Source organism: Berghia stephanieae, chromosome 10 (genome assembly GCF_034508935.2).
Source record: "Berghia stephanieae isolate SIO BIC M18660-M18661 chromosome 10, UCSD_Bste_1.3, whole genome shotgun sequence".
Classification (NCBI taxonomy): domain Eukaryota; kingdom Metazoa; phylum Mollusca; class Gastropoda; order Nudibranchia; family Aeolidiidae; genus Berghia; species Berghia stephanieae.
This window is the reverse complement of record NC_088369.1, coordinates 23,836,943-23,949,442: the sequence shown is the minus strand read 5'-3', so window position 1 is coordinate 23,949,442 and position 112,500 is coordinate 23,836,943. Positions and strand designations below refer to the sequence as shown.

The window sequence follows — 112,500 nt, the reverse complement described above, 5'->3', positions numbered from 1 at the left end:
CTCAAAAACACCCAATGTACAAACTCAATCGTCTTCAATAAATATTCATTTGCACCCGGCACTATCGATCAAAGACTGGAATTGCTCTTCCCGAATCACGTGTGAACGAACACAACAGATTTAGACACATTCAAAACGACGATTATCAAAATTCTTCAGCCTAAATACCAACAATGGCTGCCACATTCTCTCCGCCCTCGAATACAAATACTCAGAATAGCCTTCAACAGTCATGACGTCACTTCCCTCGTAATGACGCATAGTAACTTAGTAACTGGCTCCAAACTATCGGAACAATGGCAGACGCCCTTACGAAATATTTCTCCGACGAGCATAAAAGTGTATCAAGAGGAGAAAAACATTATAAATATGATCATGTTTTGACTTTTATACATTCTGATCACATGACATATGAAAAGTTCTAGCCAGCATGATGAATAAAAAGTACCGATTTTCTTTGTTTAGAACCACGCTGCTCGCCGTTGCTGGGCGACGTGACATCAGACTTTTGAATCCAATTGAGTGGACTTCGAGTAACATTCAGAATCAGATTCAGAGCCATTTTGTTAAACTCTACGCTTTTAACTTGGACAACGACATCATCAGCATCAACGCCACGACCAACAGCGAACAACAACAACAACAAATTCAGCATCACTTTATTGATGACGACGACAAAAACAACAACAACAATAAAAACAACAACAACAACAACAACAATGATAATAGAAGTCACACACAAAAAAAAATAAAAGCAGTAACAATAACAACAACAAGAACAACAACACAATAATTACATGATATTTATATAGAGTATACAAAATTACAAAATTCTTATTGCGCTTGAATACCTTAAACAAGTTGAAAAATTAAAATTTTGACAATTCATATTGACAACGACAGACAGGATCAAAACATTACTTTTAAACCATTACAACAATAACGTTGTTTTCAAATTAAGGCTTCCCAATTTTCTTATTTATGACTAGGTAATGTATATGGTGCTGTTCGAAGCTCGAAGAAATTAATAAATAACAATGTGAAACTGAATGTAAGCTTCAATTTAATATACGAAATTCGTGCTTCCTCACAAACTAGCTTACTATTTCCTGTCCATCAATGTTTTTGTTTATTCATCTTAACAACGCCACTACCACATTATCTTATTCGTCTGTAGTGTTTCATTCATCCTGTTTTGTTGATAAATAGGAAACTCGAAAAGTCCATTTTATCTGTTTTCGTATATTAAATTGAAGATTACACTTACATTCAAGTTAACATTGTTATTTATTTATGACTCTAAATCAAAGTTTCTTTGTCGAGTTCATTCCGACAACATACCAGATTGATGGGGCGGTTCAATATGTTAATTCGAATGTTGCTTTTACACGGTGTGCCTTTAAGCGGTATGGGTTATGTTGATGTTATGCTATTGTTTTGCTGGGTTTGTTTTGGTTTTTTTTTTTAATGATATTTTTAACCAACTGTTACTTAAACACACAGGGTAGCTATTTATAATGAAAATGAACTATTGTATTGTATACTATATTGCTTCAAAGTCTTAAAAATAGAACATTTTTATTTATAATATTATGAAAATATTGAATCTAATGATGTTATTTATAATAAGAATGTGTCTAGTTTATTCAATAGTTCGCCTGTTATTGTTTGTAGTAAATTACACATCTAATGATGTGGCACACTGCCTCAAAACAATATTATGCCGGATCTATCAATTAATCAGTTAACCAGTAGATATTTGACCAATCAAAACATGGAATTTGTGACACACCTTCACACGTGATCGGACAAACATAGTTGATAATTTTCTACTCATTTCATGTTTTGGTATGTTGAATGATTCATTTAGAACTCTAGATGACCAGTTTGGCATTATGATCAAATGTTCACTACTTAAAGACTGTATTTGATTGTGTTCCCATTATATTGCTGTGAATATTATTGTAACCATAGTATGATTATTACAATACCATTCATTTTTTTCTTTCTAAGAAAAATACATCAGCGATTCAATGCAAATATTATTGTTAAAATGTCTCATAAATTATAGAACAGCTTTAACAGACGTCCGCTTATTGGCAGGTCTGATAACCCAATTTATTGTGGGCTCATTGTTGTAATGGAAATCCCCACACACAAAAATGACGCAAAATATTATTCATTACAACAATGTTAAACTAGGCCCATAATTGAGTTTGGATGTCAGGCCTGCATAAATGTACACGTCTTTAACCTTAAACAATATTTTAAAAATTATAAATCATTTACGGGAATTGATTTTTTTTTTTAAGAAACGCTTCCTACATATAAAGCATTTTTATACATAGAATTCAAGACAGTTTATATATTTGTCATGGACAACAATAGAGTATATTTTAAAACTTGCTTCAAACGTTTTGAATCTACGTGTGCATATATACAGGTCTGACATCCGAATTCAATTATGGGCCTTTTTTAGTATTATTGTAGTGTACAAAATTTTGCGTCATTTAAACAAATAAGTTTTTTGAGATTTTCATTGCAACAATGAGTCCATAATTAATTGGGTTATCAGACCTGCAAATAAGTGCACGTCGGTTTGAGTGCAAGACGTACCTTTGAACAATTCTTTAATAATATGTTAACCATCGCCTCAAAACGGTAATTCAGATGCCAAAAAAAAAAAAAGAATTTTTAAGTTAAAATGACCAATAATGTGGATTTTGAAGAAAATCTTTAAAGTGGTTTCATTAATATTGAGCTTTTTTATAGCGAAATATCCACTAAACGTGCTCAAGCGCTTTACAGGGGGTCCCTGGTCAACAGCAACACATAACATGTGGGACGAGACAGGACGCCTGTTAGGCGATATTACATTTTTTCGGACAGAGACAACGCTGTTAACGGCCAGGTACTCATGTTACATCTGAGTACGGTGAGATAATGTGAGTAAAGAGTCTTCTCCAAGGACTCAACTATGTGCTGAGCGAGGCTCGAACCCAAGACCTTCCGATCCGAAAGCCAGTGTCATACCACAAGACCACATAGCCGCACAATTAATATTGGGGGTCCCGATAGCTCAGTTGGTAGAGCTCTCACTTCACAATCAAAGGAACCGAGATCGATTCCGGGGGCAGTCCAGATATTTTTCTGACCCCCCTGTCCACCCACCACTGATTTGGGTAGCTGGTATGTTAGATCTGACGGAAAGTACTTTGCGATAGACCAAAGGATAGCAAGCAATTGCTCTAGTCCGTTTCACGCTATAGAAACCGGGATAAATCCTCTCGGCTCCGTGGGCCTAATGGTCCTTAGGCCTGCTTCATTAACTTTAATTTCTCTCAATAATAGAGTTTATTATCTCTAAACCAGTCCTTTAGTTTTTGACTGAAAATCCTTTTTTTTTTCATCTTAACTCACTCAACTCTAATACCGACTATATCCGTGGTACACCCGTGTTACTTTTACCCCATGCCTATTTATTACATTTTTCTGAGACAAATTATAGGCGTAGTATCAAAGCTAATGTTGTTCGTTTTTACATGTTAATAGTAGTTGAATAAAACTATCAATTCACATGCTCATTTTTAATACAAATTTGTCCAATTTTGAAAAGTAGCAAAAATCTATGGGATTGGGTGAGTTAACTGCACCGACAGCAGATGGTTTTGACACACTGTGTCACATATTCCAATGTTATTTATTTGTTATTCCAACATTAGTGTTCATCAATGCACACGATCGTTATGAGATTATTATTATTATTATTATTATTATTATTATTATTATTATTATTATTATTATTATTATTATTATTATTATTATTATTATTATTATTATTATTATTATTATTATTATTTATTATTATTATTATTTATTATATTATTATTATTATTATTATTATTATTATTATTATTATTATTATTATTATTATTATTATTTATTATTATTATCATTATTATTATTATTATTATTATTATTATTATTATTATTATTATTATTATATTATTATTATTATTATTATTATTATTTTTATTATTCTGCCACGCACGTAATTAAATATTTTTGCCAAAAAACTCATCCTTCAAAGATCGACCGATTAAAATGACCCTCATTTTGGTAAAAACTCTCAAACCTGGGACTTGATGAAAGACTTCACGGAGTCCCCAGTTTTGGGGAGTATTTGCCAAGATGAGGGTCATTTTAATCGATCGATTTTTGAAGAACGAGTTTTGTGGTCAAAATTTTATATACCTACGTGTTCTTGAGGGTTTTTTTTTTTTTTTGTTTTGTTTTGTTTTTGTTTTTTTTTTTGTGTGTTTTTTTTTTTGGGGGGGGGTGTTTTGTTTTGTTTTTTGTCTGTTTGTTTGTCTTGTTTTTGGAAGCTTTGGGGGGGGGTTGTGTTAGTTTTTTTTGTTTTTTGTTTTTTTGTTTGTTTCTTTTTTTGTTTTTGTTTTTTTTTTCAGAATTCACACGGCAATAATAAAAAATAATAGATGACACATGATATGTACGATAAACCATTGTTTCGATAAATTGATAATGATGTTTAAATAAAATGTATAACTTGCACCAAATTTTACCGCAAAATAATTCAATGTAAAAATTATATTCTTAAATTGTCAATAGCAAAGATAAAGATGATGCTTAATTTTAATTCCCTGCTGTACTTAACTCATAATATTTTGCCGCAATTAATGCTTCATCTTATATAGAATTTTTATAATAATATTTAATTTTACATTTTTCTCACATAGATACTTAACGTTTATATTATTATCATTATCATAATTATCATCATCATCATCATCATCAAAAACATCATCATCATCATCATCAACATCATCACCATCATCATCATCACCATCATCATCATCATCATTAATATTATCATCATGATATCAAGATCATTATCAGCATCTTCATCAACTTCATCGTCATCGTCACTGTCATCATCAACATAATCGCCATCGTCATCATCATCATCATCATCATCATCATCATCATCATCATCATCATCATCATCATCATCAGTAACAACAACATCATCATCATCATCATCATCGTCATCACCCTACCTCTTCATCATTTGATATGATCGACACAGAGAGAAAGAAAGAAAGAGAGAGAGAGAGAGAGAGAGCGAGAGAGAGAGAGAGAGAGAGAGAGAGAACACTTGACAGTGACGAGAATACTCAATCTTCATAATAATAATTTATACTTCATAAATATTGGCATATGTATTTGTATTTTTCATCAATGCTTCTTGCCTTGCGCATCACAATGTTTCATGTAGAATGGAAATCGTGTATAGGTTATATTATTATTATTATTATTATTATTATTATTATTATTATTATTATTATTATTATTATTATTATTATTATTATTATTATTATTATTATTATTATTATTATTATATTATTGTTATTTTCGAACTCGATATCTTTCGGGTACGAAGTAAAGACCGTACCGCTGAGCCACCACGCTGCCCCATCATCATCATCATCATCATCATCATCATCACCATCATCATTATCATCATCATCATCATCGTCATATTCGTCATCATCATCGTCATATTCGTCATCATCATCATCATCATCATCATCATCATCATCATCATCATCATCATCATCATCATCATCATCATCATCATCAAGTGCAAAAGTACATAATTTCATCGGGAATTCTCATATCATATTTTGATATTCTATCTTTGTTTGTTTATTGTTGGGATTTTGTTTGTTTGTTTTTGTGTTTGTTATAATATTTTTTTGGGTTGTTTGTTTTATTATTGTTGATTTGTTTTGTTTGCGTATGTTGTTTGTTTTAGTTTGGTTTTTTGGTTTTGTTGGTCTTTTTGGGGGGTTTTATTTGTTTTGTTTGTTGTGGGGTTGTTTTGTGTTTTTTACATCGCGGGGGGGGGGGGGGGGGTGGGAGGTTAGGGGGTTTTTTTGTGAGTTTTTTTTTTTTTTTTGGTTTGTTTTGTTTTGTTTTTGTTTTTGTTTTTATTTTGTTTTGTTTATCCATGGGTTTACAAACCAAACAGTTGTAATTTCATACTTTATAGTGTAGGGCGAAGTTTTGAGCTCATTCATTGTTGTAATGAAAATTCTCTCAATTCAACGCAAAAGATTGTCCATGAGAACAATGTTAAATCAAGCCTATAATAATTGTGTTCGGTTACCAGACCTGCAAAATATGTGAACGTTGGTGTAAGAATATAATTCAAATGCAATCATTCCCAACTCCATGTTATTCCCCTTTTTTTAAGAAATACATTTCTTTGATTTATTGTGATAATCTTTATTAAAATGTTCATAACTTCTATTGTTTGTACGAGTATTTTAAATTTAATTTTTGGAACCTGGATGGGGTTCCCGACCTCCCATAGTGGGCAGGGAGGTACTTGCTGTGTCTTCTTTCCCCCTGTATCTGGGTGGGGTTCCCGACCTCCCATAGTGGGTAGGGAGGTACTTGCTGTGTCTTCTTTCCCCCCTGTATCTGTTTTCCAATTGCTTTCTGTCTTTGCCTTAGAGTGAGATTACTAAAGGTTTGTCCTTACCCTGGTCGGAGTCCTTGGCTGGAAGGGAAACAGTTTAATGTATAGTTATAGTTTTGGGAGGTGATTTTTTTTCTTGTAAATAATATCTCTTTTATGTACTGTTATTTTATATATATATCTTAAACATGTGATTTGTAAACATTTGAGTGTATTTCTCTTAGTGGGATTTTGTGCAGGTGTCTGGGTGAAAAATAATTTAGGTAATCTCAAACTAAGTACACGGGTAGTGTGCTCTTGGAATCTACATCTGTTCCCTATTTAAACTAATTCCCCTTTGTCTTACTTTTTCCTCGAGTCCTTTAATTGTACATCTTTAATGGTTTTACTCTCCAATTTTCTTCCTTTTTACTGGCGCTGACATGACCTAAATGTGTTACAAACGCCGTAAAACCCTTAGAAACAAACTGAACATAATTTTTGGAATGATTCTTTGTTATCAAAAAATTCTATCTCATGAAGATAGAACAGTGTTCATTTTAAAGCTGTCAAAAGAAATAACTGAACGTTGTGTTTAGCCAGTTAACTGTCGTTCTCTGGAGAGAAAAAAAAACATATATAAAAATTTGGCGAGAAAAACTCGTCCTTCAAATATCGATCGATTTAAATGACCCTCATCTTTGCAAAAACTCTCAAACCTGAGATTTCGGAGTCTTCCATCAAGTTCCCGTTTTGAGAGATTTTGCCAATATGAGGATAATTTAAATCGATCGATATTTGAAGGACGAGTTTTCTGGCCAAATGTTAAAATACGTGTTTTTCCAGAAGTACGAAGCTAACTGGTTAAATTAAATGTACTTTTATATTCCTTGTATTTCCAATAATATTATGAATATGCCTTACAATGTATAAAGATGGACCAACGTTTAATAAACATTTTGTCACCATATTCTGGGTTTGTGTGTTTGTTTGTTTGTTTGTTTGTTTGTTTGTTTGTTTGTTTGTTTGTTTGTTTGTTTGTTTGTTGTCATGATTTGATGATGTTGTTGATGATGATGATGATGATGATGATGATGATGATGATGATGATGATGATGAAGAGGAGGAGAAATGGATGATGATGATGTGATGATGATGATGATGATGATGATGATGGATGATGATGATGATGATAATGATGATAATGATGATGATGATGATGATGATGATGATGATGATGATGATGATGATGAAGATGACGATGATGATGATGACGACTGTGATGATGATTATGAGGAGGAGGAGGAGGAGGAGTATGATGATGATGATGATGATGATGAGGACTATCATGATGATGAGGACTATGACGATGATGATGATGATGATGATGATGATGATGATGATGATGATGAGGACTATGATGACGATGATGATGATGATGATGATGATGATGACTTTTGGGATTTAAAATGTTAAAAAATAATTTGGACCTCCCCTTGCGGATCAGTGCTTGTGTCTGGATGAGACATAATTTAAGTATTCTCAAACTAAGTACTTTGATAGTGTGTTTTTCGAATGTACATCTGTTTCCTATTTGAACCAATTCCCCTTTGTCTTGCGTTTATTTGGGTGCTTTAATTGTAATTCTAGAACTTTTTACCATCCCATATTCTTCTTTTTTTTTTTTTACCGGCGCTTATATGACCTAAATGTGTTGCAAGCGCCGCAAAACCCTTAAAACAAAATCAAACAAGTTATAAACGCAGACCATTTAGAGCGATGTCTTTGGGGGGGGGGGGAGATTAAATAGCGCCTATAATTCAATAACTGAACATTCAGAATGAGATATGCAGCCAATAAGGCGCTATTTAATCTTCCCCCCCTCCCCCCCCCCCCAAAGACATCGCTCTAAATGGTCTGCGTTTATAACTTGTTTGAATTTGACGATCCAAGCATTTTCCTCTTTCCTAGAGCTGCCAACTTGAAATGTTAAAAAGTCGTATTTTCCAAGGGGAAAAAAATGAAAAATCATTATAAATAGCGTTATAAATCAATTATTTGCCATCACTATGATCCACAAATGCACCAAAGTCTTATATAGGATCTAAAGAACTAAATTTTCCTTTTCAACAAGATTAATTGAGTCAAAGAGGCGAATGCAGCTCTCTAGCTGGAGTCAAAAATTCGTAATTCTATGAATTTTTCATAGTCCTAGGCAGGCCTGCCTTTATTTATTGACTTACTTACTTACTTACTTACCTACTTACTTACTTACTGACTTACTGACTGACTGACTGACTGACTTACTTACTTACTGACTTACTTACTTACTTACTTACTTACTTACTTACTTACTTACTTATTTACTTACTTACCTACTTACTTACTTATTACTTACTTACTTACCTACTTACTTACTTATTACTTACTTACTTACTTATCCTCTTGTTGCTTCAGTTGCACATAAGGCCGAAACAGTAGATTTCCAACCATCACGGTTTGCCTCCATCTTTGACATCTGTCCCCCACGTCCACTTCTGGGCCTTCATGAATGTCACGCTCCGGGTTCCTTCTCCCTCTCCTCCATGGTCTCTGTGGGGTCATCTGGGGACGACCCTCTTTATAAGAGCGCCGAAATGGCCAAAAAGTTTGACAAACCCCGGACAAGTCCATTAAAACAAACCAATTATTAAACAAATTCATACTCTCACCCTCCCCTTTCATATCTTCACCCCCTCCCCATTTGTAAAGCGTTTTGAGCACGTTTAGTAGATATTGCACTATACAACTCAAGGTCCTGTTTGCAGTATTTAATCTTAGAGTGGAATAAAGTCAAATGTATTATTCTTTGTTTGGGAAGTAGTCATTTTTGTTTTGCTTTATCATGCATCCGTTATTTATTAATGATAGTTGTTCGTTACAGCTATTCATTTCGTTTGTCCCTAATGAAAGTCTATGGTGTCCCTCTAGGTTTGACTTGGCGGAAAATATTTTGCAATAGCTAGCGGCCTATCCAGAGGGTACCAAGCAATTGCTTTTGTCCGCTTCACGCTATAGATAAACACTCCTATTCCTTGAGGTTAATAGCTCTGATGGACTACTTTTTTAAAAGTAGTTAATTTAATCAGTTGATTCCAAAATCCAAATTAAATTATTTCATTTTTAAAGAATGTATAATGTCTACGAATGGCGGAAAGCACGAGTCGTGTAATATATTGTTTCGTAGAATTCATACAAGGTACGAATTTAACACAACCGAAGAATTTAATATCGTACTTCCGGTTCGATTCAACTTCCATGGCAATTGTAAACTGAAAGATTTTGAAGTTCTACACTGATATTGCAATAGGTTTTCAATTCATACAGAGGACTCACCGGTAAGGATTTGAGTACAGCATTCCACTTATTTATTCGCGTTTAGTCTTCAATGCATGAAATCATAATTCTGTAGGTGTCACGGGTTCATTAGTCGACTGTACAGATTAAAATAAAAATTGTTTGTCTGTCTATCGCTTGCACAGATGACGAGTTGAGTTGATGATGGTCCCGAGGTCTCAATAAATCTAAACGAGAATCTGGTCTTGTTTGTCCAGTTATGCACCTTTTTTCGTTTTGTTTCGGTTTGGTTTGTTTTTGTTAGATGTTTGTGTGTTTTGTTTTTGTTTTCTTTTATCTCCTCCGAAGTTCAAGACTTGGGTTTTGTCACAGTCACGCATCAGAGTCAGAGTCAGAGCTGGCTGTCTACAAGTAAATAAATGTATCTATCAATACTATTAGGCAGGTAAGGTTCTTTCATTGTCTTTATATTGAATAAATCCAAGACTGATATTATATTGGCTCATGTTCTACATTTTTCTCTCTTTTAATTCCAGGTGTCTGTAAAATAAACCGAAAATGAGTCTTAGTGAACAAATGAAATTCATTGTTCAGGAACTGAACAAAGATCCCTTCAACAAGTCATACAATTTGATATCCTTTGACTCGCTGGAGCCATTGCAACTCTTACAAGTTCTCAATGATGTCTTGGCTATTATTGATCCAAAGGTATACCAATTTTACTGACGATGATTTGTTGAATTATCATCATCATCATCATCATCATCATCATCATCATCATCATCATCATCATCATCATCATCATCATATTAATAATGATGATAATAATGATAATAAATAATAATAATAATAATAATAATAATAATAATAGTAATAATAATAATAATAATAATAATAATAATAATAATAATAATAATAATAATAAAATAATAATAATAACAATAATAATAATAATAATAATGATAATAGTAATAGTCTATACTCTTTTAGCGGGTTACTATTCTGCTATCTCAACTTTGTATTTTTTAGGCTAAACCAGACTCTGAAAATAAAGTTTGAAATCAAATTATGCTTGATTATAATAATAATAATAATAATAATAATAATAATAATAATAATAATAATAATAATAATAATAATAATAATAATAACAACAATATATACTTTATTCATCCAAAGAAATGGAAATTCGTTTACAGACGTGGCATGCATAAAAATGTATAAACACAAAGTTGAGAATCTATGGCGACAATGTATACATATATTTATGCAAATGCACAAAAATGTAAAATATACAACCAAGAACCAATAGCATCACTTTATATATTAATTTGATGTTAAATAAATAATGTGAATCGATGTATCCAGTGTTTTATATGGTAAATAGATCATCACAAAAAGTTGAAATTCTGGTCATTTTTACTTTAAATTCAATATTTTAAAATTTTGAATGTCTATAATCCACATTGACATAATTTTAATTGAAGTGAGAGTTAGGTGCACATATTTGCAGGCCTGACGACTCAACATATTACGGGCTTGATTTTAAATTGTTGAAATGGACAATATGTTGTGTTGGTTTGAGAACATTTCCAATATAACAATGATACCGTAACAATTTGGGTTATCAGACCTGCAAATAAGTCCACATCGGGAGAGAGGGACATAAGTGTGTGTGTGTGTGTGTGTGTGTGTGTGTGTGTGTGTGTGTGAGAGAGAGAGAGAGAGAGAGAAAGGGAGGAGGTGCCACATTTTATTTCTGTCAAAAGATGTAATTCTGTCTGATTGAAGGCATTGTTCAATAATGTCAGGTTTTAGAATTGATTAAAATGCGTAGGCTCTAGAATGATTGATTTCAACATGTTTCCTTCCATGATTCTTTTCAAATTCCATCGCAGCAAAAAATTGACCTCAGAGAGGAAGCACCTGAGCAGACGGCAGTCAGGATATTTACTTTGCTGCGGGTTCTCAAGTACAAACCACCTGACCAGATTAACATGTGAGAATCCCTTTTTTCACTCGTTTCTCTGGGGGTTTTTTTATTTTTAAAAATTATTATTTAATTGTGTTTGGGATATTATTTTATCGGAATTTTATGTAACAGTCAAATAAAGCTTTTCAGCTTTTACCCAAAATGTTCTCCGGATCTACTTATTAACTTAATAGTTTGAAGCATTTTATATTTTGAAGTTATTCTTAAATTAACATTAACATTAAAAGTATATAACTCAACATGGGATTGTAAATAAGCAGTTTTTTTGGTTTTTTAAAAAGCAAAATTGGAAGAAGAAAAAAATTGGTGTAAAATATGCCGATAGCTCAGTAGGTAGAGCATTCGCTTCACACCCAAATGGGCAGAGACTGATCTCGGGTGAAGTCGAGATTTTTTATTTTTTTTGACCCCCTTATCCACCCAGCAGTGATTGAGTAGCTGGGTCTGTTAGATCTGGTGGAAAGTACTTTGCAGTAGACTAGCATTATATCTAAAGGGTATCAAGCAATTGCTATTGTCCATTTCATGCCATAGAAACCAGGATAAACTCCGGATCCATGGGTCTAATGGCTTTGAAGGACTACTTTTCTTTTTTTTTTTTTTTTTCCTCTTGTAAAAAAACATGATTGTCCCAATGTAATATCTTGACATCACTATAAGATAACATATAGTTTAATATAATGTCATCTTATTCTCGAATTATTCATGTTGCAATGTCAGTGATGAACTTTTAAAATTTTCTCCACCAAATTAGGAGTGAATTCCGTGCTGGGATCGTGCAAGGAGAAAAGCCAATTGTTTATCCTATCCTGGAATGGCTTCTGCAGAAAGTTCCAGACCTCCAAAAGAGGGCTTACTTGGCTAAATTCCTTGTCAAAATTGATGTTCCAGCAGAGATCATGCAAGAAGAAGAAGTCAGCAACATTTACACTCAGGTAAGTTATTCCATGGCACAAAGTGAGACAGTTATGGGGTTACTTACTTAACTCTCCCCTTACCGATCATTTTCAGTATTTTCCCAAAATGGCGGGCTTACCCAGCAGAAAAATTGATTTTTTAAACTCAAACAAGCTCTCTACAAAGCAACTGTATGTTCTTATTAATTAAACAAAATCTTTCTTCAAAGTTTGTGCTGATGTATAAGATAAATCTGAATAAGAACAAATGTATATTGTAACAAATGTGACGATTTTGCTGCAGGTGGTAAGGAGAGGGTTATAGTAAGCTTTCTAGATTCTAGATCGAGTGTTATCAGCTATAAAGACTAAACTGATGTGTTTGGTTGGTCTTGGAGGTTGGCTGTGTGCCCTGTACGCCGGTTTGGGGAGAATTGAGAGACCAGAAGTGTGAGAAGTGCGGCTATGGTATAACATTCGCTTTCAGATGCAAGGTCCTGAGTTTGGGCCTCACTTGGCGCATAGTTGAGTCCTTGGAAAAGGCTCTTTACTCACATTCTCGCACTGTACTTAGGTGTAAAATTAGTACCTTGTCCTTAACAGTATTGTCTCTGTTGAAAAAATAATAATAATATCGTCTAACAGGGCGACTGATTTTTTGGGATGGTTTTTTTCTTGTATTTTTCTTTCTTGCTTTGTCTGGCACCTTTCAGACACACTTATTCAGTTTTTTTTTAGTTTTTTTAAGAGGATGATGTTGTATAAATATTATTGGTAGCCCTAATTTGGATGTCGAGATTTATTACAGGCACAGTATTATTGTTTTTCCCTCCAATTTCAGTATGAAGAGCTCATGGACCAATTCAAAGAGTTGCACAAAAATTCCGAACAGCTGAAGAATTCTGGTTTCAACACTGTCGAGATCCGTAAAGACATCACAAATATGGAGGAGGAAAAGGAGCAGCTGATTAAACGCATTGAGCGTCTTCGAAGGAAGGTATGCAATCAAATCTATATTTTTAAAATGATATCACTCCAAATATTTTACAAAGCAAAAAGATTTTTATTGAAGGACTACTTTTTTAATAAAAATATTTCTGTATTTGACAAATATTTTTATTTCAGTTAAGAATGAATTAAAAAATAACCATGTTTAGCTTCGATAACAAAGCACCGTGATATGCGTCAAATTCAAGTGATGTTGAGAATTAGTGAAAATTGGATGTATGGTTTAACCAGCAAAGACCCAGGTGCTGTGTCTGGTTTAAGGGGATTTTAAGATATATACCCTAATAACCTTTGGTGGGGGTCACGATAGTTCAGTTGGTAGAGCACTCACTTCACACTGACAGAACTGGTGGAAAGTGCTCTGACTAGCCTCCTATCCAAAAGGTAACAAGAAGCAATTGCTATTGTCTATTTCATGCTTCAGAAACAGATAAATTCCATCTCCATGGAGAGTCTGGAGGACTACTTTTTAAAAAACTTTTTTGTTTTTAATTTAAGTATGAATGAGTACCTAACTTTTGGTATTGACGAGTATTGTAGTAAAAGTTGTTCAATAATTTGTGGGGTTTTTTTTGTAATTTTGTAGCTAAAGAATAGTTATGCTTGATTTTTTAAAACAAATATGCCTTGTTTTGCACCCATGCAGTACAAAACCAGATAAAGATAAAAACGGCAGACGCGTAACTTGCATTACACGCATCAGATCACAATGTCCTTTTCACTCGCCCACCTATTTTTAGTCAACAATGTATACACATTTTAGATTTTAAAAATTTTTTCAAAGGTTTTATTTTAAGGCACTTGCCAATGTAAATCGAACATTAACATAGAATTTCCATTTATAAAATCAAAACAGGTAAAATGGATGTGTAGTCATATGCAGGTCTGATAACTCAAATTGTTATGGCCTCATTGTTGTAATGGACATACATACTCTCAAGTCAAGCCCATAATTGTGTTCAGTTATCACACCTGATAATATGTATACGTAGGGTAAAATCAATAATAAACCAAGGCAATATATGAAATTAATTAATTAACTAATTTTATTTAAAGAAAAAAAAAAACAAGAATGAACAGTCAATTAGTGAATTATTTCATCAACTCTTTTCAAGGTGGAGCAACATCCCAACTCCCAGAAGATGATGACAGTTGCCAAGAACCTGCGCGTTGAGAGGGACAGAGAAAAGAGGCTTGCTGCACAGAAACAAGAACAAGCCACAGCCGTAAGTTGTTGAACCCTCTGGTTGGTACTCAGGAGGCTGATCTTTTGGGATGATTTTTTTTTTTCTTGTATTTTTCTTTCTTGCGTTCTCCGGCACTGTTTCTGGCACACTTATTAACAAAAGAGTGAAAATTGAAACGCTTCGGATGGGATTAATACAGCCAATGGATGTTTCGGGTACAAACCCTTCGTCAGCACAACAATAAACTGATTAACGTGGAAAACAAATAAACTAAAATGCAATTTAACTTGTATCGTCTGTAAATCTATATTGCATTATATTTTATTTGTTTTCCATGTTAATTTGTTTATTGTGCTGACGAAGGGTTTGTACCTGAAACGTCCATTGTCTGTATTGTTCCCATCCGAAGGCTCTCCATTTTCACTCTTTCATTAGTATTTTCACGATCCCAGGCTTCAGGCAGGCCCTACTGTTCTCTACATAGGCACACCTATTCATATTTTTTATCCCATACTAGTCCCTGTTTCCAATGTTTTCAATGTAGATAAACAAAATGGAACTTTTCTAAACTTTTAACTTTCACCTGTGCCTGCTCCTTGCTTTATCACTTTAATATACCATTGCCATTAGAGAACTGAACAAGTGTGTATGAAAGGTGCCAGACAAAGCAAGAAAGAAAAATACAAGAAAAAAAATATTCCAAAAAAATCAGTCTACCTCAACTGGGGATCGAACCTCAGACCTTCTGATTACCGGTAATTTGAAGGTCGATCCCCAGTCGAGGTAGACTACTGATTTTTTAGTATGTTTTTTTCTTGTATTTTTCTTTCTTGCTTTGTCTGACACCTTTCATACACACTTGTTCAGTTTTTTGATCTTTCAATGGTGCCTGCTCCTTAATTTAACAGTGACACTAGAAATAACAACCGAAGAACTGATTTCAACAACACAAGGAAACATCCAATTGCCTCAGTAGCTTAACACACATGATGCCATTCAAAAGCTAAGAATAAGAACACTTGCACTGGACAGAGATTTATGGAAACAAATTACTATCTGGATACTAAAAACACACTGACATACTAGTAGTAACACACACACACGTTCACAGCAAGCGTCCATAGAGACAGGGCAGCCATATTCATATCATTGACTACTCCCAAACTTTTGACTACTTTAAACAATCTGGTGAATCGCCTCTCTATGTTTATTACTCCCATTTCATCATCATCATCATCATCATCGCAGTCATCATCATCTCCATACCATCATCATTACCATCATCATCGTCATCATCATCATCATCATCAACATCAGTGATCATCATTATCATTTGTTATATCATCATCATTCATTTCTTTTATTGATGAGATATTTCTGAAGTAAAATAAAAATAATAAATAAATAATAATTTTTTACCTGTATAAACATTCTGTGTGCCTTCCCAGGTTCAACACTTGGATCAGAGAATCAAACGTCTAGAGGCTCAGCTTAGAGACAGCAGACAGTCCAGCACTGGCGCCACAGCTGATTGTAATTGTCATTTTTATATTTATTTTTGAATTATTTATCTTTTTCATTAATTAATTTATTTATTTATTTATCTTTTGCTTAATGTAAGTGTATTTTTAAAAATATTATTTTATGTTTATCTTTTGGTCACATCTAAATATATTAGATAAATAAAAGTCCCTTTTTTCCCCATGGGAAAATTTGTCTTAAGGTTCTATTCCAAGGGAAGACTGGAATAACCCAGGTGTCAGCCGCTAAGTAAGTTAGGACGAGGTGCTCAAGGCCACACAGCACGCTGGTGATTACCTGAGTTATTTTAGTCTTCCCTTGGAATAGACCCTAGAGACAAATTTCCCCTTTGGGATGAATAAAGGGAATTTTATTATATTTTTACATTATTTTATTATTATTATATTTTTTATTATGATTATTGTTAATATTATTGTTGTTGTTGTTATTATTATTATTATTATTATTATTATTATTATTATTATTATTATTATTATTGTATTATTATTCTTATTCTTATTATTATTATTATTATTATTATTATTATTATTATTATCATCATCATCATCATTATTTTTTTGCTTTCTTAACCATAAATGACTGCTAAAAGAAAGTTATTCTTTTGCTATAATTAATTGTTAGAATAATTTGTTCAGATAGATGAGATGTTATTGTTTATTGGCCAATGGTCTAAAATAAACACTTGAACTGAACTGAACATGACTTCATGATGTTTAACACCAAGTTTTTCTTGTTTTCGAATTTGTCATTGAATTTTTTTACTAAAAACGAAAGAAAGTTTCTTCATGATCTAAAAGAAAATAATTTTTGTTTTTAAATTGCAGCTCTCATCGCCAAATTGGAGCAGGAAAATAGAGCCAATGGCTACATCGTCAAGGAACAACTGCCCAAAGACATCCAGCAACGACGCAAAATGATACAAAACCTACAAAAGGTTGTCTCTGTTCCAGCCATGGGACACTCCGATCTGGAAGAGTTGCGCAAACAGGTAAATGTTTTAATTTTTTAAGTAAATTTTTTTAAAGTCTTTTAAATTTAAAAAAAAATCATTTTTACGAGAAAATTTTTTTTCTTTTTCTTTTGTTTTTGTTTTTTTTTCTCATTCTTATCCTTTTTTTTTCCTTTTTCTTTTTCTTTCCAATTTTTTTTCTTTTTTTCTCTTCTTTTTTTTTTCTTCATCGTTCATATTCTTTCCTTTTTTTTCTTTCTTCCTATTTTTTTTTTTTCATTCTAATTTTTTTTTTCTTTTTTTTTTTTTCTTCCTTGTTCATAATCTTTCCTTTTTTTTGAAAAATTGTAATATCACCTAATAAGCATCATGTCTTGTTCTACATGTTGCTGTTGGTCAGGGAGCCCTTGTAAAGCGCTTCGAGTGCATTGAGAGGATATTTCACTATATAATAGCTCAAGTATTTTTTTTCATATTGTTGTTTTTTGTTTGGCAGATGCGGACTTAGAGATAAATAAAAAAATGTCAAAATCTATCAAAGAGGCAGCAAAACATAGAAAGAATGCATTAAAAAGCAATGGAAAGAAAGCATTCGCAATCATCAACAATTTTTTTAAAATTAATACCATTAATGAATTCAGTCTTTTACCATTCAAGAGAAGGTTTTGTCAGATTAAATTATAAAACTAACAAGTACGAATCAATTATCGTTCTATCAGCCATTAAAATGTTGAATATTTCAAGGACTGACTGATAAATTGATTGACTGATGATTTATCTATTGTTTGATGGATTGACTAATTGATAATGATGATACAGTATTTAATGTCAGATTACCACAAATGCAATAAATTGAAAACAAATTGCATCTGTCTATGATTTTATGTGCACGTGCATTAGAGAAAGAGAGGAAGAGAGATAGATAGAGATAGATAGATAGATAGAAGTGAAATAAATTTGTTGAATATTATAATTATATTACGTTATAACAAGTGTCACTAAATGACAAATTGCTATATTTATGGACAATAAAAATCTATTTTTTTTTTTTCTTCTCTACCCCATTAGATCACTGACCTCAATGCAGAAGTGAATCAACTGATAGAGAAGAGGATGAGGAGTGGGGAGCCAGCAGATGACAAACTCTCTCTCTTCAGACAACAGGTTGGTTGGTTATCTATTAGTTTCATATATGTGGTCGTCGATCGTATTGAGATTATCGAGATAATAAAGTTTTGTTTTTTTTAAATTCCCTTTATTCATCTCATAATGGAAATTTGTCTCTAGGGTGTATTCCAAGGGAAGACTGTAATAACCCGGGCATCAGCCGCAGTGCAGCACTGCTAATTGAGCTAGGGTGAGGTGACTTGCTCAAGATCACTTAATGCATCGGTGGGTGATCAAACTCTGTACCTTTCATGGTACAAAGCAGAGACTGTACTGTTGACCCATGCTGCCCCATAATTACATAGATATTACAGTAAAATTGTGATAAAGCCAATACCGCCAGACCAGACGGTCTGGTTGACTTGATCCATTATCTATGGAACACGCTTATGTAGATGTATAGAACAGAACATTTGGGACCAACAAGATTGGTTGACTTGATCCATTATCTATGGAACACGCTTATGTAGATGTATAGAACAGAACATTTGGGACCAACAAGATTGGTTGACTTGATCCATTATCTATGGAACACGCTTATGTAGATGTATAGAACAGAACATTTGGGACCAACAAGATTTGTTGATTTTAAGCAGAAGTTGACTTTAAAAGTGATAACTTCATGCGGATTCCACTGTCATTTTTTTTTTTTTTTGGTCGGTTCGCTCCAAAATACTCGGGTTTATTACCCCCCGCCCTTCCCCGTTTATTTTTGTTTTGTTTTCTGACTTGTTCTTCTACTTTTAAAAATTTAATCTCTTTTGTTTTTCCTTCTTTTTTTTTTTTCTTATTAATCTTTTTATTAGGCTGGAATAATTTCCCACAAGAAAGAGGCAGCAGCAGAAAATCTTAGGACCACTCGAGACGAGTTCAATCACCTCACACAGGAACTGGAGCAGAAAAGAGAGGTCGTCTCCACATCAGAGGGGGCTGAAGTTCTAAAGGGGGAAGAGGTGAGAGAGGGGATGGGAAATGGCCTGGGTAAAAGAGGTTGTTGATAATTTTAATCATTTATCATTGCTGTCATTATTATTATTATTATTATTATTATTATTATTATTATTATTATTATTATTATTATTATTATTATTATTATTATTATTATTTATCATCATCATCATTATTATGATTATTATGATTATTATTATTATTATTATTATTATTATTGTTATTATTATTATCGTCATTGTTTTCTATTAGATAATTTAAAAAGAAATAGTTTAAATAATTTCAATAGATTTTAATTCCTTTCATTTGTACTTTTTTTCCAGTTCAAACGATATGTCAATAGACTCAGAGGCAAGAGTACTCTGTACAAGAAGAAGAGAGCGGAGCTGGCCGAGCTGAGAGCTGAGAATGGAGTTCTCACACGTACAGAGGAAATTCTCCATCAGAGAAATGACCACGTCAACCGGCAGTTGGTAAGTTTTATTGTTTAAACATTTTACTTTTCTAGTTTTGCTGATGCTGGGGTCGGTGTTGCTCAGTGGTATGGTTTTTTATTCATACCTGAAAAGTACTGAGTTTGGCTACCGGCATTGCTGTGTAACCTTTAGCAGGTCACCTCACCCAAGCTCACTTTGTGGTGCTGCTTGGGTAATTCCAGACAAAACTTTCCCTTGGGAATAAAGGGAATTTTATTTCATTTTTATTTTTTTTGTTTTTGATTTTTTCTTCATTTTCTTCATCTTCTTCTTCTTCTTCTTCTTCTTCTTCTTCTTCTTCTTCTTCTTCGTCTTCTTCTTCTTCTTCTTCTTCTTCTTCTTCTTCTCTTCTTCTTCTTCTTCTTCTTCTTCTTCTTCTTCTTTTCTTCTTCTTCTTCTTCGTCTTCTTCTTCTGCTTCTTCTTCTTCTCCTTTTTCTTCTTCTTCCCCGCCATCTCCTCCTCCTCATCTCATCCTCCTCCTCTTCCTCTTCTGCCTCCCCCTTCCCCTTCCCCTCCTCCTCCTTCTTCTTCTTCTTCTTCTTCTTCTTCTTCTTCTTCTTCTTCTTCTTCTTCTTCTTCTTCTCCTTCTTCTCCTTTTTTTTCCTCTTCCTCTTTTTCGCTTTTTTTCTTTCTTACTATTTAACATTCTGTCAAGCTCTAAATATCTTTTTTAAATGACACTCATTCATTATATTATTACATTTTGAATTAGAACTTTAAAATTTATATGCTATTTGATAAAAATCAAAGAAAGATCATCATTTTTACATGAATAAAGATCATTGCATTTTTGAAAATGTTAATGGATTTATTGATCATATACAGAACGAGATTTACGTCACTCAGATCATTGTTATTGTTTTTAGCCAGACATTTTTATGAGTAGTTCTCATTAAATTAATCAGACTATAAACGTTTAAGGTTATAAACATTATCAAATTAATATATAAAGTGTTGCTATTGGTTCTTGGTTGTATATTTAATTTTTACATTTTTGTGCAATTGCATTTATATATGTATACATTGTCGCCATAGATTCTCAACTTTGTGTTTATACATTTTCATGCATGCCACGTAGTAGTAAATGAATTTCCATTTTTTTGGATGAATAAAGTATATATTATTATTATTATTGCTTTGTGTGTTGGTATGTTATATCCAGCTGGTGATATTGTGAGTTTTTTAACTTAATGCATAGCATGAATGATCTAAAACTTTAAACTTTCAGGGTGTCGTTGAGCGCAAGAAAGGTGTGGCAGGTTACAGGGAAACGCAAGAGGAGCTGGAGAAAGTGTCGAGCATGAAGAGTGAGCTTGATGAGATGAAAGGACGAACGCTGGACGACATGTCGGAGATGGTCAGGAGACTGCATTCTGAAATCGCCGACAGACGGAACACCCTGGCACCCGTGCTGAGAGAGATCAGACCCCTCAGGGAAAGGGTGCAGGTAAGGGCATTTGAAATTAGATTTTGCCCGTGAAGTAACTTACTTTTTTTTTTTAATTTTTAAATTCTGATCCTGTTAGAATGCAGTGAAAGCAAAACAATGAGTTTTGATTTATTTTTTTTTAATAAAAAAAAATCATGGTGGTTTGTTTGCTTTTTAAGGATTTTTTTGTTTGTTTGTTTTGTTTTTTTTGTTCTTTTGGTTTGTTTTCTTTGGCGGGGGAGGGAGGGGGTGCTGTGTGTGTGTGTTTTGGTTTTCTTTGTTTGTTTTTTTGTCTTGCTAGCTTCTGAGGGGAGCTTCTTCTTCTTCTTCTTCTTCTTCTTCTTCTTCTTCTTCTTCTTCTTCTTCTTCTTCTTCTTCTTCTTCTTCTTCTTCTTCTTTTATTATTATTATTATTATTATTATTATTATTAGTAGTAGTAGTAGTAGTAGTAGTAGTAGTAGTAGTAGTAGTAGTAGTAGTAGTAGTAGTAGTATTTGTAGTAGTAGCAGTATTATTATTATTATTATTATTATTATTATTATTATTATTATTATTATTATCATTATGAGAGCTGATATCAGGGCAGCACATGTTAGCTTCCTGTGTTAAAAATTTATTTGACAGTTCTAACATTTCTCATCACTCAAAGCTTCATTTTTCTGAAAATGTCTTTTTCAGGAACTTTCACCTGAATATGAAAACAAGAAACAAGTTTACGAGAGGCAACAGGCTGGCTTTGAGTCAAACATGAGCAAGTTGGATCAAGAGGTCAAAGGTTACAAAGAAGAATGCAAGGCAGAAGAATCTCGTTACCATTACCTCAACTGTATGATCAAGGTACAGCAATAGATTAACATGGAGAGATTAAAATTTGAGCTTTTGTATAGCGCAATTATCCATGAAGTGTGCTTGAAGCGCTTTAGAAGGGGTCCCTAGCCAACGGCAACACTTAACATGTAGGATGAGTGATGGTGCCTGTTAGGTGATTTTACAAATTTTTTTCAAGCATAGACAATGCTGTTAACAGCCAGGTTCTCGTTTTACACCTGAATAGGGTGAGAGAATGGGAGTAAAGAGCCTTTCCAAGGACTCAACTATGCACCGCTTAGAGTGGGACTCGAAGCCTGGACCTTACAATCCAAAAGCGAGTGTCATATCACTAGACTACATAGCTGCAATATTGTTTGCATTTTCATTTGATGTGATATGTCTGATTTCTATTCTTATGTTCAAATATTATTAAAAGAATTATTTAAAAGCAGTCTGTCCAGAAATGAGGCATTGCATAGCGGGTTTAAGCAAGGTGAACGCATGAAATGTGCTCAATAAATGGTCATGTTTGTTGTACACTTCTGAAGGGAAACCATATCCAAAGGATAGCAAGCAATTGTTATTGTCCATTTCACGCTATAGAAACCGGGCATAAACTCCGGCTCCATGGGCCTAATGGCTCTGAAGGACTACTTTTTTATTATTATTATTATTATTATTATTATTATTATTATTATTATTATTATTATTATTAGTATTATTATTATTAGTATTATTATTATTAGTATTATTATTATTATTATTATTATTATTATTATTATTATTATTATTATTATTATTATTATTATTATTATAAATAGATAAACTCCACTCTTCTACATTAAGTTTCACTACAATTTTTTTTCTGTCTTTCCAGTCTGCTTAGAGTTCACTCTTTAAAATTAAAAGTAAATCGAGCAGGGGGTCCCAATTGCTCAGTTGGTAAAGTACTTGCTTCACTCACAAAGGGACTGAAATCAATCCCGGGTGAAGGGGAATTTTTTTTTCTGACCCCCAAGTTCATCGGAAAGTGAATGGGGAACTGGGCCTTTTAGATCTGGTGGAAAGTACTCTGCAATAGACTAGCATCCTATCCAAATGTAGCAAGCATTTGCTAATTTCCATTTCACTCTGTATAAACTGGGATAGCAAGTAATTGCTCATTTTTGTTTCACTCTATATAAACTTGGATAAACTCCGGCTTCATGGGCCTAACACCTGTGAAGGACTAAAGGTTTTAGAAAAGCAAGCTCCATATATATCTGTACAGACCTTTGGTTACACCATGTTCTGGATCAATGACACAGAATGTGGTAGGGTGGCCAGTTCTTTTCCTTTCACCCACCTGATCCAAAGAGACCCACTTCCCCTTTCACCAGTGTTGCCAGGTGCCTTTGCAAAAGTCCTGCCAACTTTATGCCAGAAATCCGCCAACTTTATTCTAATTCACCTACGACATTGGCCCAAAATCCGCCATTTGGTTTAAAACACTTATAATCAACAATAGTGTATTGACTCAGAATAAAAATTATGTTACTAAACGCTACTCACCTATTTACAACTGTTTCATTTTTAAAGGCAAGAAGATTCGGAGTTTCGATTTTGTTTGGGCGGGAGTTAGACTGTCGGATATTGTTTTCAGCTTCGGTTAATCTGAATTAGGTTGTGTAATATAGATCTAGGCCAACAGTACACTCACAATAGGTGCTCCTAAAAATCACTTTAGGGAGAAAAAAGAAGAAAGCCGCCATTCGTCAGGCCTTCCCCCCCCCCCCCCCCTGTATGCGATGATAAAAATCTGCCAACCTGGCAACACTACCTTTCACTACCAGGTAAATGCATCAGTGGGGTCTGGGTCCAGTCTCCTCTGCCATGTTAGGAAGTGAGTGTGCTGATCCTAGTGGTAACTACACAGACAATCCTTTCTCTACATGTTTATCATTTATTGTAATTTTTGTTGCTGTCGTCATCGCCCGGGGGATGAGCGATGTTTAGCTGATTGTCTGTGGCTTTTAAAGAAAGATTTTCTTTTGTTTTTTTAATGTATTTTTGGTAGGTTAGTTGTTTTTGTTTTGTTGTTTGATTAATTCATCTTTTTTTTTTTTTAATTTTTCTTTTTTGTCTGGTGTCCATAAAACACATCTTCTTCTTCTTCTTCTTCTTCCAATTAATTGACGGACACAGCATAATCATCTATTACTGTTGATATTAACAATATAACATGTAACACACCATATCAATGTAAATATAACATTTGATGTGTCACCACCTCCCCATATAGGTGTTACAAGTACAACAAACACGTGTCGATTCTGAGATGAAGGCCTACGTGTCGTCTGACCCTCAGGAAAAGAAGAAAACATTCAGGTAATCAACCTTCAAGCTTATCCGTAATTAATTGAGATTTAATTATTCATAAATCTCAATTTAATTGAGCTTTTATATAGCGCAATATCCACTAAATATGCTCAAAGTGCTTTTCATGGGGTCCCTAACCAACAGCAACACTTAACATTAAGATGTAGGACAAGACATGACTCCTGTCAGGCGATATTACAATATTTCGGACAGAGACAACGCTGGTAATGGCCAGACACTCATTTTGCATCTGAGTACGATGAGAGAATATGAGCAGGGCTCAAACCCAGGACCTTCCAATCCACTATATCACATAGCCTCACTTTCTATAACTGTGTGGTTATGTGGTCTTGTGGTATGACACTCGCTTTGGATTGGAAGGTATTGGGTTTGAGTCCCTCTCTGAGCAGCACATAGTTGAGTCCTTGAAATAGGCTCTTTACTCACATTCTCTCACCATACTCAAGTGTAAAATGAGTACCCGGCTGGTAACAGCATTATCTCTGTGGGAAGAAAAATAATTTAATATCGCCTCACTAGTGTCATGTCTCCTCATCCTTGTCCTGAGTGTTGATGTTGGCTAGAAACCCCTTGTAAAGCACTTTGAGCATGTTTAATGGATATTGCACTTTCTAAATGCGCACATTTTGTTGGGGGTTTTTGTTGGTTTTTTGGGTTTTTTTGTTGTTTGTTTGTTTGTTTTTTTTTATTTCATCCTTTAATCAGCAAAATGTTAGTTTCCATAGAGAACCAATTATCATATCAATATCAAGAGAGTTTATTTTAGGCCTTTGGCCAATAGTCATAACATCTCTCTGAACAAATTATTCTAACAATTATAATAATAAAGGGATAACATGCTTTTAGTAATCGTTTATAGCTATAAATAAATTAATAAATAAATAAATAAATAAAATAACTAATAAAACTAAAATTTAAAAAAAAAAAGATAGGCTTGTCTGTCTCAAGAGGTTCTGATAGCTCAATTGTAAGAGCACTTATCTCAAAACGAGGGGATCAGTTTGTAGATTAGGGTTGAGGCGAGGTTTCCCATTTTTACTTTTGTCTGATTCCACTGTCGGATTGAACTTACAAAAACGAGGTAGCTAGATCTGTCGGATCTGGCAGGAAATACTGATAGACTTTACACTTGTCCAAAGGATTGCAGGCAGTAAATTAGCACTGTATGTTTCACGCTACAGAGAGCTGTTTAGAGTGGTTTTATTTATAGCTATGGATGTTTCTGATATCTCAGTTGGTAGAGCACTCCCTTAATAAACAAAGGGACTGGATCGATCCCAGGTGCAGTCAAGATTATTTTTTTCGGACCCCGCTGTCCACCCAGCAGTGATTGGGTAGCTAGATCTGTTAGATTTGGTGGAAAGTACTTTGTGACTAGAATCCTATCCAAATGGTAGCAAATAACTGCTATTGTTCGTGTCACATTATAGAAATTAAGATAATCTCCAGCTCCATGGGCCAAATGGCTTTGAAGGACTAGTTTTATTCATAGATGTGAGAGCCTTAATTTTTTTTTTTAATTTTGTCTGTGTCATGTATTTTTATTTCTTTGATTTTAATCATTTCAGAGAGATTTACAGTAAAAAGATTCAAGAGCAAGAGAACCTGAGCCGAGGGCTGAGGGAACGACAGAAGATGGTGAGAGAGAATCATGAACCCAACATGAAACAGATGAAGATGTGGAGGGACCTGGAACGCATTGTTGATTGTAAACGCCATTGTTTACAACAGGTAAGCTAAAATGAATAAAACAGCCTCAAAAAATAACAAAATACCAAACACGCCAAACACGGAACATGTGTATTTATTTATTTTTTTAAAAAATTTTTACGTACCAAATTTTATGCGTTGTTTAATATTCTGCTCCAAGATCTATCTTTTTGCCTCACCAGCAAAGGGAAAACTTTCAAACAAGTTAAAAAGTTTAAATATCTGGGTGCAGCCATCACAAACTACACTAGAGATTTTGTTGAAATAATACAAATAATTACAATCGCTAAAAACGCCTTCCACAATCTAAAACCAGTAATCTCTGCTACAACTATTAAATTAAACATGAAACTTAAGGTGATCCAAACTTACGTTCCCTCATCTCTCCTGTGAAACCTGGACTCTAGATAAGGAATGTCAAAATGTGATTGTACAGAAGACTGCTAAACATATGGTCAGATAGAATAACAAACGAATAAGTTTTGCATAGAATAGAGAAACCCATGCAAAATGTGAAAACCATCAGAAAAAGGCAAACAGGCTTTCTTGGTCAATGTGTGGCGACGAGGGCACATTGGAAGCCTCACACTGAGTGGCTAAATAGAAGGAAAAATAGCTTGTGGTCGGAGAGGTTGACGTCCCTGACTAGTTTGAGGTTCAACCAGCAACATCCCTAAAAACTCTGAGTACATGAGGGAGGCAGAGGACAGATCGTGGTGGAGGCAAATGATGATAGACAACGTGCATACAAGCACAAGCCATGGATAAGTATGTAATATTCCGCTCAATTTGGCACTACTTAGTAATTCAGAGAACGGCTTCCCTTTTGTTTACATTCCAAGATCTTGATACAGAACGGATGTGACAAATATTTATCTGTCGTTGATCTGGGTTTTTTTTTAGTAACGTATTTATGTTTTCATTGGGTTTTTTTTTGTTGATGTCTGAAGAAAGGTTTTAGCCCAAAACGTTCTGTGATTGGTATTTTGTTCTTTCTTGTTATATTCATTTCTATTCATTACTTTGAAGAGGTAAGCTTTAATTTTTATGTGTATGATGACCACTCATCAACAAAGAATGATTTTCTAAAAAAAAAATTTCTAACAAAGTAAATACAAAAATTGGGCAGGGATGCTAAATGAATGTCATCTATCTGAAATTTAGTAATGTATTTATGTCTTTATTGTTTTTTTTGTTGTTGGCTGAAGAACAGTTTAAAGCCTGAAATGTTCCGTGTTCGGTATTTTGTTCTTTTGTTTTTGAAGCTGTTATTTTCATATTTGTTCATTACTTTTTACAATCCACGGCTTCTAGCTGTTAGTATTGCCTAAAAAAATCAGCTAGCTTGACTGGGGATCCAAACTCAGATCTCCTGATTACTGGTCAGACATGCTACCGAGTTGGGGGAAGCGTGGCTCAGCAGCACAGGCTTTGCTTCGTACCCGAAAGGTACTGAGTTTGATCATCCACCACTGCGCTGTGTGGTCTTGAGCAAGTCACCTCACCCAAATAGACCCTAGAGATAAATTTCCCCTGTGGGATGAATAAAGGGAATTTATTTTATTTATTTTATTTATTATTACCATGCTTATCCTAATGAAGAATAAATATAGGCATTAAATCGTCACAACTAAACTAGGTACCCAAGGAAAGAAATAAAGAGCAGAGCTGCCTACTTGAAATTTAAAAAATTCGTAGTTTCCAAGGGAAAAAATGAAAAAGTCACTATAAATAGATTCACAAATCAATAATTTGCCATCACTATGATACATAAATGTACCAAAGTCCTGAATATAGGATCTAAGGAACTAAATTTTTCTTTTCAACAAGATTCACTGAGTCAAAGAGGCGAATGCAACTCTGTAGCTGGAGCCAAAAAGTTCGTAATTCTACATATTTTTCGTAGAACTAGGCAGGTCGGAAATAGTCAATTTTTGTTAATTTCGAAGGCTCAGGCTCACTCTTTCTCTTATTTCATCCAGATTTTCAACATTGGGTCGACCACAGGCGCCAACACCATGGGAGGAGGCTATGGAGAGTCGGCACCAACTTTACTAGAAGACGATAGACTCGTGCTCTAATGAAATGTCAAGACATTTGAAGAAACTCATTATTTTAATTCCAATTTTTTGTTGTTTTAAAATGTTATTTGTTTTTTTGTTGTTTTTTTTTTTTTTTTTTGGGGGGGGGGGGTGAAAGGGGGGGCGGGGGGCAATTTATATTTTATTTTTATATATATGTAAGTGAATGGTTAATTTCTTTCAAGGAGGGTGGGGAGAGGACCCGATAGCTCTATTGGTAGATGCAAAGGGACTGAGTTAGATCCCGAGACCTTTTCCAGATCCCCTGTCCACCCAGTATTGAATGGATAGGTCTGTTAGATCTGACAGAAAGTACTTTGTGACAGACTGGCGTCCTATCCAAAGGACAGCAAGCAATTTCTATTGTCTGTTTGACGTTATAGAAACGGATAAACTTGAGCTTCATGGGCTATTGAAGTCTCTGAGGGACTTTTTAAAAATTTCTCTCAGACAGTTGTCATTTAGAATTTTTATTTTTTTTTAAAGTGAGCATTTATATAGCGCAATATCCACTAAAAGTGCACCAAAAAAAGCGCTTTACAAAGGGTCCCTGACCAACAGCAACACCTAACATGTAGAACGAGACATGATGCCTGTTAGGCGATATTACAATTTTTAAAAATTTATGATTTATCTTTGAATTTTCCATAAATTTGGATTTTCAACATTCCGTCCACTCATCTCTTATTTATATTTTTAAATGCTATAAATGTATATTATATTATATCATATAACAATTAGCAAGTCCAAGTTATGGATGAGTCACATGCCTAGAAAATGGGAGGGGGGGGGGGAAGGTTTATGCGAATCCTTTTCTGATGTTCTCTAGGAATTATAAACGTTTCATGTTTGCTATTTTGTTGTTTTTTTTATTTAAGCTGTTATATTCATTTTGTCTATTAAATAAAACATGGAAATTGGACTTTTTGTGTGCGTTTAGTATTTTTGACAATAAAATCAATTTTTATATTGAATATCACTCCGACACAGAACATCAGTTTGAGGTAGTGGGTCAGATTTTGTTGTTATGTGACCAAGATAATGTATTATATTATTTCTTCATTGGTGAAAAAGTCTGTGATTCGTAATATTATTTTTATACTTGGATACTTGTGTAGGTATACTTGTATAGTTGTTGAGAGTAAAAATAAATATTTGGAAATTGGTGATTTTGAAATATTGTTTGTCTTTTTATCTTTTGATTGTTTGTTTTTGTTTTTAGGGAATTTACGCCGCTTGCAACAAATTTAGGTCATATCAGCACCAGTAAAAACGAAGAAAATGGGATAGTCATTAAAAAATTTTTGATTTACAATTCAAAGTAAGCTGGTTCAAATCGGGAACAGAGATAGATTCTAAGATTCCAAGAGCTTACCGTCACCTATAAGTCTTAGTCTTATCCAGACATAAACGCAGGATCATACTTAGAGAAATGCACTCAAATATTTTTTTTAATATATTGAAAACAAAGACAATAACAGTATACAGCAGAGAGATGATTTAAAAAGGAAAAAGTATCATCTCTCAAAACAAATACGATATACGTTTGACTGCTTCCCCCTCAAGGATTCCAACCAGGGCAGACAGAAGGCAGCCTGGAAAATGAAATGTAGACGGATAGAAGATATGGCATGTGACAATGAACTCCTGCCCACCTGACCTCACCTAATGATCTTTCAAGTGTGTATATTAAATATGTGTTTTATTTGAGTGTGAGCCTATTACTATTAGTATTAGCTGTGTTCGTGTCTGGATTGGCTTATGCACTTCCAAAGAGTCCCGGGTGTGAGGTTGACAGTAAAGAAACAGGTGTAGATTCCAAGAGCACTCTATCAAAGTACTTAGTTTGAGATCACCTAAAAGTCTCAACCACACACAGGCACAGCTCCCCACTAAGATGAATATACTCAAATGTTTACAAATCATAAATAATATGTAAACAAAACATAATACAGTGCGGCATAACAGAGAGATGATTTACAAGGAAAAAAATATCATCTCCAAAAACTAACTATACATTTGAATGTTTTCCTCTCAGCCAGGGTATCTGGCCAGGGTCAGGATAAAACCAAGTAATCTCATTCCAAGACAAAGACAGAAAGCAAGTTGGAAAACATATATAGGGGGATAGAAGACACAGTAAGTAACTCCCTGCCGACTATGGGAGGTAGGAACCCCACCTAGGATGTGTAAATGTTTTTGCTGGTTTTAATATTGGCTGAAGAAGGGTTCTGAGCCTGAAACATTTCATGTTTTGTATTTTCTTTTTACTTTTTCGAAGCTGTCATATTCATTTTTGTTCAGATCTTTTATAAAGAGCGATATCCAATAAATAAAAATGAATATAACAGCTTCAAAAAAGAACAAAATACCCAACACGTTTCGGGCTCAAAACCCTTCTTCAGCCATTTACAAAAAACAATAAAGACAAATAAATTACTAAATTCCAGATTGAAGACAGTGTTCTAATCACTTTACAATGAGTCTTGAGCCAATAGCACCACTTAATAAGTAAGATGAAACACGATGCCTGTAAGGAGATATTTTTTTTTTTTCAAGAGAAAAATTAATTAAATGCTCTTACTGGCCAGGTACTCATTTTATTTTCACCCGAGTATGGTGAGAAAATGTTTTTTAAAAAAGAGCTTTTTTTCAACAACTTTGCACCATTCATGACAGGACTCAAACCTGAGATCTACGGGTGACAAGTTTAGTGTTGAAACACAAGGTCACAAAATTTCCATTGAAATGTGTATATCATGAAAATTTTATCCAATAATCTTTCCATACACTCAATTTTCACACACAAACTCATGCACATCTAACATTACCATAATCATTTCTATACTTTTAAAATTAAAACGTTCAATTTCACAATGAAAATCATACACATTTACTCAATAATCTTTCTATACACAAAATTTTCACATAGAAGGTCGAGTACATCAGATATTAACCATGATAATTTCTATACTTTAAAAACGTTCAATTTCACAATGAAAATCATACACATTTATTCAATAATCTTTCTATACATACACTAAATTTTCACATAGAAGGTCGAGTACATCAGATATTAACCATGATAATTTCTATACTTTAAAAACGTTCAATTTCACAATGAAAATCATACGCATAATTTACTAATTATATTTCTGTATTAACTGCTAACATGCCTAGAACATGATAAGCGTGCCAATGTCTGATCCTCATGGGAGATAACGACTTATTATATTATATAGATAAAATTTGGATGCCCAGCTCTAGCATGTTGTATTGCAGGGCGTGCTGTAATCCAGCGAGTACTGTATTATAAATCAGTAACCAAAATTTTAAAGAGTAATTTTCACAGTTGGCCACCATCTAATCAAACCTGGATGATATTTCCAAACTCATACCAAAAAAAAATCAAAAACATTCTTGGTCACATCAAAAAGCAAACCAGGCTTTTTAAAGTACAGCGTTAATTTTTTTCCTTTTCATCCAATATATGTGACCCCTCTCTCAAAACGGTGTTAATTCAAGATTAAGTGGACACTTAAATATGAATATAGAATTATATGATGAGAAATTCAAGCCTTCAGTTTTTTGCAATGTGAAAAATTGCATTTATCCTCTATACAATAATAATAATAATAATAATAATAATAATAATAATAATAATAATAATAATAATAATAATAATAATAATATAATAATAATAATAATAATAAATAATAATAAAATAATAGTAATAATATTAAGAAGAAGAAGAAGAATATAAATAATAATGATAAGAAGAAGAAGAATATTGAGGAGAAGAAGAAGAATATTAAGAAGAAGAAAAAGAAGTTACTTATATAGCGCTCAACTTCCATTAAAGCAGCACTTTACAATATTAATTGTAATTCAAAGATTCATTCATTAACAATTTTGAGAACACATATGAAGAAACAAACTCACACACATATCCACTATAACAGGTAGAGATTAACCTCAAGTTTCATATTTGTGGCTATAAATCCAATTTCCATCACCAAATTCACCCAGATATAATACCGTTTTAAGACGATTGGTCACATATTACCCGTATTGCTCATACACATATTATAACCTGTCAGTGTAAAACTCGCATTAAAGAAATTAAGGAGCAGGCACCAGTATAAGATAAAGATCTGAACAAGTGTGTATGAAAGGTGCCAGACAAAACAAGAAAGAAAAATAGAAGAAAAAAACCATCCTAAAAAATTCAGTCGACCTCGAGAACGAGGTCAACTGATTTTTTTGGGATGGTTTTTTTCTTGTTTTGTCTGGCACCTTTCATACACACCTGTTCAGATATTTATCGTAAAACTCGCACGCTGACAGAAAAAAATATACAGATATGGCAAGATATTATGACAAATTGTTTTTGTTTTTGTTTTTATGGGTTTTATGGCGCTTGCAAAACATGAAGGTCATATCAGTGCCAGTAAAAAGGAAGAACATGGGATAGTAAAAAGTTCTAGAATTTCAATTAAAGCACCCAAGAAAAGGTAAGACAAAGGGGAAATGGTTCAAACAGGAAACAGATGTAGATGCCAAGAGCACACTATCATTGTACTTACTCATCCTGACGTTAAGCAGGGTCCCCACTAAGAGGAATACACTCAAATGTGTACAAATCATATATAATATGCAAACAAAACAATACAGTGCATAACAGAGAGATGATTTACAAGGAAAAACATATCATCTCTCAAAACTATAACTATACATTTGACTGTTTCCCTCCCAACCAAGGATTCCAGCCAGGGTCAGGATAAAACTAAGTAATCTCATTCCAAGATAAAGAAGGAAAGTAATTGGAAAACAGATACCGGAGGATAAAAGACACAGCAAGTACGTCCCTCCCCACTATGGGAGGTCAGGATCCCCACCCAGAACTTGCACGCTGACAAAAAAAACAAACGGATATGGCAAGAAAGTATGACAAATTCTACCGATATCCATACTATTCTTCCGCAAGTACATATTAATCCTCTCCTTACCAAATGTCACATTCGTTATGATGCAGCCAATGAATTTTTCATTCTGATTTCTCTGTTTTTGTTTGTTTGTTTGTTTTAAGGCGCTTGCAACACATTTAGGTCATATCAGCGCCAGTAAAAAGGAAGAAAATGGGATAGTAAAAAGTTATAGAATTACAATTAAAGCACCCAAGAGAAAGTAAGACAGGGGAACTGGGAACAAGTAGGGATCAGATGTAGATTCCAAGAACATACCACCAATGTACTTAGTTTGAGTTCACCTATAAGTCTCATCTGGACACAATAAGCGCAAGATCCAAATTGGATCATCCAACAAAGAGGAATACACTCAAATGCTTACATTATAATTCAAAATAACAAATATTATAATACATAATAGAGAGATGATTTACAAGGAAAAAAAATCATCTCCCAAAACAATTACTATGCATCCAGGACTCCGGCCAGGGCCAGGACAAAACCAAGAAATCTCATTCCAAGACGAAGACAGAAAGCATGTTGGAAAACAGATATAAGGGGATAGAAGACACAATAAGTGCCTCCCTGCCCGCTATGGGAGGTTGGTAGGTTATATCGAGCTGGCAAATGTTGTGAGTATTTTGGGTAAGCACACAGCATCAATAAAGACTTGACATCATAATGTAGAGCTCATTTTGCTGAACAATATTATTAATAATATAATGTATTTGTTGCTTTTCTGTTCGAGTAAGAAAAATTATGTGTGTGTTGGTTAGTGTTTTGTTTGTTTTGTTTGAAGTGGTTTACGGCGCTTGCAACATATTTAGGTCATATCAGTGCCAGTAAAAGGAAAAAATAGGATAGTAAAACGATTCTAGATTACAAGGACGAGGAAAAAGTGAGACAAAGGCGAATGGTTCAAATAGGGAACAGATGTAGATTTCAAGAGCACACTGTACTAAGTTTGAGATCACCTAAAAGTCTCACCCAGACACAAGCACAAGATCCCAATTAGAGGAAAACACTCAAATGTTTACAAATAAAATGTTATAAATAAAAATAACACGACATAACAGAGAGGTGATTTACAATGAAAAGAATATCATTTCCCAAAACTATAACTATACATTCGACTGTTTCCCTCCAAGCCAAGGAGACAAAACTAAGTAATATCCAAAACAAAGACAGAAAGCAATTGGAAAACAGAGATCGGGGTATAGAAGACACAGCAAGTACCTCCCTGCCCTACTATGGGAAGTCAGGAACCCCACCCAGTTGGTTGGCGTGAATTTTCGGGGAAAAATTCTGAAAATTGCTTGGATGGAGAGAGAGAGAGAGAGAGAGAGTTAAAGATCATCATATTGTATTTATTTTATCGACTTTTTATTGCATACATTTTCACACAGATTAACATGGTACATTTATATGGCTATTTTACACAGTGGTGGTCAAATATTATTGGATAGTGATGGATAATTTATTTATTTCTTCATTTCTTAACACACAATAATTTACAAGGTCATAGAAATTCATATCATGTTTCTTCAGATTCAAATTTTCTCATCGCATAAATTTTATTTTTACATTGTTTCCAGATCATTTTACATTTTATTACATATTTTCTTTACATCATATACAGTAGAATCATATTAAAGCCAACCAAAAAAGATGGATGTTATGCAAAGTTGACTTTATCCATTATCAATATGGGACACACTTAAAGATGCTACGATGTGGTCTTGTGGTATGACACTTGCTTTCGGATTGAAAGGTCCTGGGTTCGAGCCTCGCTCGGTGCATAGTTGAGTCCTTACAAAAGGCTCTTTACTCACATTCTCTCACCATACTCAGGTGTAAAAATGAACAGCGTTGTCTCTATCCGAAAAAATTGTAATTTTGCACAACAGGCCGTCATGTTTTGTTCTATATGTTAAGTGTTGCAGTTGGCCAGGGACCCCTTGTAAAGTGCTTTGAGCACATTGAGTGGATATTGTGCTACATATATAAAATCTCAAATTTTTATTTTTTCAGATAAAGAATAGAAAATTTAGGACCAGCAGGAGGTGTTGACTTTATGCAGATTTCACTGTACATTTTTTACACTGGGAATCTCTTAATCTCATCATTTTCTTTACATCTTTTTACACGTATTCACATTTAAAATCCACTAACATTTCATTTTATTTATCTATTCATTTAATCATTTTTCCATGCACAGAGGATAATAAATTTCGTTTATTCATTTTTTGTAAAAATACATTTTAAACAAAAGACATATAGGGAAAAAAAATCATATAGATACGCAAACTTTCATTTTGCCACCCATTGTTACACACAGGTAATGCCCTTTGCCTTTCCCTTATTACTTACTCAGCTAGTTTATGTATTGACAACCATAGGTGATGCCCTTTGCCTTTCCCTTATTACTTACTCTTTTATGTATTGACAATCACGGTAATGCCCTTTGCTTTCTCCCTTATAACTTACATATCTATTTTATTTATTGACAATCACAGGTAATGAATGCCCTTTGCCTTTCCCTTATTAATTACACATCTATTTTATGTATCGACAATCACAGGTAATGCCCTTTGCCTTCTCCCTTATTACTTACTCATATATTTTATGTATTGACAACCACGGTAATGCCCTTTGCTTTCTCCCTTATTACTTACACATCTATCTAATTTATGAATTGACAACCACAGTACACAAGAAGGGGATAAAAAAAACATACAAAGTTAAATGAACACACAAGTAAAAATGAGTTGCAATTCATGTCTAACTTTTACATGGTCAAAGTACAAGTAAATAAAAGAAGATAATGATTAATGTTGTTTTTATAGTTTGTTTTTAAAGATTATACGGCGCTTGCAACACATTAAGGTCCTGTCAGCGCCAGTAAAAAGGAGGAAAATTGGATAGTAAAAAGTTATAGAATTACAATATAAGCACCCTTGAAAAGGGTAAGACAAAGGAGAATTGCTTCAAATAGGAAACAGATGTAGATTCCAAGAGCACACTGTCAAAGTACTTAGTTTGAGATCATCTAAAAGACTTATCCAGACACAAGCACAGGTCTCCACTAAGAGGGATACATTCAAATGTTTACAAATCATATATAATATGTAAATAAAACAGAATGCAGTGCATAACAGAGAGATGATTTACAAGATAAAAAATATCATCTCCAAAAACTCTATACATTTGACAGTTTCCCACCCAGCTAGGGTATCCAGCCAGGGCCAGGACAAAACCAAGTAATCTCATTCCAAGACAAAGACAGAAAGCATGTTGGAAAACAGATGTAGGAGGATAGAAGACACAGTAAGTACCTCCCTGCCCACTATAAGATAATGTTTTTAAGAACATACATATTTTTCCCCTGAAAAAAACAATTTAAGTTTTAAAAATCCCAATCTGGACACAATGATAAGTATAACTTTTGCCAAATTTGGTCCCAAAAAACCCCTGTGTAAGTCAATTAAATCTGTATAAATACAAGAGACGAGTCTAGATTGATACCAAAGTTGCCAGTTCAGGGTGAACAAATTTACAGAACTTGTACACGAACACCTCGACTGACATCTATATGTTTACAGGAGACTCCAGTAAAAGTAAAAGGACAATACGTAATTATTTAAAAATAAATGACATTCATTATAATTAAGGATAGCAAAGGGTCGAGACCAGTGATTGGAAAAAATACTGAAGTTTTTTTTTTAACTTACTGAATTCCGTAAATATAATACAGAAAATCAACAACCTCGTAATATGCCTATGGAATGTCTCTGTTTCGGAATTTCAAATTAATTCTCACCTACTATTCCAGAGTTAGGATAAACCGATCATATACTAAAAAAAAAAGGAAAAAAAAAAGCCGTCCTTCAGAGCCCATGGATTGGAGTTTATCCCAGTTTCTGTAGCAAGAAATGGAATCGCAATTGCTTGCTACCTTTTTGATAGGAGGCTGGTCTATCGCAAAGTACTTTCCACCAGATCTTAGAGAACCCACCTTTCCAATCTGCTAGGTGGACAGAGGGATTAGAAAAAATTATTTTGACTTCAAAAGGTATCGATCTCATTCCTTTGTGTGTGAAGGATGTGCTCTACCAACTGAGCTATCAGGACCCCCAATAAATATTATATAAAGAGTTAAATAGTCAGTTTTTCCATATCTATATATCAAAAATTACCACAAAAAAACTCAATGTACATTGCTAGAAATGACAAAGTTATCCCTACTGACAAAAACTATAAACAATTTTTAAATGAATAAATCAAAACTTTAGATTTTTTTAAATTCCAAGCTGGACAAACATAGAAGTCCAACTTTTGCCAAATTTGTTCAGTACAACATTTGGGAACTGCAGTGTCATTTAATGATGTAGGCATTTATTTTTTCTGTATGCCAAACGTAACACCATGGTAATAAGAAAAAAATCAACTAAACGAAAAAAGTTATATATATAAATCGAAATAATTTTGTTGATTTTCTCTTGGCAATTCAAACATTTTCAAATGAGAATAAATGTCTCAAAAACGGTATTACATCTGGATGAACTACGCACTAGAGATACAAACATGAAACTTGGGATAGTTTGTTTGTTTTTAAGGGTTTTACGGCGCTTGCAACACATTTAGGTTATATCAGTGCCAATAAAAAGGCAGAAAATGGGATAGCAAAATTCTAGAATTACAATTAAAGCACAAAAGGTAATACAAAGGGGAACTGGGAACAAATAGGGGTCGGATGTAAATTCCTAGAGCACATCATCATGTATTTAGTTTAAGATCACCTAAAAAGTCTCCTCCGGACACAAAACACAAGATCCAACAAAGAGGAATACACTCAAATGTTTACATTATACATTCAAAATAACAAATATAATAATGCATAATAGAGAGATTTGTTTTTGTTTTTAAGGGTTTTACGGTGCTTGCAACACATTTAGGTCATATCAGCGTCAGTAAAAAGGAAGAAAATTGGATAGTGAAAAGATTCTAGATGTACAATAAAAATGACTTGAGGAAAAAAGAAGGACAAAGTGGAGAGGTTCAAATAGGGAACAGATGTAGATTCCAAGAGCACACCATCAATGTAGTTGGTTCGAGATCACCTAAATGTCTCACCCATACACCAGCACAAGATCCCACTAAGACTAAGAGGAATACACTCAAATGCTTATATTATACATTCAAGATAACAATACATAACAGAGAGATGATTTACAAGGAAAAAAAATATCATCTCCCAAAACAATAACGATGCATTTGACTGTTTCCCTCCCAACTAAGGACTCCAGCCAGGGCCAGGACAAAACCAGGCAATCTCATTCCAAAACAAAGACAGAAAGCAAATTGGAAAAGAGCTATAAGTAGGGGATAGAAAACACAGTGCCACTGTGCTACCATGTCCACTATGGGAGGCCAGGAATCCCACCCAGAAACTTGGCATTAGTTTCTCTTCCTTCTAGTGGGGAATAAATATTATTTATTGCATTGCTAAACACTTCAAGTTCGAATTTCTCATCATTTTAATTCTAAATTCTCTTTTCGAGGCAATATTTATCCTGACCTTATACCATTGTAAGTGTATGTTGTAAATAGGATGGAATGGAGACAGGTATAGGCCATGTGTCACCTGGTACAAAGATGGAAAGGTAACAGGTGAACAGGTAAAATCTGATGTCTCATTTAAATGCAAATTTATAAATAATAAAGTCAAGTAAAGTAATCTTTTTTTTTTAGGTTACGAGAGAAAAAAATTACACTAATGAAAAAAAAAATCAAAATAGGTGAAAATTACATTTTTTTAAAAATATATTAAAGGGCAAAACTGTGTTTAATTTGTATGCAAATTTACAACGACTACACATTCATCAAATCAAGACAAATATTCAACAAACCAAAGCAATCAAAAATAAAAAGAATGAATTTTTAAAATAAAAGGAGACGGATACGTGAATGACTTAACATCTAAATGAACGGATGCCGTGGGATATTTATTTAAATGTAGAGGGAAAAAAAACTTTAAAAAGAAATGAACTCGATAATAAGTCTTATGGTGTCTAAATTTTTCAATTTAAAAAAAAAAAGAAAAAAAGGAAAAAAATGTTTTTAATCATATATCCGAAAGTTGTGTTTAATTTGTATGCACATTTACAACGACTACACATTCATCAAATCAAGACAAAACATTTAACAAATCAAAGCAATCAAAAAAAATTTAAGGAAAAATTTAACAAATAAAAAAAGACGGATATGTGAATGCCTTAACATTTAATTGAACCAATACCATGGGATATTTGTTTAAATTTAGAGGAGAAAAAAAACAGTTGTAAAGACATGAACTATGTTTAATTTGCATGCAAATATACGACTACAAATTCATCAAATCAAGACAAACATTCAACAAATCAAAGCAATCAAAAATTAAAAATTAAAAAGGAAAAAAAAAAAAAAGAAGAAGAGACGGATATTTTAATGCCTTAATATTTCATTGAACCAATGCCGTTGGAAATTTAAATTAAGAAGAAAAAAAAAAATCATATTTTAAGACATGAACTCATGAATAAGTCTACGATGTCTAAATTTTTCCATGAAAAAATAAAATCATCCAATTATTTTTAAATCGTATTAAAATGAAAAAGGCATATGATTTTACTTTAATAATGTTTAATTTGTATGCAAATTTACTACGACTACACATCATCAAATCAAAACAAACATTCTATAAATCAAACCAATCAAAAAGAAAAATTAAAAAGAAAAAAGAAAAGGAGACGGATATGTGAATGCCCTAACATTTAATTTAATTGAACCAATGCCATGGGATCTTTGTTTCAATTTAGAAGAAAAAAAAACGTTTATAAAGACATGATGAACTCGATAATAAGTCTAAATTTTACAATAAAAAAAGAAAATAGAAAGGAAAACATTTTTACTTTGACTTTGTTTAATTTGTATGCAAATTTACCACGACTACACATCATCAAATCAAAACAAACATTCTATAAATCAAAGCAATCAAAAATTAAAATTAAAAAAGAAAAAAGAAAGAGGGAATATGTGAATGCCCTAACATTTAATTGAACTGATGCCGTGGAATATTTATTTAAATCTAGAACACACAAAAAAAAAGGTTTATTAAGACATGAACTCGATAAGTCTTATGGGATCTAAATTTTTCAAGAAAAAAAAAAGAATTTTTTTATTGTCTTAAAATCCAAAATGCCTAGGATTTCACATTAACTATATTTAATTTGTATGTAAATTTACGACGACACATTCATCAAACCAAGACAAACATTCAACAAATCAAAGCAATCAAAAATTAAAAATTAAAAAAAAAAAAAAAAATGAGACGGATATTTCAATGCCTTAAAATACCATTGAACCAATCTAATGCGATGGGATATTTATTGAAATTTAGAAAAAACATATTTAAAGTCACGAACTCATGAATAAGTCTTATAATGTCTAAATTTTTCCATTAAAAAAAAAAACTAAATTCTTGTAAAATCGTAATAAAATGTAAAGGGTCTATGATTTTAATTCAATTTGTATGCAAATTTACAACGACTATATAATACATTCACAAACATTCAACACATCAAAGCAATCAGAAAAAAAAAAGAAGAAAAAAAAAGATACAGACATTTAATTGAACCAATGCCATGAGATAAATTTAATCCAAAAAAAAATAAAGTTACATTTTTTAAAACGTATAGAAAGACATGAACTCATGAAAAAGTCTTATGGTGTCTAATGCTTTTCTAATGACAAATTAAATGTCTCAACCGAGTGGGACTAGATAACTAAGAACACACCACACCTAGGGCAGCAGTTGTAATATTCCACTTGACACATCATACACTCGTGTCGTGTCGTGTTCTTCCAAATTGTAATCCACACGCACACATACACACATCATATATAAAGTATTAAACAAAAATTAATAGAACAGCTTCCAAAAAAAGAAATATACAACAAACATGGAATGTTTTGGGTTAAAAAATAAACATTTCTGAGAGGACATGCCTTATATTCCTCTGCCGTTGATCTGGGTTTTTTTTAGTAATGCATTTATGTTTTCATTGTTATTTTTTTGTTGTTGGCTGAAGAAGGGTTTTGAGCCCAAAACATTCCATGTTTGGTATTTTGCTCATTTTCAAAGCTGTTATATTCATTTTTGTTGATTACTTTTTACAGTCCACAGCTTCTAGCACACCATATATATGACCAATCACCTCGGAATAGTATGAAGTTGGAGTGGTTTAGATATCGAAAATTGAAAAAATAGTTTTGAAAAAAAAAACAAAAAAAAACCCAATAAGTAGTGAATTGTAAACTTCAATATATTAGACAAAGACATATACTGTGGAACCCGAAACGTCCACAGTATCTATCTTCATCTAATAAACTGAAGCTCACAATTCAATACTTATCGTTATTTTTTCCTTCAAGCTTCAAGCAGCAACATATTCAAAAAAAAAAATAATAAGAGAGACTTAAATTTAGTTTTCATTAGAATTATTAAAGATCTGAGATAAAGTCATCCAACAGCTTCTTTGAGATATTTTAACATGCTTTGGGCAATGGGCGAGAAGCCTCTTCTCTTATCATTATGATGTTATGAAGGCAAGTTCTAGTTATAGTTATAGCAAAAAAAAAAAAGTGAGTCAAAGCAGTGAATGGAATTGGTGACTTTGGCCACCCTTCTTATAATTCTAATGAGAAAACTTAGAAATCAGGCACTGGTGTAAGATAAAGATCTGAATAAGTGTGTATGAAACTGTGCCCAACAAAGTAGATAGAAAAATACAAGGAAAAAAAAAAAAATTTTTAAACCCCTCAAAAAACAGTTACGGGGTTAAAAAAACAATTTTCTCTCTTTACTTTGTCCAGTGGTAGAGCACTTGCTTCACATGCAAGGGGACCTAGATCAATCCCGGGTGCAGTTGAGATTTTTTCTGCCCCCCCCCCCCCCCCCCCCCCCCCCCCGCCTGTCCATCCAGCAGTAAGCTGGGTCTGTTAGATCTTACGGAAAGTACTTTGTGATAGTGATAGATTAGCGTCCTATCCATAATAGGGCAAGCAATTGCCACTGTCCGTTTCAAGCTAAAGAAACCGGGATATACTCCGGCTCTATGAGCCTAAAAGCTCTGAAGGACTACTTTGTCTGGCACAGTTTCATACACAATTTTTCAGATCTTTATCTTATACCAGTGCCTGCTTTCTAAGTTTTCACATTAGATTTATAAGAAGGGTGGCCAAAGTCACCAACTCCATTCACTTCTTTGACTCCCTCTTTCGCCACATGCAGACCTGCCTAGTACTACGAAAAATTTGTAGAAATACGAATTTTTGGCTCCAGCTACAGAGCTGCATAGGTCTCTTTGACTCAATAAATTTTGTTGAAAAGGAAAGTTTAGTTCCTTAGAATCTTTTATATTTAGGACTTTGGAGCATTTTTGGACCATGCTGAGGACAAATTGTTTATTTGTAAAGCTATTTAAAGTGAATTTTTCTATTTTTTCCCTTGGAAACTACAATTTTTTTTTGAAATTTCAAGTAGGCAGCTCTGCAGATGTTGCCTTCCGAACATCCTAAAGGTAAATGATGATGCTTCTCGTCCATTTTATACGATAAATGAGATTTGTTTTTCTCGCTTATTTAAATGCTTGTGATCAACAAGCTTGTAATGAAAAATGATTTATGCACCAGCTTGACCATTCGTTTTTATATATACGATGTTGTGTACTTATAATATCCATGTATCAATTTGATCTTTTCATTATTTTTTTTTGTATTGATTATTACATATTTATATCTGTAAGTTGTTTTTTGACCTATGTAACCTTTAATGATTATGATTGTATTAAAATATCTCAGAGAGAATTGCCTGATGTTATCTCTTTGCACAGACTGTGAGAGATAATGGTGGGGGATGGGGGGATTCTTTAGGTTTTTAAATTTTAAAATGTGATCTGTAGTCTTTTAATGCCCATCAGTTTTTTTGTAAAAGTAATTATAACATTTTCGTAATTGATTTTTTTTTAAAAGATGCATTTACACGAAATTCATCTTCTTTAGCTCTATCTTTTCTTGCTATTTCGATATTATATATATAGCATTTTTGAGGTCATTTTTGTATCATTCGTCAAGTCAATGAAAGTGAATTTTTTCCTTAAGTTTTTTTTTCTCCAAAACCTTAGTATTAGAGTATTTCTATGGCAAATATCTCAAAAATGACCTTTTAGCACTGCCTTGTGTATGCATTGTACATGACATATCATATGTTTTTATGTATTAATATTAATAATATTAAAGATACACAAATTTCTCCTTGGAGATAAATAAAGGGAATTTTATTTATTTTATTTATTAACTTAATATACTTATACCTCAATTCTTATTTTATTCATAATGTTGCCTTGTAAAGCGCTTTGGGCACATTTAATGTTTTTTTAAAGTGTAATCACTTTATAAAATCCCAAGCTCAAGTTTTAAAATTAGGTAAATATATTTTATAAAGTTTATTTATTCATTCTTATAATTCAAGTTTGTAAACCCAATTTCCTTATGGGTAAATATAGTTTTTATATTTATCTTTTAAATATTTTTTTTTTCTGAAGAGGACGAATAAAATGTTTAAAATAACAAAAATCAAAATTTTTTATCTTTGGTCATTTTAACTTTAAAACCTTTTTTTTTTTCTTTTCTGGCATCTGACTTCCACTGACTTGATACTTTTAGGAGTGGTCACATATACCAGAGTTAAAATATAATAGTAATAAGGAAAGACACGCATCTCGCCAACCAATCATTTTCATCATCAGCGTCCATTTGTTTACATCCGAAAAAATGTACAGGTAGTTGATAAATCTGGAAGGAGGTAAAGAGAAATGAACATGTAAGGAATGAAATAAATAGATGAAATAAATTAATGAATAAATGAATAAATAAATAAAAATTTTAAAAACTTGAGCTTTCATATAGCGCAATATCCACTAAACATGCTCAAAGTGCTTTACAAAGGGTCCCTGACAAACAGCAACACGAAACATGTAGAACGAGACATGATGCCTGTTAGAAATTGTTGTTAATGGCCAGGTATTCATTTTACACCTGAATACGGTGAAAAAATGTGAGTAAACAGCCTTTTCCAAGGACTCAACTATGCGCCTGAGCGAAGATCAATCCCCAGAACCTTCCAATCCGAAAGCGAGTGTCATATCACAAGACCACATAGCTGCACATAAATAAATAATTTTTTTTAAATAATAAAATAAATAGAAATTAATCAATAAATCAATCCATATTTTTCTTTTTAAATCAAAATAATTATCATCCAATTAAACACTTCAGAAACCTGAATACACTACAAAGTCACAGCCCCAAGCACTGAAAAATGACAAAACACATCATTTTGAGAGAAAAAAAAATTGTAAATTTCATTTTAATGATTTATCAGTAGATTAAGATGACTATCAACTTGTCCAAAAAAAACCCCCGGTAAACCCAATAAATTCAATATGAGAAAACAACTCAGTCAAAACACTCTCCAATTTCTTGGGGACCAGAGTGGCTGCTCTGTTTGCAGGACATTTGACTCACACAATAATAATAACAATAATAATAATAATAATAATAATAATAATAATAATAATAATAATAATAATAATAATAATAATAATAATAATAATAATAATAATAATAATAGTGCAAATTTGTTAAGCGCAGCTTTATAATGCAGGCTCTGGGCGCATTACAATGACATGTACTACATACATCAAAAATATCAATACACCCATGCACAGCATGATTCCACTCACAAACACTGACATGCGTGCACACACACACACACAATCACCAAAAGAAAAAAAAAATCAATGTGCCTAATAGTTATCCAATAGTTCAGTGGTAAAGCATTCGCTTCAAAAGCAAAGGGACCGTGATTGAATCCCCCCCCCCCCCTCCTCCTCTGTTCACCCAACATCGATTGAGTAGCTGGGTCTATTAAATCTAGTGGAAAGTACTTTGCGATTGATTAGTGCCCTATCCAAAAGATAGCAAGCAATTGCTTCTGTCAGTTTCATGATATAGACACTAGAATATACTCCGGCTCCATGGGTCTAATATGGCTCTGAAGGACTACTCTTTGTAATTATTCATTTATCATTACAGAAATTAAATTAATCAGGGCTTCCTGAGATGTGTAGCAGTAAAGCACTGCTAACCTATTATCAGGCCTGTAAATGGTTGGTGAAAAAATTGTCGGAACTTTTTGAACACGCAAAAATAGACACAACAGGACAAAAATATGGACACAACACAAATATGACACGTCAATTGACTAGTCAAATCATGTCACTTTCCCCTACTTATTTATAACGAGTCCTTATTTTATGGTATCAAAAAAAAAAATTCCAATTATTTTAGGTCCCAGGTCTGAGTAAGTTGTAAAATGAAAGGAAGAGAACAATTCCTACCCTTTTGAAGGATGTGTATCTAGACGTCTAGTGTCGACACGGGAAGCTCCGTATCTTCGCTCCTGTTTGTGTTAAACGTTTACGCTGATTTCTTCGTTTATTTAGATTAATTCTTATAGAAGAAGAAGAAGAAGAAGAAGAAGAAGAAGAAGAAGAAGAAGAAGAAGAAGAAGAAGAAGAAGAAGAAGAAGAAGAAGAAGAAGAAGAAGATGAAAAAGAAGAAGAAGAAGAAAAGGAGGTGGTGCGGTGGTGTGAGAGCTTTCGAAGAAGAATATATATTTCGAAGAAAAATAATTATTTCTCATTATTTTTTTTTCTGTCTCACATTGGGACGGAACCAAAGAAATATAGAGACTGAGAAATATGAACCGGAGATATGCATGTGTGTCGGTAGCAAAATAGAGAGAAACCTTCCAGTCCGGTTCGACACACTTCTGTGTGTGCGTTATTTACTGACTAGGTGTGTGTGTGTGTGTGTGTGAAGACGACTCGCGCGAACTTCGCGACCTCTCTCTCGCTGCAGTCGCCAAGCAGTGAATACATAAACGTCTAGCGGAGCGTGTAAGTGGCATGTTTTGTCTTTGATGCGACAAATAAAAAGTTTTTTTGTTTTGTTTTTTTAAGTCGGCATTTGAAACGGAATAAAATCTAATTTTTTCGAGGAACGAAATAAAAGTCTTTAATTTTCTTTTTTATTGGTTCTGTTCTTATTATCTTTTATTTTTATTTTTTTTAGCACTTATAGAGCAAAATCGTACTGTCGGAAATCCGACAACAGACGGAAGATTTACAGGCCTGTATTATTTCTCAAAACAATCACATAGTGGCCAATTTTTCAGAGAGCTAAAGCGGGACCCCTAAGGTACAATACTGCCTGACCCAAAACAACAGAATGTTTGGATTGTTATATACAGTCAAATTAAGAAATTAAGGAGCAGGCACCAGTGTAAGATAAAAATCTGAACAAGTGTGTAGAAAAGTGTTAGAAAAGCAAAAAAGAAAAATACAAGAAAAAAAAAACATCCCAAAAATATCAGGATCGAACCTCAGACCAGACCTTCTGATTACCGGTCAGACATACTACCATTACACCACAGAGGCTCCCGATAGTTGGGACAATTTTAATACCCACATTCATCACAAGGGTACGTGTGTTACCTGTAAAACCGTTCTTGCATTTAACTTCCAAACGACATCAAAGATATCGGCACAAGAAATACGAGGGGACACACAGCAAGAGTAACCATCCCAACATCAAAAACAGACGCCCACATGTATTCGTTTTTCCCTTCCACTGCCCGACTATGGAATAGCCTCCCAGCTGAAGTGGCTGAAAACGGTTGCCAACATGCCTTCACGCGATTGCTAGAGTTCACAACGTGACTTTTTAATCTATGTTTTTTTGTTTGTTTTTTTAATTAGTATTATGTGCAGAGTTTTAGCAAGTTTAAAATGTAAAACACTGTGGAGTGATCCTCGACAATATTGGAGGTTTCCACAAGACGAAGAAGAAGAAGAACACATACATTGAACACAAGAGGACGAGGATGAAGACATTTGGGTTGCTCCATTCCATTCTTTTGAAAACATCAAATTAAGAAATTAAGGAGCAGGGACCGGTGTATGATAAAGATCCCCAGTCGAGGTAGACTGATTTTTTGGGATGGTTTTCACAATATAAATGCTCTCGCTTTGTTGGGGTTTTTTTATGCAATCATGTCATGCCATACTTACAATGTATACAATATCCACACAGTGCAATCATAAAACATCCGTCATCATCTGAAAGTCAGCAACCGGATTATGAGGACAATGGCTAGAGCTGGGTGGAAAAAAAATAATATCAGATAATGTTTATATTGTTTGTTTTTGTTTTAAAAGCGTTAACGGCAAGTGCGATACGTTGAGGTCATATCAACATCAGATATTTATGTTGTAATTTACATTGAAATCAAAATCAAATACATGAAGATATATATAACTATCCTTCCTTTAACATCGAAGTTGCTTTCTCCTCATGATGTGGAGGGTATGATTTTTGCTCGCTGTTTAATAATAATAATAATAATAATAATAATAATAATAATAATAATAATAATAATAATAATAATGATAATAATAATAATAATAATAATAATAATATATAATAATAATAATAATAATAATAATAATAATAATAATAATAAATAATAATAAAATAATAATAATAATAATAATAAATAATAATAATAATAATAATAATAAATAATTAATAATGATGATAATAATTAATAATTATAATAATACAATAGTATTAATTATAATTATAATTATTATATTATTATTATTATTATATATTATTATTATTATTATATTATAATATAATTAAATAATAATAATTAAAAGTTCAATGAAAATATAAAATAATTCATGAGTTTTTACCATACTAAAATTTCTTAATAGGAAGGTGTAAAAAATTAATTTTCAACATGCATAAAAGGTTGTGCTGCGCTCTAAAGACCTATGCAAATAAATAACACAGGTTGAAAAATTGTCTAATAATAAAATCATCAAATGGCTGTTTTGTTGTTTGTTTGTTTGTTTTTTAGCCTTTATAAAGCTCATTTCTTCTTCAAGATTTTTTCCAATCTGGAGGTTTAGAGAGCTTAGTATTTACTATTCATACTTACTGTAGCATACGACAGCGACTGTGTGCGCTTTCACCCCTTCAAAAATGTTTTCTGAGAACCAAATTTCATCCGCCTTGCTGAGGAGGAAGCCCAGTACTAAGAGAACAACGGTCACACAGATATCTATCAGCACTGGAAAAAATGGTGTGGGAGGAGTAGGGAAAAAAATGAATAATTGAGTACATTTGATGTGTCAGCAACCGAATAACAAATGTGATGTAGTGTAATTTAATAAATTATATATAAAGTGCAGAATCTATGAAGTGCTCTAAGGAGCAATATATACATACAAAGACAATAGATAAGACAAAACAAATAATATTATTACTATTCAAAAGCCTGCATGAATAGAAATGCTGAAATGACAAATTAATAAATGCAAGTGGCTGGCTTGTGATTCTTTTTACTTTTTTGGCCATAATGTTATTATGTAAGTAATAAATGAGGAGGAATATTAAAAATTCAGTTTGATTACCATTTACAATAACAAAACAAAATTTCAAAAGATAGAGATGTAGTAGTAACAGCAATAGTAGATGTAGTAGTTTTAGTAGTAGTAGTAGTAGTAGTAGTAGTAGTAGTAGTAGTAGTAGTAGTAGTAGTAGTAGTAGTAGTAGTAGTAGTAGTAGTAGTAGTAGTAGTAGTAGTAGTAGTAGTAGAGTAGTAGTAGTAGTATAGTAGTAGTAGTAGTAGTAGTAGTAGTAGTAGTAGTAGTAGTAGTAGTAGTAGTAGTAGTAGTAGTAGTAGTAGTAGTAGTAGTAGTAGTAGTAGTAGTATAGTAGTAGTAGTGTAGTAGTATATAGTAGTAGTAGTATTTGTAGTAGTAGTTGTTAGTAGTAGTAGTAGTAGTTAGTAGTAGTAGTAGTAGTAGTAGTAGTAGTAGTAGTAGTAGTAGTAGTAGTAGTAGTAGTAGTAGTAGTAGTAGTAGTAGTAGTAGTAGTAGTAGTAGTAGTAATAATAATAGAAGTAGTTGTAGCATACTGAAAGAAAGAACGAGATAGAGAGAGAGAGAGAGAGTGAGTGAGAGAGAGAGAGAGAGAGAGAGAGAGAGAGAGAGAGAGAGAGAGAGAGAGAGAGAGAGAGAGAGAGAGTAAAATCTAGAAGCAGGAAATAAACACGAATTACTTCTCAAGAGTAAATATCAAATGTAGCATGCTGCTACCGCTTTGTCTAAAAATAAATAATAAGATATGTGTGTACCCTGTAATTTTTTACTCCTATGGCGTGGCTCATCAACAAACGTTGCATCCATACTCATGCTGCGATCACCGGTACTGAGATAATGTTGCTGTTGTTGATGGTGGCTGCTGCTGCCCCAGTAGGAAGAGATGCCCCGGCTGCCAGTGACAGTTGACGAAGTGCCATCAATTGACATGTCAAGGTCACTACCCTGAGAAGGAGTTCTCTCCCCTTCACTTCTGTCGCTGTAGACGGACAACTTGATTTCTGTGAAACCTGAAATATTTATAATAATTTTTTTTGTTTTGTTTTTTTTTTTTTAATATATTTATATTGCACACCTACCCCTTAATGGACAGAGGGCACATTTAGTGGATATTGCGCTATATAAAAGCCCAATACCGTCATGATTCAAAACAGCAGTATGTTTGGACTATTATATAATATATATATATATATAGAGCTTTTTCTGTTCCTTGTTTTAATTTTCTAACCAAAATAGCATAATCCTGGGACTTGCAAGGGTCATTTCCATATGTATAAACAATCTAATTTTCTTCATTGATTATTAAAACATTTTTCTCCAGATACCAAATTGGGACAGTCCCGATTTTACAGTGACAGTTGGTCACTATCAGTGCTGCCAACCCAGGCCCACGTAAATGTGTACAATGGAGAGCCAATTTGAGTAAGATTTTGAAAAAATGTGTACAATTCTGAACAGTAATTAGCACTAAATCTGACAATGGGCATTTAGACCATACTAGCAATAATATAAACAATATTTAAATCAATGAATAAGCTTACACTTTATAGACTATATAAATAGAATCAACTTTCAGATCCATGTATAAATATGATATGACCCAGCCAGATAATATATTATATTATATTGAACTCACTTCATGAACTTCTGGGTCAAGAAACAGATAGTGTTTAAGTAGTGGACCAAACAAGTGTATGAATGCTAAAAACGCTTAAATAATAGGAATTTAATTATGCGTACAATCCTCAGCAAAATGTGTACAATGAATGAAAATGCATAAAAATACTCATTTTTTATGCAGGGTTGGCACCACTGCACTATGTTTATATATTATTATTACTTACCAATATATTGCTGGGCCCTCGATTTGATCCCGTAGCAAGGTCGAGGCCATTTGAAAAAGCGGACTTGGATGGCATCGTCTTGGGACGGGCGTTTCCGACGACAGGTGACATCTCTGTTTAGAGAGGGATCAGAAAAAAACTAACAACTAAACACAGATATAGACATGAAGTATATCAGGTGCCCTTTATACCCAATCACAGACCTGCCACAAATCAGATTCACTAAAATTTGCATATATATCTTTTTTTTTTTTTTAATTGATTTTATTCATTATTATTTTTTATTTTTTTGGTTGTTTTTATATTTATAATCTTTTGGGTATATTGTTTTTTGGTTTGTTTTTTTGTTTTTGTTTATTTTATTTTATAAAATCTGAATTCAAAGAATTAGAAACAATCTGCACAAACATTGAATGCGACTCCCCAATAGCTCAGTTTGCTAGAGCTATAGAGCTCAATTCCAGGATATAGTTTTTTTTCTTATTCTCCCCATATCCACCAAGCAGTGACTGGGTAGCTGGGTCTGTTAGATCTGATGGAAAGTACTTTGTGATAGGCTACTAGCATCAAATCCAAAGGATAGCAAGCAATTGCTATTGTCAGGTTAAAGTTGGGGAAATCGGGATAAATTATACTCAGGCTCCATGGGAGTTATGGCTTAACTTTGAATGCAAGATTTCAAATGAATCACACTATTTTGAAGTACTTTAGAGCATCGAGCTGTAATATAACTCGGTTTACTTATTCGGTTTGCAGATTTAATTGTGAGTTATATTTTTAAAAAGGTTCTTTCTTCTATCAATAATCAATATTTCCACTAAAATAATTAAAGATCGAATAGGGCTGTGTATATATAATGATTGAATCTGTATATGCGTTAGGTCTGTTACATTGTTACTAACAATAAAATACATTTGGCAAAATTAAAAAACTTTAAAATTAAAATAAAGTATTAACATAATTTGAGCTAACGAAATCCTTCCTCAGTACTAAAATATGATGATTAACAATACATAATAAAAAGTCTTGTTACTACCACTACTACTACTACTACTATTACTACTACTACTACAACTAATAATAATAAAAATAATAATAATAATAATAATAATAATAATAATAATAATAATAATAATAATAATAATAATAATAATAATAATAATAAAAATAATTTAACCAAAAAAAAATAATTTTTTTTTAAATTAAAAAAAAAAAATAATAATAATAATAATAATAATAATAATAATAATAATAATAAATAATAATAATAATAATAATCATAATAATAATACTATATAATAATAATAATAATAATATATAATAATAATAATAATAATAATAATAATAATAATAATAATAATAATAATAATAATAATAATAATAATAATAATAATAATAATAAAAATAATAATAAAAATAATATATCCTATTTATAGACTTTAGGTTGATCAATAAAGGAACTCACAAGAGCAGCTTCTGTCGACTAGAAATGACACCTTGGTTGATGGAGACATTGTACTTCTGTGGTTTTGCATTGTCCACTGTTCCAACAATGAGATGAGTTTAAAGAGGGAATTGATGGGAAATTATATTGGTTAGATTCGATGAGAATAGAGGGAGATTGGGTTTTAAAAAGATTAAAGAAAATAAATATGTGAAGATATTCTTTTTACAGCACAGCTCACGTACAACGACTTCCGTTGCAACGAGAGCTCAGCTCGGCTACAACGGGAAATTTAAAAATCACAGTTTTACAGCCTATACAATTCATATAAATCATGCATGGCTATAACGGGAAAATATTTCTTGGAACACAGCTACAACGGGGTTGTGAGTCGCAACTTAAGTACCCAGTTGAGAAAAACTACATATTCAAGAAGAGGAAGGCACACATGACACATAACTTATAGGGAATGGAGATGAATTGGGAGTGGGCAAATTGCAGTTAATGTGTGTACTATTTTACGTTTCTCTGTGTATTTTGAGTACCCATGGCAACGCAATAAAAGGCTAGTGAGAGGCATGTGACTGGCCGATCAACATGGAACAAGTATGTTACTGTTACGCTTAGAGTGAGGGATGTGAGTCTAGTGACTGATTAGGTAACTATGCCCAATGAGAAGTGAGATGGTGAATAGCTCTCTGTGAAGCCTGAGGATAGGATTGTGCACTACTTGAGTTTTGAAGTGCACTTAGTGGCTGTCAGTGCGAAGTTGGAATGGGTGGAAAGCATAGGAAAGGAGGAAGGTAAAATTAACTGTTGTATTGTTCTGACTGTGACTGAAGTAAGTAGAAGAGGGAGGAGGGTTACAGGAATGGAAGTCAAAGTCACGTCGTCTGATTTATTTACTAAGGAAGGTAACTCGAAACGTAGTCCTTGTGTTGTTTTTTTTTAATTTCCCTCAAAATTGCTTCATTTCAAATTCCGTATGCATGGATATACAGAACTAGGCTACAACAGGGATTATTTGCTAGTCCCACTAACTCCGTTGTATCAGAGTTCAACTGCATATACTCGTGAATAGCTCTCAGTATTTGCGGGGAAATAAAGGTTATTAAGAAAAGGCACTCATCTATTTTGATTTTACTTATCATACTACTGTATTGTGGAAATTTAACCACAGACCGACACAAATTTTTAAGCCATCAACAATCACAAAATCAGGCTGGTAACAAGGTCTGTAGGTGTGCAAAAAGTCTGGCAACAGGGCACCAGATGGCGATTCCATAGGTCAAATTAATGACCGATCGATCATAATGCCCTAGCTAAGTTTCTAAATAATCAGGTGACCGATCATTATGCCGTAGCAGATGGCAATTCCATAGGTCAAATTAATGACCGATCATAATGCCCTAGCTAAGTTTCTAAATAATCAAGTGGCCGATCATTATGCCGTAGCAGATGGCGATTCCATAGGTCAAATTAATGACCGATCATAATGCCCTAGCTAAGTTTCTAAATAATCAAGTGACCGATCATTATGCCGTAGCAGATGGCGATTCCATAGATCAAATTAATGACCGATCATAATGCCCTAGCTAAGTTTCTAAATAATCAAGTGACCGATCATTATGCCGTAGCAGATTTTCTAAATAATCATTTGAATCAACGGGTGAAAGAATTATCCTTAATTTTAAAAAGGTTTGCAAGTTACTCGTATATCAATCTGTAAAAAATGGTGTTATAAATTTTTAGATTTGCACGTAATTCTATGCTCGTGGGCAAAATTTTAACATGGGCTGTACAGATCAATTTTAATCCTCAACCCCATTTTTTAAAAGAATAGATTTGATAATTGAATGTTATCTCCAAGAAACTCTGGCAAACAATATAATAATATGCTGATTTTATTTTTTTTTTTTTATTTGCTCATATGTACCCTTTACAGCACATAGTTGAGTCTTTGGAGAAGGCTCTTTACTCACATTCTTTCATCGTACTCAGGTGTAAAACGAGTACCTGGCCGTAAAGAGCGTTGTCTCTGTCCGAAAAAATTGTAATATCACCTAAAAGGCATCATGTCCCGTCTTAAATGTTAAATGTTGCTGTTGGCTAGGGATCCCTTGTAAAGCGCTTTGAGCACATTTAGTGGATATTGCGCTATATAAAAGTTCAACTCTATTTTATTTTTTATTTTTTTTGTGTCATGAATTATTATATATTATGATAAATTTAGGTCTTGAACTGACTCAATTGTTATTTCTTACCTTTATACAAAATATCAAAGGTGTAAGGGTTAAAAACTGTAACCCTCTGTGTCAGAGTGGATTCCTCGTTGCCATAAAATATGATGGATTGGGGTCGGACGATGGGGGGAAATGGGGATGGCATTTATCTCTCCATGTATCTGTTTTAAAATTTTAAAAAGAAAACTTATCACAATGTCACATATCTCTAATCCGAAACTCCACAATTCGAATATATGTCTTCATTATCTGGACAGTTTTTTGTCTGAGGATGGATTCTGTCTTGTTTTTTGCTTTTCTTTATTTGTACACTTTAGCAGACCTGCCCAAGTGCTATGAAAAATTGGTAAAATTACGAAATTTTTACTCCAATTTCAGAACTACATGACTATTTCTAAGTCATTAAAACTTATTGAAAATAAAAGTTGAAACGGTAGTTCATAATTGTAGGTATTTTGAAGTGTTATCTAATCATTGTGAGGGTAAAATGTTGATCTGCAACGTAAATTATAGTGACTACAATTTTTATCTCCTAAAGATCAGGAATTTTTAGATTTTCAAGTAGGCAGATCTGCTTTCGGGACTGATTCCACTATCCAGCTGTCTCAATAATCTGGACAAAATGCTGGGTACAGAGGTGTTCAGATAGGAGAGACGGGACTGTATTTAAACAGATCTCTTTGTCCTTTGACCCCTGGCTAACTAAGAACAAAATAATGGTGCAGTCCACTCCGGATAAGCATAATACCTTGGGATATCAGCGAAAATGTTGTGATTAACCGAAGTTTGTTGCAATTAACCAGTGGCTTTTTAATTAGAATTAATTCCATTTCTTGGGAAATGTTGCGATTAACATTAAATTGTGATTATCCGGCGTGGACTATTAAAAAATCTCTTAAAAATAAATTAACCCATTAAGGAGAATTTTTATCTCATGAGAACTCTGTCAGAGCATGATTTTAGCCTCTCACACACTTGGCCAAAACATCAATTAAAAGATGCAGCTTGATCGATAAAAATAACGAACAATTTGAGTTGTCTGTCTTCTCAACCCTAATGTCAGTCACATCTTCAAAATAATAATGATAATGATAAATTAAAATTCATTCAATTATTATTCAACTACATGTGGGCTTATGGTATGGCAGTTGCCTTCAGACCATAAACTCTAGGGTTTGAGTCCCACTCTGAGCAGTGCACAGTTGAGTCCTTGGAAAAGGTTCTTTATTCACATTCTCTCACCGCAGTCGGATGTAAAATGAGTACCTGGCTATTAACAGCATTGTCCCTGTCAGAAGAAAAAAAATGGAAATATTACCTAATAGGCTTCATGTCTCATCCTACGTGTTTAGTGTTGCTGTTGGCTAGGGATCCCTTGTAAAAAGTTTTGAGGATGTTTGGTGGATAATTTTAATACATAAATGCCCAAAATTTATTTGGGAGGGGGGGGGGGGCTTTTTTTTAAAAATATGTATGTATATATATATATAAATATAAAGGCTTCCCATTTATCTATCTAGCTATAACAGAAGACCTGTTTTCATTAAAATAGTAATACCTATGACACAACTGAGCAATTTTTTTATATATAGAACAAAAAGAAACATGGGAAATAATACTTCCAACCCCATCCCTTTACAAGAATGGCGGAAATAAAAAAGAATTATTTTTTTTTAAGCACCAAAAAATAATGAAATGTTTTCATAAAAATTCAAATACATTTTACAGAAACAAGTAGATAATCTATTGATGATCTCTTTGACAACAACTTGTCCATGAAAATTATGAGTTTGAAGGGTTTTTTATTTATGTACCATGAGTATGAGTAACATAGACTTAGGTAATATGGAAGGGGGTAATTTTAATTCAAATTTTGGACCACTTCAAAAATCATTCCCTGTCAATGAACACTCACTCTTCCTGTTATATGTGCAAACACAAGGTGGACACAGTGCAAGCAGTGGGCAGAGGGGGAAATGATAGAAGCAGAAGGAGAGTTCAGAAGAAATTCTCTTTCACCCATATCAGAATGACTCAGCTGATACCCCTTCTTCTGACTGTAGGAGGATTGTTCCCTGTATAACACTATCAGAATATGTATTATTTTGTCCTGATTTTATTTGGACAAGCGTTAGAAAAGCTTTTCCTTTAGGCCACAGTTACTTTGATTGACTTTTATATTCCTTTTGAAGGGAATGTTTGAACTCTTTTCTTTTTATCTCTAGGTTGACTTCCAATTGTTCAATAATTTTGTCTTTCACATCAAATTAAATAAAGCGGGTTTAGACTACCTGGTGATAGCTACTATACCATTATTATTTTCATTTGCATCAATTTTTTGTGATTGTGAATTTTTCAATAATTTGAAATTTAAAAAAAATATATACTGCCACAGGAGAAAGTCCGAATAACTTGTTGACTGCAGGTGCGCATTGAGGTGTTTGAGTCCGAATAGCCACAGGAGACTATTCAGACTCGAGTCTGAATAGCCGCAGCCTACTTTATGAAAAGTATGTTGAATTTTGTGAATATAAATTTTTTTAAATATACAGTATAGCATTAGTATAGAATAAAGTAGTTTGTTAACAATAATCGGGGAAAACTACAGATGTCTATACAAAGACAGAATTATACGTCTAAAGATAACTAAGTGGATATAGAAGGACAGATCTATAATAAATAATGTCGTTATCATTGACCTCAAACTCATACTCATAACTTAAAATCAGCATTGATGATTGTATGAGTCATGAATATTATTAAACAATTTGAATTTATGACGGAACAGCCGTTCTTATTTTTATCAGAATATATAATTAACAATTAATAACATTTATTTTATTTTAATTCAGTTTCAGTCTTGCAACTCTGAAAAGTTTTTCGGTCTAAAAATCAAAAATAGACAATGTCCTGTAAATGTGACCGAAATATGTTGCTTTTGTTTTTATTTCTCTCTTCTTTTTTTTTTTTTTTTTTTTTTTTTTTTTTTTTTTTGGGCCTCGAATCGGTTCAGTTCACCTGCCTCGACAAAATGTCGAAATAAATCAAATAGGCTGCCCTGGGCCTTGAAACTGTTACGCAATTCTCAATCACTTGATTGGGACAATTAAGCGGTAAAGGCAAACAACATGCATGATAAAATCGACTTTGTTGTTAAAGTGAGTCAGGTGAAGACGTAGGACGAAGGGACAAGAGTGCAGGAGTGCAGGTGAGAAGAAAGAACGAGTGGTGGAGGGACTCAACTTCGTCGAGTGAGCAGTTGGTTGGACTTGATTTTGATTCAACAATATGCAAGAACATAGTCCACGTAATGTCCCAGCAATAAAAACAAACAATATGCTAAATTATATACGTACAAGTAAAAACACACAGATACAAAACTTACTATAAACTGCGTGTTTTCCTTTTTTATTGCACCTCAATAATATGACCTATAAATAGCATAAAATCAGCTGTAAGTTTGTTTTGGTACCCGAGCGTCTTCTCGAGAGTAAACGTCAACAACAAGTCGTAGAAATAGCTTTTCGCAATATTATTACAGTTTAGGGGGAGGGGGTGGGGGGGCACATCTTTCAACTTTCAAAGCTTTACTGAATCATTATACATTATTTTAAAAGCAGCTTTTCGCTTTTAAAGTTCGTTAGCGATTTTTACTGCATTAGACCTAACTCCAAAGTCCCGAGGGGGAAAATCATTGAGTCCATTACCATATCGGATTGGTCTGACCTCCCCTACCCATTTTGTCCCGAACTAGTTTATATTATGACCATCAAAGGCTCGTCCATTTCCGTAAATTTTGAAATCATTCGTAGGCAGAAAAGCAATGACTTTTATTACTAGACCTTGTAACTAGTATGGCGAGTGTGGATTTGTCTGAAAATGTCTATTCCTCTGCCTTAAAAAAAAAAGAATAAATAAATAAACAATGAATAATACCACGACTTATCTACGTATTATGAGAACAAAGAAACAAGTGGATAACCAGTGACCCTGACATGAAAAATGGCGGGATTTTGCACAAAAATACATGTTCTGATTAAATCGCTTTGGTGTTATTGGAAATGAGGAACAAAGAAATCTGATTTCAATTTTTTATCAACAAATAAATCAATTTTCTAATCTATTATCAATTCATTATTTTATCGGTTTGTTTATTTAAGTATTTAACTAGTATTTATTTACTGGTATAATATTATCTATGTTTTATTAATTTATCTTCTTTTTTTTTTTTTAGAAAGCGAATGGAAACTCCTTCTATATTAACCTGTACCCATAGAATTAAACGAATGAGAATACGTACGAAGCCTAAAAAGTGTCCACCAATGAAAGCATTCAGCGCCATTTTGTTGTTGGCTGAGAATGTAGTAACCATTCATTCGGTATCTATGTCAACATAACGACACAAGAAAAACAACAAACAATATCAAAATCCACAATAAAATGTTTCAGAACTGTTGCGTATATTTATGGCACAACGAAGCTGTCAAAAAATGAAGTTAGAGAATGTGTGTAATCATGTATTATAATAACCTGTAATGTGTTTTCCAACCACCACATCATCTACTACTACAACCACCACCGCAATATCATCACTAACACTACTACTACAACCACCAGCCCCACATCATTATCACTACCACTACTACTACACCACCACCAGCAAATCATCATCACTACCACTACTACAATCACCACAACCACATCGTCATCACTACCACTACTACTGCAACCACCACCACCATATCATCATCATTACCACTACTACCACAACCACCACCACCACTACTACTACAACCACCACCACATCACTACCTCAACTACTACAACCACCGCCACAATAGCATCACTACCACTACTACTACAACCACCACAACCACATCGTCATCACGACCACTACTACTACAACCACCACCATATCATTACCATTACCACTACTACTACAACCACCACTACCACCATATCATTACCATTACCACTACTACTACAACCTCCACAACCACATCGTCATCACTACCACTACTACTGCAACCACCACTACCACCATATCATCACCATTACAACTACTACTACAACCACCACAACCACATCATCATCACTACCACTACTACTACAACCACCACCACATCATCATCACTATCACTACTACTACAACTACAACCACCACCACATTATCATCACTACCACTACTACTACTGCAACCACCACCACCATATCATCATCATTGAAATATTTTTTTTTTAAATTGAGCTTTATATAGTGCAATATCTACTAAATGTGCTCAAAGCGCTTTACAAGGGGTCCCTGGTCAACATTTAACATGTAGGACGGGACATGACGCCTGTTAGGCGATATTACAAATTTTCGGACAAAGACAACTCTGTTAACGGCCAGGTACTCATTTTACACCTGAGTACGGTGAGAGAATGTGAGTAAAGAGCCTTTTCCAATGACTCAACGATGCGCCGAGCGCGAGGCTCGAACCCAGGACCTTCCGATCCGGAAGCGAGTGTCATACTACTAGACCACATAGCCGCATCATTACCACTACTACTACAAACACCACCATCACATCATCATCACGACCACTACTACTACAACCACCACCACCACCATATTATTACCATTACCACTACTACTACAACCACCACAACATCATCATCACTACCACTACTACTACAACTACAATCATCACCACCACCACATCATCATCACTATTACTACTACAACTACAACCACCACCAACACCACATCACCTCACTAACACTCAGTACTACAATCACTACCATTAGGTTTTGGAGCTTTACTTCATTTGAAATAAGGAAACTTCGGAATTGTATTTGGCATTGTGTTTATATATCATAATATAATTCTAATCAGTTATCTATTTAGAACTAGATACTATACAATATGTATGCCAAATACCACCCCAATTCCCCTTTCTTGTGTGCGGGAATTCCTCTTTCGGCATTGAAATTGAGTGTGAGAGAGTCATCACTACACACATAAACAACAGAAACAATTTAAAAACAAGACTATGACACGCAACCACTCACACACGAGGCTATACTATTTATCCTTTTCTCTATATAGAATAGGACAAGACAAACAATAGCTTGACTCTCGCTACACTTCGCATTGATGTTTGTCGTCTCACGAGTTCAACTCTCGGTCGACCTGTCAATATTCCTTTTTGCCTCGGACGTAATCATTAATAGAATGTTGTGTGGTTTTGACCGTGAAGAAAACCTTAAGAAGTCACATTTATATCATTTTAGAGAGATCGTTTTGAATAATTTTGAGTTAAACGAGCGAGCAGCAACTTGTTTTCATGAACGGCCGATCAGCGCTTGTTTACTATAGTAACACGATTCCCAGCCAACATCAAAATGGCGGATATTTTTCTCATCGAGGCCGCTGGTTGGTTAGCCAATAAGAGCACCGTACGGTTTCCATTGGGTAAATTCCTTCACAATATTTTTGGAACATGCCTAGAAGAACAGGTATGAATAATTTTGAAACGGACAATAATATGCCTTTAAGATGACTTATCTTTAAACGGGTTGAATTTATTTGTATTAAAACATTCATCCTTAGTTGGATAGCTCTTGACACGCTATTGCTTGAACTAGATTATTTTTTTAAAATACGCCCTTCCGCCACATCATAAGATATCGTCGCCTGGGCATTCCACGAAAGAATACAGATAATCCATCAAACAAGATGTCTGATGTCAACAGGAATCTGGTCATGTTTTGACTTTTATACATTCTGATCACATGACATGTGAAAAAGTTCTAGCCAGCATGAAGAATAAAAAGTACCGATTTTCTTTGTTTAGAACCAAGCTGCTCGTTGCTGGGCGGACGTGACAACAGTCCGTTGAATCCAATTGAGATATTTGATAAATATCAACTTGTGTATACATATTATAATGGAATTCCTATTATAATATCAATAATAGGGCCAAAAATGGACAAAGTCAGACCTGCCAGGCACTACGAAAATTTCGTAGAAATACGAATTTTTAGCTCCAGCTACAGAACAGAATTCGCCTCTTTTGACTCAATAAATCTTATTGAAAAGGAAAGTTTAGTATTTCCTTAAAATCTATAATCGGAACTTTGGGGAATTATTGAATCATCCTGAGGGCAATTTATTTATTTCCAAAGTTATTTAAAATAACTTTTTCTTTTTTTTTTATTTCCTTTGAAAAAAAAAATTGAAATATCAATTAGGCAGTCTGCTAAATATTCCTTAAATGCCCTTAAAGCATAAGTAACAAAATATTTGATATTTTACATTGCATATTCTTTGAGATAAAAAATATTAAAAAGGGAGAAAAAGATAAAAGCATAGAAGAATATTTTTTTTCAAATAACAAAACAAAAACAAACAAACAAAAAAAAAACAATAACAAAACAAACACCGTTCCCCCCCCCCCCCCTAAAAAAATATCCATTCTTATTATTGACATATTATGAATGCTCTGCCATATCTGTATTTTAAAGCAAAAAGTTTTCTATCAATGACATTTTAAAATTAATTAACATCTTTAGAATTTTTAATTTGAAATTCCAGTTGATTCCTGTTTTCGCAGTATGAAATATAAATGCATTATTCCGGGTCCTTCTAATTGCCGTTCGGCGCCGTCTGAAGCCGTCCAGAGCAGTCCTTATGCCGTCTGGATGCCATCTGAAGCCATCCATAGGCTCTCAGAATCGTCCGGGGGTATGGAGCCACCCGGGGCCATTCAGAAGCCTCTAGGGCCGTTCGGGGACTATCGACGTCGTCTGTAGCAATCCAGAAGCCGTATGGTGCCGTCCGAAGGAGGTCTGGAGCCTACTATAGCCACCCGGAGGTCGTCCATATCCGCCTGGTGCCGTCCGTAGGTCATGTGAAACATTATGAACCCATCCATTTGCACCAGAGCCCAGAGCCGTCCGAAGCTGGCCTAAGCCGTCCGGACCCACCCAAAAGCCATCCAGAGGCCATCTGATGCATTCTGAAGCCACCCTGAGTCCGCCTGAAGCCACCCAGAGGCCGTCTGGAGCCATCCAGAGGCCGTCTGGGGTTGTCCAGAGGTCGTTTGGAGCCGTTCGAAGGACTCTAGGGTCTTCTAGAGCATTGGGAGGCCACCCAGAGCCATCCGGTGCCGTCCGGAGCCATCCAGACGCAGAGGGCATCCGGAGCCACATGGAGTCGTACAGATGCCATCCGATGCCTTGTGAACCCACTTAAACTTAAAGGCCCTCAGAACCGTTAGGAGGCCGCATGGAGCCGTCTGGAGGCCCATTAAAAACAATGGGCCCATAATGAATTGGATTATCAGACCTGCAAATAAGTACACGTTGGATTGTCGGAATGTCAGTAAGTGCATTCTTTCCTTACCATGAAGAATAGAAATTAACCCTTACTTTCATATCTATTGGGGTCCCGACCATGGATATCACAGGCTCCTAGTAGTCTGTGGTCCCGACAGCTCAGTTGGTTGAGCACTCGCTTCGCACGCAAAGGGACCAAGATCGATTCCGGGTGCAGTCGAGATTTGTTTCTGCCCCCCCCCCCCCCCCCTCCCCTGTCCACCCAGCAATGAATGGGTGACTACGGCTGAGTCCGTTAGATTAGGCGGGAAGTACTTTGCGATATATGCATTTTTATGCATTTTCCATATCTGTGGTTATAATTTCGATTCCCCAAAAAAAACCTAGCTCATCCCGAAGTTTTTAGACAATGGGTCACACACATTTTGGTAAGCTGGCATGCATTAAAGGTAGCTATGCCCACCAGGGATCAACAACAAGAAAGTTGTATCAATGAATGAATGAATGAATTATTGTCGGTAAAAAAAAACATATTATGCATACATCTTTTATGAATGGCCTAACTAGTGACAAATGACAACAAACTACAAAAGTAATAATGAAAAGAAATTAACGATGTACCTATATTTTCTAAATAAAATCTGAGTTAAAGTCAGTAAGCCATTTAAGGATTTTCTCCGAGATAAGAAGTAGTCGGAAGCATGGAGAAAAGTCAGTCAGTCGCCTACCATCTGGAGCATAAGAGCATGTGGATATTTAATATAGCGGGATATCCACCAAACGTGCTCAACGCGTTTTACAAGGGAGTTCTGTCAACAGCAACTTTTAACACGTCGTAGGACGAAACATGACGCCTGTTTGGTTATATTACAATTTTTGCGGGTAAAGACAACGCTGATAACGACCAGATTCTTATTTTACACCTGAGTACAGTGAAAAAATGTGAGTAAAGAGTCTTTTCAAAGTACTCAGCCATGCGCCGCTCGCTCCGAGCGAGTCTCGAACCCGGGACCTTGCGATACGATGGCGAGAGTCATACCACAAGACCCTAGGACTTTATAATATATATATAGATGTCACTGACTAGACCCCATAGCAACCCCACCTTAGAGTAGCCTAAGGAAAAACGGAATGGGCTTTCATATTTCACTCTTCCTCGCTAATGTGAACAGTGTTTATGTAAGTCGATTGTTGCCGTCGGGTAAGAAAGTTATGGTAAAAGATACGTTATCTTTCAGTTAAGTAACCTGCCATTGTATCATCGAGTCATTAAAAATTCATTACATAATATGTTATATTATTACCGTTATTAAGAAAATTATATCCCTTACAAAAAAAAAAAGAAGAAAAAAAAAACCCAAAACGAAACAAACAAATGATGATAATGATGACGATGACGATGATGATGATGATGATGATGATGATGATGATGATGATGATGATGATGATGATGATGATGGTGGTGATAATGATGATAATGACAATAATAATAATAGTAATAATAATCATATTAATAATAATAACAATAATAATAATAATAATAATAATAATAATAATAATAATAATAATAATAATAATAATAATAATAATAATAACAAAAAATACGATTTAATAGCAACACGGCTCTGTTATTCAGTCGAAGTTGTAAACTAAACTGCTTCGCGACTATACTTTTCCTGCATGAAGTCAAGACGAAAGTTGAGTGATTTGAGGAGTGAAATAAAGCTAAGGATCAGTTATGGCTGCAAAACTTAAAAAGCGAGCCCTTGCCGAATTTAGTCACGTAGTTACGGTAATATACTGCTATGTGATTGATTCAACTGTTACATATTTTGTGTATTTGTAACCCTCTTACTCTCATTGTTGTTGTGAGATCGAGATAACCACAATTCATACTCTAGTAATAGACCCTCCTACTCCTACTCCTACAACTCAACTCGACTCTCCCGTTCACCTCAGATTTCACATCATCAGACATTTGTGACAAAACAATTTTCTTCTTCTTCAGTATCTTGAATCCGAGCAAATAGAAATTGTGAGCTGAGAAAAATTGGTGTGGCATGATATAAACCATAACTTCAACTTATTCAATGATTCAATGCACTCCTCATCATTTTGCTGTTGGCTGCTGGCTCTATCTCTGGCAACCCTGGCTCTTCTACTTCTTATTGATGATCTTAACTGTACAAAATTGCACCGTTTTTATGAACCTCCGTTGGAGGTGTAAAAAAAACACACCTTTTTTATGCACATCCGTGGGCGGTGTAAAAAAAAAAACGCACCATTTTTATGCACCTCCATTAGCGGTACCCCAACTAAAATGTTGCCACTTGAAGAATAATGATCAGTGTTGAATTGTAAGCTTCAACTTATTAGACGAAGACAGATACTGTGGACGTTTTGGGTTTCCCCTTAATCAACAAAACACGATGAATAAAACACAGAGGACCAATGAGATATGTGTGAATGGAGTAGTTAAGGTGAATAAAAACAAAAACAATGATGGGACAGGAAATAGAATACCCCTTTGTAAGGAAGTACGAATTAAAATAGAACAATAAATATTAATAAAATTAATTACACAGTTTTTATGTACCATCATTGGGGGTGTAAACGTGCAGTGTAGAAATAGACCCACAGAGAACAGAGGCTTCGCATCTTATTTTCTGTGAATAGACCCATCTTCTACGCCCATGAGTTTTAGTATAGTTTTAGATTGTAGTTTAGCACGCTGCTCAGTGATTACCGATGCACGTTTATACAATGATAATGATTAAACACAAATAATATTTTTAAAATCAAAGGTAAAAAGAAACATGGCACTCGAATAATGATCACAATGACCAAAACATAAATAAATAAAGTATTTTGGAAAAAAAATCTAAGTTTTGTCAAACAGGATAAAACGTTTTTGAAAAGCAACAACAACAAAACAAAAAAAAAGAAGAAAAAAAAAAAGACAAAGATGCAGTAAACAAATACACCGATGATAATGATAAAATATAAAATGATAACAATCGACGTGTACATATAAGTGCACGTTGATAACACAATTGAATGGTACCGATGCTTTTAAAAAAAAAAATAATAAGAATGATAATAATAGATTAATTTAAAATAATAAAAATATGTCCAGTAACTAACAAAGAAAATAATTTCTTTCTCAATAAAATAAAATTTAATTTAAAAAAAGGTGTTCACAATGGGAATCGAACCCAGTACCTTCAAGGTTAAGAGTCTGACAGCTTGTCCACTGTGCTACGGAGCCACCTGACTGTTCATAACATATTATTAAGATCTTTCTAACACATTATTTTACATACAATGTAACTTCTATTTTCTGGTTTTAAATTTCGATTTTTTTTTTTTTATTTTTTTTTTTATTAACAAAGATGTACAGTTGTCACAATATAACTTTTGCCATGTCCAAATACAGAAACACTGAATCACGTGGAACGCGCATGCATAACGGAGGTGCATATAAATGATCCATTAAGATACACCATCAACAGAGGTGCATAAAAACACTATGTAATGATAATGATGATAAAAATAATAAGCTCTTTATTTTATAGTTGTAAGTATGATTTATGTTGCAGTCGGCTGCAATTTATCTTATGTTTCAGTTTCACACTTTATTATTGCTCTCATTTTCATTTAATTTATAGGAAGAGCCCCAGCCCATAAAAAAACTTCGACTAGTTATAAAATCAAAGGCTCCTACTGTTTCATTGAATTTGTCAAGTGCTGCAACTTCTGAAGATGTTGTATTCTTGCTTCTCAAACTGGAAGAGAACATGCCGTCATCCAAAGAAGGAGCAGAATCAGTTTTTAGTGAACTCACAGATCATTTGGCAGGTCAAAAAGATGGAATCATCCGATCCAAAATCTTCTCATTATTTACTGAACTGGCCAAAATACCAGGATTCAATGTACAAACTGTTGCTGATGATCTGTTGATTCGGTCACAGAATGAAAGTAAGTATTATGCAAGTTTTGAGATACAAAGTATTTATGGAATGAGATTACTTGGTTTTGTCCTGACCCTGGTTGGGAGGGAAGCAGTCAAATGTTGTGTAGTTAGAGTTTTGGGAGATGATGTTTTTTTTATATTGTAAATAATCTCTCTCTCTGCAATGCACTGTATTATTTTTTGTTTTACATGTATATAGGATTTGTAAACATTTGAGTGTATTCCTCTTAGTGGGATCCCTTGCTTGTGTCTGGATAGACATATAGGTGACCTCAAACTAAGTACTCTGATAGTGTGCTCTTGGAATCTGCATCTGTTCCCTATATTTTAACTAATTTCCCTTTCTCTTACTTATTATTGGGTGCTTTAATTTTAATTGTGATTATAGAACTTTTTACTATCCCATTTTCTTCCTTTTCACTGGTGCTGATATGACTTAAATGTGTTGCAAGCATGTTAAAACCCTCAAAAACAAAAAAAAATAAGGCTGGATTTAACTCATTCAACCATAGGCCTCTAGCTACATGCTGTCCACTCTCCCTGGATATTATTTTGTACGTTTCAAAATGAATGAAAAATATACTTATTTACTCAATCTAAGAGAACAAAATTTACATATTCATTGTTTCATTCAACTACAGACTAGAATTAGCTAATTTTAGTCCCAATTTCAAAACTTCATGAACAGCTCTGTTTTTGTTTGTTTGTGTGTTTGTTTGTTTTTTCAGAGTCCCAGATGGCATTGGCACAGATGTTTAAGACCATGAGATTTATCTCCCATTTTCTTCTTAATTCGAGTCAATACATTTATAAATTTGTTGCAGCAGCTAAAAGGGTAATTGTCAATGTTTTTTTATATCTTTTTTATCTTATGTAAGTCTTTACTATTCTCTTTATAAAAATTTCTGTTTTTGTTTAATGACGGATGATAAAAATAGGGATAATTATGATAATAATATATAATAATAATAATAATAATAATAATAATAATAATAATAATAATAATAATAATAATAATAATAATAATAATAATAATGATAATGATAATAATAATAATAGTAATGATGAGCATGATGATTATGGTGATGATAATAATAATAATGATAACAATTATAATACGAATACTATTCCTAAGCATTTTCTTATTATGTTTTGAAAAAGTATATTCTTTATTCATTGAAACTAGTATATTAACAATAATGAAAAGCATTTGTGATACTTTTAATTTTTGACTATCATTTCTTTTTCAGAGCATTTCAAGCAGAAATCATTTGGTACGCAGTAGTTGCCTCCAGCTTATCGGCTGCCTCGGCTTTCGGGACTCTCAAAACAAAAAAGAGGAGTCGAGTTCAACACCATCGTCATCATCAGAAAGTTTGACATCAGTTCAGTCTTTCCTAACGCGATACATCGGCGACCCTGACCCTCGTGTCAGATGCAGTGCTTTTGAGGCCATGGTAGGGAATATTTTGCTCTTTGTTGTTTTTTTTTTGGGCCCAATATTAATTTCCAGACTAACAATCTTATTAAGAAAGTTTGATTGGTTGTTATAGTTTTTATTTTGAGGTGGAGCATTGTCTTTCATCATCAGTTTTCATTATCCTTACCGTCATCATCATTGGTATCATCATTTTCATCATGTTCATCGTTTCCATCATCAACTTCATTATGACCACCACAATCAAAAACCAATTAAATGTTTATACTACAATGTGTTTTTATTTATTATTGACACATCTCAGGTTTAAATAACTCCAAAGCTATGTGAGATTTCATCAAACGGTCTTTTGTCATAGGCGCAAAATTCATTTAAGTTTTGATTGATAAATAGATTTTAAGAAGCTCATGTACAGAGAATGATAAGACATGGAACGAGTTAAAAAAGTTAGCTCATGATAGAGAAGGATGGAAACTGTTTGTCTGTGGCGTATACCCTGACCCAGGGTGAAAAAGGCAATGATGATGATGATGACCCTTCAGGTTTGAATAACTCAAGAACAGCTGCAAGGACATAAATTTGGTTTTCAACATATTAATCCAAATTTATTAAAGTATATTTTTTTTCTAAAATCATCTAACTTGTGATCATGTGTTTGTGCAATCATCCGATTTAAAGTGCCACGTGACCACCACCATTTTTGCCTTCTTATTGTTTGTTTTCATAAAAACTGCCGTCACCAAGGGTTCCCTTCATTGGGTCAAATATCAAAATGCTATCATAAACATCAGGACAATCAGTAATGACGTCTTAATAAAATTAATTTAGCAGTGTCAAGACAATATTCCAAGTTGATATCCTCAGATTGACATGTTTAGTGAAATAAACTTTCGAGAATCATGTCGGACAAAGCCAAAAAGGAGCGCACAGTGTCAAAACTTATATCAATGGAAACTTGAATAAATTCTACACATGTGGCAAAAAACCGTTTAATGAAATTTTAGCATAGCTCTTGAGTTTTTCAAACTGAAATGTATCAATAATAATTTTAAAAAACACACTGTATAATGTTTATTTTCAAATTTAAATTCAGCGTCTAAAATTTATGTAACTTTCGACTTTGTAATACTTACGGAGATGGTGAATGTAAATGATAGCTATCAAGAAAATATTAAAGACAGTGCAGATTAGAATTGAATTAAACATTTTTCTCTCACGGAGCACATAATTCATATTAAAAAAAAAAAAAGAATAGATCTTGTGAGGGGAGATGTTTAAAACTCTTTGAGGTTTTATTTTGATAGTGGTGAAATTGTCTTTATAGAATAAAGCCATTTTGTCCTGAATTTTGCAGCAGGTGACTTGCTCTGTATGAGATGGAAACTTTTACCCGTTCTCATTTCATAAATTTTTTTCTATACGTAGCTATTGTTACATAACAGTGGTCAGCCTTTGTCACAGTCCGTCTACAAAGACGCATGCAGTGCCCTGTCTGATGACTATGAAGGTGTGAGACTTGCTGCTATTCAACTGATATGGGTTCTAAGCCATCTTTATCCAGAAAGGTATGGGACTTCGTTCTTGCAATTTCTTTTTGTCTTTTAATAAATTTTTTTTGTCTTTTAGTGGGGGGGGGGGGGGGGGGTCCTGATAGCTTTGTCGGTAGAGCTCTTGTTTTGCACACAAAGGGACCGAGATAGATCCTGGGTGAAGTCAAAGAGATTTTTTCTGACCTCCCTGTCCACCCAGCTTAGTCTGTTAGATCTGATGTTAAGTACTTTGCGATAGAATTGTAGAGTCCTATCCAATGTGTAGCAAGCAATTGCTATTGTCCATTTTACGGTACATAGAAACTCTGGTGCCATGTGCCTAATGGCTCTGAATCTGAAGGACTGCTTTTGGTTCTACACTATCAGTTTTTGGAATATTTTTCATTATTTGTCGTAGAAAAATTAAGAAAACAAAATTTTGTCACAGATTTTCAAAATGATTCAATATTGTCATTGTTTCGAGTCATATTTTATAAAAACAAACTTCTGGCACGACATGGCTCAGTTGTATGGTCTTTTCTTATTACCCAAAAGGTACTGAGTTCTATCACCCACCATGCTGTGTTATCCTGAGCAAGTCACATTGCCCCAGCTCGCTTTGCAACACTACGCTGCACTTGGAATAGGCACTAAAGACTTTATTTTCCCTTAGGGATGAATAAAGCAGTCCTACAGAGCCATTAGGCCCATGGACCTGAATTTTATCCTGGTTTCTATAGCATGAAATGGACAATGCCAGTCTATCGCAAAGTACTCTCTGTCAGATCTAACAGACCTGGGCTACCTAATCATTGCTGGGTCTGAAAAAAAATAAATCTTGACTGCACCTGGGATTAATCTCAGTCCCTTTGCTTGTTAAGCGATTGCTCTACCAACTGAACTATCGTGACCACCTTAGAGACGAAATAAAGGAAATTTTAGTCTTATTTTATTATTTGTATTCACGTCTATATATTTCTTTTTGTAGTATGGTTCAGCTATCAGACTCCAGCACAGAACTGAGACTGGTTGATGATGGATTTGCCAAGATCTGTGGAATGGTTGTAGATGTGTCCGTCAAAGTGAGAGTGAGGGCATCACAGTTGTTGGTGAGTTTGGATGTTAAAAAACTGAAAAAACTGAAGATTTATAACTGATGCAGATATTGACAAATAATTTTTTTTTTTAATGATAAATTATGCTGCAATTTCAGTTATTAGATAAAAGAAAAGAAAATAAATGAACGAATTCAGAGGTTGACTGAAGTGAAGAATGTATCAATAAAGATAAAAGAATATAAGATTGAAATAGTTTGGACATGTTAAGAGACGAGAGACGGAGTATGTGGGAAAGAAAGTATTGGATATACAATTAGCGGGAAAGAGAAAAAAGGGACGCTCAAAGACTAGATGGATCGATAAGGTAAAGGACGATATGAAAGAACTGGGCCTGGAGGAGGATGATGCTATGAACTGAGATGCATGGAGATGTGGCATTCATTATGGCCTGCAAAATGCGGGATAAGCTGAAAGAAGAAGAAGAAAAGAAAAAAAGAGACAGAGAAAATTAGTCTATTGGTGCCATCGTACCCATAGATTTAAGATGTATGGTCTCCTTTTTTGTTGTAATTGTTGGGACTTTGTTTGAATTGTCCATAATACATTAACTCTCTCCTTACCGATCAATTTCAGTATTTTCCCAAAATGGCAGGCTTACCCAGCAGAAAAATTGATTTTTAAAAACTCAATCAAGCTCTCTACAAAACAACTTTATGTGTTATTAATTAAACAAAGATCATTCTTAAAATTTTGTAATGTACAAAATAAATCTGAATAAGAAAAATGTATATTGTGTCGTAACAAATGTGACGATGTCGTAACAAATGTGATGATTTTGCTGCAGGTGGTAAGGAGAGGGTTAAATCAGTCGCTTTGCGACTACTATTTGGAAGTTTTTTTGGTTTGTTTTTTTTAATTCTACACACTTTATGTCTTTTGATATTGTTTTTTTGTTTTTTTTTATTTCCCCACCCCCCAGGGATCACTGCATTTGGTGAGCCCAAGATTTCTGGAACAAACTTTGGATAAAAAGCTTATGTCAAAGCTAAGAGTAAGGTTCTATGTAAATTGTATTTTGTCATTTCTGTTTATATCCACACGTTGAGTTGAGCAGACATTTATAGCTTTGCTAATAAAACGAATACCTGGCTGTTCATAAATCTACTAAATGAAACTGAAATTATGAACCTTGACTTGAATATCTTATTGCTTTGAACTGTTTATATATATATATATATATATATATATATATATATATATATATATATATATATATATATTATATATATATATATCTTCTTTCATTTTAAACGTTTATCTTGGTTTTTAAGTAATGTATTATGTTTTTTGTTGGCTGAAGAAGGGTTTTGAGCTCAAAACGTTCCATATATAGTATTTTGTTATTTTTTGAAGCTGTTATATTCATTTTTTTAAATTACTTTTTACAGTCCCCAGATTCTAGCAGCTTAATGTCACTTTAAAATCTTTATTTCAGAGAAAAAGATCTGCACACGAGAGAGCCAGGGAACATTTTTGGTCTGGTGAGTGGTCCTCAGGCCAGAAATGGGCGGACGACGCTCCCAAGGAAGACATGAATCCCGATTCCATTAGTCTGTTGAATATTGGGGCTTGTGGGGCTTTTATTCACGGCCTGGAGGATGAATATTTGGGTAAGCATAGTGGCCAACTGCATACCTGTCAACCCTTCCGCTTTTGGTGGAATCATTCTTATTTTCACTCTTCCTTTCCACCATTCCGCCATTGTCTCTAAAATTCCGATTTTCAAAAATGATGATAATAGTAGGATGAAAAACAATGAGGGGGGGGGGGGGGGGGCACTTGCTCTCCTGTCCCACCCCCTCCTCTTCCCCATTCCATTGTCTAACACATTTGATATGTAGTTTTGCCAGCTGTGCCAGAATACTATATCTTTATGTGTTTGATAGCAAGGTTGATGGGAATTTTGATAGGGAATTATCCATTGGTGACAAATCCTTATTTTTTTTGTCTCAAATTCCTATTTTCTGACGTTCTGATTCCACTTTTGGAATTTGAATGGTTGGCAGGTTTGCCAACTGTCCTGATAAACTGGGATGTCCTGATTATGCAAACTGGAGAAAAAGAAGAACGAATGATAAGGTACTTAAGTCTTTCTGTGCCATTGGCCACACTGTGCGGTCCAGAGCAGAATCTGTTCTACTGGCCAATGGCTGCACAGTGTGGTCGGTCTTGAAAGGCAAAAATAATTATGTAATCCAATCCTACTTTATAAAAAAGTACTATAAATTGAACCCATGGTCGCATTTCTTTCATCAGAACATTCAATAGGCCCCAGGGGGTATTTTAATTGAGATTTTGTGCCGAATTCGAATGTCGCTTTGTCTTAGCTTGTCATTCTCATGCTACCTCAATCAGGTGTCATCCATTTTGTGACGGAAATGTGAATAAAGCCTCAGTGCTGAAAGAGTTAAGTCGTGTGTTTGACAGAGGCTAAAAATCTTCAAATTAGAAAAGTGAATAATTTGAAATTGATGAAATATAAACAAAATATATGAAATTGTTATCGTTACATCACTTTTACAGACTTTCCAACCAGTATGGTTTCTCATATTTTATTATGCTTTGAGGTCCAAAACATGATGATATGGAAATGTTTACTAAAATATGCTAAATACAAAAGGTCAGGATTTGTGACAACAGGGGGGAAAATTATTAAAAGTGTAATAATTAAATGTAATTGAATATCGCCTTCACCTAGGTGAGAATCTGAATAGTCAGACAGACGATTGTTTTAGGAGTATCAGGATTTTCCCTCCCTCTAGTAGCTTGATAAAACTCCATTAATTCAGCGGATGCTAAATTTGAAATTTTGAATGGTTGCCTGTGATGAAAATATGAGAAAATTAGCATAAATAGTGGGAAAACTATGATAAATCTTTTCAAATGGTTGAGTTGGTTGGCAGGTCTGCTTTTATTTAGTTGAACCTACAGTTATATTAGTAGTAGTAGTGGTAGTAGTAGTGGTAGTAGTTGTGGTAGTAGTAGTGGTAGTAGTTGTGGTAGTAGGAGTAGTAGTAGTATTACTAGTAGTAGTAGTAGTAGTAGTAGTGGTAGTAGTAGTAGTAGTAGTAGTAGTAGTAGTGGTAGTAGTTGTGGTAGTAGTAGTAGTAGTAGTAGTAGTAATAGTAGTACAGTCCACTCCGGATAATCACAACACCTTGGGATCAGCGAAAATGTTGCGATTAACCGAAGTTGAGTTTCCACTTCAGTATTGCAACATTTTACACATATATTGTAAACTCAAACTAGTTGTAAACATTGCTCTTTGTCCGCCACAGACTGAGCTGTATGATTGAATTAAAAACCCTATGGCAACCTGTATGGATTTTGTCAAGCAAAAGCAGCTTTGATGCAAGTCGACATCTTATTCAGATTTGATTCACTTTCACTCTTTTGTTCTCAACATTTGTAAGAGTCAAAGAGATTAGCCTTGATGAGAGACAATATGCTCTTACCAAACTCGTTGGTCACAATGCACAGTTGTCAATCCCAAAACAAAGGATATCACTCAATGTCATTGTCTGTTTTAAAGACTATGACCAGCACCCTCGCCTCCTATCCAATGGTCACAGATGACATCACAAACCCATACTGCAAATCCCCGCCCTTTTTTGTCTCTAATAAAGTTGTGACACAATACTGTAGCATTAAATCCTGCTCACTCTCGATTTTTTCAACCTGTTACGATTTCTTCCATGATGAAATCTAATCATGACATTTTGTTAGATTGATTTCTTGAATTTATCACTTTTTGAGGGCAAAAAAATTTGCTGCGATTAACCGAAGTTTGTTGCATTTAACCAGTGATTTTTATATAGAATTAATTCCATTTCCTGGGAAATGTTGCGATTAACCAAAAGTTGCGATTAACCGAGTTGCGATTATCCGGAGTGGACTGTAGTAGTTCTAGTATTAGTAGTAGTACTAGTGGTACTAGTAGTGGTAGTGATGCCAATCAATGATGAAATGGATTTGATTTTTTAATTGTTTCCACAACAGAGGTACGAAATGCAGCCCTCGACTCCCTGTGTGAGTTGGCTTCAAACTCAGCACATTTTGCCCAATTGTCAGTGGACAGCATTATTGACATGTTTAATGACGAGATTGAGAGTGTCCGACTCAATGCTATACACAGGTAGGATATGGTTGAAATATGTAAATGTTACTGCTCGAAGCTCAAAGAAATAAATAACAATGTGAAATTGAACGTAAGCTTCAATTTAATATACGAAAACAGATAAAATGGACATTTTGGGTTTCCCCTTTATCAACAAAACAGGATGAATGAAACACTACAGACGAATGAGATAATGTGGTACTGGCGTTGTTAAGATGAATAAACAAAAACGATGTTTGATTTATTTCGTGTTGCAGCTCTATTAGGGTTAGTACTTTTGCTTAAATTCGGTTGCTTTAATCTAATCCATTTTCTTTTTCTTTCAACAGTTTACGTAAGATCTGCCCCTGTCTCCTTTTCCGTGACGATCAAATTGACATAATTCTTGGAGTCCTTCAAGTAAGTCACAGTTATCAATTATTATTATTATTATTATTATTATTATTTATTATTATTATTATTATTATTATTATTTTATATTATTATTATTATTATTATTATTATTATTATTATTATTATTATTATTATTATTATTATTATTATTATTATTATTATTATTATTATTATTGTTATTATTATTACAGTCAATGTGATGTCATTAAATGATATCAATGTTACCATTTTCATTAATATTTAGAGTATACTCCATCTATGTGCTAACTGTTAACCTCTTTGTTAAAAGCTTGGAGAAATTCATAACAAGAATTTATCACACAATGAAATTTATAAACCTTCAAATTAGGATTGGTGATTATTTATAAGAATACTTCTGTTTTATTTTCTCGCATTCTATCGGAATGTAAATATAGGAATGAAGATATCATCATTATGGTCTATCCTGTCTTCATCATCATATATAATACTGTGTGACTTCATTTTTCTCATGAATTGCCTTGTAGTCTCCATAGCAAAATTATATTCTAAAATTCTGCTAAATGAGACAGAAATTATGAATCTTGTCTTGAATATCTCATTGTTCTGAACTGATTCTATCTATATCTCTCTCTTTTTCTTTTAATTAATCTAGGACTTCTCCTCATCCACAAGAGAGGCGTTGAGAGAGTTTATGGGGTGTGCAAAGTTGTCCAGTAAGAATTGTCTTAACTCTTGTGCTATGGCCCTACTAGACAATCTACGTCGTTATCCCATGGACAGGACTTCAGTGTGGAGGTTAGTCTGATGAGTAGAAGTTAAGGTGGAGCTACTATTATTTATTCATTTATTTATTTTCCATTTCCATATTTATATATTTTTCGAAATTTTGTTTGTTTTTTTTTTGGTTTATTTGCACCACAGGTGTTGCCAGAGAATGGGTTTGAACCACGCTGCTCACACCTTGGCCTTGGTCCCTGATCTACTCTGCCTCCACCCTTACTTTGATACTCCAGAACCTGATATGGATGACCCTGCCTGTATCCTTATCCACTGAAAAAATTAGTTTGTGACATAGTCGTGGTCTGAGAAAATTAGTTTGTAACTTTTTTGAGAGAAAGTTTTTCTGAGGGGAATCTTCTTACCCCTACAATATAGAATATTTCCACCATGCCCTATAAGTTTTAATTTATGCCCCCAATAGGCTGCATAGTACCAAATACAATTTATTATACCTAGAATTAGTGTTGCAGTGCCCTTTTTATACTAATCAGTTCTCTTATATATTATCTGGTATTGTTTATATAAAGCACCTTATTTAGAGTGTAGGTGTGCATTAATTCTGGAGAAAAAGTACCCTGTATGCATTTTTTCTTTCTAGGTTTTCTTTTTAGTTTTCTATTGGGATGAAGGTATTTCCTTATAAAAAATTTTTCAAAGTGTAAAGAGCAGACGACCTTTTAATCATCCAATTCCTGTCCATTCACTTTTCCAAATGTTGAACAGATTAAATTGCCACAAGGAAGTTGAAGAGAGTTTTTTATTTTTTTAATTACTAATTTCAATTCGTAGATCACAATGTTGATTCTCTTCTTCTCTTTCTTACCCAGTGTCGTCCTCATTGACATTGGCTGCCCTCACTGCTCTGTGATGACAAATGTCTGCCCATTCCTCCCGTCTGTAGACGGTATCGTACAACTCTCTTCCATTCATATCTGTCCATTCTAGGATATCTTTTATATAACTGGACTTTGGTCTTCCTCTTCCTCATTTGCCCTCCATTTTTCCCTGTACTACATCTTTCATTAGGGTGCATCAGTTTCGGCATATGTGACCAAAAAAACTGAGTTTCCTCTTTTTGATGACATGTAGTAGATTAAATTTCACAAAAACAATCACAATTTAGAAACTCAAGCTTGCTAGAGGTGAACACTCAATGCAGAATACTGATTAACTGATAGAAGTAGAAATTATTTGATAGATTAAAACCTGTTTCCTTTATGTAGTTTATTTTTCTTGGTATGAACGTCTTCGACATGTTTTGTGTATGACCAGTAATTGTAGCATTAATATTTGTATTGAAAATGTGCCTCGAGCTGTTTGTATATGGAATAGGCGTGATATAAATAATTCACATAATTATTATTAAGTGAAGAATTTAAAAGTAATAACCAATAACCAACAACATTCACACCTCATCTCTTACTTGGTATGTTAGTTAACATAGCGGAATGTTCTTCAGAAGAATACATTAAATCATTTTAGAATTACAGTGAGTGGATCTAAAAGACACTTAAAAAGTACTCACGGAATTCTCTCTAATCAACCAACATCAACCATGGCTTTACAAACTTTTACATGTTGACTAAAATTGTTTTTTGTTTTTTTACTATTGGTGAGCTTCACTCAAACACATATTGATGCTGTATGTTTAAGTAAAATGCTCACAACATCCACCTGCCAGATATAGCGTAACGACACAAAACTATGTGTAACCTTGAACATTTATAGTCTGATTGATATAATTTATTGAGAACTAATCCCCAAAATGGCTGTCTAAAGTCAATAACAAAGAACTGAGTGACGTCAACTGTGTTTCTTTTATAGTGTATGTACAGGGACTTATGCATTACACCCCCTTATGTCTCTTAATTGTGCGACTATGTGGTCTAGTGGTATGACACTCGCTTTCGGATCGGAAGGTCCTGGGTTTGAGCCTTGCTCGGCACATAGTTGAGTCCTTGGAAAAGGCTCTTTATTCACATTCTCTCACCGTACTCAGGTATAAGATGGATACTTGGCCGTTAACGGCGTTGTCTCTGTTGGAAAAAAATTGTAATATCGCCTAACAGGCGTCGTGTCTCATTCTACATGTTGCTGTTGGTCAGTGACCCCTTGTAAAGCGCTTTGAGCACATTAAGTGGATATCCCGCTTTTTAAAAGCTCTTTTATTTTTAATTGACATTTTTCTTATTTCCATCCAATACTTTTTTCTCCAGAAAGAATATTTCCAATCCTCATATCACTAAATCTTAATTAAGCCAAGATATGAATAAAATTCCTTGACTCCCTTAATCAGACATCAGCATTCTGGTCCTGGTGTCCAACGCGGCATCCATGTCTCCAGCCATGGTGCCAATGTTTCCAGAACACACCAGAAGACATTATCTTTACCTCAGATCTAGCCTCCCACATCTCGTCCCCTTCATCAAGGTGAAATATTTTCAAAATTGGGACAGATTGTTTTACAAGATCAAAACAGTGCTGCAATTTGGAACCGTGTCTTCTATCCCCGTATATCTGTTTTTTCAATTTGCTTTCTGTCTTTGTCTTGGACTGAGATTACTTGGTTTTGTCCTGGCCCTGACTGGATGCCCTGACTGAGAGGGAAACAGTCAAATGTATAGTTAATTTTCGGAGATGATTTTTTTTTTCCTTGTAAATCATCTCTCTGTTATGCACTGTATTATGTTCTGTTTACATATTATATTAAATTTTTTTGGCTTTTTTATTTTTGCAAAGGGCATCCCTGGTGCATAAGGAATTTCAAGTCCAACAATTAATCTTGCAGTCCAGCTATTTATACAGATTAAATGGGTAAATGCAGATTTTATGGGGGGTCAAATTTTTTGCTCTGTATTCAGATTTTTAAGGTTAAATTTGAGATGAAAATTAGCGATACTGAATTAATGGTGCCTATTTTACCCTTGAGTACGGTGAGATAATCTCCTTTTCCAAGGACTCAACTTTGCATCATTCAAAACAGGACTCAAACTAAGGATGTACATACAGGATCCCAGCTGAGTGATACCACTAGACCACTAAGTTCACATGTTCGAGCAGCTTAGTAGATTCAATTTTTTAATATCATCACCTTTTTTTTTTTTTTTTTTTCACATTTCTTAGAGTCTGGATCCCCAGGCAAGAGATAGCGACTCCGTTTCCCCTCAGAAAACCCAAACAGGCTCCAGTGACACCAAGAAATTTCTGGAAGAGCTTTCTCAGAGATTGACCAACATTGAATCGATGGAACCTCAAAAATCTTTGTCAGTTCTAGAAAATGCTGTCAGGTTGGTAGTCCATTGTGAGGCTGTGCAAGAAGTTCATTGCATATCTTATTTGTTTTAAGGACAGTAGAGGAAAAAAATTGATTGGAAATTGTTTTGTACACAGAATTTGTAGTGAGCTTTCAAAATGGAAGCAAATTGTCAAAAAAAATAGGCTTCAACAGTCGTGACGTCACTTCCCTCATAATGACGCATTGTAACTTAGTAACTGGTGGAAAAGTTAAGATTAGCAAGAAATAGAGAGCTAGACAAGTGCCAGAAGACAATTGAGAATAAATACTTTTTGTGGTGATAAGACTTGAACCCAGAACCCGACTGATATGATGGCACCCTCCATCGGGCTGTGAGATGGATGCTCCATTTTCAAAATGCCATCCACGAAGGCCCCAATAAATTTTCATCACCTCAAAATCATTTGTATTCTCTTTTGTTTTATAGCACTTCTCTTTTCATTTATTTATATTTTTTTTCCTTTACGAGAGACCTAGAGAGAGACAATTAATTTCTTACTGGTTTTTTTTGTTTGTTTTTACAGAGACCTAGAGAGACAATTCATTTCTAATTTTAAAGAAAAAGTGTTTACAAAGACCAAGAGAGACTAAAATCATTTTTTACTTTTCTTGTTGTTGTTTTTACAGAGACCTAGAGAGATTAAAACAGTTGGATACCCACGTGTCGGCATCAGCTGAATGTACTTGCCTTTATCTACAGTCACAGTTACTCATGACAAAGGTGACTCTTTGTTTGCTCAATTTTAAAGTGTTTAAAGGCATTTCCTACTTGAAGCTCAAAGCACTTTCTAAAGCTTCAAGCAAATTAGTTTACTTCTCTATATTTTAAGGTCTCTGATAGCATTTGTTATCCTAGGGTCCTATCATCAGTGAGATGCGCAAGAGCCTAAACTGGTCGTCATTACATGAAAGACACACTATACAAAAAGCCAAAGCCCTCTTTAAGGCTTGTCATGGACTGACAACGATCCCAATTGATTACCTTATCCCAAACAAATGAAAACATCTTTCATACCAGGTCCCGCATTCATGAATTAATGCTCATCTCAATTAGTTTTTTCCAAGAACCATCCGAATATGGAATTCTCTGCCTGAAAATATTTTTTAAAATTTCCGGTCAAATTGAATTTGACAGAGAAATCAGTAAAATCAAATTAAAAGCCTAGGCAAGTCAATATGTCCTCACCACACTCACAGTCGCGATTATCTTCGATGCACAGAGTTGTGACTTGATGACAAGACAAGAATGACAAGAAGACTGAGATCAATCATGGGTGAAGTCTCCCCCCCCCCCCCCCCATCCACCTAGCAGTTATTGGGTAGGTGGGTCTGTTAGATCAGATGGAATGTACTTTGCAATAGGCGAGCGTATTATTCAAAGTGTATCAAGCAATTGTTATAGTACATTTCACGTCATAGAAACTGGACTAACAGGCCGCCTGAGGCTGAGAGATTGAAGGTTTAGGTAAGCATAAAAGGATTTTTTAAAAAATATATAGTCCTTCAGAGCCATTGGGACCATGGAGCTGGAGTTTATCCCAGTTTTTATAGCGGGAAATGGGCAATGGCAATTGCTTGCTGTCCTTTGGATAGGACACTAGTCTATCGCAAAGTACTTTCCTCCAAATCTAACACTCAGCTACCCATTCACTGCTGGTTGGAAAAGGGGGTCAGAATAAAGTTCGACTGCACCCAGGATCGATATTGCTCTACCAACTGAGCTATCGGATAAGCGTATGGAGAAATTATGATTTGAAAGAAAAAAACACCATATAAGGATTAAAATGATTATATTTGTTTGCTTAATTTTTTTTCATTTAGTTTTAATATTTCAATTTAGAATTTTTTTTTTTTTAAATCGTTTTGTTTGGATTAATCTTGTAATTCTACTATCAGACCTCTCTTTTCATGTATTTTATTTCTTTTTCTCTTTACATTTAGTTTCTGACCAGCATCAGTGATCCAACGCTGTGTGTTTCTGACACAGAGAGTTCTGCTTCCACTGTGGACAAAGTAAGTTTTGCATGATGTGTGTTAAATATAGATCATCTCTCTGACAGAAATAACTATATTTGAATCGGCATAGGTATCAATTTAAGAAATTAAGGAACAGGCACTGGTGTAAGATAAAGATCTGAACAAGTGTGTATGAAAGGTGCCAGACAAAGGAAGAGAGAAAAATAGAAGAAAAAAACCATCCCAAAAAAATCAGTCTACCTCGACTGGGGATTGAACCTCAGACCTTCTGATTACCGGTCAGACATTCTACCATTACACCACAGAGGCTCCCGATAGTTGGGACAATTTTTTTAATACCAATATTCTTCACAAGAGTACGTGTTTTACGATGTGAACCCTCGTTTGCATCAAACAACACATACATTGAATTTGAGAGGACAAGGACAAAGACATTTGAGTCTCATAAAGTCAGCACCCTGGGTGGGGTTCTTGACCTGCCATAGTGGGCAGGGGGGGGGTACATAATTTGTCTTCTGTCCCCTTATATCTGTTTTCCAACATGCTTTCTGTCTTTGTCTTGGAATGAGATTACTTGGTTTTGTCCTGGCCCTGGCCGGAGTCCTAGCTGGGAGGGAAACAGTCAAATGAATAGTTAGTTTTGGGAGATGAGATTTTTTTTCTGGTAAATCATCTCTCTGTTAGGCACCGTATTATGTTTTATATACATATTATATATGATTTGTAAACATTTGATTGTGTTCCTCTTAGTGGGGACCTGTGCTTGTGTTTGGATGAGAGTTTTAGATGATCTCAAACTAAATACTTTGATAGTGTGCTTTTGGAATCTATATCTGTTTCCTATTTGAACCAATTCCCCTTTTGTCTTCCCTTTTCTTTGGTGCTTTAATTATAAGTCTAGAACTTTTTACTATCCCATTCTCTTCCTTTTTACTGGCGATGATATGACCTTAATGTGTTGCAAGTGCCGTAAAACCCTTAAAAAACAAACAAAAACAAAAGTCAACACCTCTTGATGATCCAAAATGTTCTGTATCTTATCTAATTGTCTTCCATTGATAATGGATATAGTCAACCTTGCTTAAAGTCAACCAATCTTTCTGGTCCAGCGGTGTTGGTATTATCAGGATTCCACTGTACATTTATTCATCTGAATATGCGGCTATGTGGTCTTGTGGTAGGATACTCGCTTTCGGATCGGAAGGTCCTGCACCGAGTGAGTCTCGAATCCAGGACCTTCTGATCCGAAAGCGAGTATCATACTACAAGACCACATAGACCGCTTTTTGTTACCATCAGGACTGAGTTATTGTTAAGGATCATTCATGATACAGTCCACTCCGGATAATCCCAACTCGGTTAATCGCAACTTTCGTTTAATTGCAACATTTCCCAAGAAACGAAATTAATTCTCTATAAAAGTCACTGGTTAATTGCAACAAAATTTGGTAATCGCAACAAAGTTTCTCCCTCAAAAAGTGGCAGATTCAAGAAACCAAACGAAATATTTTGATTGAATTTTATCGTGGATGAAATCATGACAGGTTGAAGAATCGAGATTGAGCGGAGTTTAATGCTACAGTTGTGTGTCACCAGTCTATTCGAGACAAAAGAGAGCAAGGATTTGCAGTATGGGTTTGTGATGTCATCTGTGGCCATTAGATAGGAGGTGAGGGGGCTGGGTATGGTCTAGACAACAGGTAGAGGATGACAGCTGTGAAGAGACTGAGCGATATTCTTTGTTCTGGGATTGACAACGGTGCATTGTGAACCAATGGTTTTGGTGAGAACTTAGTCTCTCATCACGGTTAATCTCTTTGACTCTTACATATGTTGAGAACAAAGGAGTGAAAATGAATCGAATCTGAATAAGATGTCGGCTTGCATCAAATCTGCTTTTGCTTGTCAAAATCTATACAGAGCTGCCATAAGGTTTTTATTTCAATCAAATTGCTCAGTCTGTAGTGGACTAATAACAATGTTTACAACAATGGTTTGAGTTTGCCAAAAATGTGTAAAATTTTGCAATAGTTGGACAGGAAACCTAACTTCGGTTAATCTAAACATTTTCGTTGATCCCAAGGTGTCCACTCCGGAGTGGACTGAATAATCATAACAATAATAATAATAATAATAATAATGATAATAATTATAATAATAATCATAATAATACTTTATTGCATCCCAAAAAGGAAATTTTATTGAACAGATGTGTTATAATTTACAAAGATAAATAGATAATGGAAATACGATGTATTTATAAATAAGGAGTGGTTTCACAGCCAGAGCCGCGTTTATATATGAATAATTTCAACACTATAGAATAGTTAAAATTGTCACGATAAATTGAAAATTGAAAAAAAAAACAAATAAATTAATAGTTTAATATTTACATTATTTGGAAGTGTTATTTATATTGATTACACATTTTGTATAATTCAATTTTAGATTGTGGAGACGACAACCAAGCTACAGACGTTATTCATGGGGCTGAGTCGAGGCGTTGTGTGGTCCATTCGTCATTTGGAGCTCAAGGCCTGGACTTTACACGTTATTGTCTCCCTTAGCCAGGGCTCCCTTGGGGAGAAGATAAGATCCTGTGAAATGTTCAAGCAGATAGTCTCCTCTTTGAAAAGGTTTGAATTCTTTGAATGTTTTGGATCTCATAAAGTGTCTCTCTTGCTGGGTGAGGTCTTTGACCTTCTTTGGTGGGCAGGAGGGCACGCTGTCTTCTATCCCCCTATATCTGTTTTCCAAGTTGCTTTCTGTCTTTGTCTTGGAAAGGGATTATTTGGTATTGTCTTGGCCTTGGCCAGAGTCCTTGGCTGAAAGGGAAACAGTCAAATGCTTAGTTTTTGGTTTTGGGATATTTTTTTTCCTTGTAAATCATCCCTCTGTTATTAATGTTGTTTTAAATGTATAATGTAAGCATTTGAGTGTGGTCCTCTTAATTGGATTTTGTGCTTGTGTCTGGATGAGACTTCTAGATGATTTCAAACCAAGTACAATGATATATGCTCTTGGAATCTACATCTGTTCACTATTTGTACCATTCCCCTTCATCTTAATATTCTTGTGTGTTTTCATTGTAATCTAGAATTTTTTTACTATCCCACTTTCTTCCTTTTTACTGCCGCTAAAATTACCTAAATGTGTCGCCAGCTCCGTAAAACCCTTAAAAACAAAAAAAAAAAAAAAAACAACATAGGCTCTCTTGGGGAGAAGATAAGATCCTGTGAAATGATCAAACAAATTGTCTCCTCGTTGAAAAGGTTTGCATTCTTTGATGTGTTGGATCTCAAAGTGTGGATGGGGCTCTTTGACTTGCCATGGTGGGCAGGAGGTCACTTGCTGTGTCTTCTATACCCCTATATCTGTTTTCCAGTTGCTTTTTGTCTTTGCCTTGGAATGAGATTACTTGGTTTTGTTCTTTCCCTTGTCGGAGTCCTTGGCTGATAGGGAAACAGTCAAATATTTAGTGTTAGTTTTGGAAGATGATATTTTGTCTTGTATATTATCTCTACTATGCATTGTATTATTTTTTGTTATACATATATATATATATATAAGCGCTTAGAGTCTGGTGTCTCAGAGTTATAGCGCTATATAAGTTTTCAGCATTATATATATATATATAATATATATATATATATATATATATATATATATATATATATATATATATATATATATATATATATATATATATATATATATATATGATTTGTAAACACTTGAGTGTATTCCTCTTATTGGGGATTTGTGCTTTTGTCAGGATGAGACTTTCAGGTGATCTCAGACTGATAGTGTGCTCTTGGAATCTACATCTGTTCCCTATTTAAACTATTCTCCTTTGTCCTACTTTTTCTTGTGTGCTTTCAACTGAAACTCTAATTCTTTGATCACGGCATCCCATTTTCTTCCTTTCTACTGGCGCTGAAATGACCTCAATGTATCGCAAGCGCTATAAAACCTTTAAAACCAAAAAGAAACATTCTTTGATGTGATGTATCTCATAAAGTTATTCAATATTTTTGTTTGGTTGAGAGTGATGAAAAAAGCCTGAAGCTTGAGAATGTGGGCCTATTGGCTCTGAAGGACTACATTTCCTTTTTTTATAATTAAGACTTAACATTGGATTGTACAAGTCGGATTCACCCTGACATATTACTGGGTAGAGGCTGTGGGACACATATTTATGTTTATATCTTCTTTCTCTTCTTCTTCTTCCTTCCTACCTTCCTCTTTCTTCTTCTTTCTTTTTCTTCTTCTTCTCCTTTCTCTTCTTCTTCTTTCTTCTTCCATAAAGCATCAACTTTAGTGTAGTCTTCTCAGGCTATATAGTCGCTATTTGCTAATTGTACTTCATACAGTCCTGCTAAACATGTGTGGCATCCTGCTTCCCCTCTCCACATTCACAAACATGTCTGTTTCTCCAATCTTAAATGCTTTGAAGGGGGTCCTGGTAGCTGGTAGAGCTCTCGCTTCACATGCAAAGGGACCAAGATCGATCTTTGGTGCAGTCGAGATTTTTTTTCTTATCCCCCCAGCAGTGAATGGTAGCTGAGCCTGTTAGATTTGGTGGCAAGTACTTTGCGAAAGACTAGCGTCTTATCCAAAGGATAGCAAGCAATTGCTTTTGTCCGTTCACGCTTTAGAAACTGGGATAAACACCGACTCCATGGGCCAAATGGCTCTGAAGGACTATTTTTTAAATTTTTTTTTTAATGCTTTGAACATGTGGTGTCGGAGACAGTTCTGTCCGCATCAAAGTCTGAAAATGGCAAACTTGATCTTGTCTATTGAGGTGTTTATAATTTATATAATATATCAACAGATCACTTGACTCGGAACATCCAAATCAACAGCATCACCTGCACCCATCCCAATCCGTGGATCCAGTGACCAGACATCTCGTCAACAACCTCTCTCATATAGACTCCTCCCACCTCCAAGCCACTCACGCCGTCCTCCAGGCAGCCCTGCCCATGATGCGACCGCGCATGACCTCTTGTCAAGGGGTCAGACAAGTCAAGGTCACGATGACGGAGCCGGTCGAGAATCAGGAGAGTCCGGTGAAAATGACGGCTGGTCTAACTGCAGCGATTCCGGTGGTGGCAACGATCGATAACATTACAGACATAAGGGATATTCATATTCAGGTAAGTGGGTGGGTGGGATTCACGTTGTAGTCCTTTAGAGCCCATGGAGCTGGAGTTTATCCCGGTTTGTATAGCGTGAAATGGACAAAAGCAATTGCTTGCTATCCTTTGCCAGAGACTAACATCCTACTCAAAGAGTAGCAGACAATTGTTCATGCTACATATATGGAAGATAAATGCCAGGTTCATGGCCTTACATCTCTCAAGGACATGTAGTTTCACACATTTGCACATTGAGCATCCCTAATTTTTAATGGACACAATATTAATCATAATTATTCATATTCATTTTTGTTTCATACTTGCATCAGACACTTTATTATTTTCTTATATTCTTTTGTTTTTATTCCATGCAGGTGAAATACCCTGACCAGCAGACCCAGTTGGTGACTCCCCCCCTGTCTGCCTGGACAAGAATCAACAGCTTGCGATATAAACTCTCCTCGGAAGTCGTCATGTCACACACTCTGTGGTCAGGTAACGTGGAAAATAGATACCACCATTTCACCATTTTTCCCCATGCCTGCCAACCCCAACCCTTCCAGTTTTGGCAGCACCATTCCTATTTTTCTTCTTCCTTTCCGCGATTGTCTAAAATATTGATTTTCAACAAAAAAAAAAAATAACAAAGGGAAGAAAAAAAAGGGGGGAGTGGGTTGAGAAAGATGAAAGTAATAATACTTTTAACAATTGCCAAAAAGTAGATCAGAAGGAAAATTAATTGCACACCCTTCCCCTTTTCCAATTTAATTCCTTAACACTTGTGATCGTTTTGCCTGCTGTGCCGAAATACCCTCTTTATAATGTTTTTGGAAGGCACTTTGCAATAGACAAACATCCTATCCAAAGGGTAGCAAGCAACAGTTACTGTTCATTTAAGACTATGTAAACTGGGATAAACTTCAGCTTCAGGGGCCTTTTGGCTTTGATGGACTATTTGGTCGACTATGTGGTCGAGTGGTATGACACTTGATTTCGGATCGGAAGGTCCGGGGTTCCTGGGTTTGAGCCTCACTTGGCGCATAGTTGAGTCCTTGGAAAAGGCTCAGTACTCACATTATCACACTGTACTCAGGTGTAAAATGAGTACCTGGCCAGTAACAGCATTGTCTCTGTCTGAAAAAAATTGTAATATCGTCTAATAGGTATCATGTCTCGTTCTACATGTTACATTTTGCTGTTGGTCTGGGACCCCTTGTAAAGCACTTTGAGCGCATGTTTAGTGGATATTGCGCTATTTAAAAGCTCAAGATTTTTTTAGGTTTTATATTTTATTTATCTATCAACTAACCACTTCTTTTTGTGAGACAGATTTGTGTGTTTTGTTCTTCTCTTCTACACAAAAATATTAAACGCTATCATTATTTATCATTTGTTTCCTTTTGATATTATTATCATTTGAACAATTTTTGTCCCTATGTTTTTCATCAGAATCGTGCAACGTGGAGGTGTCCTTGGTCCACGAGGTGCGGTTCGAGACGAGGCAGGTGGTGAAGAAACAAGAAATGGTGGAATTGGCCAAACCAGTCAAGTTGTTGGTGGCGACTAAGCCCTTCAAGCGATGACCTGGCTTTCAACACCTAATCAAATGGATGCATTTTCTTTTCTAAAAACCCGTCCCGTCTCTCCAATCCAAACACTTCCATTCCCAGCATTTTGTCCCGGATTACAGAGACATCCAGATAGTGTGGAATGAGTCCCAAAAGTGTACAATTAAAGAGAGAAAAAAGAAATCCGCCCCCTGGCAACCTGTCCGGATAATGGAGACATCCGGATTGTGGAGTTCTGGATTAGAGAGAGATGTGACTTAACTGCAGAATCATCAGGATAAAAGGGGGTCCCAATAGCTCGGTTGAGCACTTGCTTCACATGCAAATGGACCGAGATCGATCCCGGGTGCAGTTGGAGCCCCCTATCCACCTAGCAATGCTTGGGTAGCTGGGTTTGATAGATCGAGTGGAAGTTACATTGCAATAGACTAGCATCCCATCCAAAGGGTAGCAAGCAATTGCTATTGTCCATTTCATGCTATAGAATCCGAGATAAACTCCGGCTCTATGGGCCAATGGCTCTGAAGGAGTTTGTGAATCAAGGACCCTGACACTACTAGCAATGCACTTCACAATGTTATTTTTTTTCTCCCAGAAAAGCCTCATTAAGATGTATTGCCATTTCACACAGTACAAGTGGGGTTTGTTACACACTCAAACACTGCCAAGGAATGGTAGTCGGATCACATCAGGATGTCTTCCGGAATATTCCCAAGTCTTCCAAATGAAAACATTTGAATTTACCTGTGTGTTTTGTAAGACTTGTATTCAGAAATGGAAATCCGGGATTTTGGAGTTAGAGGAGGAATTTCCTCCATTTTAGAAATTTACATTTTCCCCCCCAATCAAATGTACTGGCAGTGAGAGACTTGATGTGCTATGGAACAAATAGGTGCAAGTTTCCCAGTCTCCAGAAGTTAGCTGGAGTATCAATGATAGTTTATCATCTCAGTTGCTCTAAAAGTTGAGGCTAGTGCAGTAAAAATGGTGCTTAAAGGCAATCATTCAAAATTTTCCTCCTTTAAAAATTTTTTGTCAGCACCAGCACTGCTGAAGAATTGGAGATTTGTGGTTTGATGTCGGATCCTTCACTTTGTTTTATGTTGTCTTTGTTTTCTTTTTCCTTCTTTTAAAAGAAATTTACAGTGCTTTCCAGGGGGTAGTCAGCCTGGGCATACAGTCACCAATACTGAGGCATCTGGTTCAGACGTGTTTCAACACTTTAATTTTTTTCTGGAGTATTTCACATTTCAGGTGGTGACATTTTAAGCTCTGACAAAATTTAATTTGTATTACACGCCAATTACAAAAATTGTCACTGCCTATTACCCATTACACATTCACCAAAGAGCCGAAACTTTTTAAATGAAGGGCAAAACCAGCCTGAAACAAAAGTTTCAGCTCATTGCCATTCATCAAGTTATAGTTGCTCGACTTTCATTTTTTGAAAAGTCTAGATCGAGCAAATGACGCACTCATTTAGTTATTATTTCTGTCATTCATAAGCCTTTATAAAGGAAACCACCAGAAATATATTTTGTTTTACCATTTTTATATTATATTTATAATTGTATATTTTGTTGCGTACACACTGTCTTCTATCCCCTTATATCTGTTTTCCAACATGCTTTCTGTCTTTGTCTTGGAATGAGATTACTTAGTTTTTTTCCTGGCCTTGGTCGGAGTCCTGGCTGGGAGGGAAACAGTCAAATGCATAGTTATTGTTTTGGGAGATGATATTTTTTTCCTTGTAAATCATCTCTCTGTTATGTATTAGTATTAGTATATTTGTTATTTTTTAATGTATAATGTAAGCATTTGAGTGTGTTCCTCTTTGTTGGATTTTGTTCTTGTGTCCGGATGAGACTTAAAGGTGATCTCAAACTAAGTACATTGGTGATATGCTCTTGGAATCTACATCTGATCCCTATTTGTTCCTTGTTCCCCTATGTCTTACTTTCTCTTGGATGTTTCAATTGTAATTCTAGAACTTTTTACTATCCCATTTTCTTCCTTTTTTACTGGCGCTGATATAACCTAAACGTGTTGCAAGCGCTGTAAAACCCTTAAAAACAAACAAAACATATATTTTGTTGCTGAGAGAAAGACGTCTAGCTCAAACCAAGTCATGAATTTTTAGTCATACTGTTGTCATGTTTGAGCAGGTTGTCAATTGATTTGTTTTATATATTGATCATTGATTTTATAAAGAAGCCAAAAAAAATAAAACCCAACAATAAATATGCTTGTATAAAAGTTGATTAATCTTTCTATTATCTTTTTTTGTTGAAATTTAAAAAATTATAAAATACTATGAGGTCATGAATAATAAGTGGCTGGTAAAAAAGTAAGACAATCAGATGAAATAAAAATGTTGGACAGAAGAAAATAGTAAAAGTTAACTTCTTAAAATAATATTAGTGAGAGAAAATAGTAAAATTTTACCTCTCAACTGAGTATATTTATAAGTACGGTAATAGAATTACTGTCAAATGAGGTACTTTTCATTGTCTGAAGAGATAACTCTGCCTCACACATTGTAATCAGAGCAATTTGAGCTTTTGTCTCTGCATTGTTTCAGTTGTTTCCCCTGTTGAAAGAAATTTCTTTCTGTACGGTTTTGTGGTGTATCATATGCTTTCGGATCGGAAGGTCCTGGGTTTGAGCCTTGCTTGGCGCATAGTTGAGTCCTTGGAAAAGGCTCTCTACTCACATTCTCTCACCGTACTCAGGTGTAAAATGAATACCTAGCCGTTAACTGCATTATCTTTGTCTGAAAATATTTGTAATGTTGCATAACAGTAACAGTAACAGGCATCATGTCTCATCCTACATGTTAAAAGTTGCTGTTGGTCAGAGACCCCTTGTAAAATGCTTTGTGCGTGTTCATTGGATATTGCGATATATAAAAGTTCAACTTTTACTGAAGAACATAACTGTCACAAAATTAAATATGTACCATCAACTGGGGTAACGTTGTCTTTAGGCGAAACTTTACCTCTTTAATATTGGACCAATCAGAGTATATATTTAGTTGTCTGACAATTATTTCCTTTGGATAAATAGGCAAGTCAATTTAACCAGGAAAATAACTACTAGACTACAAGGCTGATATGACTCATAATCAGACGTCTACTATTACAAAAAATTCCTAGAATTACGAAATTTTGGCTCTGATTTTAGAACTCCATGAGCAACTCTTCTTAAGTCATTAAAACTTATTAAAAAAGGAAAGTTGATGCCAGACTGCATAATTTAAAGGATTTTAAAGTGTGTTTTAATCTGTGAGTGAGTAAATTGTTGATTTTTAAAAATAACTATAGTTATCTCATAAAAACGACGAATTTTAAAATTTGGCAGGTCTGCTCAATATGCTCCAAATTTACAGAGGCAACGTTACTCCATTTATCGGTACTCTGTTTTTCATGGTTTTGCAGCACTCGCAACACATTTAAGGTCATAACAGCGCAAATAAAAAAAAGGGGGGGGGGGGGGAATGGGATAGTAAAAAGTTCTAGAATTACAATTAAAGTACACTACCGAAGTAAAAGGAAGACAGAGGGGAATTAGTTCAAATGGGGAACATGTAAATTCCAAGAGCACACCATGTGTAATTAGTTTGAGATTATCTAAAAGTCTCACCCAGACACCAGCACAAGATCCTGCTAAGAGGAATACATACTCAAATGTCTACAAATCATTTGTTAAATTAAAAAACAACTACATAATTGAGAGAAGATTTACAAGGTAAAAAAAAATCTCCCAAAAGTATTAACTATACATTCAAATGTTTTCCTCCCAGCCAAGGACTCCGGCCAGGGTCAGGACAAAACTAAGTAATCCCATTCCAAGACAAAGACAGCAATTGGAAAACAGACAGGGGGAAAGAAGACATGGCAAGTACCTCCCTGCCCACTATAGGACGTCAGGGACCCCACCCAGAATCGGTAGTCTAATAATAGATCCAAGCCAAAGATGCAAAGAGGTAAAGTTACTCCATCTGGCAGTACTCCAATTTGGCACAGTGGTATAATATGTGCATCATAACCAAATTCCCACCACTGAGAAAGTCATTTCACTTTCAACCTAGCTCCCTTTGCCGTTCTGCATGGTGGCCGATGCCAGCTTTATTCCAGTATTCTTTTGGAATAGACCTTCAAGATAAAAAAATCCCCAAGGATGATAAAGGGATTTTTTAATTTAGTTTTTTTTAAATTATTAAAACAAGAATAATTTGGTCAGTAAATTTGGTGACATTTAAATAATGTGTACAGTATTCACAGTCACAGGATTGTAGTACAGCTGAGCGACTGAATGTATTGGTTACCTCCCATGAGCGTCGGATTTCTGCATGCTCAGATTCTATATCGAGTATGCTTTTTTGGTTCCCCTGAGAGTGTGCTAGAATCAGGTGAATATCGTAGTATAGTATGAGAGAGGAGAAAATATATTTGTTTAAAGTTGTCAAGCATAATTTTATGTCATAAATCTGTAAGTAAAAAACAAAGAGTGAAGAGAGAAGTGTGTTGGGGGGGGGAGAAACAAGATGTATTAATTTCATTAAGTACTCGTATTTAAGTTAGCTGAGCAGTAGATGTGTGGTCTTGTGGTATGACACTCACTTTTCGGATCAGAAGGTCCTGGGTTCAAGCCACTTGGCGCATTGTTTGATCTTTGGAAAAGACTCTTTACTCACATTCTCTCACCATACTCGGGTATGGTCTCTGTTGGAAAAATGGTAATATTGCCTAAAAGGTGTCATGTCTCGTTCTACATGTTATGTGTTGCTGTTGATCAGAGACCCTTTGTAAAGTGCTTTGAGCAAATTTAGTGGATATTGCGCTAAATAAAAGCTCTAGTTTTTTTTTAGATTTTTTAGATGGCAGATGAGTGATTAGTTAAGCCCTAAAGCCTGATATCCTCTTAGATGATTTAGGCAAGTAGAGCATATCATTGGTGTTTCTTTTGTTTTGGTTTAAAGGGTTTTAACAATACATTTAAGTCATCTCAGCACCAGAAAAAGGAGGAAAAAAGGATGGTAAAAAAATGTTCTAGAAATAAGTAAATGAGATATAGGGAAATTGGTTCAAATAGGGAACAGATGTAGTTTCCAAGAGCATGTCATCAAAGTACTTAGTTTGAGATCACCTTTAAGTTTCAGTCTCATCCAGACACAAGCACAGGATCCCACCAAAAGGAAAACACCCAAATGTTTACAAACCATTGTATATTAAAAACAAAAAATTATACATCAGTACATAGAAGAGAGATGATTTACAATGGAAAAAAAATCATCTCCCTAAAATTATGACTATACATTTGACTGTTTCCCTCCCAGCGGCAGGACAAATCATTTCAAGACAAAGTCACCATAGGAGAGAAATTAGAGTGTAACATTGGTGTATAAAAAGTTTACAAATAACAAAAAGACACAAAAAAACTTTTATCAAAATCTAAATGAAGTTTCATTTTGCATAAAGTTTACAAATAACAAAAAAAACTTTCAGCAATATCCAGTATTTGCTACCCCTTAAATGTCTTTTCATATAACTTTTAAAGAGTTTTCAACAGAAGACATTTGAGTAAAAAAAAAACTGAGAAGATAGATTACAGCTTAATTTATTTTTTTTAATTTAAAAAGTGTATGTCTCACAAAAGAACAACACGTCAAGTGATCATATGAAATTAACATGAAAGTATAAGTACATACAAATAATGAAAATATGGTTTGAACACATCAATAAGTTTAATGGTGTTGTGTAAAAATATAAAATTACCAAGCTTCATTACATTTTGTAGGTAAAACACAGAATTGTGTATGATTTAATTTGAAGTAAATTTATCGTCTCCACAATCAAACATGAAAGAAATGGAAAACATTTAACAACTTTATGTTCGTTCCTTGCGAACATATGAAAACTGAGTAGTCTAGGAGAAAAATTGGACTGAACGAGGATGATTCAAAAGAAAAGATTTCATCACATAAAATCATTTGAGCACCAATTATTGAAAAGTGTTTGCGACAAACTAGCAATATGAAGGAAATGCATTAGCTATTTGGTTCAGTGCTTTCATCTGAATACCGAATATGCAAAACAAAAGACTACAGAGCTGCCAACATACAACAAAAAAAACCTGTAGATTTTGTGGGATAAAATATGGATTTCAAAAAGAATAATTCTGTAACAGTTCAAAAGCAGGAAATTTACCCTAAATGTCTCTGAAAATAATGCAGTTTCAATCAAATTTGGTCACTCAAATATTTTTTTAATATTTAAAATTCTCAAATTTTCCTCTAAAACTGAACATTTTTATTCAATTCAAAACTTATTTTGTTCAGAAAAAAAATTAAATTCATTTTCAAAATAATATCACTGCGAAAATATTTTCAATCATATTTGGAGTTTTTAAAAATATGGTTAAACTCGCTAAAAAAATATATGAAATAAAAGGATTTTTTACAATGTAACTATTATTCAGATAACATGAAACGTGTTTTTGGAAATTTAAGATGACTGCACTGTAACTGTAACATTTTCAAACCCATCATTGGCAGCAAACATCAAATCTGTACATTTCCTTATGATTAAAAAAACAAAAACAAAACCGATTCGGCTTTATAAGAAAAAATGGCACAACACAAAATAATACTGATAATGTCATTCAAAAATTATGTTAATAAAAATTTAAACAATGGACAGTAGTGAGAGAGAAAAAGTTACAGTGATTTCTTTACATAGTCTGCAATATTGCTATAAATTCCTTCCATATCACTGTTATCCAGTAACCAAGAGAAAGCCAAGAGATAATTGGCGATATGGGGTTGTCCTTTCACCAACCATAAATCTGTCTTTACCCCTGCTTGCTTTAGGCGTTCGGCGTACATAACTCCCTCGTCACGCAAGATGTCAAACTCCATGGCCAAAATATACGCAGGGGGTACTTTGGATAAATCGTCCGCCATCAAGGGGGCAACGAATGGATCCGTGACTAAGTTATCCAGTTTTGAAGCCATCTTTCGGTTGTAGTTTTCATTGACTCCTTGGCTATTACTGGGTCGGATCTTCTTGATGTATGAGCTAAAAATAGATCGTTGAATGCTGGGACTGATGTGACCACCCTTGGCCATGACTGAGTAGGTATTCATATTGAGATCCAGACCTAGATAAGCTGCCCAGAAGAAAATCATGAGATCTCTGTAGAGATCACGAGAAGAAAAAGAAAAGTAAAATGTATTATCTAGTGCATCAGTCTGGTATGGTTTTAAAGGAAAATGTTCACTTGAAACATTTTTAACAATTATTTTTCTGAAGGCACTTGACTCGTTCCTTGCGGGCCATTTTCAGGAATTTCCCCCAAACTACACACCCAACCAACACACACACCAAAGCACAAAGTTCATACTATACACGTATCTTTATAATACATAAGAGGGTGAAGTGGCCGAGTGGTTAAGGCCCTGCTTCAGACACTTTTCATTTTTTTTTCCTTAGGCAAGATTATTAACTCCCAATTTGCTCACTTGCACAACATGGGTGATTCCTGTTGACGTCAAACATCTTATTTAATGAATTATTTACATTCCTTTGTGGAATACCTAGGCGGGAAATAATTTTTATATTTTTTAAATATAATACATAAATAACAAACATTTGTTGGCTGTATGGTATCGCAATGAATGTGGCGATTTTCCTATGGTTGGTTAGGAGAGGGTTAAAATATTGAAGTGTTTAGTAAAGTAAATTTTTTAGCCATTTGTCTTACAAACACTTTTCTACACATTGTCTACTACAAATGACCACAGCTAAGCCAAATGTTTAAAATTTTAAAAAATGAAACAAACAGCAAAATGTAGAAACTAATAAACAAAAATGAATTAAAACTGCTTCAAAAAAGAACAAAATACCAAACATGGAAAGCTTCGGGCTCTAAATCCTACTTATAATAACATAAATACATCACGAGTTAGACGGCAGATAAATATTTGGTGCATCCTATCTGTAAGTAATTGGACCTTGAGAAGGTCTTCTCAGTCTTCCATCAGATTATTACGTGATGTATTTATTTATATTTTTATTCTTTTTGTTGTGGGCTGAAAAAATATTCAATTTTGTTCATTACTTTTTACAGTCCACAGCTTCTTGCAGCTACTCTTTTACACCATTCTGATAACTCAAAAATTTCCATTGAATACTACATTTCCCTAAATAAAGCGTTTCACATATTATGCTTGTTTCTTGTTTTGTTTTGTTTTTTGGTCACGCCTTAGGCATTCTTTAAAAATACAAGGAAATAATGGTGATGATGATGATGGTAATGATGACGATGCTCTAACTTGAACAGAAGAGAAAGAAGAGGAGACAGAAGAAGGAGAGGAGGAGGAAGAGATAAATAATACCAAAAAAAACAAAAATAAGATGAATGGTAATAATAATAATAATAATAATAATAATAATAATAATAATAATAATAATAATAATAATAATAATAATAATAATAATAATAATAACAGCAATATAATAATAATAATAATCATAATAAAAAAACAATAATAATAATAATAAAAACAGTTATATAATACATAATAATAACAATAATAATAATACATAATAACAACAACAATAATAATAATAAAAACAACAACAATTATTATAATAACAAAGACGAGATTTTGCAATGCTGACCTTTTCAGATACCAGTTTCCATTTTCTCTCATAGAATTAGTATCAAAAGTAAGCGCCTGCAACACAGGACTGATGAGGACTTGTAACTTGATAGGGGGCATCACAGATGGGTCTTCCTCACTCAGGCGTAAGGATACAGCTGCTGCCATGTTCCCACCTGCACTGTCTCCTGTCAATTGTTAATAAGAATAATAATAATAATAATAATAATAATAATAATAATAATAATAATGATAATAATAATAAGAAGAAGAAGAAGAAGAAGAAGAAGAAGAAGAAGAAGAAGAATAACAATAATAATAATAACAATAATAATAATAATAATAATAATAATGAATAAAATAATAATAATTATTATTATTATTATTATTATTATTATTATTATTTATTATTATTATTATTATTATTATTATAACAACAACAACAATAATAATAATAATTATTATATAATATTATTAATAATTATAATAAAAATATAAAAAAATAAATAAATAATAACAACAATAAAAATACCTTATCATATCCCAGAATGAATTTTTTTTTGCTACAGAAGCCTGGCAACTGCTTTCCCAGTTTTGAGAAGACTACATCCCCCCACCCCCACGAGGGACCAAATTATTCCAAGTCGAGTTTCATCTTGTGGCCCAGGTGGTAAATGTTCTTCCCCAGCTCTAAGGAGAATTCCACTCACAATTGATAGAAGTGTGTCAATGTATGTCCATTCATACCTTTGGTGTGAGTGTATCTCTCTGTGTATGCGTGTGTGCGTGTGAGAAGAGAATTACCTTGTCTCACTGGTTTAGACCCTTAGGTTTGTTAACACGGAATAATACTATGAAGGGAACTACTCAAAATTTTTGGGAAGAATGTTTAGGACTTAACACAGTTTCTATGACTATGAGTGAACAGATCCCACACAGAGGTACAGTGTCTCTTCTTATGACAAAATAAAGTCATGTTAAACATGGTAAGTAACCAGATGGGTGACATTGAAGTAGTGTCTTTGGATATTTCATTAACACGCATTACCTAACAGCTCAGGTGTGAGTGAGTTCCTTATAAACAGAACTTACTGAAGCCAAATTATTAATACCTTACCAGAAAACATCGCATCAGAGCCAAGATTTTGTGATCAATGTCACCAATATGGTCACTGGCCATGTTCAACATTACTTTAATTTGTCAAAAGATGAGATACTGTACGGTACAACTACCATTGACCTGACATGAAGTTTTTGAAGATCCATCAAACAAAGAAAATAATTAATGTGAAATGAGTTATGAGTTTCTCACCCATGACAGCCACCCTGTTCTTGTCAACCCCTAAAGTTTCTCCATTACGTAATATGTAAGCAACGGCCTTGACACAGTCTTCGAATGGACCAGGATATGGGTGCTTGGGAGCATATCGGTACCTGAAACAGGGTGAAAAATGCATTATCTAAAATCAAAGTGACATGAAAGTATAGGTGGATCGGGTGAAAGAAAAACATTATCTAAAACCGAGTGACATGAAATTACAGGTAGATTGAACTATTTAAGCCATGATTATCCCATAATCATCAAATGGATCAGGGTATGAATGCATTTCAGATCTATTTAACTTGTTAACTGCCGTACTCTGGAAAGACACATATTTTAAAATTTGTTGACCAGAAAACTCGTCCTTCAAATAATAATCCATTTAAATATCCCACATCTTGAAAAAAACAAACCTGGGACCTCCCAAGGAATTCCTTTAAATCCCAGGTTTTAAAGTTTTTGCCACCATATTTGAAGGGCGAGTTTTCTGGCCAGATTTTCAAAACGTGGCTTTCCAGGGTATGGCAGTCTACTGGTTAACAGTTTTTAAAAAACCCCAAAAAAACATGAGCTTTTATATGGCGCAATATCCACTAAATGTGCTCAAAGCGCTTTACAAGGGGTCCCTGGCTAACAGCAATATGTAACATGTAGGATGGGACATGACACCAGTCAGGCAATATTACAGTTTTATCGGACAGAGACAATGCTTTTAACAGCCAGGTCCTCATTTTACACCTGAGAACGGTGAGAAAATGTGAGTAAAGAGCCTTTTCCAAGGACTCAACTATGTGCAGAGTGAGGCTCAAACCCAGGACCTTCTGATCCAAAAGCGAGTGTCATACCACTAGACCACATAGCTGCACAGTTTTCCATTGGAGGATATGACCAAGATGCTGGTCGCCTCCCTTTCATTTTCAAATCTAGAATATCATTACACTTCTCTGTTGTTTGGTATTTCAGAAAGCAAGCTCTTATCTTTCCTAAATAGTTCTGCTAAAATAATAATCAAAACATTACAACTCTCTGCCATCAAAACCGATAAGAAACCATAATCATTATAGCCCGTGAGAATTTGATAAAAAGTCTGATAGGTAGAGGAACAAATACCTAGCAAATCTAAAAATTATAACAGTAACAGCAAATTATAAAATCAAAGTAAAACAACAACAACAACAAAAATAATGATGATGTAAAATGTCTGAATGCAGTAATAAATTTTATGCTGGTTTTAATCTTACCTTTACGGGTAAAAACAAATTATCTAAATCGTAAAATTATCTCCGGGTAAAAACAAATTATCTAAGTCTTAAAATTATCTCTTCAGGATTATGTAGGTATTTTCTGTAACACAGCTGTTCCAAAGCCACATGGACATAATCTTTTTAAAAAAAGACGATTCAATTTGACTTAAATAAATAATCTAACCTGACGGCAACAACAATCATATTTGTCTCTTGGGCTAATTTGACGAGAACAGCATTGTGTTTATCTGAAATATAAATAAAATAAGAAAGAATAAATAAAAAGTGAAATTAATCAAAACTATTAGTACCTCACCACACACAAACAAACACACACGTCATCTTAACAAATAACTATGTTGTCTTATGTTATGACACTTGACTTCCGATCAGAAGGCCCAGGGTTAGAACATAATTGAGTCCCTGGAAATGTCTCTTTACTCACATTCTCTCACCGTACTCATGTGTAAAATGGCCGTTAAAAGCATTGTCTCTGTCCCAAAAATATTTAATATCGCCTAACATGTCTCGTCCTACACAGTATGTGTTGCTGTTAGTTAGGCATCCCTTGATCAAGAGCTTGTTCAGTGAATATTGCAATTTATAATTGCTTAGGTTTTCATTAGGAAGTGCAAGGAAAACAGTTGAAAAAATTGGAAGTAATGAGGGATTTTTTTTCATTTGCGCTTCTCTAAATACTTAACATGAAATTATTAATTCTAATAGGAGTGTCACATATACAACCAGAAAATATGTGTTGAAATTATCTATCATAAACATGAAATTTTAGTTGTTGCTCTATGCTTATGTCCTCCTCAATAAAACACATAAACCTCCACAATATTCATATTTTTGGCAATAAATTCAATTTCCAGTATCAAAATAACCCCAGCATAATACTGCATCTGCCGTATAATGTTGACCTTCATTGTGAGGATTTCGATATGTTGCACTCTGAGTAAGACTTCATTTTTGGACACGTAAAGAGAATAATAGATAATTAGATGAATCTGTAATGACATTTGAAAAGGAGATGTAAAGGTGGCTTTGCTGAATGATGTTATGATGTCGTGCAAGAGGTGTGTGAAGGTTTCTTAATTTGGAGCTGATGTGATATCTTCCGAAAATATGTCCTAGTCTGCAATCTTTCTCGGATAGAATGAGAATTTCCGGAATTTTGCGATGCTAGAGTGTGAGATGAAAACTATTTTCATGACCTGATCTAGTGAAATGTGTTGTTGGTTTGACGTCTGGCTTGGAGATTGCTACTAAAGAGTATTTTTATCTTGTACATCATTGTGAGGTGCAAATTTCCTCTCCTAAAATGAAAAGACTACTTACTGTTTTCAGGAGGTGAGCTGTGTATAAGAATGTCTCATGGGATATTTTGATAGCAGTCGACAGCGAATGCTTATTTTTAGACATAGAATTTATCTACAATGTAAAATATTAATTTAGAAAAAAAGTTTTCATATCTTCAAATTAGGAAAAAATAATTTTTAAAAAGCACAAAAAACGTGACTCTACCGTTACTTCCCTTGTGTTATTCAAATATGAATATAGGAGACGATATGGCAGTCAACTGCTTTCCATTAGAACGACTGTTTGAGGCATTTCCATATATTCCTGTACATGAATTACAACTATGAAGCTATATTTCCTATTTTTTAACCAAATACTGTACCTAAATCCAAAGAGACCCATCCACCACCGTGATAGTACACAACACACGGAGCCAATCCAGTTAAAGACTTTGGTTTGTATACACGTGCAGGGATTCCATCTAGGCTCACATTGTCCACCTGGGACAGCAACAGGAAAGAGAATGGTAAAGAATATATAATACAAGTGTTGGACAAGAGATGAATATCTTGTGGAAACAAAATTTACATCACTCAGCTCATTGTTATTGTTTTTAGACAGTGATTTTAGAAATTAGTTTTCACTAAGTTCTATGAATCAGACTATAAACGTTTAAGGTTGCACATAATTTTGTGCTTGGTATGTTATATCCGGCTGGTTGATATTGTGAGTATTTACCTAGATGCATAGCAAAATATGGCTTAAAAATAAAGAAGAAAATACTGAAAACTGAATGTTTAACTCTCAAAACCCTTCTACAGCCGACAATAAAAACAATTAATTGAAATTGTATTTTGTTATTGGTTGAAAAAGGGTTTTGAAACCGGTGTTCTATGCTAATATTTTGAAGCTAATCTATTCACTTTTGTTCATTTACATTCACTTTTACAGCCCTTTCCTTCTAGCAGCTTAATGTCTATTCACAGTTTACAAAAGTGCAAAACTTGTTTTTTTTAAAAAGACAATGTATGGGAATAAATTTAACCCGTCATTTCAATGTGATTTTATACCAAGGTTCACCTGACACCAACATTGGAATCTGATTTCTAAATCGTTCATTTCGAGTGTTATCAAATTCAGTCATTGGGGGGGGGGGGGGGAGTAAAATAACAATGTGAAATTTAATGTAAGCTTCAATCTAATATACAAAAACAGATGAAATGGACGTTTCAGGTTTCCCCTTTATCAACAAAACAGGATGAATGAAACACTACAGACGAATGAGATAATGTGGTAGTGGCGTTGTTAAGATGAATAAACAAAAACATTGAATGTTTTAATTTTTTTGGATGTCTCTCATTCCTGAGTTTAAAAAAAGAAATAGAAAAAAAAAGTCTCTACAAGATTTTGAAAATCAGATGGTAAGACCACATTTATAACATAGAATTATGGAGAAGGTCAAAGCAAGAACCCATCAGCACTCAAATTAAGAGGAGGAGATGGGAAGGTAACATGTTGAGAAGACCAGGGAGAAAAGTCAGCTGACAGTTCTCAATTGGAACCCCCCCCCCCCCCACCCCCAAAGAAAATGAAAGGTAAGGCGTCTGCTGAAACACACATGGAGGCGCTCATTGTCAGATGAACTGAAAATGGCAGGCCTCACTTTGGGAGGCTATCAAGAAGATGGGAAAGGACAGAAGCAGATGGCAGATGCTTACAGAGGCCACATGTTCCAAAAGGAGCGAAGAGGATTAAGTCAATTAACTTATTATTATAGTTATTATTATATTAAAAAAACAAACATGAGCACATATAGAGTAACATCCACTAAATGTACTTAAAGTGATTTACAAGGGGTCCCTAGCCAACAATAGCGCTTAACACATAGGATGAGGCATACAATTTTTTTTCCAAAAGAGATAATGCTGTTCACAGTCCAAGTACTCAATTTACACTTGAGTATGGTAAAAGAATCTGAGTGAAGAGGCTTTTCCAAGGACTCAACTAAGCGTCGCTCAAATAGCATTTCATGTGATTGGTAAAATTGATGTAAAATAGTCAAAGCCAGAAGAAGGGCAGATTAATTGAAATGATAGTATTTTCTCTATATAATTGCTATTGTTTAATATGTACACAACACAGCTTACAAGGAAACAATTTCTGTACAACAGTGCTTTGACTGTATTCTCCTTACCTCCAATCCACTGTAGTCGTGATGGACAGGTGCAAAATTTATCACAGAAATAGCATGGAACGTGTCAGCAAATGGGGTTCCCGTTAGTTTTTCAACTACATAAGACTGAGAGGAAAGATAATAATATCAAAACAAAGTCAAAACAAAAAAAGTATGATTTTTAAAACATAAAAGTGTAATAAAAAAAAAAAAGAAAATGAATAGTTTATATGTAGGTCACAATATTTTATGGTGTGAAGACAGAATAGTACCGTCTAAAAATAGAAGATTAGTTTTTTTAATGAGTTGCATGTATGTAACAACTATAGTAAGAGTTATTCATTCCATAAAGATGCATTAATCTCAAGGGGAACTTGATTGCTTAACAGGTTAAAAGTAACAATGATACTATGATTGATAATAATAATAATTAATAATATAATAATATATAATAATAATAATAATAATAATAATAATAATAATAATAATAATATAATTAATAATAATAATAATAATAATAATAATAATAATTTTTTTTTTAATATCAAAAAAAAATTAATAAATAAATAAATAAATAATAATAGTAATAATAATATAATAATAATAATAATAATAATAAATAATAATATAATAATAATAATAATAATAATAATAATAATAATAATAATAATAATAATAATAATAATAATATAATAATAATAATAATAATAATAATAATATAATAATAATAATAATAATAATAATAATAATAATAATATATAATAATAATAATAATAATAATATAATAATAATAATAATAATAATAATAATAATAATATAAATGATGACCGTGATTTCTTTTTAATAATTATTTATAAAAACAATTAATTAATTAATACTAATAATAATAAAATACTAATAATAAATAAGACTAATAATAATAAAATAATAACATAAAACATAAATTAATAATAATAATAATAACTAATAATAAAATAATAATAATAAATAATAATAATAATAATAATAATAATAATAATAATAATAATAATTAATAATAATAATAATAATAATAATAATGATGACAATTATAATAATAACAACAATAATAACAATTTCTAAAGCCATAAATATAATGTACTTACAACAGACACAGCAACATCAATAAGCAAGGTACCAAATCGTAGCTTCCATGGCTGTGCCACCCCAGCTGGTAAGGGAACATACATAAAATAGCCCAAAAACAAGACTGTCAGAGACACAAAGAGAATGGATCCACCTCCCATGATGACTGGGGAAAAAATATTCAGAGAGAAATAACTAGATATTAATAATAGAGTATTCATTAAACATCATCATTTTAAATCTAAATTGTACACTCAGTCTTGGACAGCATTGGAATTGGAACCTATGATATTTCAGATATTTCTATGAAAATAATAAATTCTCTTTTGATCATTTAAACATAATCTATTGATTGACTCTATTTTTGTTTTAAATAATTATGCACTTCTGCACAACATTGCGAGATGCCATTGCCTGGGCATTCCATGAAGGAGTAGGAGATAATCCATCAAACAAACATCTAATGGCAACAGGAATCAACCATGTTGTCCAAAATGGCCAAATTGGGGGTTAATCATCTTGCCCAAAACAAAAAAAAAACCACAAGTGCCCCGAAGCAGGGCTTGAAACTGGTACCTTCCAAGTCACAGTGAATGTCTAAACCACTTGGCCACTCCCCCCCCCTCCCCCCCCCCTCCTGTAGAGTACTAGTAAATGCGCCTTCTATAAGGTGATAGCTCAATTAGCAGATAGAGACTAATAAGCAAAGGGACGGGTATCTTTCCTAGGGGCAGTCTTTGCTTTTTTTCTGATCCTCCTGCCCACCGAAAAAAGACCTGCCTACTGGAAAATCTAAAAATTCGTAATTTTTGACATAAAAATTGTAGTCGCTATAGTTAACTTTGAAAATCAACAATATACCCTCATACGGATAAAATAACACTTCAAAATCCTTAAAATAGCCAAAATTGCGTAATTCCATGAATTTTTCGTTATAATAGGGAGGTCTGCCAACAGTGATTGGGTTGCTGCAAAAAGGTCCTACACACTGTCTGTTCACCTAGGGTTGCTGAGTCCTGTCGAAAAGTTTGTAAGTAAAAATACCTGGATACCTACCTGGATACCTCTGTATAGAGCTTTTAAACTTGGTGTAGTCTCCTTCGCTCCTCCTCATCTATTAATGATTGGACCAATTCTTATAACTGAACTTGTTTCCTGGAATGTTACTTATCTCCAACTCTGCTTTGAATTTATTCAAATTTTTTGCTGATACTGTGGTTTCTTGCAGTTTATTCCAGTTATTAACAATTCTAGCTGTTGTCTTAAAACGTTCTTTTTCCAGTTTCTTGCTGTTTCCTCGTGTCTGAATATTCTTGTTTGGTTTCAGAAATCCTACCTCTACCCTGTCTATTCCCTCTACTATTTTATATGTTTGGATCATATCTCCTCTTCTTCTCCTGTAATCTAAGGTCGGGAAATTTAATTCTTTCAGTCTCTCACAGTATGTTTTGTCTCTCAGGTGTGTGATAAATTTTGTTGCTCTCCTTTGCACTCTTTCCAAACAGTCTTTGTCTCCCTCAAACTTCGGATACCATATGCAGTTGGCATATTCCAGCTTTGATCTAACCATAGTCTTGTAGATGGTAGTCATGTGTTTTGGTTTCAGATTCTTGAAATTTCTTTCCACTATTCCGAGTGTTCTACCAGCCTTAGATTGAACATCTTGAATTTGTTTCTTGAAGTTTAGATTCCTGTCAATAAATACTCCTAGGTCTTTTTCCCCATTGGATTTCTGCAGGGGTTTTTCTTTCATTATATAGTTTGCTTCTCTGTTGTTTTTTCCTAGGTGGAGAACTGCACATTTGTCTACATTGAACTCCATCTGCCATGTTTCGGACCATTCTTCAAGCTTTTTCAAATCTTGTTGCAAGGTGTTTCTTTCCTCTTCTGTATTAGCTACTCCGTAGAGCTGAGTATTATCGGCAAATATTTTACATTTAGATGATAGATTGTCTGGGAAGTAATTGATATAAATCAGGAAGAGAACTGGTCCCAGTACACGTCTTGTGGAACTCCACTTGTTACCAATCTCTCCGCGGATGCTGTTCCATTCACTTTCACTTTTTGTCTTCTATCCTTGAGGAAATCTCGGACCCATTTGACTGTCTGATCATTAATGTGATACTGTTCCAATTTCCTGATTAGGTGCCAGTGTGGGACTTTGACAAATGCCTTTCTGAAGTCGAGGTATATGACATCTAAATCGTTGCCTAATTACAGGTCTCTCTTTCAGGAATCCAAGTAGGTTTGTTACAGTAGACCTTCCCACCATGAAACCATGTTGTTCTTTGCTGAATAGTTTGTTCTTGATCATATGATCAACTACTTCTTCTCTAATCAGCTGTTTCATGAGCTTGCAGACGACAGATGTCAGGCTCACTGGGTTGTAGTTTTCTGGATTTTTTCTGTCTCCCTTCTTGAATATGACTGTGACGTTAGCTTCTTTCCACTCCCTTGGTAGTCTTCCTTCTTTCATCGACTGGTTAAATATCTTGGTTAGGGGTACTACTAGCTGCTCTGCCAAGTTTTTTAGAATGTAAGGATGAAGTTTGTCAGGTTCAGGTGATTTACTCTCCTTTAGGTTTTGTAGTCTCTTCATTACTCTCTCTTCAGTAATCGCCATTGTGCAGTATCTATATTACTTCTTTTTGCAATATCTGGCAAGTTTTCCTGGTTCTCCACCGTAAAGACACTTGCAAAAAAGAGATTTAGCACCTCTGCCTTGTCTTCATCTTCAGATGACCAGGTGCCATCTTCTTTTCTCATGTCACAGGTTCCCTGTCTTGTCTTCATTTTACTGTTTACATAACCCAAGAATGCCTTAGGGTTTTCTTTCGTTTCCTCTGCTATCTTGTTCTCGTATTTTTGGTGTGCTTGTAGGACTATTTTAGCAGTTGCGTTTCTCACTGAATTTGTCCCAATCCTCTTCTGTTTTGCTTCTAGAGTATCTTCTATTTACTACCTTCTTCTTCCGTAATGCCTCTCTCACTTCCTGCGTCATCCAAGGCTGCTTCCTTCTCCCAACCCAGTTCCCTCTGCTTTTCGGGATGTTTCTCTCGAAGCATTGGTTGAGCACTCTGGTAAATCTACTCCAATTGTTTCCTACGGTGTCCTCGATTAGTATTTCCTCCCATTTGATGTGCCCCAGTTCCTCTCTCATACTCTCTAGATCAGCCTTCCTATATCTGAGGAAAAAGCTTGTAGTATAGGGAGCACAGCCATGCCCCTGCCATTTAACCCCAAACAAATGATTGGGAAGGGCCGAATAGTCAATATTCAACAAACAATGTCAGTGATTGCTAAACTAAGTAAACTACACATGTGCTACACATGGTATGCATTTAACAAAAAATACTTACTACAGTTCTACCCGCCAGATCAATCGAACAAACACACAAAACTATGTGTAACCTTAAGCATTTATTGTCTGATTGAGAGAACCTATTGAGAACTAATCACCAAACTGGCAATCTAAGAACAGTAACAAAGAGTTGTGACGTTAACTTTATTCATTTTTATATAATTGTTATTTCCATTCTTAATAATAATAATAATAATAATAATAATAATAATAATAATAATAATAATAATAATAATAATAATAATAATAATAGTAATAACAGTAATAATAATAATATAATAATAATAATAATAATAATAATATATAATAATAATAACAGTAATAATAATAATAACAACAACAACAACAACAACAACAACAATAATAATAATAATAATAATAATAATAATAATAATAATAATAATAATAATAATAATAATAATAATAATAATAATAATAATAAGTCAGCATCTTCATTTTAGTAATGACCCCATTTTGAGCAATTTCGCTATTTGAAAATATATGTAAAATGGGACATTGGTTAATAAACTCTTATCCACGCTAAATCAGAGTTTTTGGCTGAGTTAGCATTTTCATTTGATCGTCTCTAACTTCGAACTCATCCCATTCCCATACTCCAAATCTCCGACTCTGACTCTGGCCCCTGGATTACAAATAATGGGCAGACTTACTTTGTTCCTCAAATTTTAAACAAATCCAGCGTTATAGATACTTTATCCGTCTGAGAAATGCACCAGAATCATAGAAACTCAGAGCGTGTTTATTTTAATTATATGATTTCCAAAGAAGTTTTTTCACCGCAGGCCAAATTTTGGGGAGGGGAATGTCAAAATCGAAAGTAAAATAAAGCGAAAGTGAAAGTATGAAGGTAACGACAACAAACCCAGCCTTGAGCTAAGAAACCGCGCCATCTCTCTAATCGGTATAATAATTGATAATAAATTAGAATATAAGGTACCTAACCTATATTTTTCATCATCTCACTATAAATTTGAACTGAGAGAAAAACCTCCCAAGCTTATTGTTATAATGTTCAAGTAGAAATTGATCGATAAACGAACGGGATAAAACCATCCCCCTCACACACACACACACACACACACTTCCTCCTTCTTCTTCTTCCTCTCTCTCTCTCTCTCTCTCTCTCTCTCTCTCTCTCTCTCTCTCTCTCTCTCTCTCTCTCTCTTCCACACACACACACACACATACAAACATAAACATCCTCCTCCTCTTCCTCCGCTTAATAAGGCTTTGCTGTCTATTGATGCTATGCGTTTAAGTAAACTACTCAGAACATCCGCCAATCGGAGATAACGTACCAACACCCACAACTATGTGCAACCTTAAACGTTAAAAGTCTGATTGATGAGAACTAATCTTAAATGGCTGTCTAAAACTATAACATAGAGATGAGTGATGTCAATTTCGTTCCTTCTATTGGTATCTGAGGGCGAGATTGCCTAGTCGATAAGAAGATATGAAGTGAGTAGAAAAGTGCCAGAAGACAATAGAGAATAAAAAATTTTTTCGCGGCGGTGGTGGGGTTTGAACCTGCGACCTTATTGGTACGACAACTCCGCCTGGCAGGTGAGAGCGTGGCTCTACCGTGTGAGCTATCCACGAACACAAAAATATTCGTTTCAAACCCAAAGTCATTTCTAGATCCCTCTCTCACCCACTTCTTGAGATCGCCGATTCGTTCACCACCATCGCGAAGTAATTTTGACCAGCAGTTAAGCTTAATAGCCAATATTCTCATCACAAACATATAACATAGAAACGATTGAGACATTGAGTATGCTCCGGTGTATGGGGTGAATTTTTAATTCAGAAAAGTGAGTGGAGCAGGCACTTATGTTGTTAACAACAAGATATGAAGTGAGTAGAAAAGTGCCAGAAGACAATAGAGAATAAAAATTTTTTTCGCGGCGGTGGTGGGGTTTGAACCTGCGACCTTATTCGATAAGGCATTACAATTCCACCCGGAGACACGAGTTCGCGCCCAGCTTTGGCATTTGGTTTTTATTTTCAATGAGCAATAAAATCAGCACCCATTGCTCTCTTTGCGGCGCTGCACTGCGGCTGATGCCTGAGAGAAGGATAATAGTGTGGCGCCCGGGATAGGGCTGCTATTCGGGCACCGGGTTTGGATCAAATTTAGTCACACACCGGGGCGAGCAGCTCATGTGGCTCGTTGGCTCGATACCCGGGATGGTCTCGTGACGGTCGACCGGGATTTACACCTTTGCCCTCCCGTGTGCCTCAAGCCCCCTCACCACTGCAAGGTAAAGATCCACGAGGGAAACTGGCTGAGTAAGATCAAGAGAGAGGGAATGGGGATACCCCTCTCATGCGCATAATGGACGGTGCCCCCGTTTCGAGCCGAAATAAGTCCCGGCAACCCTTGTACGCAGAATCCCTGACTACGGACAGAGCTGCACATACGAGATGGAAGTCGGTTTGGACGAATTCAATCCCTCGTGGGGGCGGGGACCTACACTCCTCTAAGCTTGGTGAGAAGTTGCCAGGCTTTGATTCCAGTAAGAGGAGACACTGGGTAGCTGCGAATCGGCTTCGGTCGAGGAGCTGCCTAACGGCAAGTGCGTTACATCGGTGGGGTCTAACTTCCTGTCCAATATGTCCACGCTGTGGGCAAGAACCCGAGACGGCAGAGCATCTAGTCGAAAGGTGTGTTGTGACGATGCTACCAGGCGGGTTCGCGACGGTGCACGAATGCGGACCGGACTTTGCTGATTTGGTCGATCGTCATAACATAATAGTGTGAACCATAAGCAGCTGCTGCCTGAGAGAAGGAATGGGGACACCCCTCTCAATCGCATTATGGACGGTGCCCCCGTTTCGAGCCGAAATAAGTCCCAGTAAACCTTGTACGCAGATTCCCTGACTACGGACAGAGATGCATATACAAGATGGAAGTCAGTTTGGACGAATTCATTCCCTCGAGGGGACGGGGACATACACTTCAAAACTAGGTAAGAAGTTACCAGGCTTCTTCTTCTACACAAGTAAGAGGAGACACTGGGTGGTAGCGAATCGGCTTCGGTCGAGAACCTGCCTCAGGGCAAAATCGCTTCATCAGTGGGGACCACAGATTACACTAGTAGTCTGTGGTGAGGACCAGCGACATCTATTAGACGATTGTGGGGACTTTCCACCTGTCCAACATGTACCGGATGTGGGAAAGAACCCGAAACCGCAGAGTTTGCGACGGTGCACGAATGTGGTGAAGAATTTGCTGATTGGGTGGATCGATATAATATAACATAGTAGTGTGAGTACCAGTAGAAGCTGCTGCCGGAGTTATCTCGGTTTTTTCTCAACATAGACCATAAAGATAAAAAACAATTCCCGGAGGATGATTCAAGGTTTTTTTTGTTTTGTTTTTTTAAATTAATACAATCGGCTTGAGACTCTCTCTCTCTCTCTCTCTCTCTCTCTCTCTCTCTCTCTCTCTCTCTCTCTCTCTCTCTCTCTATCTATCTATCTATATGTATGTATGTATGTATGTATGTATGTATGTATGTATGTATGTATGTATGTATGTATGTAACTTGAGCATCTTGGGTATTTATATAGAGTAATATCCATTGAAGTGCTCAAAGCACTTTACAAAGGGTTCCTAGCCAACAACGACACCGTGTAGAACGAAACATGTCGCCTGTTAGGTGGTGTTACATATTTCTGTTGGACGGGAAACGACCAATACGTATTTGACACCTGGGTATGTCAGGAGACATTTTAGTTAAGAGCGTTTTCCAAGGACACAACTATGTACCGCTCAGAGCGAGACTGAAACCCTTGACATTCCGGTCCGAAGGCGAGTGTCATACCACTCGATCCCATAGCCGAACATGTAAGCGTATATGTCTGTAGATTGCATTATATGTATATCGTAGATTAACCAAGCAAGAATAAAACAAGCTAGCTCATAAAATCCAAATGTAGCCTCGTAAGCCTTTTAGTATTTTCCCCTCTTATAATGGTTGTAAGTACCTTGTGACTGTGTTGCTCAGCATTATATGAAGTAAGGACAAGAACGTATTCTGTTGTGCCTCTCATATCTCCGGAGTCGTCTTTCTCTGGGGCATCAGTTCAAGGTTGAGCTAGTTAGTACTTTGATGGAAAGCAACAGATACGATTTTCGATTTCCAATGTGTATAATTATATTCTGCCATACTTTATTTAAACAAACAATAATAATAATAATAATAATAATAATAATAATAATAATAATAATAATAATAATAATAATAATAATAATAATAATAATAATAATAATAATAATAATAATAATAATAATAATAAATAAATAAATAAATAAAATTTAAAAAAATAAAAATAAAAACGTATTTCGAATGTTGGCCAGCAAAGTCTCAGGTTTGAGAATTTTGCCAAGACGAGGATAATTTTAATCGATCGATATTTGAAAGACGAGTTTTCTGGATAAAATGTTTCATACGTATTGTTTCTTTTTTTTTTTTTTTTTTTGTTTTTTGTTTTTGAGGGGGTAGATAGGGGTTTCTTTGATTAAACAAAACAAAACAAACAAAAATTTCAGGGTTTTCTGAATTTATCACGTGCTTGTGAGATTTTCAGTGGATACAGAGGGGGGTACTATTGATGTTATGTGTTAAAGTAAAATACTCACAACACCCGCCACCCAAATTAAAGATAACAACACACACTACTGTGTGTAACCATTAAAGATTATAGTTTGATTGATATAATTTAGGGAGAACTAATCATTAACAGGCTGTCTAAACACAATAACAAATATCCGGGTGACGTCAATTCCGTCTTTTTTATACAATTTAATTTTTGTTTTTTGTTTGTTGTAAAACAGCCTCTTCAGTTGCACATGGCTGATTATTTTTATATGTTTAAATTGCATCACTAATGTTGATATGGTAATTGTTTGATAAATCCGCAGTACTTAAATCAATAGCGCATTGGACACTGATCGGTCGGCGTCTACAATTTGCAAATCTGATAACCCAAATTGTTTTGGTCCCATTGTTGTCATGGAAATACTCTCCAAACAATATAAAATATTGTCCATTACAAAAATGTAAAATCAAGCCTATAATTGCGCTCGGTTATCAGACCTGCAAACATATGCACACAGGAACTAATCGACGTGTATATGTATACATAGGTCTGACGTCCGA

The 112,500-nt window shown here is 34.4% G+C and overlaps 5 protein-coding genes across 7 annotated transcripts in view; 3 read left to right on the top strand and 2 right to left on the bottom strand.

The window, feature by feature from the left end:
* The window catches only part of LOC144980856 (protocadherin-19-like), a 130,492-nt gene extending 127,833 nt beyond the window's left edge, over positions 1–2,659 (top strand). For both annotated transcript variants that reach the window (XR_013646976.1, XR_013646977.1), the window contains one exon: positions 2,553–2,659. The gene's annotated coding sequence lies outside the window, so the exon portion shown is untranslated. The remainder of the gene's footprint in view (positions 1–2,552) is intronic.
* Positions 2,660–9,758: 7,099 nt separating this feature from the next.
* Positions 9,759–29,574, top strand: LOC144980855 (intraflagellar transport protein 81 homolog). Its single transcript, XM_078928719.1, has 16 exons — positions 9,759–9,861; positions 10,357–10,528; positions 11,719–11,819; positions 12,568–12,748; positions 13,551–13,706; positions 14,833–14,943; positions 16,353–16,437; positions 17,271–17,434; positions 18,464–18,559; positions 19,369–19,515; positions 19,834–19,983; positions 21,216–21,434; positions 22,096–22,254; positions 24,509–24,594; positions 26,175–26,337; positions 28,299–29,574. The coding sequence occupies exons 2-16, from the start codon at positions 10,379–10,381 to the stop codon at positions 28,395–28,397; spliced, it is 2,067 nt and encodes a 688-aa protein (XP_078784845.1). The 5' UTR covers positions 9,759–9,861; positions 10,357–10,378; the 3' UTR covers positions 28,398–29,574.
* A 13,317-nt stretch (positions 29,575–42,891) lies between these two features.
* LOC144980853 (uncharacterized) lies at positions 42,892–58,016 on the bottom strand. The gene is made up of 8 exons (XM_078928718.1): positions 57,892–58,016; positions 54,528–54,667; positions 52,285–52,360; positions 50,820–50,932; positions 49,731–49,985; positions 48,531–48,662; positions 47,596–47,683; positions 42,892–44,254 (listed from the first exon to the last, which is right to left on the bottom strand). Exons 2-7 carry the CDS (start codon positions 54,649–54,651, stop codon positions 47,640–47,642), a joined length of 744 nt encoding a protein of 247 aa, XP_078784844.1. The 5' UTR covers positions 54,652–54,667; positions 57,892–58,016; the 3' UTR covers positions 42,892–44,254; positions 47,596–47,639.
* Positions 53,082–90,400, top strand: LOC144980851 (integrator complex subunit 4-like). Of its 2 annotated transcripts, none has more exons than XM_078928716.1 (20): positions 53,082–53,177; positions 66,496–66,805; positions 67,529–67,635; positions 68,051–68,257; positions 69,664–69,803; positions 70,756–70,876; positions 71,805–71,876; positions 72,321–72,495; positions 74,885–75,020; positions 75,332–75,401; positions 76,030–76,172; positions 76,299–76,414; positions 78,454–78,587; positions 79,281–79,444; positions 80,080–80,173; positions 81,394–81,465; positions 83,878–84,065; positions 86,267–86,591; positions 86,948–87,068; positions 88,023–90,400. In XM_078928716.1, the coding sequence occupies exons 2-20, from the start codon at positions 66,625–66,627 to the stop codon at positions 88,154–88,156; spliced, it is 2,700 nt and encodes an 899-aa protein (XP_078784842.1). In that variant the 5' UTR covers positions 53,082–53,177; positions 66,496–66,624; the 3' UTR covers positions 88,157–90,400. The 2 variants fall into 2 exon arrangements, with proteins under 2 accessions (XP_078784842.1, XP_078784841.1); XM_078928715.1 differs by lacking the exon at positions 53,082–53,177 and adding an exon at positions 64,455–64,619.
* A 3,359-nt stretch (positions 90,401–93,759) lies between these two features.
* On the bottom strand, positions 93,760–108,151 carry LOC144980852 (arylacetamide deacetylase-like). Its single transcript, XM_078928717.1, has 8 exons — positions 107,983–108,151; positions 103,971–104,116; positions 102,868–102,972; positions 101,056–101,173; positions 99,556–99,619; positions 98,119–98,240; positions 96,826–96,994; positions 93,760–95,337 (listed from the first exon to the last, which is right to left on the bottom strand). The coding sequence occupies exons 2-8, from the start codon at positions 104,109–104,111 to the stop codon at positions 94,860–94,862; spliced, it is 1,197 nt and encodes a 398-aa protein (XP_078784843.1). The 5' UTR covers positions 104,112–104,116; positions 107,983–108,151; the 3' UTR covers positions 93,760–94,859.
* Positions 108,152–112,500: the final 4,349 nt, after the last annotated feature.

Excerpts from the sequence above, each read along its gene's own strand:
- LOC144980855 (XM_078928719.1), top strand. The coding sequence starts at position 10,379 with ATGAGTCTTAGTGAACAAATGAAATTCATTGTTCAGGAACTGAACAAA. Across the intron at positions 10,529-11,718 it reads TGGCTATTATTGATCCAAAG|CAAAAAATTGACCTCAGAGA; the intron begins GTATACCAATTT and ends ATTCCATCGCAG. Across the intron at positions 12,749-13,550 it reads TCAGCAACATTTACACTCAG|TATGAAGAGCTCATGGACCA; the intron begins GTAAGTTATTCC and ends CTCCAATTTCAG.
- LOC144980853 (XM_078928718.1), bottom strand. The coding sequence starts at position 54,651 with ATGCCATCCCCATTTCCCCCCATCGTCCGACCCCAATCCATCATATTT. Across the intron at positions 52,361-54,527 it reads CTTTGATATTTTGTATAAAG|TGGACAATGCAAAACCACAG; the intron begins GTAAGAAATAAC and ends TTGTTGGAACAG. Across the intron at positions 50,933-52,284 it reads AGTCGACAGAAGCTGCTCTT|AGATGTCACCTGTCGTCGGA; the intron begins GTGAGTTCCTTT and ends CTCTCTAAACAG.
- LOC144980851 (XM_078928715.1), top strand. The coding sequence starts at position 64,566 with ATGGCTGCAAAACTTAAAAAGCGAGCCCTTGCCGAATTTAGTCACGTA. Across the intron at positions 69,804-70,755 it reads AGCCATCTTTATCCAGAAAG|TATGGTTCAGCTATCAGACT; the intron begins GTATGGGACTTC and ends TTCTTTTTGTAG. Across the intron at positions 76,173-76,298 it reads GACAGGACTTCAGTGTGGAG|GTGTTGCCAGAGAATGGGTT; the intron begins GTTAGTCTGATG and ends TTTGCACCACAG.
- LOC144980852 (XM_078928717.1), bottom strand. The coding sequence starts at position 104,111 with ATGGGAGGTGGATCCATTCTCTTTGTGTCTCTGACAGTCTTGTTTTTG. Across the intron at positions 99,620-101,055 it reads ATGGGTCTCTTTGGATTTAG|ATAAACACAATGCTGTTCTC; the intron begins GTACAGTATTTG and ends TTTATATTTCAG. Across the intron at positions 96,995-98,118 it reads GAACAGGGTGGCTGTCATGG|GAGACAGTGCAGGTGGGAAC; the intron begins GTGAGAAACTCA and ends AACAATTGACAG.